Raw genomic sequence first — 101,753 nt, forward strand, 5'->3', positions numbered from 1 at the left:
TGTATTTTTTGTAGAGATGGGGCCTTGCCATGTTCCCTAGGCTGGCCTTAAACTCCTGGGCTCAAGCAATCCGCCTGCCTTGGCCTCCCAAAGTGTTGGAATGACAGGCATGGGCCACCTCTCCCAGTTAAACGGGTAAATTTTATACTCTGTAATTTATATCTTAATAAAGCTATTTAAAGTTTTGTTGTTGCTGTTGTTTTTAGATGGAGTCTCGCTCTTTTTGCCCAGGCTGGAGTGCAACGGTGTGATCTCGGCTCACTGCAACCTCAACCTCCCGGGTTCAAGCGATTCTCCTGCCTCAGCCTCCTGAGTAGCTGGGATTATGGGCATGCGCCACCACACCTGGCTAATTTTCTTTTCTATTTAGTAGAGATGGGTTTCACTATGTTGGTCAGGCTGGTGTTGAGCTCCTGACTTCAGGTGATCCACCCACCCACCTCACCTCCTAAAGTGCTGGGATTATAGGTATGTGCCACCACACCTGGCTAAATTTTTTTAAGTATAGGACTTTGATTGATTAGCAGTAGCTTCAAAGATCTCTTAAAAAAAATATATATATATATATATATATATAGGACTTTGAAAGCTTAAAAAAGAGGTAAACATACACTGTTTTAGGGTATAATCTCTGAATTTTTGGAAATTTTAATTTTTCCTTTATATTTTTCTGGGCTTTCCAAGAACATATATTTTTACAATTGGAAAATTCAGAAAAGAATAAATGTTGCAAAGATGTAGAATTCTGGCAGCCCATGGTGGTTCACACCTGTCATCCCAGCACTTTGGGAGGCCAAAGTGGGAGAACTGCTTGAGGCCAACAGTTTGAGACTAGCCTGGGCATCATAGGAGACCCTATCTGTAATTAAAAAAAAAAAAGATGTAGAATACCACCCCTCCCAATACCTGCCACACACCCACAGAAGCAACAACAACAAAACCTCCTAAAAACCAAGAACATCATTTGAGGGAGAAGTGAGTTGGCACCTGAGTTCAAGGTTGTCTACTTGGATAACTTGTCTGAAGAATGAAATGGTGGTAAGCTGCAGTTAAACAAGCCAAGGGCAGCTGGTAAGAGGACATTGTGAAGGTACTGGCTTGGGATTTCCCCAGAATTGTGATAAACAAAATATTACATGAGAAAGATAATTTTTATATCCTTGGCCAGAATAATTGAAACAGGCTAGTAAGAATGCTGTTAGTATGGTTTTGAAGTGGTTAATACCTTGGTCAGGATATTGAGTGAGAAACAGTGAAGGGGTGACTCCTAAAATGTTTCAATGACAAAATCCTCAGGGAATAGTGATGGCTTAGATGGAATTAGAGATTATACCAAGACCATACATGTTGAAAGACTAGAAGTTCTCTTGACACAAGAGAAGTTGGTGAAGAACCATTGTGACAAAAGCAATGAATGTGATGATAGACAAATTATATTGCCATTATTTAGAATCAGGATTCCAGTGTTTGAGTCCTAATTCCTCTATTTGCTTTCTTTTTTTTTTAGACAGAGTCTTGCTCTGTTACCCAGGCTGGAGTGCAGTGGTGCGATCTTAGCTCACTGCAACCTCTGTCTCCCAGGGTCAAGCAATACTCTTGCCTCAGCCTCCTGAGGACCTGAAACTACAGGCACACACTGCCATGCCCGGCTAACTTTTTGTATTTTTTAAGTAGAGACGGGGTTTCACTGCGTTGCCCAGGCTGGTCACAAACTCCTGAGCTCAGGCAATCTGCCTACCTCAGCCTCCCAAAGTGCTGGGATTACAGGTGTGAGCCACTGTGCCCAGCCTTTTTTAGACAGAACCTTACTCTGTCACCCAGGCTAGAGTGCAGTGGTCCGATCTTGGCTCACTGCAATCTCCTGGGTTCAAGCAATTCTAGTTCCTCAGCCTCTGAAGTGGCTGGGATTACAGGCATGTGCCACCACACCCAGCTAATTTTTGTATTTTTAGTAGAGACTGTGTTTCACCACGTTGGCCAGGCTGGTCTCTAACTCCTGGCCTGAAGTGATCTGCCTGTCTCGGCCTCCCAAAGTGCTGGGATTAAAGGTGTGAGCCACTGCGCCCAGCCCCCTATCTGCTTTCTGATCTTTGTCAAAATACTAACCTTTTTGGGCTTGGATTTCCTTTATTTTCATAATGGTAATATCAATTTCTACTTCACAGGGCTATTTTAAAGAAATCAGAAGGCACATAAAAGCTCTCTGTTCTTAACAGGTTGGATGCAGTGGCTTACACCTATAATCCTACCACTTTGGGAGGCCGAGGCGGGCGGATCACTTGAGGCCAGCCTGGCCAACATGGTGAAACCCATTTCTACTAAAAATTTATAAAAATTACCTGAGTATGGTGGTGGGTGCCTGTAGTCCCAGCTACTCAGGAAGCTGAGGCAGGAGAATCACTCGTACCCAGAAGGCAGAGGTTGCAGCGAGCTGAGACCGTGCCACTGCACTCCAGCCTGGACAACGGAGCAACACTCCATCTCAGAAAAAAAAAGCGCTTAACATAATGCCTGGCACATGCTCTCAAAAATGTTTCATATATACGGTAATATTACCATTGGGGAACTGGTATAAAGGGGACATAGGACATACTGGCACATTTTTTGAAACTTCATGTAATCTATAATTGTTTACAAATAAAAAGTTAGAAAATATATTAGCTATCTTGTCTGGGAATTGTATTGTGTCATTGTGCTAATATTTTTCTCACCAAAGGAAGGAACCAAGGACCAGGGACACGGAATAATTTGTTACAAAGAATTACAGAGAAGTGAAATAAGAATGGAAGTGATTTCTTCTGAATCATATTACCACAGAGCAGCCTTAACGTGAAGGGAGTTTAGAATCAAGGCAGTTGGCCAGGCGCAGCGGGGAGGCCAGCACTTTGGGAGGCCTAGGCAGGTGGATCACGAGGTCAAGAGATCGAGACCATTCTGGCCAACATGATGAAACCCCATCTCCACCAAAAATACAAAAATTAGTTGGGCATTGTGGCACATGCCTGTAGTCCCAGCTACTCAGGAGGCTGGGGCAGGAGGATTGCTTGAACCTGGGAGGTGGAGGTTGCAATGAGCTGAGATCATGCCACTGCACTCCAGCCTGGCACCTGGCGACAGAGTAAGACTCTGTCTCAAAAAAAAAATCAAGATAGAGGCAGTTAACCACTGAACTTATCTGGGTTTGAATATGTGGTTTGCTATGGTTTATTTCCTGGTTCAACTTGGCTCATCCATTCAGATTCAGAATAATAAACATTTAAACGTTTAAAATCATAAGCAAAGAAAATAATAAGCATTTCCTCCACACGTACTCTGTGTCTGGCATTGTGGTAGGCTCTTCCATAATGCTTTGAATACAATTGCAACTAAAGCTTTCTGAATTATAAGAGAAAGGCACAAGGGAAATTTACTACACCCACTCTAATCCATTTAGTGCTCACTGTTTAAACATCTTTGTTTTCTCTTAATGAAATTAAAATGTGTGGAACAAATGGTTCAGTGGGGAATCCTTTTGGCTTTACTAATGTGGAGCACTAGGAAAGCATGGGAGTAGGGTACACGATGGATAAGAAACAGAGGGTTTATTTTCCTTTACACTCAGTTTATAGTGATTCCAGTAGGATGCACTATTTTGTTCAGAAAAAGCTGATGCTAAGAAACTTGGAGCTGTCGCTGATGACCTTGGGACAGAGCTGAATTTGTGTTGCATTCTGGGGGCAGTGTTCAGCTCCTGTAAATGGAGAAAGCCTGAATCAAGATAACTCTGGATAGAGCTCTGTTCTGTAAGTATTTTCCCCCTCTATTCTTTCTTAAGGACAGTGTGAGAAAATGTTTCTTTAGCTGATGTGAATAAAGAGATCAAATATCTTTGAAAAACTATGAAAGTTCTAGGAAAGGCTAAAGCTTCACTTTCAGAATATCATCTTGACAGGGAGCTTTAAAGCGGGATAGACGAAACATAGAGAGGAGGACAAGTAAAATTTCACACAAATATTTACCTTTATGCAATTTATAGAAATGTATAGTAGGCTTTAGGTAAGAGATTGATGATTAATTTTTTTAATTGTTCTTTTTTTTTTTTTTTTTTTTTGAGACAAGAGTCTCATTCTGTGTCCCAGACTGGAGTGCAGTGGTGTGATCTTGGCTCACTGCAACCTATGCCTCCTGGGTTCAAGCGATTCTCCTGCCTCAGCCTCCCAAGTAGCTGGGATTATAGGCATGTGCTACCACCCCCAGCTAATATTTTGATTTTTAGTAGAGACAGAGGTTTCAGCATGTTAGCCAGGCTGGTCTCGAACTCCTAAACCCAGGTGATCCACCCGCCTTAGCATCCCAAAGTGCTGAAATTACAGGCCTGAGCCACCACACTGGGCCTAAAAATTGTTCTTCTTATTTGAAAATGAGTCTATGAGGAACATTGTGTCAACCTGGCTCCAAAAAAAGAGAGAAATGAAATGAATGTTAAAAATTTGTTTAATGTGCTCCTTTCAGCAGTACTTATACTAAAGTTAAACCAACACAGAGAGTAGCATGGCCCCTGTGCAGGATGACATGCAAATTCATGAAGCTTTCCATTAAAAAAAAGTAAAAAAAAATTTGTTTAAAAATCATTTTTATCACATAAATATTTCTCCATTTTTCAGACTGTTTTTCTTTTCATCATTTAAAACAGTAAATAATAGGTCTGTCTTTATATACTTTCAGTTTCAGGAATAATTCTGAAGAAAAAAGTAAATGATTCAATCACTGATACAAAAATGAACAAACATGACAGTGGCAAACAACGTCAGGTGAGTTTCTGGGGGTTTTGTTTGTTTATTAGCAGTGTTTTTCCCCATGATATTTTTAAATGTTTGTTTGTGGTTGAAAAGCCAAACGCATTAATTTCCAAGGCTCGTTGGCTACTAACAAAAATTGTCATTGTGGCCAGGCACAGTGGCTCATGCCTGTAATCCTAGCACTTTGGGAGGCTGAAACAGGCAGATCACCTGAGCCCAGGAGTTTGAGACCAGCCTGGGTAACATGGCAAAACCCTGTCTGTACAAAAAATACCAAAATTTGCTGGGTGTGGTGGCATCCACCTGTAGTCCCAGCTGCTCAGGAGGCTGAGGTGGGAGGACTGCTAGAGCCCAGGAGGTGGAGGCTGCAGTGAGCTGAGATTGCACCACTGCACTCCAGCCTAGGTGACAGAGCAAGACCCTGTCTCAAAAAGAAAAACTCTTTCATTATCATTTGGAAGAGGACTTATTCTTAAAAATGCAGGCCCTAGTACTTACATAGTTAGATGATACTTTCAGAAAAATGACTTGGGACACTCCCCCTGTATTTTACACATTTCAGTGGCAGAGCAGGATAACAATTCAGACTGCCTGCGTGCTCTAACCACGGACGACACACGGCTCTGCCATCCACAAGCTGCACTGTAAGTGAAACTGGGGTAAAGGTACGTAGAACAACGATTGCTATTATTTGTTTAAATATTATTTCTTATAAGAAGGGAACAGAGTGCAGTTTGTAAACACTGGTTTAAAAACTCCTTTCTTTTAGAAAGCAGAGAGAAAGTGAAATGTAAAAAACTCATATTTGTGCTGAACCATGAATGATAGTGTCACTGAAATATCTAAAAACCATACTGCCTAAAGGCACTTGCTGCAATGTGTAATTCAGCTAAGATGATAATCAAATGCACAGCTCTTAAATATACAAAAATGATACAGATCCTCTTCCTTTGCTGCCCTTCCCACAGAATACTGAGATAAAACTTATTGAGGCCTAGCTACCAAAGGCAGAATTAGTTGTCTCATATCCTAGGCTAGCATTTGGTATATAACCCCTATTTTATCATATTACTGAGAATTGTAAGTCTAATTCGACTGTATAGATCAAGAGTTTTCTTTGTCTTCATGCATCCATTGGCTGAAGCACAGTTGGCACTCTGTAGATTTTGTGTTGTTGCAGTGAGATCACCAGTTAGTATAAAGGGCTGATTTGGGCCACATTTGGTGGCTTACACCTGTAATCCTGGCGCTTTGGGAGACCAAGGCTGGAGGATTGCTCGAGACCAGGAGTTCAAGACCTGCCTGGGCAAAATAGTAGAATCACGTCCCTACAAAAATTTTTTTAAAAATTTAAAAAATTAGCCAGGTGGAATGGTCTGCGCTTTTAGTTCCATTTACTTGGGAGGCTGAGATTGCAGGATCTTTCAAGCCCAGGGCTTCCAGGTTACAGTGAGTCATGACTGTGCCACTGCATTCCAGCCTGGGCTACAAGGCAAAATTCTGCCTCTAAAAAAATTTTTTTTAATGAAAAAAAAAGAGCTGATTTGACTCTTTCTTCTCCCATTTACCCAGAATTGCTAAAGTGGTAGATACTGATGAGGTAGCTCAGCAGGACAGAACTCTCAGGGGTTGAGTCAATCTAGAGACGGATTTCTGTTGATAGTTGTGAATTTCTAACTCCTTTGTCATTCTGAGAGTGTCAGCTAAATTCACAGGACATTCAGCAAAGGAGGAAGATAAATGGCTTTTAGTTTTAATTATTTTATAGTTGAGAAAATTAGATACACACTTCGAGTTATTGGGTCTGATTTTTATTACACCTAGAAATTTCATACAGACTATATAAACTGTCTTTCTCTCTTGTTAGTAGTATCTGATAGGGATTTTTTTTTGGACTAGCTATGTGTAGAACCCATATTATTATACCGATTTAGGAATCTTAGAGGATCTGATTCTTAATGTCCGAATCTTCAATGGCATTAAATGCCAATACATTGTCCTTGGTCAAGACTACAAGGCAAAAAGGAACAAGCTAATTAACTATTTAGAATTCCCTCTTCTAAGAGACCATACGGCCAAAGTGGCATCATGACACAGCTTGGTGTTTTGTTGGTCACTTTAGGAGACCACCATTTTGGAGGCCTTGGGTAGAGCTGGAGACAGAGCCATGGAGGTAGAATCGTGTCGGAAAACCTGGGTTTAGCCCCACTTTGTACTTGGGCGCTTGAGCTAATCGCTTAAGTCATGCAAAACAACAAGACTAATAAAGTCTGGGATACAGACTTGAACACCTCAAGTGCTGCCAAAAGTATTTAAAAGACAAAAGCGAATCATAGGCGCCTTTCCCCAAGCACCTCCTAGACCTTAAGAACCGTGCTAGGTTCCCTACATTCTTCGTTTAATGCCAATAACCCCACGAGGCAGATATCAGCTTCATTCTCCACATGGGTCCCAGTCCCATTAACTAACTGGCTGAATCAGGATCTGATTCAGGTGGATTACCCTCCATGTCAGCTCGGGTTAGCAGGACGTGGGAGTAAAAACCCGGCGCCCCAGCCTTCAGCGTGCTGCACGAGGAAGCTTGCTGGGCAGGCATGACTTTGTCACTCAACCACCCCGCAGCCGGACCCTGGGCTTTGTTAGCAGCCACTTGGCGAGGGCTCCGGGCGGTTGGGGAGGCGGCGCTTCCTCCAAACGGAGGTGGGACCCCGGCCCCGCCGACCTCGGAGCCGCCCCCGGCCCCGGATCGCCGACGACGTACGTGCAGGCCTGGGGATGGGGCGCGGGCGGCCAGCGGCGCGCCCGCCGAGAAGGCTGCGGCCAGCGGGGCGGTGGGCGAGGCCGGTGACCCAATAAAGCGGCCAGGCAGCGGGAGGCCCCACCCGGCCGGGTTCCGGCACTCGCCGCAGGGTCCCGGCCGGCTGCAGCTTGTGCGCCCCTGTCCGCAGCGCTCGGAGTGAGGGCGGCTCGGGCCGAGGGTGTGAGGGCGCGCCGCCCGGCCGGGAGCTGGGAAAGCGGGAGGCGGGAGCACCGGCCACCCGGGAGCCACGCGGAGGGGCCGGCGGGGCGAGGCGCGGCCTGGGGACCCGGCGTCCCCGAGCCGCACCGCCCGCTGCAGGCCCGGGCCCTTGGCCCGCCCCGCGCGCGCGCGCCCCCGCCAGCCCGGCCCTCCTCCTCCCCGCCGCCCCTCCCGCGCGCGTCCACCGGTTACCCGGCTCGCGCCGCTCCATGTAGCCCCGGATCCCCGGGCGGCCGCGGAGGAGGGGGCGACCACAAGATGGCGGGTACGTGGCCCCCTGTTCTCCGTGCGGCGGCGGCGGCTCCCCGCGCCCACCCGTCCTCCGCTGCTGCCCTGAGTGGCGGCCGGGCCGGGGCCGGCGCGGGGTCCTGGCGCGGGGAGGCGCCGCCGGGGCGGGAGGGAGGGCGGCGGGGGCGTCGCGCCGGGCCCCGGGGCGCTGACCGGGCCTTTCTTCTCTCCCCTTGGCGCAGACCTCTCGCTGCTCCAGGAGGACCTGCAGGAGGACGCGGACGGATGTGAGTGGCCCGGCCTCGCGGTGGCCCGGCAGCCCGCGGGGAGCGGTCGGGGAGGGCGGGCGGCGGCGCGGCCTGGGTAGACTAAGGGGACGCTGGGCGAGGGCGGCCCTGGGCGGGCCGGGGTGGCGATTTGGGGGGAAAATCGCGCGTCCGTGAGGAAACGGCGCGCCCTGGTTCCGCTGGGGGAGGGAGACGCCCCGAGTAACGCCCAAGTTAGCTTTCCGCCCTTCCTTCTCCTGGCGACCCCGAATCGCCCGTGGGCTCCGCAGTGGCTAGGCCGCCTGTTTCGGAAGGAGAAGCAGGTGGGGCAAGATTTGAAGTGGGGTTTGGGGTGTGTTTCTGCCCCTGGTGTTCCCCTTGCCCCGTCACTTTAGGAAGGAAGAGACTCGCGCGGGAGGTGTGTTTCCTTGGAGTCGCTCTCCAGGAGCTCCCGGGGGCAGCCTGGGTCCCGGCTAGCCGTCTGGGCTCCCCGACCCCGTTTTGGATCCTCTGAGGATGACATACCTGTCATTTTACTTTGGCTTGTGGCAGTTTTTAGATTACTCCCGGTTTGATTTGTGGATTACAGAAAGGTTAGAAGGTGTGGCCTCATCAGGAATTACTAGGTTTGGAGAGCACATTTCTTTAATGCAGATGTTCAGAAATCACCCAATCCTCCATCAGTGTTAACAGTGCAGCTTTCCTTTGAGGTACTGAAGTTTTTAGAGTTGACCCTTTTATTTTTTAAAACACAAAGTTTTTGACGTTGTTTCCTGATGGCGACGGAATTGATACTTAGAAAGGAATTTTTCTTCTTATATGTACTTTTCTAAGCCTCAGAAAATAACTTGAGTCACGACAGGAAAGACAAAGAATTAGGTAAATTTGTATTGAAAGAAGTGACAAATTGCAGTTAATTTAAAATAGTTTCTATTCATGCTAATCTTACAAAATAGTGATCCATCAAAAAAATCACTCGGTTTTGAGATGCGTTTTAAAAATGAAGAGTGGGCAAAATGTGTAAGCGTAGATCTTGAGATACATAAGGGACCAATTCTACTATGGTTACACAGTAGAATTGTGGTCTGTTTAGTGGAACGCCTACTGGATGCTGTGACTGTGTAATACCTGTGTAAGTAATTCAGAGATGGCTGCAGTTTGAAAGTACTCTCTTAAATACTCTGTAGTTAATCCTTAGCATTGTCTAATGTGGTTCCCTTACTCAGAGTAATCTCAATTTTTAGACTCCTGGTTGTTTTGAGTAAAGTAAGGGGGATTTGCTGTTTAGATGGATTATCTGAAATGAGTAATTTGTCTTTAAAGTAAATGAACCGCATCCAAACTTTTGCCAAGTCTGTATTTTTAGTAGGGTGGCTCTAAACAGCTTTCTTAAAGGGAGCAATACTCATGTAGTGAAGGGCAGCTTTAACATTTTGTTTAATGTTTACTCTTAGGCCACTTCTCTGCCTAATAGTAAGTTTCAGATATTATTTAAGGCAGCTATTGACTTCAGATCTCTTGCCGGGTTAGGATTGGAGAAGTGGCCTTGATTGTGTTATCTCGAGGAGGGCTTTTTATATTTATGTTCGACTTTGTAAATAGAAGATTCATTCATTCAGGAAGTATTTATGACTGTGTGGAGCAAACACTTTTTACTCCTGAAGGGTGAAATGCAGTGTCAGTTTCTTCCATGGCCCCCAAGAAGCACAGTGTAGAGGGGAAGGCATACCTGTGAAAAATTCAACCATGAGTTTAAAGACTCTGCCGGGTACTGGTGATGGAGCTGTAGAAGGATGGGCACAACCCATGCCCTCTAGTGGTTTACTAGCAATCTGAATCTAGGTGTACAGTACACTATCATAGTTATAGACTGGAGCCAGGCTGCTCTGTTCGTCTTAGCAGTGTCTTTTTGGGCAGACTGGGGCAACTCACTTAACCTCCCTAAGCCTCGGTTTTATCATTTGTAAACTGGCATAAGAAATATTACCTACTTCATAGAGTTTTTCATGGATGTATGTGAGTTAGTGCCTGTGAAGCACTTGGAACAATTCCTGGTAAACAGTGATGATTATGATTGTGCTTGCTCTTATGAGAAAAGAGCGAGGGAAGCTTAAAAGAAGAGCAGAGAAGGAAACACTGATGTTGAACCTTACAGAATGAAGGTACTTACAGATGCTGCCAATGCTTGCAACTTTTTTTTTTTTTTTTGAGGTGGAGTTTCGCTCTTCTTCCTTGGGCTGAAGTGCAATGGTGCAGTCTCAGATCACAGCAACCTTCGCCTCCTGGGTTCAAGCGATTCTCCTGCCTTAGCCTCCCTAATAGCTGGGGATTACAGGCATGTGTCACCATGCTGGGCTAATTTTGTATTTTTAGTAGAGATGGGGTTTTTCCATTTTGGTAAGGCTGGTCTCGATCTCCCCACCTCAGGTAATCTGCCAACCTCGGCTTCCCAAAGTACTTGGATTACAGGCAGGAGCCAGTGTGCCTGGCTGCAACTAACTTTTTAAAGAATCTATTTCCTATGCATTTTAATTTAGGATAAAACAGACATTGAAGGCATAATAGCTATTTACACATTTATAATTTGGTTGAAGGCTTAGTTAGAGTAATTGCTTGTTTTTCTCAGTTACTAAAGTTTTTACAGGTGATACCTTTACCCAGAATATTCAGGAACAAAGGACCCTTGGAGATATGGCCAGTTGAAGGACCACTTTCCATCTCTTGTGAAGGGAGAAAGAATGAGGAGGAATACTGGCCATGGTGTCTCCTTAGAGAGCAAGATGGTAAGGGAGTGAGAAAGCTGTCACATCCTGGAGAAGCTGAAGTAGGTAGAGGACGTGACTTGCAGAGGGAGTGGACCTTGGGCTGCCCTTACAACACGATTGTTATCTCATGAGCCTGAATTTTTCTGTCTAATGACAAAACACCAGAGTATGGAGGTCAACCTCCTGAGTAGTTGTAAACAAGTCCTAGTACTTTAGCCAGGCTAGGTGTAGGTTGGCCCTTGGTATGGGAAGAAATTATTTTCTAGTCAAGCTCCAGAATCTTGGTTGCGCATCCTAAATGCAGAACCTGGACTATGAGGGAAGAGAGAGTAAGTTCTTTTGTACAGATAATCTAGGAAAGGACCTGGCTGGTGTCCAGGACTTGAAAGCAGGGCACTGCCAGACGTTGGTAAGAGTCTCAGGTCTTTTGATTTGATTTAAGCCCTTGTCTGTACAGAGGCCTAGAGCTGGGGAAAGGGTTGGTCAAAGACTAACTTGATTTATATCTTTGGAGGAAAAAAAATACTAATGGGGGAAAAATGGATGGGGGTGTGTGTGTGTGTGTGTGTATCAAAAGGTCGTAAAGGTAAGTAAATGACATCATTATTAGGTACAGTAGTACCTAAGTTTAGGAGAATAATGCAGTAAAAACTATGTATGTGTATTTAAGTTTAAAAGTGATACTTTAAATACTGTATCATGAAATACTTTGAATTTCAAATTGAAAGCCAACCAGTGACTTCATTTGAATATAGGTTATCAGTAGATTTCAGAGTTGGGTAAACCCTTTATAAGTTGTTTTGTTTTGTTTGGTTTTTGAGACAGAGTTTCGCTCTTGTTGCCCATGCTGGAGTGCAATGGTGCGATCTCAGCTCACAGCATCCTCTGCCTCCCGGGTTCAAGCGATTCTCCTGCCTCAGCCTCCTGAGTAACTGGGATTACAGGGATGTGCCACCATGCCCAGCTAATTTTGTATTTTGTGTAGAGACAGGATTTCTACATGTTGGGCGGGCTTTGAACTCCCAACCTCAGGTGATCCGCCCGCCTTGGCCTCCCAAAGTGCTGGGATTACAGGCATGAGCCACCATGCCTGGCCCCCGTTTTAAGTTTTTATAGCTAATTATGTTCCTTGAATAATGGGAGACAATAAAAAATTGTCGATGTTTAGAGAAAATTATTTCAAATTTCTATTTTAGTTTCCAAAGATGCAATTTTGATTCACATGAAGTTGCTAGATTCCTAAAATGAAGTAAGACTTAAGATACAGTTAAGATTTGATGAGCTAATGCTTCTAAAAATAATTTCATTGAAGGAGTTCTATTAAAATTTAAACATTTATCAAAGTAATATGTTGAAGAATGCTCTTTTTAAAGAATGGCTACGTAACAGTAGTTTACAGTGCCTTTCATACACAGGTTATTCTTCACAGCAGTCCTGGGATGTGTAGGCTGTGGTATTCTAATAAGTAAGTTGACTAACATCCAGAGAGACTAAAGAAACAAAACTCCTAAGTTTAGATAGAAGTTTAAGCTGGGCCTTCTGATTCTAAATATCGTATTTTGAATATTTTATTTTCTTTAATCACCCACTTTAAAATATTGATCAACCCAAACTTGTATAGGCAGTTTGAACTCATTCTTAAAGAACCCTTGAAAGTTAATCTAGGATGCTGCATGTGGGTTAGTTTACCCCTGGATAATGATAGAGGATGGAGCTTGGGTATAATACAGCTTATTTAGTAGTTTTTAACTTTTATTTCAGTTATAACTAAGTATGACTTTGAAAAGTTTTTGAAGCTATGTTATTGAGTATGTCATACGACAAAGTGTTTCATATTGAAGTTTTGGAATCCTTTTACATTACGCTGTTTTTTTGGGTTTAAGGGCAGTGTTAAAAGTAGAGTGAAGGATAGGTATAGAACTAACTGAGGGTAACTGCCTGGATCACACTCCATGCAGAACCTCCAGGCCCTCTGACCACTTTTCAGAATCAGTTCTGATAAGCTTTGAGTCCTTGCTGCTGGGGGAGGTGAGGAGCAAAATATTGGGACTGTATCTAGTAGTGGCCAGGGAATCATTCAGAAACCTAAGTAGGGTGCCCTTGAACATGAATAATATTTAGGAGTATTGTTAAATAGGGATTTGGGAGGGTGAGTCATGAGGCTTGGTAGCCTGTTTTGACTGCTGTCAACAAGACTGGATGGAGAAATTTTTATTTAGAGATAATATAATTGATATCCTAGCAAAGAATGCTTTTAAAATGGTTTCAGTGGTACCCACATGCGTGTAGGATCAATTAATGATACCTCAGTTAACAACTCCCCACTTAGAATAGGAAAAAGAGAGAGAGACAAATGAAGGGAGGGAGGGAGGGAGAACAAAAAAGTCAGGAAACCCCTTTGTAAATATGAATGGGCCTGCGGTTTCATGATCCACTGCCCTCTCCGCCTTCCCCAGAAAAAAACCAAAACACCTAAATACATAGTTTTTGTTTGTTTCTGCCTATGGAAGATAAATAGACCTCAGGAGGTAAAAGTTCAGAAGTCTGCCACCATATTTGTTTGATCTCTGGTTTATTATTTCTGATCTTTTTCCCTCAGTCTCCTCAAAACAATGAATATATGTTTATTAAACTATTGTTACCTTGCTCCCATGTTTATATTTTATCTTTTTTTATGTTTTTGAATAAAAGAATTTGAAAGTCCCTAAATTAGGGTTTTGTTGTTTTTAAATTGGATCTGAGAATAAACCTAACTTGGTGTTTTGGTCAGAAGTCTAGATGGCACACCTATGAAATTTTGACTGAGGAGGTTAAAAGGCCTCTATTCTCTCTAATTTCTATAAGAGGGTCTGGAACCTGCTCTGCTTTTAGCACAGATCTTTGTGCTGGTGAATCACCAATGCTTCTTCCTCCACAAATCCATTTCTTTACTCTCCTAACTTTTAAGTCGTTTTAGCTTCTATCTCCCTAGACTAAGGAGCAAAGTTACTTTCTGGGCTTATTGATATGAATTTGGTTGGTATTTGAGCATCTATCATGCAGTCATTCTGGAAGAATACCTCAGTATAGTTCTGTGTGTAAAAAAGAACACCAAGGCTTGGTAAGCCTTGACACCCGAGTTAATATTCTGACCCTGCCGTTTATTCTCTTTATAATCTGAGCGAGTTAACTTTTTCTTAGCTTTCTATCTTTAAAATGTTGATGGATTTTGGATCATCTCGTTTTTTGTTATTACAAATAAAGCTGCTCTCAACATTCACACACAAGTCTGTGGATATATATGTTCTTTCTCTTGGGTATATATCTAGAAGTAGAATGGCTATTTTAACTTTGAGAAACTGCTGGCCCCAGGTGGCTCAGGCCTGTAATCCCAGCACTTTGGGAGGCTGAGGCAGGTGGATCACCTGAGATCAGGAGTTTAAAACCAGCCTGGCCAACATGGTGAAACCCTGTCTCTACTAAAAATACAAAAAATTAGCTGGATGTTGGGGTATATGCCTGTACTCCCAGCTACTTGGGAGGCCGAGGCAGGAGAATCACTTGAACCCGGGAGGCGGAGGTTGCAGTGGGCTGAGATTGCACCATTGTACTCCAGCCTGGGCAACAAGAGCTCAACTCTATTTCAGAAGAAAAACTGCCAAACTGTTTTCCAAAGTGGTTATATCATTTTCCATTCCCACCAAAAGTGTATGCAAGTTCCAGGTCCTCTGCATCGCTGTTAGCACTTAGCATGAGCAGTCTTAAATTTAGCAGCTCTATTAAATGTATAATAGTATTTGTGGCTTGAATTTGCATTAATGACTATGTTACTCTTTTTACGTGCTTATTTGCCATCTAAATATCTCCTTTGGTAAAGTGCCTTTTCACATCTTTCGTTCATCTTTTCTTTGGGATATTTCCTTATTAAATTTTGAGAGCTCCTTATGTATTACAGATATTTAAGATACATACAAAGGCAGGTGAACCAAAACCCCACTACTTGGTTTCAGCTTTTACTTACCTGTTTCAAACATGGGAATTTTGGTGGAGAGAGAAGAGACAGCCAAAGTACTTAACTAAAGTAGTCATTCCACTGTTGGAATTCTCTCATAACTGCTAAGATATGAATGTACATTCAAAGTCAGATTTGATATAGCCTTTTTTTTTTTTTTAGACAGGGTCTGGCTCTGTTGCCCAGGCTGGAGTGCAGTGGCATATCTTGGCTCACTGCAATGTCTGCTTCCTGCTTTCAAGTAATCCTCCCACCTTAGCCTCCTGAGTAGCTGGGACCATAGGCCTGCACCACCATGCCCGGCCAATTTTTTTGTATTTTTGGTAGACATGGGGTTTTGCCATGTTGTCTAGGCTGGCCTTGAACTCCTGAGCTCAAGCAATCCACCTGCCTTGGCCTCCCAAAGTGCTAGAATTAAAGATTCTGAGCCACTGTACCCAGCCTGATGGTAAATCACTTTTATATTTAAATCTCCAAAATTCATTTTTTATAGAAATAACTCACTCAAGACTTCATTTATTTAAGATTAGTGGCAATTTGGACTTGCCAAATTGGTGGCAAGTTTTATATTTGGATTACCTGTGGAAAAAAGATTACTACCAAAGTAATTGAGTTAATAAGACTGCAAAGAAAATGTTTACTCACTGAAGGGAACAAATAACACATCTATAAATCTATAATGTTTGGGAGATCTGCACCCTGCAAGTGCTTTGATATTACCTTTCTATTAAATAGTGTTTATATACATAATCTTGGTAATTAACTTGAAACTTGAGATGAACATACCACTACTGTATTATATAAATAGAAATACATTATACAGATAGCATACAAATAAATTTAATATAAGTACATATATAAGTATACATATAGTATACGTCAGTAAATTATTCTTGCCTTAAATTCAGTTGTGCTATAGGACACTTTTGCATTTGTAAGGATTTAATAAGCTTTAGTATTGATATTTGAAGGAAGGATTTCTGATAAACATTATTTATGTTATTGTAAAGTACAGAATTGAAGCTTGACATACCTGTTGCTTGAGACTATAAAGATTAAGTTGTATGGTCCTTCAAATTTATGTTATTTATCTATTTCCACTAATGTTCTTTCTCCAAGTAGTGATTTATTAATGGGTTTCTGCTATTTCACTAGATGAGGGGTTGAAAAGTTTCTGTAAAAAAGGCCAAATAGTTTGTTTTTTGTGGACTGTATAATCTTTGTTGCACCTACTCAGATCTGCCATTGTAAGGTAAAAGCAGCTGTGACAATACAGAGATGAATGAGCGTAAATGTCATCCAATAAAGTTTTATTTACAGAAACGGAAGGTGGGCCGGTTTGGCTTGCTGGCTGTAGTTGACCAACCCCTTCACTGTGCTATAAAATCCACGATCTGTAATGTATTTGTTCTTGACTCATCACAGAGTACTCAGCAATACATTTCATCAATACTTATGTGCTAAATAAATCTTAATGTTTTAAACCAAGCTAAAGACCATAAACCTAATTTGGGTCGAATAATGAAATTATTTTTGGCTGGGCGCAGTGGCTTACGCCTGCAATTGCAGCACTTTGGAGGCCAAGGCAGATGGATCATGAGGTCAGGAGATTGAGACCATCCTGGCCAAGACAGTGAAACCCTGTCTCTACTAAAAAAAAGAAAAAAATTAGCTGGGCGTGTTGGCATGTGCCTGTGGTCCCAGCTACTCGGAAGGCTGAGGCAGGAGAATCGCTTGAACCTGGGAGGAGAAGGTTGCAATGAGCTGCCGAGATTGTGCCACTGCACTTCCAGCCTGGGTGACAGAGCGAGACTCCGTCTCAAAAAAAAAAAAAGGAAAGAAAAGAAAAATTAGTTTTTAAAAAAACTTGTTATTTTAAAAACTTTCAGACCTATACAAAAGCTGCACAGATATCTTAATGAATTCCCAATCCTTCACCTGAATTCAACTGTTGTTAACATTTTGCCAGTTTGCTCTGTATTTCTCTATGTAATTATGTACACATACACAGTGTAGTCTATACATTATTATTAATTTTTTGGTGTACCTTCTGAGAATAGGTTGTGGTCATGGGGGCCTTTAGCCTATATCTCCTAAGAACAAGGGCCCTTTTACTATCAAAGTAATGAAATTTAGGAAATTTAACATTGTTACAATTCTGTTATATAATATGTATTACATACTGAAATATCCCCAGTAATGTCCTTATGGCAACTATCTTTTGCTGTAAGGATATTACTTGCAAACTTACTAGTTTGGAACAATTTCTCAGCCTTTACCTTTCATGATATTGACATTTTTGAAGAGTCCATTTGGTTTTATCTGCTTCCTCATGATTTGATTCAGGTTGTGCTTTTTTTTTCTTTGTCAGGACAGCTACATAAGTGATATTGTTGTTTTCTCAGTGCTTCACATGAAGGGGCACCTGAAGCAGTGTTCATTACTGGTAGTGTAGAGGTGATGTCTATCAAATTGCTCTACTATAAAGATTCTATTTTTCCTGTTGTAATTATAAGGGAAATAATTTGACAATAGGGAAACAGCTCATTTCCAAACATTTACACATTAGTATTAGAATATGTTGATGATTATTCTCTGAATTTATTGCATTTACTAGCTGAAATTCTGCTTTATAGAAGAGCCTGCTCTTCCTCCCTGTTCATTTGTTGGTATATTTATTTGTTAAAATTTCATTTTAAAAAATATGTATAAGGGAACTCTGTATAAGGTAACGCTCATTCTATGGTGTATCTCCTTGTCTTTCATTTTCTAAAATGTAAAGTCTTGGGAAACAAAAGAAAATTTGGCAGATTTATTGTGGCCTAAGCAGTATCAAGGGAAAATTGAAGGGAAGGATTGACTATGAGCTTTTTTCTGTTTTATATAGGATTATTAGAGGTTATATAGGGAATAAAAGGGTGTTTTGATCAAATTTGATAAAAGGTTGTACAAATTAATCAGTTCTCTTTGGTGTGATACTTCTCAAGGAATTAATATACTACTAGTGAATATCTTAGAGAAGGATAAAATATATTAAATAAATCCTTGACTCATCGAGTATCCCTATGGACTACATTTTCATTAACAAATATTAATGAATGTGCTTCCATGAGAAGCATTGGACTCTGTTTTTTAGATAGTTGAAAGATTAGCAATGCAATCTTTAGCAAATTTATATGTGTTGAGGAAGGGAAGGGAAAGGGGAGGTTGGAAAATATAAAAAAACAAACAAACAAACATTGCAGTTATTGGTGGAGTGAAAGCAAGGGGACCCAAGACAGCAGGGAGTTAAAAGGAAGAAGAACTCTTAATTAGAAAATAGAAAATGTTTCCTGGATGGTGTTAATAGGTTGTAATAGGTTAATTTAAGCTGAGATAAGGTTAGAGAGGACAGAAATGGTACAGATGAAACCACATAAGCCAGAAAAGTAGTGGAGCATGTTGTAGAAAATTGACTCCACATGGGCTGTGTGCAGGAGACGAAACTAGGTTGGGGCCAGATCCTGGAGACCCTTGAATTACAGCATGAGAAAGTTGTACCTTAGTTCAGTGGGTAGAATGGTGGGGCTTGAGAGGGAGGGCAGGCAAGGTCATGTATTGAACAGAGTGGGAAGATTGAAGTGGTGCTGATATATAAACCGAATTAGAATGAGGGGAGGCTGGGAATAGATGGATCCAGGCAATTATATTAATAATAGTCTAGGACCATGGTCTTTAAACTTTATTATTGCATGCCTACTAAAATAATTTTGAAAACTCTGTGTCTTATATTTTAAAGTTGACATCCAAAATTTTCTCCATAAAATTTTACCATATTTGCAAAGGATGTAATTTCCAGTGTATTATAAATATCAGTATTTTAAACATAAAATTGTATCACTTTTTAAAAATGGACTCTAAATACCTTAGCTCTTGGTTACCCACTATTCATTTTTTAAAACTCAGAAGTATTCAGATAAGACCGTAAGAGACAAATAAGAAAAAAAATTGTAAATAAATTATTTACATTGAGAATCTTGCATTTTTTTCTTTATTTCTTTTCATTTTCCACACAGAAATTTACCTTGATATATTTTCATTCATGCTTGAGAGTTTTGATTGCCCAGTCACATTTCTTTGCACCAAAAATATGTAAAGAGAAATTTAAATTTTATGCCGGGCAGAGTCGCTCACACCTGTAATCCCAGCACTTTGGGATGTCGAGGCAGGAGAATCACTTGAGCCCAGGTGTTTGAGGCCAGCCCTGGCAACATAGTGAGACTCCCAATTCTACAAAAAAAAAAAAAGAAAGAAAAAATAGCTGGGCGTGGTGGCACATGCACTTGCAGTCTCAACTAGGGAGGCTGAGTTGGGAGGACTGTGTGATCCTGGGAGGTCGAAGCTGCAGAGAGCCATGATCACACCAGCCTGGGTGACAGAGTGAGATTCTGTCTCAAAAATTAAAAAATTTAAAAAAGTTTAAAATTTGAATTTCCTTTTACTATAAAACTTAACATTTTATTGAGTTTCCATTATTAATACTCAGTTGGGATCAACCATAACATATTACAAATTATGAAAAAACTTGGTAAACAGCATTTTATCAAAAAGGCATCTCTTAATGGAAATGGATGGGAATTTTACAAAATAATTATGTACTCATGGGTAAGTATAATTTATTGCTTAGAATGAGATAATAACATTTCTACTTTTCATTTTAAGAACTATAAGCACTGAGAAATTTTGTTGCATAGATAAGTCAATGGGAAGGGAAATGGTTTCGTTGGTAGTGCCACTCATTTTTCTGAACTGCTTCCAACTTATGTGCAAAAAAATTATTTTTAATTAACTTTCAGTCTTTCAATATTTTTGAAATTTTTTGTAATTTGTTGAAATTTTTTTGAAATTTGTTGAAATATTTCAGCCAAGAGTTGAAAACTATTTAACTTGTAAAAGTATTTATTACAGTCCTTAAAGAGTTGATCTCAACATTTTCATCAGTATTTCAAAGAGTTTAATTTTTTAGCATGGAAGCTTTTTTCCTACCTTGGAGCAGTGCATCCTAGTAGCTTTGAGATGGTTTAGAGATATGCCTTTGTCAGATTAGACCCTGAAAGGAAAAGCCTTAGATCCAGAACCCTCAGGCTTTTCTTGAGGTAGAAGGCCCTGGAAGCTGGGGTCTGGAAAATCCATTAGAATTATCCAATCTGATAAAACTGTAATTATTAAGTTATAAATCTTCATGTATCTTCATGGGGTTTGAATACCTCAGTTTGCTCTAGGCAGAATGTATCAGAGCCTCTGAATTAGAGTGTTGGGAACTTAAAAGGAGAGAATAGATACAGAATACTCTATAAAAGTAGAATTTTTTTTTAAAGTAGAATTTATGGTTCTTAGGAATTGATTAAATATGAAAGCAAGAAAGATAGTGTTTTAAACAAAAAATGAAGACCTCACTTTCGGTACCTCAAGGTCAGTGGGAGAATGATGGTGATTGGGAAGTCATGAGGTTGAGCTGATTTTATGAGTAGTTTGGACAGTTTAGTTTTCAGGACAAATATAACATGGAGGTGGAGATTTTACAGTGTACTTGCAAATATGGCTCTGGTGATCAGGGCAAGAGGATGTCATGGGTCATCTGCGCTATATGTGATGGCTGGAAATGACTTGGTTTACCAAGGAGGGGAAGAGGGTGTATGTGTAATGTATATGTATGAGGACAAAAGTATAGGAAAAACTACTACATAAAAGAGAAAGAAGTGGCCGGGCACGGTGGCTCATGCCTGTAATTCCAGCACTTTCGGAGGCTGAGGTGGGCGGATCACAAGGTCAGGAGTTCAAGACCAGCCCTGGGCAACACAGTGAAACCCCGTCTCTACTAAAAGTACAAAAAAATTAGTCGAGCATGGTGGCTTGTGCCTGTAATCCCCAGCTACACAGGAGGCTGGATAATCGCTTGAACTGAGGAGGTAGAGATTGCAGTAAGCCAAGATCGTGCCACTGCACTCCAGCTTGGTCGACAGAGTGAGACTTCATCTCCAAAAAAAAAAGAAGCAAGAAATGTCCAGAAAAGTAGAAAAATGCTCAGGATTGTGCACTTCCAGAGAACTTAAGGTAATTTTTAGGAAGAGGATGTTGGGATGGTGGGTGTCAGTAGAGAATTAAGACCAATAGGTCTGAGAAGGATTGTTGATCTTTGAGAAGTGAGTCACACAGAGTGAAAGAGAAGACATTTTGTTTGTCTTGGTGAAGACTTCCAAGGGGAACTATACCTTTAAGAAGTTTGATTGAAAAAAAAAAAGCCATTTTAGGGAATAGCAAACTTAGGTTCTAGATTCACTGTGAAAGGAAAAACCCCATATAGTGAGACTGGTCCTTAAATAACTTTCTATAGATCGTGAAGTTTCCATGGCGACATTCACCTTCACCATTGTAATGTTACTGTTTCTATGGTTGAGTCCTGGGTGAGGTGGTTGGAGTTTAAGAGTCATGTTGTTGGAAAAATATGTGTCTTGAGATTGTGACAGCATGAGGTTTTTGAGAGTCCTGTGGGGCTTTTTGAGAATCCAGTGGAGACTCAGACCAGCTGAGGGAATCGCACTTCTCCATCTCCCTCTCACACTCTGAAGTCTGTGTATACTCACTGAATTGGAAGTATGGTGTCAAGTGCACTATTCAGACTATTCTCTTTCTTGCTTTTCTCATGGTTACTGGCACTTTTTTCCCCCTGACTTGGCAGAATAGAATACATGCATGTGTGATGGTAACAAGGTAGGATGGAAGTTGATTTTTTTTTTCTTGAAGATGGTTTCTGGACTTTTAATAAATAGAGATTTGGAACATCTTCTGAGGATTGTAAGATTTGGTAAGAATTGTAGACTCAAAATTCTTATTGAATGAACATGAAATCCGCTTGAATTTGTAGTATAATTGAGCATATTTAACAAGGAATAGTATTTATGCAGGTGGAGAATACAGTTGGCCTTCCACATTCAAGATTCCACATCTGGGGATTCAACCGTGAATTGAAATATTTTTTAAAATAGAAAACACCTGAACAATTTAAAAAATACAGTATAACCAACTATTTACATAGCATTTACATAGTTTTAGTTATTTTAAGTAATCTGGAGATGGTTTAAAGTATAAAGGAAGTTGTATATAGATTATATGCATATACTACATCTTATATCATGCTTGGATTTTGGTATTCACTGAGTGTTGGTCCTGGAACCAATCCCTGCAAATACCAAGAGACGACAGTATTGTACTCCTGAGAAGATTAGGACTTCTATGTATTCCTTCCCTCCCCCTCTTGCTTTTTGACAACTAAGAGTGGTGGAATCATTGGAAGAGGAGTGTTAGGTAATGAGGCCTGAAGTTCTGTTAGAATGCTGTATGAAGTCAGAGGTCATCTTGCTTGGAAATGATAACATGATCTTAATTTTTTAAAAAAAAGATCTTAGTAATTGATCATTGTAGTCAGATTTTATTCTGGTGTAATTGAGTAAGTATATACCTTGGAGTTGTGTGTTGTTTGGAGAATACTGTTGAAATGGGTCAAGTTGTTCTTGGAAAAATCTCCAATGTCATTCTGAATTGCAGAGTAGTAATGTGATTTCTCTAGCTAGGTAAGATGATTTTGCAAAGTGTATTAATGTTACTCTTTAAATATTAGAAGGCAGAATCTATTTTGGTTGGTCATATTTCCTTACTCCTCTGCCTTGCTTCTGTATCAACCCTATGCCTTAGCTATACCAGATTACTTGTAATTTTGCAGACATGAAATAGTTTTCTTTGACTCTGTATCTTTGGATTTTTCTGCTTAGAATGCCCTCCTTCTGCCCTCTGTCCTGCTTGGCTAATTGCAGTGTATTTTTCAAGAACTGACTTGACTTTGAAGCCTTCTCTTACCAGAGCAGACTTAGAAGAATAATTAATAGTTAACAGCACATTTTGTTTGCATGCTCTCAAACCATGTATCTTAGTAGAGTATATATGTCTATACATACACACACGTACATATAATATATATCCATATATGTACATACACACACAATTTTTTGTCTAGCTTTTATGGTATGTTCCTTGTTTGGTGCCTGACATTAGATAGTATATGTGCTGTCGGCTGGGCATGGTGGCTCACACCTAAGCAATTTGGGAGGCCGAGGCAGGTGGATCATCTGAGGTCAGGAGTTTGAGAACAGCCTGGCCAACGTGGTGAAACTCCATCTCTACTAAAAATAAAAAATTAGCCTGGTGTGGTGGCATGCGCTTGTAATCCCAACTACTGGGGAGGCTGAGGCAAGATAATTGCTTGAACCCGGGAGGCAGAGGTTGCAGTGAGCCAAGATTGCACCACTGCACTCCAGCTTGGGTGACAGAATGAGACTCCATCCCCCACCCTCCAAAAAAAGATACTGTATGCGCTGTCCTATTTATATTAAGACTACTACTTTTTAATTGAATGAAAATAATTAAAAACACATGGTTTTCCTACTTACTGGTTGAATGAAATGAATGAAAACAAAACCACATGGAAACTACACACAGATTTTCTGTATCTAGAAGCAAACTGAAATGCAAAGTGGGAGGGAACATTTACTTATTTGCCTGACACACTGTTACAGGCGTTATCACTGTCTTAAAAGTCTTAACCATTATTTTATAGATAAATGCAATAAATGACAAAACAGGGGACTTGAACCCAGATCTTTCTTACCTTGAAAATCTTCTGTTCTTTTCACACAACTTTTGCTATGACTATGTAAAATTTTATGGTGGGCCCAACTTTTTTTTTTTTTTTGAAATGGTGTCTTGGTCTGTCACCCATGCTGGAGTGCAGTGGTGCAATTTTAGCTCACTGCAACCTCCTCCTAAGTTAAAGCGATTCTCCTGCTTCAGCCTGGCTACCTTTTGTAGTTTTAGTAGAGACACGGTTTCACCCTGTAGGCCAGGCTGGTCTCAAACTTCTGACCTCAAATGATCAGCCACCTTGGCCTCCCAAAGTGCTGGGATTACAGGCGTGAGCCACCACTCATGGCTAAAGGAAAGGCACAACTTTAAAACTATTACATTTTAGACATTTTTACTTTAAAAAAGCAAATAATTGGAATTTCTCTTCCATTTTGGATTTCTATGTTAGAGTCAGGGACCGCAATATTATAGAGGATACTTCTAGAACTATGACAATTGCTTTGTCTCTTCTATTATGTCATCTCATGTCTGTACAAAAAGACATTTAGTTCTATAGGTAACAGGATTAATGTCATTGTTTTATTGTTTCTGTCCCTTGTCAACTGCCTTCCTGATGTTCTCTTTATTTTTATTGTAACATATTTGATTCCTTTCATGATTTGGAACTAGAAGGTTATATTCAGCCTAATTTATGTTTAGCAGCAGTTTTCAAAGGGTCTTGGAGATAAAATGGACTAAAACTTGATAGGCGTTAGTTTATATCCTAGGTTTTCTATTCCTATTAAGAATTCTATTCTTTTGGCCAGGCACAGTGGCTCACACCTATAATCCCAGCACTTTGGGAGGCTGAGGCGGGTGGATCACTTAAGGCCAGGAGTTCAAGACCAATCTAGGCAATGCGGTGAAACCTTGTCTCTACTGAAAATACAAAACTTAGTGGGGTATCGTGGTGTGTGTCTTTAATTCCAGCTGCTTGAGAGGCTGAGGCTTCAGAATTGCTTGAACCTGGGATGCAGAGGTTGCAGTGAGCCGAGGTCGCACCACTGTACGCTAGCCTGGGTGACAGAGCAAGAGTCTGTCTCAAAAAAAAAAAAAAAAGAATTACATTCTTTTAGTATTCTATTCTATTCTGTTAGGTTCACCAAAACCCAATTTTCAATTAAAAGATGTGCCACATAACTTTTTCATGGAATCTTTACTTTATAATTAAATATTAGGTTTTACAAAATGAAAAATACTTATTTATTGGAAATCTGTCTTGAGCTTACAAGTGATCTTCCTTTTAATTTTTTGTCCTGGCTCCCCTTCAGCTAGCAATGACGGCTATTTAAGACAGTAAGTTTATAAGGGAAAAAGAAAATATTAGAATTTTGGGAGAACAGATATAATTAGAAAAAGCATTTCAGAGTGGTCATTGTTGATATATGCTTTTTAAAAAAATTATGTACTTATTTTGGAGACAGAGTCTCACTCTGTTCAGTGGTGTGATCTTGGCTCACTGCAACCTCCACCTCCCAGGTTCAAGTGATTCTCATGATTCAGCCTCCTGAGTAGCTGGAATTACAGGCATGCACCACCATACCCAACTAATTTTTTGTATTTTTAGTAGAGATGGGGTTTCACCATGTTGTCCAGGCTGGTCTCAAACTCCTAACCTCCAAGTGATCTGCCTGCCTCAGCCTCCCAAAGTGCTGGGATTACAGGCACGAGCCACTGGTGGCCAGTATATGCTTTTTTTTTTTTTTTTTTAAATAGCAATAATAACAACGTGGTTTGAACACACTATATTATATCCTTTTTGGTCATTTAAAAAATTCAAATAACATTAAAAGATGATTTTTTTTTTCTTCATCAGTGAAAGAGGCTGGATTTTAAAAGCCTTGGAACAGTATAGGGCTATTGCTACTATAGTGTTCAAGAATCCATAAACTTTAGTTATGCAGAACTACATAAGAAAGAATTAAAGAGTCCTGAGGTACTGACCCTTTTATAATTATGAAATGTCTCTATTTCTAGTAATACCCCTTGTCTTTGATCTATTTTGTCCCATAATGATATAGCCCTCCAACTTTTGTTTTTCCTTTCTTTTTTTTTTTTTTGAGATAGGGTCTTACTCTGTCACCCAGACTGGAGTGCAGTGGCACTATCATGGCTTACTGAAATGTCTGCCTCCCATACTGAAGTGATCCTTTCACCTCAGGCTCCCAAGTAGCTGGAAACACAGGTGTGCACCACCATGCCCAGCTAATATTTTGTATCTTTTGTAGAGATGGGGTTTTACTATGTTGCCCAGGTTGGTCTTGTCTGAAACTCCTGAGCTCAAGCATTCCACCTACCTCAGCCTCTCAAAGTGCTGGGATTACAGGTGTGAACCACCACACCCAGCCTCCAGCTTTCTTATGCTTACTATTTTGTGTTACATCTTTTTAAAAAATTATTTTCAACCTATTGGTTGAAATTTGTCTTTAAAAATGTATCTCTGGTAGACAGACTATATTTCTGATAGTCTGATAATCTTTGCCTTTTTTAACTGAAATATTTTAGTCCATTTATATTTAATGTAATTATTGATCTTATTGGATTTAGGTCTGCTATTTTGCTATTTGTTTTCTGTTTGACTCATGTCTTTTTTTCTCTGCTACTCCTTTCCAGGCTTTATTTTGGGTTAACTGAATATTTTTTAGTACTCCATTTTAGTTTCTCTGTTATCTTTCTAGCTATACCTCCTAATGTGTTTTAGAGATTACTCCTAGGATTGTAACTTCTTTTTGGTGGGAGCGGATAGAAATTAACCTTTGTCACCAGTGTCTGTGTCAGAATGAAACACACCCTTTGTATGGAAGTGATTATCTCATGATTGATAGAGAGGTGGCAAAACATTTCAAACACTATGATTTTGTTACCTTCTAGGAGTATGCTTCTTAAATATAGTTAACAGTTTGTATTTAAATAGTAGGATTATTTATTTTAAAATAAATGCTCCTGATCCTTACTCCAAACTAACATAATCAGTGTGGGATCTAGGAATCTGCATTTTAGGTAAGTGCTCCAAGCTTGTCTTAAACATAATTATGTTTGATAGTCACAGCTGCAGGAGTTTTTTTCCACTGCCCTCTGCTTTTTATTGGTCAGAATCAATTTTATTGTTTATCTTTAACAAATGTGAGACTGATGAAATAGTTTGGTCATAGTCATAGAATTCTAGAGCTTTTATAAAGTTGCTTCAAGGTTATGCTAGTTTAACAGTCTTAAAAAGGAGAAAACTGAGGCCAAATGAGAGTGTCTTGAGTGGCTTTTACAACTCTGATTTATAATTAATAAGGTATTTTGCTATGAATTGTAGACCAGAATAAGATGTATAAAATATTTCTGCACTGTGTAATTATGTTCATGGTTAGGCATTATTTGTAATCCAGTTCCATAGACTCTGCCTTTAATTGGGCTATTTAGATCATTTGCACTTAATGTACATACTGATATGGTTATGTTTAAATTGCTTATCTTGCTGTTTCTCATTTGTTTGTCCCATCTCTTCCTTGTTCCCTTTATTCTCTTTTTCTGCCTTCTTTTAGATTCCTTATGGGGTTTACTGGCTTATAAGTTATATGTCTTTGGTATATATATGTTTCTTTTTAAATAATGATTGGTTTAGAGTTTATAATTAATATGAATTTTTACCTTGCCACAGTCTAACTTCAAGTAAATGTATCTCTTTACACATCTGCAACAGTATACTTTACCCTTTTCCTGCCTTTGTGCTATTGTAGTCATAGATTATATTTCTACATATGTTGTAAACCCCACAATACATTTTTATCCGTTTATTTTTAGTACATATTTTTATTTAAGCACTTATCTTTTAGGTATTTGAAAAATAAGAGAATGGTTTTTAAAATTTATTCCATGGTAACCATTTCTTTTTTTTTTTTTTCCTTTTTTTTTTTTTTTTCTGGAGACAGCATCTTACTTTCTCCTCCAGTCTGGAATGCAGTGGTGCCATTTCAGTTCACTGCAGCTTTGACCTCCCAGGTTCAAGCAGTCCTTCTGCCTCAGTCCCTTAAGTAGCTGGGACTACAGGCACACACCACCATGCCCAGCTTATTTTTATATTTTTTGTAGAGGCAGGGTTTCATCATGTTGCCCAGACTGATCTTTAACTCCTGAGCTCAAATGATCCACTCCCCTCTGCCTCTGAAAGTGATAGGATTACAGGCGTAAGCCGCCATGCCTGGCCTCATATCAATTGTTTCTGATGCCCTTTATTCTTTTGTATAGATCTAGATTTCCCATCTGGTGTAATTTTCCATTTGCTTGAATGACTTGCTTTAGTATTTCCTGTAGTGCGTGTCGGCTGTTGATGTCAGTTTTTGTGTGGCTGAAAAAGTCTTTATTTCAGCTTCATATTTGCTGGGTTTCTATTTCTTAGGTATGGAGTTGTAGGTTTTTTTCTTTATGTACCTTAAAGATGTTGCTCTGTTTTCTTCTGGCTTGTATTTTAGATGGAGAAGTCTGCTGTCATTCTTATTTTTGTTTTTCTGTATATAACATGAATTATTCCCTGGCTGCCTAAAAGTTTTTATCACTAGCTTTCAGCAATTTGATTATATTGTGCCTCGGTGTAATTTTCTTCATGTTTTTTGCTCATGGGTTTCAGTGAACCCCTTGAATCTGTCTGTAGATTGATAGTTTTTACCAAATTTGGAAAAATTTTGTCCATTATTCAAATATATTTTATATCTCCCATTCTTCTTTGGGGACTTCATTTGCATGTATATTTGGATGCTTGGAGTTTTCCTGCAATCGATTGATGCTTAATTCTCATCAGCCACCATATTTTTTGGGTTTCATTTAGGATGTTTTTCTTATGTTTTTTCTTCACAGTAACACATTTTTCCTCTGTAATGTTTAATTTCCTCTCAATCCTATCCAATACATTTTTTCATTTTTTTTTTAATGCTAGAAGATTAATTTGGGTGTTTTGTATCATCTTCTACGGATCTTCTTAACATGCTCTATTTTTTCTGCCTTCTTAAATGTGTGGAATATAGTTACTATAATTTCCAGTATCTTTGTTTTGGGTCTGTTTCTGTTGAGTTTTTTGCTTCATGGTTTGTATTTTCCTGACTTTGTGTGCCTAGTAATTTTTTATTGGATGCTAGGCATTGTAGAGTTTACCTTGTTGAGTGCTAGCTACTTTTATATTCATTCACATACTTGAGTTTTCTTCTGTGACACAGTTGGAGACAGTTTGTTTCTTTTGAAGCCTGTTAAGCTTTGTTAGGCAAAACCAGGAGAATTATTTGCTACTTCTTAGGCATTTTGCCACATTTATTATAGAGTTTTGGTTGGTGGAGACATGAACTATTCCTTGTCATTTGTGATTATTGGGTACTTGTTCACTTGATCATTTCAGGTAGTTATTTTTCCCAGAATATGAGGTAGTTTCCTCACACACATAAACTGTTTCAGTACTCACCTAAAAACTCAAGGGGACCTCCTGTAGCTCTCTGAAGTTCTTTCTCCGTGAAGGTCCCTCTTCTCTGATACTCTTCCTCTGCAAATTCTAGCTGCCTTGGCCTCCCTTAATTCTCAACTCTGTTTCCTCAACTCGAGAGTCTGCTGGAATATATTTGGACCCTCCTAGTGCTTTAGAAATTATTTCCAGGGAAGTTAGCTGGAGAAATATAGGGCTTATTTCATTTGCCCCCTCTTTCTCAGAGTTACTGTCTAGTACTGTCTTTTGCCCAGTGTCTGAAACCATTACTTCCTATGTTTTATCTTTTTTCTTAAAGAGATGGGAGTCCCACTGTGTTTCCCAGGGGCTAGAGTGTAGTGGCTGTTCGCAAATGCAGTCATAAAGTACCACAGCTTTGACCTCCTGGGCTCAAGCAGTCTTCCTGATTCAGCCTCCTAAGTAACTAGGACTATAGACACTACCAGCATGCCTGGTTCTGTCTTTTTTTTTTTTTTTTTTAACCATTTAAGGTGTGAGGGTTAACTTGTTTCCTGTTAATCCAGCTTTGTCAAAAGTGGAAGAGCATGTTTAAGTGTTCTTTAAATACAGAAATTATTTTTATTTTAACAAAAAGAACTGTGCCGTGTTTTGTAGTCTCTTTTTGATAATGTTCTATTGGGAGTAAAAACAGTGTTACCTGTTTAAAGTGGTCAGTTCTGTAAGATGAGCCTATGGTATATACACATTTGTTTCAAAAACAGGCATTTAAAAATGCCCTAATAGCAATAACATTGGTCATTACATCAGGAAATGAATCTTTTCTGTTACTCATATAGCAACATTTGGGAGAAGTTTCTTAGGCGGTTTTCTTTTTCTCTCCTAATAAAAAAGCTTGCAGGGCAAAGACAAAAATCTCATTATAAGTGATGCACAGATTTATTTGTTTCAAAAATACTTAAATGCTTGGAAATATTCTGGAGATGAAGCAGTGAATGGGATAAAAATTCCCATCCTCTCAGAGCCAATAACTTACTCTAGAAAGACAGACAATAAGTAAAACAACTAATACTTACCAGAAAGTAAATAAAGTAATGCAGGGGATAGAATAGGAAGTGCCAGGAAGTAATAAGAAAAATTTCTTGGAAAGCTCTTAGGGCTTTAGGAAAGGACCTGAACTCTAGCAGTTGTGGAGTTCTTATTTAAACCTTAGCTCTGGATTCCATCCTTCCCAACCTTATAGTGTTTCCATCAGAATATTTTCTTATTCATAGAACTTCAATTTATATTTACTTGTTGACTGTTTACTTTCATTGTATAACCATGTTGCAGATCTTTGTCTTTTAAACATTAGGAACAAAACAAAGTAAATAATCTTTATTTTGCTTGAATGCCCTGGCTGGTAATCTAATCCAGTTTATTATTTCACAACCATAGTTCTGGAAAGTGTATTTTGTACTCATTGTCTTCACTTTTTTATATTTTCCTTTACCTCTTCAGTCAGGTTTGCCTTTTCAGCTTTCATACCATGGAAAATTGCCCTTGTTTAACAATGAGCACACAGGATGGCACAAAAGTACCAAATTCAGTGCACATTTTTCAGTTCTTCCTTTATTTCTTTGGTAGTAAATGCTGTTTAATCATACCTTCACTCTCGTTGTTTGATTCCTTTAAAATCATTACTTTTGATTAGTTTTTAGCCATTCTGCCTTGGTCTTCTCTTCCTTCTCCTGCAGCTTGAATGAGTGGCAGGCCATCTAGTTTGTAGTAATACTTTTATTACAATGATCATTTTAAAGTAGATTGTTTTCTGTAGAATATTAGCTCTTCGAAGGCAGAATTATTAGTAGTACTTGGCACAAATGTATTTAATATTTATTTAATTAATATGAATATGCTAATGTGTTTAGCTTTCCTCTATTAAGCGAAGTCAGATACCAGTTTAATTAGCTTTATCTTCTACATTGCAGGATTAGCTGTATTGGTGCTTGACTTTTTGTGTGTCTATTCACAAGTTGTTAGTGTCCTGATTGAACATGTTCTCAAGACTCTCATCACTGTTTTCTGCATACTGAGTTTCTGTGGCCTCTGACCTTTGTGTCTTTAGAGCCAAGTAGAACATACTTGTAGAAAAAGGAGAGGAGGTATCTTTTAGTTATTTGTGGGTACTGGATTGATTCTAAGAGTTTTTTGTAATTTTTTTTTGTACCATTCCAGAAACAGATTTTTACTGCTTCAGACAGGCAAGGGGTACATTTTAGTTTCAAAGTGTTATAAGGAGTATTTCTGATGTCTCTGATAGTTGGTGTGGATGACTACAGCTCAGAGTCTGATGTGATTATTATACCTTCAGCCCTGGACTTTGTCTCACAAGATGAAATGTTGACACCCCTGGGGAGATTGGACAAGTATGCTGCAAGCGAGAACGTATTTAACAGGTACGTTCATATTCTTTTTATTAAGGTGGAAGTGGAAGGGCAGTTTTATTAACTTCAGTAGGAAAATGAAAGTATCCATTTTCAAAGGTGGCATTATTAACAGGCACAATCTGAGTCACCAAGTTTTATTCATAATCATAGCATAAACAGCTTTGTACTTGTTTATTCTTTGATCCTAGTAAGCATATAGCATGCTTTCTTTGCAAAAAAAAAAAAAAAATACCATTACCATTGCTTTTCTGCCACTGGACATAATTTTGATATTTATATAAATTGCTTATTGGGAAGTACATTATTCCTTCAACAGATGATGTTGTGTACTTGCTGTGTAACAGGTGATGCTCAAGGTCATTGGGTCACACGGCAGTGACCAAGAGCCAGCATTCTTTCTACTGCATTGTGTTTCTCCAGCTGTGATCATAGATCACTTATATCACACTTTTCTGGGAGATCAAAAAGTGTTTGTTCAGATTTTTTGGATATAGTGATGCAAAACTCATAATAATAAAAATATGTAAGGATAACATTTTGTATAATGAATGAGTATGTTTTTTCATTATGATAATTGAAGGATAACTGAAATGAATTTTTGGTAACTTTTTGCCAACTCAGTTAGATAAAGATAAAAAATACGTAGGTAAATACTCAGTTTCATCTTGTCAAAATAAAAGCAAAACTGGCATGTGCCAATTAGAAAATTATAGACAATATGTGTTTTAATAATGTAATAAGAAAAAAATTTATTTAAAAATGTACAGATTTTGTCTTTAAAAATTCTAGATACTGGCCAGGTGCAGTGGCTCATGCCTGTAATCTCAGCACTTTGGGAGGCCAAGGCGGGTAGATTGCTTGAGCCCAGGAGTTTGAGACCAGCCTGGGCAACATGGTGAAACCTCATCTCTACTAAAGATATTTAAAAATTTGCCAGGTGTGGTGGATTGGTGTACACCTGTAGTCCCAGTTACTCAGGAGGCTGAGGTGGGAGGATTGCCTGAGCCGGGGAAGTCAATGCTGTGATTAGCCATGATCGCACCATTATACTCCAGCCTGGGCAACAGGAGTGAGGCCCTATCTCAAAAAAATAAAATTCCAGATATTAACTACTGATGCTATTGAACGTCCATAATTTTCTTTTTTTGTGTAGACAAATGGTGGCCCGGAGTTTGCTGGATACCTTGAGGGAAGTCTGCGATGATGAAAGAGATTGTATTGCTGTTTTGGAAAGAATTAGCAGATTGGCTGATGATTCAGGTATATGTTTATGTGGAAAAAGTGAATTTATTCTAGAAAGTTTTCTTTGACCAAATTTGTGTTTCTGAAAACTAATGAAAAAGTTAATGTGATATGAGATATCTTTAAAAGGTGTCCTAAGTAATTATCAAACCCATCAGTGACAACAAAAGTAAAATTTGTTACTGAGACTTCAGCATGTTATAGTAGGCTTAGTTTAGTTTTAGAAATTTCTCATAAAACAAATCTAAAAACATTGTTTTGCATCATGTATATTAATATTTTAGGATTAATAAAAATATCTAGAATAATTTTGAATACATTAAAAGAGATGGAGGAGGCTATACATTTTTTAGGCAAATATAGAAAGCTTTTTCTCTCTGTGCTTTCTCACTTGGAAAAAATGTTGATTAACCATTTGTAAAACTAAAGTTGGTTTATCTCCAAAGTGAAGATAAGAAAGTCTAATTAAGAGGTAAACTTGATTTGAGGCTTAGAAAATGGTGATGTTAAGGTTTTTATAAATATGTTTCTTGCTGTAGTAAAATATACTTAACACGTAAAACATGCCATTTTAAGCTAATATTAAGCATATTTTAGTTTTTGATTTTTGAAACAATCCAAAAGTAAATTTTAAAACTTTTTTCCTTAAATCTATTATTTTATTAAAATATATTTTCCATCTCTGACAGACTTTTTGGCACGTCAGCAAGCTCCATCTTTTAATTTTTAAGGATAAATTTGTGTTTTCCTTTACCTTTTTACCAACTCTAGTTTTTTAAAATAAATGTGTGTGTGTGTGTGTGTGTGTGTGTGTGTGTATTTTAAAATATGTTCTCACATTGGTAAATTCATAGTAAATGTTTCTATTGACATAATTCCATTCGTTCAGTATACATCAAACCTCTATTACCAGGTTCTGGATTAAATGCTAGAATAGTTATTAAGGTGAGCAAGGATTTCTGTCATCAAATTAACAGTTTAGTGAATGTAACCAACATATAAACAGTAAATTATAATGGGAAGGATCGGGGAAGCGTTCAGAAAGGTAGTGACATTTGAGTTGTATTTGATAGAATGATGAGGTATAGAGAGGGGAAAGGGCATACCCAGGAGAGGAAAAGACAGACTTAGAGGCTTGAGGAGTTCAAGATGGTGGCCCATATAGTCAACGATGAGGCCAGCGTGACAATGAGACTAACCTGCTGAGTTTCCAGGTTAGAAAAATTAGGCTGTTAAATAAGGTAGGTGGGGCTAGATTGTAAAGGTTTATCATGGACCATGCTGATGACTTTACCTGTTTTGTGATTTAGAACAGTTTAATGTAGCAGTATGAACTGATATGGTGAAAAAGATGGGTGACAAGAAGACTAATTGGAAGACTATACCAATTAATTGTTTTTTGTTTTTGTTTTTTTGAGACAGGGTCTTGCTCTGTCGCCTAAGCTAGAGCAGAGTGACTGATTTCTGCTTGCTGCAACCACCTTTGCCTCCCAGGTTCAAGCGATTCTCATGCCTCAGCCTCACGAGTAACTGGGATTATAGGCATGCGCCACCACCCAGTTAATTTTTATATTTTTAATAGAGAAGGGGTTTCACCATGTTGACCAGGCTGGTCTGGAACTTCTGACCTTGAGTGATCCTCCTGCCTCGACCTCCCAAAGTGCTGAGATTATAGGCATGAGCCACCGTGACCAGCCAATCAGTTGTTGTTAGGATGAATTGTTGGATAGAAATTGAAGTACTAGGAGGGATTGATTCCAAGGCTAACCTCTGGATAGAGTGAGGAAGAGAGGGGAATTGACCTTGAGGTTTCTCATTTGTAGAACTGGGCTTATTGTGGTATTTGGGTAAGATAAAGACTGTTGAATCAAACACAGCTCTAAAGTGAATGGAGTATGTATTCTTTGTTTAGACAACTAAGCAGCTGAGAACGTTCCTGTCTTCTGCCTTACCTTTCATCCTTTTATTCACTTTTATCTTGATTTATTCCACTAAATTTACCAACTGCTTATACTTTATTTTCCCCTGGAATGGACAGATATATAGTGGCATCTTGTTGTGGTTTTAATTTACATTTCCTCAATAACCAATGAGGAAGTTATATACTTACTGGCTGTTTGGTTATTTATTTATTTATTTTTTTGAGACGAAATCTCATTCGTCACCCAGGCTGGAGTGCAGTGGCACAGTATCAGCTCACCACAACCTCCTCCTGGGTTCAAGCAGTTCTTCCTCAGCCTCTCAAGTGGCTGGGATTACAGGCATGCACCACCACCATGCCTGCCTAATTTTTGTATTTTTAGACGAAGTTTCACCATGTTGGCAAGAATGGTCTTGAACTCCTGACCTCAAGTGATCCACCCACTTCAGCTTCCCAAAGTGCTGGGATTACAGACATGAGCCACCACACCCGACTTCTTTTTTGAAATGTCTAAGTCTCTTCCCCCTTTAAAAAACTGGCAGTCATTTTCTTGCAGGTTTACAGGAATTCATTCTGCATATGAGCCCAATGTCATTTATGTGTATTAAAGATATCTTTTTCACTCTGTGGCTTGTCTTTGCACTCAAAGTGATGCTTCTTAAAGAAGAGAAGTGCTTTTCCTTTATGGGTAGTGCCTTTGTGTCTTTGTAGAGATTTTCTTCAACCTCAAAGTCATATATATCTTTTCGTACTCTCTTAACACAGAGAATCCTTATTGTTTTTGCCTTGATGCTTCGATCTGTATTCCACCTGGAATTTATTTATGTGCATGATACAAAGTAGAGGACAAGTACCCTCTTGTTTTTCTTTTTCTTCTTTTAATGTGGGTAGCCAGTTGACATAATACGATTTATTAAAAAGACCATCTTTTCTTGTTCATCTTTTAATAAATCAGTTGTCTATACATGCATGCATCTGTTTCTGGACTGCATTTTTTTTCCCATTGGTCTATTTGCCTAAGCAGGGCTTTGAAGAAATAAAAGTTGCTGATTTCATTTATAACTGACACCATAACTTGTGTCCTACTTTTGGTTCAAAAATATAAGCAATTGTCAGTGTTAACTTAGAAAATTAAGGACCACGAGAAAAGCAGAGGCCTCTATGTTTACTTTTTTTAAAAAAATTAGGTTTTTCTTAAAAAAATACTCTATTTTGTTCATATCTGTCCAACTTCACATGGCACAACACTATAATAGAAATTCTAGATGGTTTGTTAAGATTCTGAGCTTTGTAAAATACCATGTTTTCTACTTGAAGCTATGATAATTTCTTTTTGTTGAGATCTGAAACTCCATTGGACACATTCATACATATTTACTTGAATGTAACTTTAATAATGCGTAATAATAATGGGTATCAGAGTTCTAGTTCGGTCTGATATAATGACTCGTTACTGATAATTCATCATGTCTGTCTGTGTTTCAGTCACTTGCATGTCTTCTATGAATTGTCTACTTGTATCCTTATTTTCTTTCTTATATTTATTTGAACAGTGTGGTCTTTGTATAGTTCACTTCCTAATACTCTGTTATACATGCATTTGCTCCCTGACTGTTTTACCTTTTAACCAAGTATGGCATCTGTTATCTATAATAAAGTTTTTTGTTTGTTTGTTTGTTTGTTTCTTTGTTTTGAGACAGAGTCTTGCTTTGTCACCCAGGCTGGAGTGCAGTGGCACTATCTCAGCTCACTGAAACCTCCGCCTCCTGGGTTCAAGTGATTCTCCTGTCTCAGCCTCCGGAGTAGCTGGGATTACGGGCATGTACCACCACACCTGACTAATTTTTGTATTTTTAATAGAGATGAGGGTTCACCATGTTGGCCAGGCTGGTTTCAAACTCCTGACCTTGTGATCTGCCCACCTTGGCCTCAAAGTGCTGGGATTACAGGCGTGCCCAGCTTATAAAAAGTTTTTTATAAAGTAAAATGAGTTGGTCTTATGGTTGATTTTTGGATTTTTGTCTTCCTACCTCAAGATTGAACATTTAATGTTACCTTTTAGTACTTTTGATCTTTATGTATGATGTGCAGTAGGAACTTTTGTTCCTTACATAACTAACAGATTTTTCTACCATTACTTCTTGGACATTTCATTTTTTTGAAGCCCAGAGATTTGGAATGCCATATTTCTCACATTTAAGTTTTCCATACGCACTTGGATCTTTTCAGGTTTTAAAAAAATATTTGTCACCTTTAATTTTCATTTACCCATTTCTAATTATATATCTTTCACCTATTAAGTTGAGATTAGGAGCTAGTTTTTTTTTGTTTTGTTTTGTTTTGTTTTTGAGACTGAGTTTCACTCTCGTTGCCTAGGCTGGAGTGCAATGGCATGATTTCAGCTCACTGCAACCTCTGCCTCCCAGGTTCAAGTGATTCTCCTGTCTCACCCTCCTGAATAGCTGGGATTACAGGTGCATGCCACCACACCCAACTAATTTTTGTATTTTAGTAGAGATGGGGTTTCATCATATTGGTAAGGCAGGTCTAGAACTCCTGACCTCAGGTGGTTTGCCCACCTTGGCCTCCCAAAGTGCTATGATTACCAGTATGAGCCACCTCGCCCAGCCAGGAGCTAATTTTTATGACTTGTCCTAGTAGGTTATTAAATAGTGGAATTTATGGATAATACTATATATCACAGTATTGATGTAAATATAGGACAGGATTTTAGCCCCTAGCAGAGTGTGGCACAATGTAGGTAATAAATAAACTCATTTATTGTTAAGAAATGGTTAGATACTCAGAGCCTACTGTGAACAACAAAAGCTTGGGTTGAAGATAAGGTCCTCTTTTCATTCATGGGATTGATCTGTGTATGATTGTGAAAAGGATTGGAGAATTAAAGAATGTTTTTCTAAGTCCTTTATATTTTGGAAATGAAAGTCCAAAGCCTTCCTAAGTACGCTGAAGTCCAGATAAAGCTTTTTTTGCTGTAGGAGAACATGTTTGCTCACATTATGGTTATCTCAATAGAACCAACCGTGAGAGCGGAGCTAATGGAACAGGTGCCTCACATCGCACTGTTTTGTCAAGAAAACCGGCCTTCAATTCCATACGCTTTTTCCAAATTCTTACTACCTATTGTGGTTAGATATCTTGCAGATCAGAATAATCAGGTAAGTACCATTTATATGTTCATAAAAGAAATTTATGTAGCATAATGTATGGAGAATAGCCTAGCTTAAGTGTTCTCATGGGAATGTTTTTTCCTCTTTAACTTCATTACTGTTTTTTCAAAATGAACATTTGTCTTAGATAAGATGGGTTTGGAGTCTGACAAATCTACTAGATCTCTAATGCCATTAGGGACAATGCCTAGTAACTGCACACTCACTTGGTAACCTCCTAGGGATCCCTCAAAATGTTTGTTACTTTGTGAGGCATCTCTTACCCGGATGGCTGTGTTTCACTTCCTCTGTTATATAACGCAGTCTACCAAGTTCTGTAGTCTTTATAATAGTTGAAGAAAATAAACACAAATATTTATTTGCAAAGTTTTGCCAGTTATGGGTCCCTTTGAGATGTGAAATCTTTGTTTATAAAAATCAAGTGGTAGAATTTTGTCATGCCGCATATGAACTTTGTGTTTTCATTTTTCTCCTAGGTGAGGAAAACAAGTCAGGCAGCTTTGCTGGCTCTGCTGGAGCAGGAGCTCATTGAACGATTTGATGTGGAGACCAAAGTGTGCCCTGTCCTCATAGAGCTGACCGCCCCAGATAGCAATGATGATGTGAAAACAGAAGCTGTGGCTGTAAGTAGAATGCCATTTTTCTATTTATGGAAAATGTGGCTGATAAGAGATACTTATTAAAGTCAGGCTGGGGTCGGGCATGGTGGCTCATGCCTATAATCCCAGCACTTTGGGAGGCTGAGATGGGTGGATCACATGAGGTCAGGAGTTTGAGATCAGCCTGGGCAACATGGTGACACCTGGCTCTACTAAAAAAAATTAGCCAGACATGGTGGTGTGTGCCTGTAGGCCCTGATACTCAGGAGGCTGAGGCAGGAGAATCACTTCAATGTGGGAGGTGGAGTTTGCAGTGAACCAAGATTAGACCAATGCATTCCAGCCTGCATGACTGAACAAGACTCCGTCTCAAAGAAAAACAAAAACAGGTTGGGCTGGGTGCAGTGGCTCACACTTGTAATCCCAGCACTTTGGGAAGCCAAGGTGGGAGGATCACTTGAGCCCAGGGGTTTGAAATCAGCCTGGCCTGCATGGCAAAACCCCATCTCTACTGAAAATACAAAAAAATTACCCAGGTGTGGTGGCACATGCCTGTAATCCCACCTACTCTAGAGGCTGACACCTAAGAATCATTTGCACCTGGGAGGTGGAGGTTACAGTAAGCTGAGATCACACCACTGCATTCCAGCCTAGATGATCTATTAAAGTTGCCACAAATCATTAAATTTGAAATGTAATCAGGGCTAGAAAGGGACATAAAGGCTTAAAAAGGAAAATGTACCTTCTGCACACAATAAGAAAATAATAAATGAGGGGGATCCAAGATGGCCGAGTAGGAGCAGGTCTGGATTGCAGCTCCCAGCAAGAGTGCAGAGGGTGAATGGCTGCTGCATTTCCAGACAGATTTTTATTGCCCACAGACCAAGAGACTCCCAGGGGGAGGAGTGCCACGGGCCTCCAGTGTGGCTGTTTTGGCCAGCACAGTGGATCTCCACACAAAAAACTCACACGGGTTCAGGCGCCTTTTCCACTGGTGACTGGAGCGCCTGGGAGACAGAGTCACCTGTTCAACTGATTAAAAAGGGGACTAAAATAGGGAGCCAGGCCAGGAGATTCCTGGGTGAAAAAGTGCCATGAATCTCCAGCGCAGCTGTTTCAGCCAGTGCAGCAGGTCTCCACACAAAATCTTACACGGGTCCAGGCACCTTTTCCACAGGCAACTGGAATGCCTGGGCGACAGAGTCACCCATTCAACTGATAAAAAGGGGACTGAAACAGGGAGCCAGGCCAGGAGATTCCCAGGCGGAAAAGCACCTCCAGCACGACTGTTTCAGCTGGTGCAGCGGGTCTCTGCACAAAATCTCACACAAATCCGGGTGCCTTTTCAACTGGTGACTGGAACACCTGGGAGACAGAGTCACTCATTCAGCTGAAAAAAGGGGGACTAAAACAGGGAGCCAGGCCAGGAGATTCCCTGGCAGAAAAAGTGCCACAAGCCCCCAGCTCAGCTGTTTCAGCTGGCACAGCAGGTCTCAGCACAAGAACTCATACAAATTGGGGTGCTGTTTCAACTGGTGACTGGAATGCCTGGGAGACAGAGTTGCCCACTCAGCTGAAATAAAAGGGTTCTGAGGCAGGGAGCCAGGTAATCAGGCGCGGCCAGTCCCACCCCCACAAACACCAGCAATCTGAAATGCTCTGGATTGAGAGTTTCACAGCAAGCACAGCTGAACCTGGGATGGTCCAGCTCTGTGGAGGAGGGGCGTCTGCCATTACCAAGGCAGTCTACCACTGCTGAGGTAGTCTGCCATTTTTGCTGAGGTGGTCTGCCATTGCCCAGGCAGCCTGCCATTGCCCAGGCAGTCTGCCATTACAGAGAGAGTCCGCCATTACAGAGGCAGGCCTCCATTGCTGAGGCAGTTCTAACCATATCCCTATAAACAGGACTGCAGGGAAGTTCACACAGCAGCTGGGCGGAGCCCACAGAAGATCAGCAATGCCTCTGTTGGCAGACTGTGACTCAGCTGCCTCACTGGGCAGTGCATCCCTGAAAAAAGGCAGCAGCACAACAGAAACTTACAATAAACCCCTGCCTTCCCAGGACAGAGCACCTGGGGGAAAAAAAGGCGGTTATGAGTTCTGTTGCAGCAGACTTAAATGTACCTGCCCAGCAACTCTGAATGCAACAACAGAGCTCACAGCTCAGCACTTGAGCTCCTATAAAGAACAGACTGTCTCCTCACACAGCTCCCTGACCCCCATATATCCAAAGACTCACCTCGTAAAGGAGAGCTCAGACTGACATCTGTCACATATCCTTCTGGGAGAAAGATAGCAGAAGAAGAAACTGGCAGCAACCCTTACTGCTCTGCAGCCGCTGCAGGTGAGCCCCAGGCAAGCAGGGTCTGGAGTGGACCTCCAGCAGTCCTGCAGCAGAGGGGCCTGTTAGAAGTAAAACTAAGAAACAAAAAGAAATAACTTCATCGTCAACAAATAGGACGTCCACTCAGAGACCCCGTCTGAAAGTTACAAACTACAAAGACCACAGATAAATAAATCACAAATATGGGAAGAAACCAGTGTAAAAAGGATGAAAACACCCAAAGCCAGAATGCCTCTCCTCCTCCAAGGGATCACAGCTCCTCACCAGCAAAGGCACAAGGCTGGATGGAGAATGAGTCTGATGAATTGACAGAAACAGGCTTCAGAAGGTGGATAATAAGAAACTTCTCTGAGCTAAAAGAACATGTTCTAACCCAATGCAAAGAAACTAAGAACCTTGAAAAAAGGTTTGACGAAATGCTAACAAGAATAAACAGCTTAGAGACGAACATAAATGAATTGATGGAGCTGAAAAACACAACATGAGAACTTCACGAAGCATATACAAGTTTCAATAGCTCAATTGACCAAGCAGAAGAAAGGATATCAGAGGTCGAAGATCAACTCAATGAAATAAAACGAGAAGGCAAGATTAGAGAAAAAGAGTAAAAAGAAATGAACAAAGCCTCCAAGAAATATGGGATTATGTGAAAAGACCTAATCTACGTTTGATAAGTCTACCTGAATGTGACGGAGAGAATGAATCCAAGCTGGAAAATACTCTTTAGGATATTAACCAGGAGAATTTCCCCAACCTAGCAAGGCAGGCCAACATTCAAGTCCAGGAAATACAGAGAACACCACAAAGATACTCCTCAAGAATAGTAACCCCAAGGCACATATCTTCACGTTCACCGGGGTTGAAATGAAGGAGAAAATGCTAAGGGCAGCCAGAGATAAAGGTTGAGTCACCCACAAAGGGAAGCCTATCAGACTGAACAGCGGATCTCTCAGCAGAAAGCCTAAAAACAAGAAGGGAGTGGGGGCCAATACTCAACATCCTTAAAGAAAAGAACTTTCAACCTAGGATTTCATATCCAGCCAAACTAAATTTCATAAGTGAAGGAGAAATAAAATACTTTACAAACAAGCAATTACACAGAGATTTCATCACCACCAGGCCTGCTTTACTAGAGCTCCTGAAAGAAGCACTAAACATGGAAAGGAAGAACCAGTACCAGCCACTCCAAAAATGTACCAAATGGTAAAGAGCATTGGCACAATGAAGAAACTGCATCAACTAACAGGAAAAACAATCAGCTAGCATCAAAATGGCAGGATTAAATTCACACATAACAATATTAACCCTAAATGTAAATGGGCTAAATGCCCCAACCAAAAGACACAGACTGGCAAATTGGATAAAAAGCCAAAACCCATCTGTGTGCTGTATCCAGGAAACCCACCTCACATGCAAGGACACACATAGGCTCAAAATAAAGGGATGGAGGAAGATTTACCAAGCAAATGGAGAGCAAAAAAAAAGCAGGAGTTACAATCCTAGTCTCTGATATAATGGACTTTAAACCAAGAAAGACCAAAAGAGACAAAGAAGGACATTACATAATGGTAAAAGGATCAGTGCAACAAGAAGAACTAACGATCCTAAATATATAAACACCCAATACAGGAGCACCCGGATACATAAAGCAAGTTCTTAATGACGTACAAAGAGACTTAGACTCTCACACAATAATAGTGGGAGACTTTAACACTACACTGTAAATATTAGACAGATCAATGAGACAGAAAATTAACAAGGATATCCAGGACTTGAACTCAGACCTGGACCAAGCAAACCTAATAGACATTTACAGAACTCTCTACCCCAAATCCACAGAATATGCATTCTTCTCAGTACCACATCACACCTACTCTAAAATTGACTGCATAATTGGAAGTAAATCACTCCTCAGCAAATGCAAAAGAATGGAAATCATAACAAGTCTTTCAGACCACAGTGCAATCAAATTAGAACTCAGAATTCAGAAACTAACTCAGAACGGCACAAATTCATGGGAACTGAACAACTGGCTCTTGAATGTTGACTGGATAAACAATGAAATGAAGGCAGAAATAAAGATGTTCTTCTAAACCAGCTAGAATGAAGACACAACATACCAGAATCTCTGGGACACATTTAAAGCTGTGTCTGGAGGATAATTTATAGCAATAAATGCCCATATAAGAAGCAAGGAAAGATCTAAAATCAATACCCTATCGTCAGAATTGAAACAGCTTGAGGAGCAAGATCAAAAATACTCAAAGGCTAGCAGAAGACAAGAAATAACTAGGATAAGAGCAAAACTGAAGGAGAGATACAAAAAACCCTTCAAAAAAAATCAATAAATCCAGGAGCTGGTTTTTCGAAAAGATCAATAAAATATACCCCTAGCCAGATTAATAGAAAAGATGAGAGAATAATCAAATAGATGCAATAAAAAAATGATAAAGGGGATATCACCACAGATTCCACAGAAATACAAACTACCATCAGAGATTACTACAGACAACTCTATGCACACAAACCAGTAAACCTGGGAGAAATGGATAAATTCCTGGACATTTACACCCTCCCAAGCCTAAACCAGAAAGAAGCCAAAACCCTGAATAGACCAATAACAAGGGCTGAATTTGAGGCAGCAATTAATGGCCCACCCACCAAAAAAAGCCCAGGTCCAGATGGGTTTACAGCCGAATTCTACCACATCTATAAAGAGGAGCTGGTACCATTCCTTCTGAAACTATTCCAAGCAATCCAAAAAGAGAGAATCCTCCACCAGTTCATTTTATGAGACCAACATCATCATGATACCAAAATCTGGCAGAGACTCAACAAGAAAAGAAAACTTCAGGCCAATATCCATGATGAACATAGATGCAAAAATCTTCAAAAATACTGGCAAACCAATTGCAACAGCACATCAAAAAGCTTATCCATTACGATCAAGTAGGCTTAATCCTGGGGATGCAAGGTTGGTTCAACGTACACGAGTTTATAAATGTAATTCACCACATAAATAGAACCAAAGACAAAAACCACATGATTATCTCAATAGATGCAGAGAAGGCCTTTGACAAAATTCAACAGCCCTTTATGCTAAAAACTGTCAATAAACTAGGTATTAATGGAACACATCTCAAAATAATAAAAGCTATTTATGACAGACCCACAGCCAAGCATTCCTTTTGAAATCTGGCACTAGACAAGGATGCCCTCTCTCACCACTCCTATTTAATATAGTATTGGAAGTTCTGACTAGAGCAATCAGGCAAGAAAAAGAAATAAAGGGTATTCAAATAGGAAAGGAGGAAGTCAAATTGTCTCTATTTGCAGTTGACATGATCGTGTATTTAGAAGACCCCATCATCTTAGCCCAAAATCTCCTGAAACAGATAAGCAATTTCAGCAAAGCCTCAGGATACAAAATCACAAGCATTCCTATACACCAATAACAGACTTAAAGAGAGCCAAATCAAGAACGAACTGCCATTCACAATTGCTACAAAGTGAATAAAATTCCTAGGAATACAACTAACAGAGAATGTAAAGGACCTCTTCAAGAAGAACTACAACCCACTGCTCAATGAAATAAGAGAGAACACAAACAGATAGAGAAACACTCCATGCTCATGGTTAGGAAGAATCAATATCGTTAAAATTGCCATACTGCCCAAAGTAATTTATAGAGTCAATGCTTTCCCCATCAAACTGCCAATGACCTTCTTCACAGAATTGGAATAAAACCTCCTTAAACTTCATATGGAACCAAAAGAGAGCCCACATAGCCAAGTCAATTCTAAGCAAAAAGAACAAAGCTGGAGGCATCACACTTCCTGACTTCAAACTATACTACAAGGCTACAGTAATCAAAACAGCATGGTACTGGTATCAAAACAGAGATGTAGACCAATGGAACAGAACAGAAGCCTCGGAAGCAATGCCACACATCTACAACCATCTGATCTTTGACAAACCTGACAAAAATAAGCAATGGGGAAAGGAGTCCCTGTTTAATAAACGGTGTTGGGAAAACTGGCTAGCCATGTGCAGAAAACAGAAACTGGGCCCCTCCTGACACCTTACACTAAAATTAACTCCAGATGGATTAAAGACTTAAACATAAAAACCTTAGAAGAAAACCTAGGCAAAACCATTCAGGACATAGGCATAGGCAAGGACTTCATGACTAAAACACAAAAAGCATTGGCAACAAAAGCCAAAATAGACAAATGAGACCTAATTAAACTCCAGAGTGTTTGCACAGCAAAAGAAACAGTCATTAGAGTGAACTGGCAACCAAAAGAATGGGAAAAAAATTTTGCAATCTACCCATCTGACAAAGGGCTAATACCCAAAATCTATAAAGAACTTAAACAGATTTACAAGGAGACAACAAACCCATTCAAAAGTGGGCAAAGGATATGAACAGACACTTTACAGAGGAAGACATGCATGAGGCTAACAAACATATGAAAAAATGCTCTACATTACTGGTCATTAGAGAAATGCAACTCAAAACTACATTGAGAAACCATCTCATGTCAGTTAGAATCACGATCATTAAAAAATCTGGAGACAACAGATGGGGAGAGGATGTGGAGAAATAGGAACACTTTTACATTGTTGGTGGAAGTGTAAATTAGTTCAACCATTGTGGAAGATAGTGTGGCAATTCCTGGAAATAGAAATTCCATTTGACCCAGAAGTCCCATTATTGGGTATATATCCAAAGGATTATATATTGTTCTATTATAAGGACACATGGACATGAATGTTTATTGCAGCACTGTTTACAATAGCAAAGACTTGGAACCAACCCAAATGCCCATCGATGATACACTGGACTGGGAAAATGTGGCACATATACACGATGGAATACGATGCAGCCATAAAAAACGAGTTCGTGTCCTTTGTAGGGATATGAATCTGGAAACCATCATTCTCAGCAAACTGATACAATAACAGAAAATCAAACACCGCATGTTCTTACTCATAGGCAGGTGTTGAACAGTGAGAACACATGGACACAGGGAGGGAAGCATCACACACTGAGGTCTGTGGTGGGGAACTAGGGGAGGCACAGAGGAAGGTGAGGAGTTGGGGAGGGATAACATGGGGAGAAATGCCAGATATAGGTGATGGAGAGAAAGGCAGCAAACCACATTGCCATGTATGTACCTATTCAACAGTCTTGCATGTTCTTCACATGTACCCCACAACCTAAAACACAACAAAATATATATCACAAAAATAAAAGAAAAAAATAACTGTAAATTATTATGTCCAAATGGAAAACTGATATGGTTATTTTATGAGTGCAGCTAAAAGTTTAAAAACGCTGTATTGAATGAAGAAAATTTGAACCCCTTCAGAAGGTATTGAACACTTTTCTAGGCACTGTGTAAGCACAGTGGAAATAAAATAATACTTGGCTCATGCCCTGACAGCACCGTCTTTGTCGGAAGGATGGTCAATCAGGTACATTTCCCAGGATGTATGACATCAATGATTGTTATCAGAAGAATATACAGATTGTTAAATCAATATGCATATGCATGAAGTCAAATGTAATAGTAAGTTTCTGGGTTTTTTGACATGATTTGCAAATATTCTGCTTACTTGAGGGCCTTGTTAGGGTATGAATTAGAGAGTAGTATCTGTTAGGATTCACATCTATGGTTTCTGAGTTCAGATAGTAGTAATTCTGATGGTAAATTAGAAAAGTGATCAATATATCCTGAAATTTATTCAAATCTATTTGGATTGTAAGAGTTCACCCCTTAAACTAAAATAATATGGTTGCATCTTTGTTGATATTTTTAAAACATTGCTGTATATATAGTGCTTCTGGATCATCATTAGTGGAATGAAAGAGATGATCTCTCTAGTCTCTTTCCCTTCTTGAATCTATTATTTTATTTTTAGATATTCAGTTACTAGTTAATAATAAATTTAGGTACTTTTTTTATTGAAGTGAAACTTATACAACATAAAATTAATCATTTTAAAGTGTTAGTAGCATTTAGCATGTTCACAAAGTTATATAACCACCACTTTTTCCTAGTTCCAAAACATTATTATTTTTTTTAACTTTAGTATTTTCTCAATGAAAGAAGTGAGTTTTGGTCTTGGCCTAATTTTTGGTTTATATTGAGGCCTTTAACTTGCTGTATTATAATGCTTGATGCAATGTAAAATTAGTAAAATATTATAATAAAATTTTTTTAAACTGTATCCAATACTGGTAAGAATCTCTTGATTTTCTTACAGTTGTGTTTGTTTTTTGGTCATGTTTTATATTCCTTAGCTCCATTTTTTTCTCTATCTTGGTAATAACTCATTTTAAAAAATAAATTTAGTTTTGCTATATCAGTGATATACAGTATAACTTTAGATTGTTAACTAGGGCATGGAGATGCTTATTCAAAATCCCTGGCTTTGGGATTTAGGAGATATAGGCATTGTCTCCAGTTCTGATGATGGTGAGATTTTCATGGGGATAGTGTTGAGTCCGTACATCAGTTGGGAGAGAATTGCCAGTTTCAAAGTCTGAACATGGTAGATCTATTTATTTAGGTCTTTGATTTATATCCGTATTCACTACTTTGAATTAGACCGTTTTTAAATGTTTCCAGTTCATTGTTCATTGCTAATTTCTAGAAATGCAATAGATTTTTATATTCTGATTTATAGCCTACAACCTTCCTAAACATACTTGTTCTGGTCGCTTCTTAATTTCTATATAGAGAACAATGTCATGTTTGAATAGAGAGAATTTTCTTTCTTTCTTTCTAATCTGTATCTCTTTTACTTCTTTATCTTGTCCTATTTGTATAGTCTAGCAATTGATAACAATTAACAACAGACTATCCAATTTCTTTCTGTATTAACTGTGGGAGCAACGTATTTAAGTAGAGGCCAGTTTTCAAATAAAGTGAATCTTCACTTTGCCTGGTATTGTGTTAACTGAAACATGCCTATATCAGAAGTGTGTTCATGCTTTCCTTGGAACTGAAGCTTTGCAAAACCAGGACATGGTTCTGATATGTATGAGCTTCAGTTAACAGGGTGCTTTGCAAGGTGAGGACTGAATTATTTTCTGAGCAATACAGATAGGCTAAATCTAGATCTTTCCTTAGGATAATTTTCCCTTTGAACAGTCACCAACTTTTTTAATTGAGGAAATGTAGGTTTTTGTTTGCTTTGCTTTTAAAATTACCAGGCAAAATGGTGAAGTAGTAATAAGATGGAAACTGTGGACAAAAATGAAATTTTTAGGATTTTCTGTGGGTTTACTTGGCATGTAGTATTTATTGGTTGTTTTTCTTGATTGTGGTTAATATTTGTCTTTGTTTCCTACTTAGATCAATTAATAATTGGCTATGAATGTTTTCTGTGATATATATAGTATAATAATGCCATATCATATTTTGTTTCCTGAAATTATATACTTTTATTAAGTTATTAAATTTAAAGAGCGTTACTTGATATTTTCAGTATGTTTTTGTTGTTATTTATTTTAGATAATGTGCAAAATGGCTCCCATGGTTGGGAAGGATATTACAGAGCGTCTTATCCTCCCTAGGTTTTGTGAGATGTGCTGTGATTGCAGAATGTTTCACGTTCGAAAGGTATTTTTTGTTAAATTTTTTTTCTTCTGTTTCAGAACATAGTTCTAGTTGTTAATGTTCTGATATATGACATTTAAAAGATTATTTTAAAAGAAACTTATGTGTAATATTTTGAAATGTCAGTGATGCTTTTGTTGTCAGGTCTGTGCTGCCAATTTTGGAGATATTTGCAGTGTAGTTGGCCAGCAAGCTACTGAAGAAATGCTGGTAAGTATTACAGATATAAAGGAGTAAATATTATTACCAGAAATGTAAGAATGTTGAATTTAGGAGTTTAAATATCTGTAATGTGGGCATTTGAATTGTGTTTTTGATAATTTATTAAAAATACAGATATGTGACAGGACCATTCATCTGGTTTTACCTCTTCCATTTCTGTTAAGCAAATCAATTCTTACTATTCAATTGAATCTTTAATTTTATTGCAACCCTCAAGATTTTTGATGACATACTTAATCTATAGCAAGTTAGTTTTAAATAGTACACAAGATGCATATACTTGATAAGTCAGCATACTTAAAGAGTTTCTGAAGCCACCTCTTATGCAGAATAAGTTCAGGGGCAAGCTCTTGTATAATATTTAAGCGATGATTGTTAGGAGTGCTTTTTCATAGCCAGTTGAGTTATAAATTAGGTGTGATTTATTGAAAATTGTTGAGTATTAATACTAATAGATCTTCTACTTTTTAAGACAATCCAATATTTAAAACACTATGAGGCCAGGCGTGGTGCTCAACATCTGTAATTCTAGCACTTTGGGAGGCCAAGGCAGGTCAGGAGTTTGAGACCAGCCTGAACAACATGGTGAAACCTCGTGTCTACTAAAAATACAAAAATTAGCCAGGCATGGTGGCGCATGCCTGTAATCCCAGCTACTCTGGAGGCTGAGCCAGGAGAATTGCTTGAACCCAAGAGGCAGAGGTTGCAGTGAGCCGAGATTGTGCCACTTCACCCCAGCCTGGGCGAAAGATCGAGACTCCGTCTCAAACAGAAAAAGCTATGAAAGCAGAAAATGAAAAGAGAAATAGCTAATGGAATCTGCTATCTTTGTCCAGCTAACAAAACTGTTTCCTTTTCACATAGCTGCCCAGATTTTTCCAGCTTTGTTCTGATAATGTTTGGGGAGTCCGGAAGGCTTGTGCTGAATGCTTCATGGCAGTTTCATGTGCAACATGTCAAGAAATCCGACGGACCAAATTATCAGCACTTTTTATTAATTTGATCAGTGATCCTTCACGTTGGGTATGGTTTTAATTATCACTTTTGTAAAATAATACATTTGGGTTTGTTTTAAAGCAAACATAATTTTGACTTCATAAGAAATAACATAATTTAAGATATTTTTTATACTTTCAGAAGTAGACAGTAGAAAGACTATTATATTAACAGTTAGTGTGTTTTTTTGTAACAGGACAAAAAATTCTTTACAAATATGAGTCCTGTTGATTTTTATTTAATTGGCATGATGTATTATGTTAATTGATTTTTAGATGTTAAACCAATTGCAACTTTGGTGTAAGTCCCACTAGGTCATAGTGTATAGTTCTTTTTATGTCGCTGGATTCAGTTTGTCAGTATTTTGTTGAGGGTTTTTGTGTCCATACCATGAGCGATACTGGTCTGTAGCTTTCTTATGATGGCTTTGTCTGGTTTTGTTGTCAGAGTAATAATGGCCTCATAAAATGAGTTGGGAAATGTTCCCTCCTCTTCTATTTTTGGGGAGAGTTTTTGAAGAATTGGTACTGATTATCCCTTAAATGTTTGGTAGAGTTCAGTGGCAAAGCCCTCTGGCCCTGGGTTTTTCTTTGAAGATAGTTTTAACATTCCTAATCCAATCTTTTCACTTGTTACAGGTCTATTCATATTGTGTTTTTTTCTTGAGTCAGTTTTTGTAATTTGTATCTTTCTAGGAATTTGTACATTTCATCTAAGTTATTTAATTTGTTGATACATAGGATTCCTTTATAATCTTTTAATTTCAGTAATGTCATTAGTAATGCCTCTTCTTTCATTTCCAATTTGAGTAATTTGAGTCTTGTCTCTGTTTTCTGGCCAGTCTGCTAAAGGTTTGTCAGTTTTGTTGATCTTTTAGAGAACCAACTTTTGCTTTCATTGGTTTTCTCTATTTTTCTATTATCTATTCATTAATTTCTATTTTAATCATTATTCTCCCTTGTGCTTGCTTTTAGTTTATTTTGCTGCTTTTTCCAGTGTCTTTAGGCAGAAGTTTAGGTTATGGATTAGAGGTCTGCTTTCTTTGAATTATCATCTGGGGTAAATGGCTTTCAACTTGAAGAATTTAATTTAGTATTTCTTGTTAATGTAGGTCTGCTGACAACAAATTCTTAGTTTTCATAGATCTGTGGATGTCTTTATTTCACCTTCAATTTTGAAAGACAGCTTTGCTTAATGTGAGAATGAGTGTGTTATGCCACTGCCTCTGACCTCTTTTGTTTCTGCTGGGAGGTCACCTGTTAATCAGTTGGGTTTCCCTTGTAGGTGATGTGTCATCTTTCTCTTGTTGCTTTCTAGATTTTTCTCCTTGCCTTTGACTTTCAGAATTTTTACTGTGATGTATTCATTTGTACAGCTCTTTTAGTTTATCCTACTTGAAGTTGAGTTGATTGAACTTCCTAGTTATGTAAGTTACGTTTTTCAATAAATCTGGAGTTTTGAGCCAACCTTTCTTCAAATATTTTTTCTTCTCTTTTCTCTCCAATATCCCCATTTTGTATATATAATAATATATATAAAACGTATGTATAATATGCATATTATATATTATATACATGTTAATGTGCTTAAAGATGGCCCACATTTCTCTGAGGCCCTTTTCATTTTTCCTCATTTTTTTCCCCTCTGTTCTTTGGCTTGCATAGTCTCTCTTGATCTGTTTTCAGTAGATCAATTCTGTGTTCTGCCAGTTCAGATCTACTGTTGAGCTCATGTAGTGACTTTATTTTAGTCATTGTACTTCTCAACTCTAAAATTTCCATCTGATTCTTTTTTTATAATTTCTCTTTATTGATGTTATGCTCTAGTTGATGCGGCACTGTCCCCATACTTCCTATTACTTCTGTAATCATCATTTCCTTTGGTTCTGCAAACACGTTTATAACAGCTACTTTGAAGCCTTTTTTTAAAAGTCTGAAATCTGATTGCTCTTACAAGCAGTTTCTGTTGCCTGTTTCTTTTTCCCCCTAATGTATGGATTTTTTTTTTTGTATACCTTGTAATGTTTTGTTGAGAGTTGAACATTTTAGATAATATATGTAGTAACTTTGATACTAGTTGTCCTCCCTCCCCCATGGGGCTTGTGACTGTTATTTGCCAGTTTAGTGACTGGCTGGAATACTTGAGTGAAGGCTATTTCCCCAACTCTAGGAGGTACAGCTTTGGATCTGCCAACAGTCACCCTGGGATGACAAGGCTTTGGTGGGGATGGAAGGGCAGCAGCCTGAAGTTCCCTTGGCTTCTTTCTCCTGGTGAGGAATCATCAACCTGTGAGCTAGAGCAGTGGGCTAGTGGGTCCCTAGTCTTCTTAGTATGCCACACCCAAAGGAGGGTGGAAGAAAGGAGCCTCACCCCTCAGCTGCTCTCGCTCAGGACTGGGAATCAGGTAGCTGGAGCAATGCAGAGCCTGTTCCCCCGGAGCTACAGGAGAGCTGACCTCAGTGTGCTTGGCTGCAGCACACTGCAATCTCCACCTCACCTTGCTGGAGGCAGGATAAGCAGGGAATGATCTTGCTTCACGTACCGTAGACTCTCAGCTTTTTTACAATGTATACTACATTTTATCGATTTTCTTGAATCGATATCCCTTGATTTGCTGCTTGCTCCTAGGCCATTTCTAGGGGCTCTGAATGATTGTTTTGTAATTTTCACTTACATCACCGGGAAGTGCATCAGCTGAGCTCCTCACACTGTCATGGCAGATACCAATTTCAGGACCTTTGCATATTCATTCCCAAAACAAAATTGACATAGAAGGCATGACTCTTAAGCCTTAGTATTATATTATTGTTTGTGTTATATCCTGTATCAGATTGTTAGAGAAACACACACACACACACACACACACACGTAAATCCTATGCCTATTTGTGTGTGTGTGTGTGTGTGTGTGTGTGTTTCTAACAATCTGATACAGGATATAACAGAGGAGAGAAAATAGTCTTTTGTCCAAACAGTGTTAAGCCATTTGGGGAAGGTTATAATCTGCTGTACTGTCCCTTCTCAAAAGTTAAAATTGAATTAAAACTTAATTTTATTTCTGAAATTCTTTAATATTTATTAAGAATAAATAAAGTGACTTACAGGTTTTTTTTAGTGATTTCCAGAACCTTTGTTTAAAATCATTAGTTGCTTATTTCTTAAAGTCATTGAAACTAGTAAAAATAATAGCTTAAAATCACTTTATTTTGAGGAATAGCTGAAAGTAGAAATATTTTTATGGTGTTGGAAAATTACTCAGTTACACACAGTGGGGTGTGTTGGAGAGTTCAAATTGAATTTTAGTCCTGATTTCATTGTAACTATAGGGTGACATTGAGGAAGTAATTTTATTTGGATTTAAGTTTCTGTTTTTGTGAAATCAAGGAGGTAGATTAATAGTAGGATTTAATTAACTCTTATTAGAGACTCTTGGTGTTTCTCCTCCACATTAAACTTTTTCACTCTAATCTAACAACAAGGTAAACTAATAATTTAGGTAAGTTTTCTGTATCCTTTGTTGGGAACAAACTCAGAGATTTAACAATATTTAGAAAAGATTAAATTCATGCATACAGTGTTAAAAGTGACCTTTTGTCCTTTTATGGAAGAATATTTGGTGACTTATGAAGGGGAGAAAAACCTTTAGTTCATACACATACAAGCTATTCTTTTCCCTCTTATGCATATAATTCTAGCCTTTTTAAAAAACCAGTTGAGTCATTTTTTATATATGCTTCTCCAAGTAGGTGAATTCTAATTAATGCTTTACATTTATTTGCCTTTATAAAAGTCATACTTACTGTATAATTCTTATCTTAAACTTGCAAAAGGTATTACTAGGCATTTTTTTTTTTTTTTAAGAAAAGAAATGCTAGCCAGGCACAGTAACTCACACCTATAATCCTAATGCTTTGGGAGGCAGAGGTGGGAGGATCGCTTGAGGGTAGGAGTTCAAGACCAGTCTGGGCAACATAGCAAGGCCCTGTCTCTACAAAAAAAAGAAAAAAAAAATAGAAAAATTAGCTGGATGTGGTGGCACATGCCTATAGTCTGCAACTATTCATGAGGCTGAGGTTGGAGGATCATTTAAATGCTCAGGATTTCAAGGCTGCAGTGAGCCATAGTAGCACCGCTGCTCTCCAGCCTCCACAACAGAACGAGATCTGTCTCGAAAAGAAAAGGAAAGCTAAACTTCAGAGAAACTGATTTGTGGCAAAGTCAGGGTTTTAGTAACATATCAGTTTTCCCCTTATGGTTGCCTTTGTCCGATTGTATCCATCCATCCTTCCTTCCATAAATCCTCTCATTTTCAAATGTTTTAAAAATTCCTGATTTCAAAAATAATACAGAAACATGACATGAAGTGAAATTCTGTAACTTCTTTATCATTTTTCCTACATGAGATGAGAACAGTAATATATGCTTCAAGATCTTTGTGACATATATCTTAAGCTAATATTATATTTTTGGTACGTCTGTCTTGCCTCCTTGTAGTGAACAAATTATATAGTCTTTCCTACCTGAAAACATTAAATGTATTTATCACATTTTGTTGACTTTATTAATTTTTATGTTCTTTGTGGCACTATTGGTTTTTCTTATTCTTATTGTTCTTGAGAATGCAGCAGGACTTTCTTTAGTTTTGTTCTATGCAAATGTTATAGTATCTCATACTTAGATTATCATGGTTCAAACAGTCAAGGGAGGATAAAAACAATTGAAATTTTAAAAAAGTGAATAGGAGTTTGTTTTGTGTGTGTTGTTTTTTTATCTCTCTTTTTTTTTTTTTTTTTTTTTTAAGACAGTCTTGCTCAGTCACCCAGGCTGGAGTACAGTGGTATGATCACAGCTTCTTATGATTCTTCCACCTCAGACCCTGCCTAATAGCTGGGACTTCTGTATTTTTTGAAGAGACTGGGTTTCACCATGTTGTCCAGGCTGGTCTCAAACTTCTGGACTCATGTGATCCACCCGCCTTGACCTCTCAGAATGCTGGGATTACAGGCATGAGCCACTGGCCCCAGCCAGAGAAAGTAACTTATAAGAATTTTTCAGTCCTGGCTGAAGTTCTGAATCGGGGCTTCCTTTAGAAAAGCTTGTTATGCTAAACATACTTTGGCATTTGAAAGTAGATTATTAAATATCTATACTGTGTGTGTGTGTGTTTATAAAATTCTTTTAAAAAATGATTCCTTTATTATTGTCCTTTTTATCTTCCTAGGTTCGCCAAGCAGCTTTTCAATCTCTGGGACCTTTCATATCTACTTTTGCTAATCCATCTAGCTCAGGCCAGTATTTTAAAGAAGAAAGCAAAAGTTCAGAAGAGATGTCAGTAGAAGACAAAAATAGGTATTATTTTAAAATTGTTTTCTAATTTCAAAACTTTGCTTTCTGATTTTACTGCTTTTAGTTATTTCCATTATTCTGCAACAGATGTTATTTTTTGACAGTTTGCTATTTCTCTTGAATATAAAAATTGGTAAATATTTTTATAGAGCTTTATTTTAAATGAATTTGTTTGTTATGCATCTCTTTTGTTGGTTACATATTGAATGAGCAGGCCCATGTAACACAATTAGCTAGATCCCTGGCACATAGGAAGTGCTACATAATAGATTATGATTTTTAAAAAATGTTTTTAATACATCATTTACCTAGTCATTCAGTGATATCTAGAATATACAGGATAATTGTTATACACTGTGTAGTATTTTTTGAATCTGTTTTTAAGGAGTAAAACTTAATTTAGAAATATGTTTTATTTTTCTTTTCTGTCAAATAATTGTGCATCTTGGATTCTTTGTAAATGGTGTTTGTAATCTGTCAATTAAAGGAGAAAGTATAGGAATGATTAACACTAATTTAGCATATTTTTTAGCCTGTATATCAGTTTTAAGTATATCAGTCTCATAGGGAAACCAAAGTTTTAAATAAAGCTTAAAGAGTCTACTCTGATTTATATTTTTAAATGTTTTTGCATTGAAAATTGTTTATTAAATTTTAACTTTTAGAATTTATTACAACATATGCTTAGGAGAAAAACCAATTCAAGCGTAACTTATTAGTATGTGGGAAATGTACACAAAGTTTTACAGTTATGTACTTGAAGTAATTTTAATACAAGTTTTCGAAACAGTTCCTGCTATAATGCTTGAGTTACCATAGTGTCTTTTCCCTCCCTTGTCATGATGCTAATGGACATTTTCTTCTGTAGGTCTTGATACTGTGCTATTTCCTTTCTTGGTGTTTTGATTTGGCAGTTCTTCTTTCTTCCCTGCTGCCTTGTTTTACCTTTTTGCCTGTTCTCCTACTGTCCTGCTGAATAGCCAAACAAACCTGAGGTACTGTTTTTTGTAAAGGAAGAAAATCACTCAAACCTGTCTTCCTAGCAAGCAAAGTCTGTCAATTCTTTTGAAAACAGGTGCTGCAAGGAGTTTGACAAAAATGATGATGGGGAATGTTGCCTATTTTTCATTTTGAAATTGGCATACTAAAAATTACTTGTTTAAGTATACTGAAGACTATTATGTAACTTTTGTTTTAAAATAATAGTAAATGTAAATTTACAGAGAATTATATAGCATGAGTTGGTAAACTTTCTCTGAAAGGCCAGGTAGTAAATATTTTTCTACTCTTTCACAACTACTCACTTGGCCTTTGCAGTGTATAAACAGCCATAGACATTATATAAATGGATGAGCTTCCAGTCAGACTTCACTGACCTAAACAGTGTGACTATCAAGGTTATGTTTGCTGCCTACCAACGTGTAGTATTATTGCAGGAGCTATTTAAAGGTAGTTTAATTCCTTCATTCTTCTTCCATTGTGATGAGGTGTGTCTTAATGTCCAGGCAATACTACTTGTATTGCTGATCTTCAGTATATTATTAGAGTTTATTAAATTATGTTAATGATACGGTAAGGGGAAGAAAGCGTTCCTGGTTAAGGAAGGAGTTGTGCTAAATACCGTAAAAGCTTTTGCACAGTTTGACGTCCTATCTTTATAAAGAAGTAGTCCTATGTATTATTAAATCTCAGAACTGTTAGTTTTGGCACACTGGCATTTGTTTTAAGCTGTCTTAAACTGTTGTGGTAATTTAAGATCGATTAATTGATTGATTGATCATGCAAAAGGTAACTGAGCACCTACTATGAACCAGAAACTGTAAATGGAAAGATAGAACTTAGTTCCTGTTCTCAAAGTTCTCTCAGTTTCCCAGGTCAGGTTTCTCAAACAAATGTCTAACAAAGTTAGGAAGTTTTTGGCAACATATTTCCACTACTGTTTGTTTATTGTATAGTGCTTCATCTGACCCTGGAAACATTTGCTATCACTTTAATACTTTTTGAAGCATTTATTGATTCCAGACATCTTACTTATACATCAGATCTTTCACTCACACTGGATCAGGCTATTAATGCTTTTTTAAAAGTGCTGATAAAGGCTACTTCCGGAAGCAGAGTTTAAATACTCGAATCTGCATTTTAAAAGTATGTAAAATAGGCATTCACTATTATGTTGTTCTCTGAATGCACGGTGTTGTAACTTGCCCTGTTTTTGTACTTGCTGCTCTCTGGGAATCTTCTTGCAACATCCATACCCTTGTTTAACCCTGTTGGATGTCAACAGGTGCTGTTTTAGACTCACTGACTTGTCCAGGAAGTACAGAGCTTTTGTCTATGTCTGTCAGTAGCACTGTGATGAGAGCACTATTTTAATCCTATCTTTTTGGCTAATATTGGCATCTATCATCTGGGTAGCCTCCCAGCTATGCAGTGTGGCATCCACCTCTCCTCCCTTTGTCTCCCCTGGGCCTGGCCCGTTCGTTGGTACACATATTAAGCCTGAATGAATTATTCTAGGGAAATATGGATTTGACCTCAGAAATCCAAAGTAACTAAACCACTTTTGCTGCTTTTATGAGTTTAACTTAATGCTAACTGCAGGAAAATAAAATTATTAGCACAAATTTAGAAATATTTCATGAATGCTAAAACATCATTGCATTTGTTCACAGTACTTAGAAGGTGTGTCCTGGAGTATGTTTGCTTTCATCTCAGGATATAGTACCTCTTCAGCCTGATAAGTCATTTTCTCTTTGAAATACGTGTAATTAACTTTCTCGGCCAATAGTCTCTAGTAAAGAACTCTTAGGATATTAATTGTAAACTTACATATGCCTAAAAAGAAATTTAAGATTCCTCATTCATGTAGGTAGTTTCTGGACTCTCCTCTGGTGCTTTACCTCTTAGGAGATGGGATAATTCTCATTATACAGAGTCATAAGGGGCCTCAATTTTCAAAACAGTGTTTGTGTTGTACAATAGCATTTCGAAGTCTGACAATTAAGAATATCAGAACTTTGGCATTGAACAGCTTCATTTTGCAGTGACTCTTATACATTACCAAGAAAAATTAGAATTTAGAGAATTTATACTTTTGACATTTTTGAAGCTGTAGTAGTTCTATCCAGAATTTAATATAGTACTAGGGAAAACTTTGTCTTATAGTTTTCTCTTAAAACTCATTCTAAGAGTTTTAAGTTTGGAGAAACTAATATATTTACATTTATCAGACAAACAATTATTTGACCAGTCATTCTCTTTTTGTTTTTGCAGCCGAGAATATTTAAATTTAATTTTAACACTAAGGTGAGATAGTGATCAAGGAACTTTTAAGTCCTTGTAATTCCCGTATTTTGGGAAGCTGAAGCAGGAGGATCACTTTAGCCCAGGAGTTTGAGGCTGCAATGAGCCATGATCGTACCAGTTTACTCCAGCCTGGGCTACAGAGCGAGACCCTGTCTCTTAAAAAAAGAATAAACAAGAAAAATGGAAGTTCATAATATTTGTCAGATAGTACATATGAGGTCTTCCAAGTTTTACCCATTTGCTCCTCTCTTCCCCCTTTCGGAACACTATCTTATTATAATTTAAAAATTTTAGTTTGAATTATTTCAGAAATGTTGCAAGAATATCACAGGGAATTTCATATATCTATCTAGATTTTCCAAATACTGTTTTACCATATTTTCTTTATTCTTTTTTTCTGAACTCTTTGAGAATAAGTTTTAGACATGATATTCTTTTTACCTTTTTAAAATAACTTCACCATGTATTTTTTTAAAATACAGATGTTAATATCTAACTGTAGTCCAGTTATCACAATTAGGAAATTAATGTTGATACAATACTGTTAGCTAATCTATAGCCTTTATTGAATTTTACCAGTTAGCCCACTAATGTTCTTCATAACAAAAGGAAAAATTATTTTTTTAATATGGACAAAATGGGAAATATATAATTCATAAACATATAGAAGACACATTTATTTTGCATAACAACACTAGCTTTAAGAATTCCTTTGGAGTGGGAAAACATTTTACAGGTTGTCTAGGCCAGCTTCTCATTTTTATGAATAAGGAGTAAGTGAGGAATCCTAGAAGTCCTTGAAAGGCTCAGAGTTTTATATTAATGTAGTGGCAGTGTGAGAGTAAGAACTTGCAGTCTGATTTCTTCACAATTCTATTATATATGCATGCTGTATATTTTGTAGTTATAAGAATGGAAGAAAAACACCAGAATTTAAAATGCAGTCACAATGTGTTTTGTTTTCAGATGACTTGCATGTTTTTGTTTATCAGTATTTTAAAAAATAATCACCTGTTTGTGAAAATATGGTTTTGAAAACAGTAAGCATTATATGTTGAGAGGGAACTTCATAATTTTTTACGAGAATGTAGATGGTGACTATTTAACTGGGAGCTCATATAGGTGTTAACATCACCCCTTGTTTGTACAGTCCCTTTAAGTCTCCCGTTAAACATCTTTTATTGTGTATATTTAAAGGCACATGGCCGGGCACGGTGGCTCAAGCCTGTAATCCCAGCACTTTGGGAGGCCGAGGCGGGTGGATCACGAGGTCAACAGATCGAGACCATCTTGGTCAACATCGTGAAACCCCGTCTCTACTAAAATTACAAAAAATTAGCTGGGCACAGTGGCGCGTGCCTGTAATCCCAGCTGCTCGGGAGGCTGAGGCAGGAGAATTGCCTGAACCCAGGAGGCGGAGATTGCGGTGAGCCGAGATCGGCGCCGAGCCGAGATCGCGCCATTGCACTCCGTCCTGGGTAACAAGAGGGAAACTCCGTCTCAAAAAAATTAAAAAAATTTAAAAAAATAAAGGCACACAGATGGTTTTTCCTGTATTCATCTTACCAATTTACCTAAATATTTAGCCATCCTTATTTCATGTTTCTTGGGAAGCAATGTCTCTTCACCTGTTTAATCGGTCCCCCTTTGTTCTAGAAGCCCATATTCTTTCCTCTCCTCAGAAGGACATTGCTTTATCATTAATTCCATCAATCTCTGTGTCTCCATTTCCTTCATGTCTTCTAACCTATTTTCCTCAGCCTAAAAATATGCTCATTGTTATTCTTTTATACAGGAAGAATGCCTTCACTCTTTGTTATTCTATACAATTGATGTGTTATTCTTTATTAATGTTTTTTGCCTCTGCATATGTCAGCCCCACATCTTTCTGCATTGATGACCTCCATATCTGTCTCAGTCTTCACCTCTTTGTCGTAGATATCACCACCTAGAACCCAGCATGGATACCTGACTCACCCTATCTCAACCTGAACCCATTAGCTTTCTTGTGAAACTGTTGTTTGTTACCTGCAGCATGCAATAAGTGGAAAAGTCCTGTTGATTTTTGCTGCTGTTTGAATGTGTTTTTCTGTAGTCCCGAAGACACTAACTCCATCAGAACATCATCACATCTCACCTGCATGTCTGTAATTCCTGCCTCCTATCTTACCTCCAACTCATTTTCTACATTTCCTCCAGAATGGTCTGTGTAAAACAACAGATCTGTCAACAGTTTTCTTAGCTTCTAAATGATTTCCTGTAGTCCAGGATGAACTCCGGAGGTCTGCTGGTCTGAAATACAGTGGTTCCTGTGATGTCTTTCATCCTTGTCATCCATCATTTCCTTATTGCTGATTCCTGAATGTATCACACCTGGTCAGCCACTCTGGCCTTTGCATGTACTGTTTCTCCTTTGGATGCTTTGTTCTTCCCCTTAGCTTTGTAAACATGTATTGGTTCTTCTGAGCACAACTCATGTAATTTCCTTAAAGGTTTTTTTTTTGTCCATGTAAAGCACCTCTTGAGTGTCCACTTAGAGGAGGCCTTTTCATCTTCACTCCCATTTCCTCCTGTGTTCAGTCTGCATGCATCTGTGCTTACTGCCCTATCTAGCAGTGATTGACTTGATATATGTTCATTTTTTCTTTTTTGCCTCTAATTGTAATCTCAAGAGCAAGAGCTACATCTCGTTCACATTTGAATCCTCAATACTAACTTCGTTTCCTGGCTCTTAGTAGGTGCTCAATAAATGCTTGTTAAATTTAATTGAATCAAATAATAACATAGTAGTACTTTAGATAATAGATGGCAGTAATCAGTGAACTTTAATGAATTTGTACCATCTCTCCTTACCAAGTTGTGACCTCATTTTAGGAATATCTTGGGGAATAGAGATGAATATTGTAGAAGAAACAAAAGTAATATTTACACTCAAGAAGATTTTAATATTTTTGTGAGATAGCAAATAAGTATCGTACTACTATCTTGAAAATTTTTCTTTTCATTTTTCTTTTATAATGTGAGCAAATAGGCTTTGGGTCTTAGCTTTTCATTATGTCATTGGAGTAGAGTGACAATACAAGTAATTCTAAAAATTAAATAATATTGTTATGTATCTTAAAATGATTGTAGGAATTTCTGTTCCCAGTATGTTTCTTTAGTTATTTTTGAAATTAGCATAGTATTATAGAATCCCAGTATTTTTTTTCTTTTTTTTTTTTTTTTTAAGATGGGCTTTCACCATGATGGCCAGGCTGGTCTTGAACCCCTGATCTCAGGTGATCCACCCACCTCAGCCTCCCAAAGTGCTAGGATTACAGGCGTGAGCCACCACACCCGGCCAAATCCCAGGATTCTTAAATGTTACCTTCTCTAACTAATATATATTGCTTGACTATTTAGACTTATACTTAACAGGTATTTACATCTTTGAACAGAGAACAGCTGATGGAGAAAGAAGCATTATAAATAATATATGTAAATTCAATTTGTACAAATAATCTGTAATTTTTAATGTTTAAATTATCTAAATGCTATATGTAATATCTTTCATTAGTTTTTTTAAAGTAATTATCCTTTCATGTTGTTTTTTCCCCACCAAATGAAACAATAAAAGGATCAGAGATCAAGAAGCCCCAGAGGATGTACAAGTCAGGCCAGAGGATATTCCTTCAAATTTCAGTGTTAGTAATTCCAGTGTCAAACTGGAAAACACGGTGGAAGACCATGCTGCTGAGGCATCCGGGAATCCTCCAGGTGAAATTAGTGTTCCAGTGGACAGCTCTTTACTTTGTACTTTGTCCTCAGAATCTAACCAGGAAGCAGCTAGTAATGAGAATAAAAAACCTGGTAACTACAAATCTACGTTACGACCAGAGGTTGGCACCAGTTCACAAGATTCAGCTTTCTTAGATCAGGAATTGTATAACTCCTTCCATTTCTGGAGGACTCCTCTTCCTGAAATAGATCTAGATATAGAGCTTGACCAGAACTCTGGGGGAAAGCCCAGCCCAGAGGGACCAGAGGAAGCAGCTGAAGGCCCTGTGCTCAGTTCTCCAAACATCACCATGGCCACCAGAAAGGAACTGGAAGAAATGATAGAAAATCTAGAGCCTCACATTGATGATCCAGATGTTAAAGGTATGGAAGAATCAATCAAATTCTTTATTCTAAAATTGATTAAAAGTATAGTGTCTGATTTTAAAATTTTATTTCGGAAAAAAATTGCCATTTAATAATGTATTATGAACTGGGCATAGTGACTCACACCTATGTAATACCAGCATTTTGAGAGGTTGAGGCAGGAGGATCACTTGAGACCAGGAGTTCAAGACCAGAATGGGCAACGTAGTAAGACCCCATCTCTACGAAAAAAATAAAAAATTAGCCAGGCATGGTGACACATGCCTGTAGTCCCAGCAACTTGGGAAACTGAGATGGGAGACCATTTGAGCTTAGAAGGTTGGGGCTGCACTGAGCTGTGATTGTGCAACCTCAACCTTGTAAGCTCAAATGGTGTCAAAGGATCATCAGCAGATTGCTCTGATAGTTTTCCAACCTAGGCAACAGAGTGAGAAAATGTCTTTCTTCATTAAAAAAAAGAAAAAGGTAGTGTGACCATCATCATGTATTTCTAAATTCTCTCAATAAATACAATTAATCTGATCTTCAGGAGATTTTTCATTTAAAATAGGCTCATCATTGCATTCCTTACTGTAATTTATACAGATTTGCTGATTCATAAATCACTCTCTTTGAAATTTTCAGTTACTGAAACAATGCTTTACAATTTTAAAGCTTGGAATCTGCCTTAACTGTTTTGCACAGAGACTCGTTATCTTTTTATTAGACAGCAGTAGACACAGTAATTCTTTTATGGAAAGACTACAGAATGTTCATCCACCACTGCACTCCAGCCTGGGCGACAGCAAGACTTCATCTCTGGGGTGGGACTGGGGAACGAATGTTTACAGCAAGCACAGTCAACTCTTGATAAGTGTTTAATGTCTTTAGAGCTTTCAGTTTTCTGTTTAAATGTTGTTATTTACCAACTTAAGTTTATTAAGTGTATCCAACTTCAGTGACTCCTCTTTTCTTTTTCTTTCTTCCTTTTTTTTGAGATGAAGTCTTACTCTGTCACTCAGCCTGAAGTGCAGTGGCACGATCTTGGCTCACTGCAACCTCTGCCTCCTGGGTTTAAGCAATTTTTCTGCCTCAGCTTCCTGAGTAGCTAGGATTATAGGCACATGCCATTGCACTCAGCGAATTTTTATATTTTTAGTAGAGATGGGGTTTTGCTATGTTGACCAGTCTGGTCTTGAACTCCTGACCTCAGGTGATTCATCTGCCTTGGCCTCCCAAAATGCTGGGATTACAGGTGTGAGCCCCTGCGCTCAGCCTATTTTATTTTTCTTAAACAATATTTTTATGAAAAAAAAAAGATGGCTAGTTGTCCTTAAGCTTGTTCGGGGAGTTTTCCTTGTATTATAATATCTGCTAGTTCTTTGACATAGACTAGTCACTTAAATATTAATTGATATATTGAAAGAGCTGCTTTAAATTTTTCTTTTGGCAAATAAGTGAAAAAGAAATATACATAGGTTGCTTTTTAAAAAGACCTACATGTACATACACACAAGTTTCTTGATATGACTTTGTGTTTTAGAAGATGTCTAATACTCTTTGTACTGTGGATATACTAGCTGCAGTTGAGAGACTTCAATACAAATAAGAGACATACCTTGGAGATATTGCTGGTTCAGTTCCAAGCCACTGCAGAAAAGCAAAAATTGCACTGGAGTTACACAAATTTTTTGGTTTTCCAGTGCATAAAAAGTTATGTTTACAGCCTGGTGCAGTGGCTTACATCTGTAATCCCAGCTACCTGGGAGGCTGAGGCAGAAGGTTAGCTTGAGGCCAAGAGTTTGAGATCAGCTTGGGCAACATAGCAAGACTCCCATCTCTAAAAAGATTTTATATAGTAGCTGTGCGTGGTTGCACACACCTGTAGACCCAGCTACTCAAAAGACTGAGGCAGGAGAATTGAGCCCCAGAGTTTAAGGTTTCAGTAGCTATGATCACACTACTACACTCTAGCCTGGGTGACAGAGTAAGACACTGTCTCAGAATTTTATAAAAGTTGTGTTTACACTATTCTGTAGTCTGTTAACTGTGTGATGGCATTTTGTCTAAAAAAAAAAATGCACATGCCTTCGTTGAAAAAATACTTTATTGCTAAAAAATGCTGATGATCATCTGAGCCTTAGACAAGTTGTAGTCTCATTGCCAGTGAGGGTTTTACTTCAATGTTGATGGCTGCTGACTGGTTAGGGTAGTAGTTGCTGAAGGCTAGAGTGGCTGTGGCAATTTCTGAAAATAAAATAGTGTTGAAGTTTGCTGTGTCATTTGACTCTTCCTTTCATGAAAGATTTATCCGTAGCTGGCAATGGTGTTTGCTGGCATATTACCTGCAGTAGATCTTCTTTAAAAATTAGAGTTAGTCTTCTCAAACACCACCACTGCTTTTTCAGTAGGTTTATATAATATTCTAAATCTTTTGTTGTTGTTTCAACAATGTTCACACCATCATCACTAGAAGGAGATTCTGTCTCAAGAAACCACTTTCTTTGCTCATCTAAGAGGCATCTGTTCAAGTTTGATCAGGAGAGCCGGATATAGTGACCATGTGCCTGTAATCCCAGCTGAGGACAGGAGGATTGCTTGAGACTAGGAGTTCAAAGCTGTAGTGGTTATGATTGTGCCTACAAATGGCCACTGTACTTTAGCCTGGGCAACATAGCAAGACACTGTCTCTAAAATTAAAACAACAAAAAACATTTGATTATGAGATTGTAGCATTTCAGTCACATTTTCAAGCTCCACTCCTAATTTTAGTTTTCTTGCTATTTTTACCTTATCTACAGTTATTTTCTCTACTAAAGTCTTGAACCCTTCAGAGTAATTTATGAGGGTTGAAATTACCTTCTTCCATACTCCTTTTAATGTTGATATTTTGACCTCTTCCCATGAATCGTGAATGTTCCTAATGGCATCTAGAATGATGAATCCTTTCCAGATAGTTTGAAGTTTACTTTGTCCAGATCCATCAGAGAAGTCACTATGTATGGCAGCTATAACTTTACAGAATGTACTCCTGAAATAATAAGACTCGAAAGTTGAAGTTATCCGTTGATCCTTAGGCTGCAGAATCGATATTGTGTTAGCAGGCATGAAAACAACATTGTCTGCTTGTACATCTCTGTCAGAGTGCTTGAGTGATCAGGTGTATTGTCAGTGAGCAGTAATAATTTGAAAGGAATATTTTTCTAAGTAGTATGTCTCAATAGTAGGCTTAAAATACTTGCCAAACCTTGCTGTAAACAGATCTGTTCTCATCCAGGCTTTACTTTTCCAGTGGTAGAGCACAGGCAGAGTAGATTTAGCTTACTTCTTCAGGGCCCCAGGATTTTGGGAAGAGTAAATGAGCATTGGTTTTAACTTTTTTTTTTTTTGAGGCAGAGTCTCATTCTGTCACCCAGGCTGGAGTGCAGTGGTGCAATCTCAACTCACTGCAACCTCTGTCTCTCAGGTTCAAGTGATTCTCCTGCCTCAGCCTCCTAAGTAGCTAGGACTACAAGTGTGCACCAACATGCCTGGCTAATTTTTTTTTTTTTTTTGTATAATGGGGTTTCACCATTTTGGCCAGGCTGGTCTTGAACTCCTGACCTCAGGTGATCCACCCACCTCAGCCTCCCAAAGTACGGGGATTACAGGCATGAGCCATCACTCCCAGCCTGGTTTTAACTTAAAGTCACCAGCCACATTAGTCCCTAACAAGAGTCACCTTGGCCTTTGGAGCCTTAAAGCCAGGCATTGACTTCTCTCTAACTAGGAAAGTTCTAGATAGCATCTTCTTCCAATAGAAGAGTGTTTTATCTATGTTGAAAATCTGTTGTTTGGTGTAGCCACCTTAGCAGCTTTTAAGTGATCATAGCTAGGTCTTCTGAATAACTTGCTGCAGCTTTACATAAGCACTTGCTGCTTCACCTTGCACTTTTATGTTACAGAGACGGCTTCATTCCTTAAACCTCATGAACCAACCTCTGCTAGCTTTCAATTTTTCTTCTGCAGCTTCCTAAGCTTTCTCAGGAATTGAAGCCAGTTAGGGCCTTGCTCTGAGTTAGACTTTAGCTTAAGAGAATGTTGTGGCTGGTTTGATTTCTGTTCAGACCACTCAGACTTTCTGTGTATCCGCAATAAAGTTGTTGTTCTTTCTTGTTATTTGTGTGTTCACTGGAGTAGCATTTTTAATGTCCTTTAAGAACTTTTCCATCTGCATTTATAACTTGGCTAACTGGTGCAAGTGGCCTAACTTTGGGGCTTTCTTTGCTTTGACATGCCTTCCTCACTAAGCTTAATTATTTCTAGCTTTGGGTTTAAAGTGAGAGACATGTTATACTTCCTTTCACTTGAACTCTTAAGGGCTACTGTTGGGTTATTAATTGGCCTAATTTTAATATTGTTGAGTCTCAGGGAATAGGGAGGCCTGAAGAGACAGGACAGAGATGGGTAAAGAAAGTTGGTGGAGCTGTAAGAACACACACAACATTTATCATTTAAGTTTGCCATCTTGTATGGCTAGTTAGCAGCTCCCAAAACAATTACAATAGTAATATCAAAGATCACTGATTACAGATCACCATAGCAAATATAATAATAATGAAAAAAATTGAAATAGTACAAGAATTACCAACATGCAATACAGAGGCACAGAGTAAACACACTGTTGGAAAAACAGCACCAGTAGATTTGTTCAATGTAGGCTTGCCACAGAACTTTAATTTATAAAAAGTATAGTATCAAGCTGGGCATGGTGGTGTGTGCCTGTAGTCCCAGCTACTCTGGAGGCCAAGGCAAGAGGATTGCTTGAGCCCAGGGGTTCAGTGCCTCAGTGAGCTATGATCATAGCTTTCTGCAAGTAACTCCAACCTGGGCAAAATAGTGGGACCTCACCTCTTTAAAGAAAAAAAAAGCAAAAGTACAGTATCTACAAAGTGCAATAAAACAAGGTGTGCCTGCACTTTTCCAGTGAACAGAATGGATTTGGAGATCACACACACACACACACGCGCCTGCACTTTTCCAGTGAACAGAATGGATTGGAGATCACACACACACACACACACACCCCTGTACACCATGCTCTTTATATGGGACCAAACATTTTAACCTTTCCTGTATAGTCTACTTTGAGTAATATTTTGGTTTGACATGGGAAACTTAAAACATCCCAAAAGGGAGTGGCTAAAGTGATTAAAAGGGTTGGTAAAAATTGCAGCTGAAATTTTGAAGATAATGAAAATGTTGCACTATAACTTTTTGTGGGTGAATACGTTTAATTTTCTTAAGTTAGCAAGTATAACCTAATAGACCAGAATCTCCTCCTGTATGTTTCTTGCATGTCTATTGTCAGACACTTAATATACTTAGATGAGAAATTTTATAAATGCTGTAGCATAATAATAGTTTATCTTAATAAAATTGTTACTGATTTTTTTTTAAATGTTTGAATTTAAAATGTTCACATTTTGAATATCCAAGTGAATTGTTACTTGGAATAAATGCCAAGCAATATTTTTTGCTAAATTTCTTATTTATTTGGGGAGCAAGAAGAATGCCTTATCTTAATTTTGAATCACCTTTGTAAGGAAGGTGCAGCTCAAAATACAGGCAATGTTAGTTGCCAGATTTTTGAACCACTGCCTGCTAAGTTGTCCATTTGGTTTGCTGCAAGCAAGACAGAGCTCATTTGGGATTGCTGTGTTTGGGAGAAGATATAACTTTCACTTTCAAAAAGAATTAGAGAAAAATAAACAGTAATAAGATGAGATATTTAAATGTAACTGTCACAAGAATCTTTGTAATTACCATTGTTTTATATTGGCAGGGTTTGTGTGACTGCTCTTCTGCTAAAGTAGCTTAGTAAGTAAGCCTTGTCAGTTTGATTCATGCACTACCAAAACCTAGTTAACTTTTACTGAAATTGACTCCTTTTAATAAGCTGGAGGCAGCTCCAGCAACTAGATAGCATTTCTCTTTTCATACTAACGCAGAATAATGTACAGTAGCAGATAAACATTTTTAATCTCATGAAAGCATATTAGTTTTCTACTTTTTCTCTTGAAGAACTAATGATTTACCACAGTAGAAATTTTTTCCAGCTTTTTGATGGCAGTGTCAAGAAAGTATATATTTCATTGATAACGTACAATGCAAATGGACAAAAGCCCTGTAAGAATATTGCAGTTGTGTTTCTCACTTTGTCCATTTACTTATTTTGCCTGTAGCACAAGTGGAAGTGCTGTCTGCTGCACTACGTGCTTCCAGCCTGGATGCGCATGAAGAGACCATCAATATAGAAAAGAGAAGTGATTTGCAAGATGAACTGGGTATAAATGAGCTACCAAATTGTAAAATAAGTCAAGATGATTCTGTGCCTTTAATCAGCGATACTGTTGAGGTAACAAACTCAGTAAAGTGTTTACCGAGTGAGAGTAGTTTGAATCAGAAGACTTTTCATTGGGGAATAGTTTTAGCTAATCACTTTTAGTTTGTATGTTCTGTTTGTTGCTGAGTTTTTAGCTCTTCCTTGTTTTCATCACATCCTGTCCTTGTGACACCAGTGTCATATGAATTGCCTGGAAAAGTAAATCCCACTTTTGTCTATATGACCATTTAGTAGACTCAATGTTAATGTAGCTCACTGCAGTGAAGTAGTCTTACTGGAAACAAAGCCCTTTATCAAGAATAATTAACTCTTCCCTTTTCTTTTTGGAGAGGTGCTTTGTTTCTGATCGGACCATTTCACTGCAGCAAGCAACACAATATTCTGAGCAGAAGATCGGGACTTGAGGCCATGTTGCGGAGGGCCAGTGACATTATCTGGACTCTGGAGTGTGAGGGTGGGTACTGATCCTAGCATCATCTTCACTTGTACTTGTAGCTGTTCTCTATGATCCTTCCCTAATTTCCTGCTGCATCTCAATCAAGCCAACATTATTTGGTAACAGTGCTACTTAGCTCTTGTTTTTATTAATGGGGAGAAGGAATACCCCACTGCGTGCCAGAATCGCATGGTCACAGATTATACTGGCTTGAATGGGAAGCTCAGGAAAGAGTGCCTGCACACACACTGGGGTTGGCAAGAGGGTTCTTAGAACATTAGTGCGTTTCTGTTTTGATTTCAGTTAGATGGCATGTGGTATAGTTAGAAATCTGTATAATACCACTGCTTTGGATTGAAACCCTGACCATTTATTGGAGATTTGAATAGCATTAATATATCTGCATCTTAGAAGGTTTTTATGTTGTTGTTGTTACTGTTTTTGGCTGTTAACATGTATATAACTTGTGAAATTGGATATTAACAGCCAAGAATAGAAATAGAAGAAAAACTGCATGTGACACTCCATGGTCTCTAGAACAATGGACCAAAAGAATCTTCCCAGTACTATTTTATGAATAAGCCAATTTGAGCTATTTGGACCATTTCAAAATTACTTTGAGATATTATTTTCAGTTACTCTCATTTTTCTGGAATTGGTTTTCATGCATTTGGCAACCTATTCAGTAAGATAGATTTAAAGCAGGAAAAGTTCTTAGGTATGTTTATAAGCTTTAAAAACATGAGGAATTTATATGTGTTATTACTTTTGGCAGTCTTGAAAGGTAAGTAACTTAGATAGCTAAAATGAAGATGTACAGACAGGATAGCTCTTTAAGTAGTTATTTTTTCCTAACAGAATATGGACTCCACTCTTCACTATATTCACAACGATTCAGACTTGAGCAACAATAGCAGTTTCAGCCCTGATGAGGAAAGGAGAACTAAAGTACAAGTAAGTGACCAAAAAAATGTATTCTTTTGTGTGTCTGTTCCTAATTCCTCTTTTAGAGCCCATTTCTGACCTAATTTGACCCTTCTTTATGATGAATGTTTTAAAAATTATGACTAGTATATCATATTTTCCATTGAAATAGTAGAGGAACATGTAAGCACAAATCTTCCCTTTCCTACCCCTGTGATCCCATTCTTCCTTCAGAGTGACCATGATCATGAACCCTGCTATCTTCCTTCATGTATCTTCATGGGCACATAAATGTACACATGTACCCCTTTTTATCATTCAAGACAACTGTGGTCATCCCATCCTACCTAGGTATGTCCTCATGTTCCCATTGCCAATAATTATAAAATATAGCTTGATTTCAGAGATGAAAATATTTTTAAAAAGGCTCAAAGCCATTTTAAAGTGCTGTCAGTAACAAGCTGCAAGGAAACTGTGCTCATGGAATCACTGGAATGTGATAGCTGTGCCTTGCCTTGCTCTTTTTTTTTCCTCTTCTAACAATGTGACCTGGTGATCTCTCCTGTAAGCACACCAGGACTCCCTCACCTTCACAGCAGCGCAGCACAGTGTTAACGCCATACCTGTTGTCTCCCTCGTAAGAAACCGTGAGAGATGCTACCTGTTGTAGTTTCACTTTGATGCTATAAGTAGTGCTACATTCACCATGACTGCCTATACTTGTTGTTTGCTTCTAGGACTTTATTATTATTTGAGATGGAGTCTCCCTCTGTTGCCCAGGCTGGAGTGCCGTGGTGCCGTCTCGGCTCACTGCACCTTCCACCTCCTGAATTCAAGCCATTCTCCTGCCTCAGCCTCCCAAGTACCTGGGACTACAGTCACAAGCCACCCTGCCCAGCTAATTTTTGGTATTTTTAGTAGAGATGGGATTTCGCCATTGGCCAGGCTGTCACGAACTCCTGACCTCAAGTGATCCGCCTGCCTTGGCTTCCCAAAGTGCTGTGATTACAGGTGTGAGCCACCACACCTGGCCTGGACTATATTATTATTGTTAGAAGTAACAATAATTTCCCAGGTCAAATGGTATATTTTGTTGTTATTTTTAGAGATGGGGTCTCAGCTCCCTCTGTCACCCAGTCTGGAGCACAGTGGCAGGATCATAGCTCACTGCAGCCTCGAACTCCTGGGCTCAAACAATCGATCCTTCTGCCTCAGCTCCCCAAGTAGCTGGGACTATAGATGCGCACTACCGTATCTAGCCAATTTTTATTTTATTTATTAAAAATGAAATATTCAAAACAGTGTTCTGAAACATGCTTCTTCCCCACTTACAGACATATTTTCAATATTTCAAATCATTATTTTAATGAGTTTATTTCCATTTTCATTTTGTGTATATGGGTAATTTGTTTATGTAGTTCAAAATTCAAGATACTTAAAAGGCATTCAGTGATGTTTCCTTCTCAGTTTTTCTTCTCCATTCATCCATTTTGCTTTTGAGATACAACCAGTTTTACCTTTATGTCCTTCCATAGCTATATTATACACACCTAGGCAAGATCGCAAATATGTTCTTCTTTTCTTCACATATATACAAATTGATTAGAGATGTGCTCTTCAATTTTGTATAAAAAATTGCTTAAATTTTCATCTAAAGAAGCCATGTTTTTAATTTTTGTTTTGAGGCAGAGTCTCGCTCTGTCACCCAGGTTGGAGTACAGTGGTACTATCATGGCTCACTGCAGCTTCTACCTCCCTGGGCTCAAGTCATCATCTCACCTCAGCCTCCTGAGTAGCTGGAATTAGAGGTGTGAGCCACCATGCCTGGCTAATTTTTTAATTTTTTAGTAGAGACAGGGTCTCACCATGTTGCCCAAGCTGGGCTCAAGTGATCCACCCACCTTGGCTTCTCAAAGTGCTGGAATTACAGGTATGAGCCACTGTGCCTGGCTGTTTTTTTTTTAATGAACATGTAAATTGTGCAGAGCACCTGTTATACTGCATTTGCTGGGTTACAACAAGCATTATCATCTCTGCCTACATTTAAAGGTGCTGGTGTTATTTTAATGTGTCTTTTCAATTTAGTAATTAATTCTAATTGTCCTTTGAGCTATTTTCTGTTTTAAGATGTTATCCATTGTTTTCCTAGAGTTACTTTTATTTGTTCATATATGTTTCCCTTAACATGGTTTTCGTATCTCTTAGTTTATTAGATACCAGAAAATTTGGCATTGGTTTTTCCCATTTGAGATGCTATGTTAAAATCTGTATATTTAAAAATAGTTTTGCTCAATTGATATCTAAACTGCTCAAAATGTATCTCAGCTCCTCAGTCACTGTGGTTTCTCTTTCTCCATTAGGATGTTGTACCTCAGGCTTTGTTAGATCAGTATTTATCTATGACTGACCCTTCTCGTGCACAGACGGTTGACACTGAAATTGCTAAGCACTGTGCATATAGTCTCCCTGGTGTGGCTCTGACACTCGGCAGACAGAATTGGCACTGTCTGAGAGAGACATATGAGACTCTGGCCTCAGACATGCAGGTGAGTAAAGCAGTTAAAGAATTAGCAGAACATGCATGTGGAAAGCACAGTGCTTTGCTTTTTGTAACCTAAAGAATTTCTGTTCATGTTCTAGCATGTACTTAATGCTATAGGAAATTATGTATGGAAGAGCTTAAGAGTAATAATGGCTTCTTCTCCGATAAAACATCAAATGGTGGATGATGCTGGTGCAGCGGAGGGGGGCGTGGGCGGGGATGCCGGAGGCCCCGGGCACCCTGGGGGCCCTGGGATGGGGAACCGTGGTGGCTTCCAGGGAGGTTTTGGCAGTGGCATCTGGGGCCGGGGTCGTGGCCACGGAGCTCGTGGACGCAAAGCTGAGGAAAAGGAGTGGATGCCTGTCACCAAGTTGGGCCGCCTGGTCAAAGACATGAAGATTAAATCTCTGGAGGAGCTATATCTCTTCTCTCTGCCCATCAAGGAATCTGAGATCATTGACTTTTTCCTGGGGGCCTCTCTCAAGGATGAGGTTTTGAAGATTATGCTGGTGCAGAAGCAGACCCATGCTGGCCAGCACACCAGGTTCAAGGTGTTTGTTGCTATTGGGGACTACAATGGTCACGTCGATCTGGGTGTTAAGTGTTCCAAGGAGGTGGCCACTGCCATCCGTGGGGCCATCATCCTGGCCAAGCTCTCCATTGTCCCCGTGCGCAGAGGCTACTGGGGGAACAAGATTGGCAAGCCCCACACCGTCCCTTGCAAGGTGACAGGCTGCTGTGGTTCTGTGCTGGTGCGCCTCATCCCCGCGCCCAGGGGCACTGGCATTGTCTCAGCACCTGTGCCCAAGAAGCTGCTTATGATGGCTGGTATTGATGACTACTACACCTCATCTAGGGGCTGCACTGCCACCTTGGGCAACTTTGCCAAGGCCACCTTTGATGCCATCTCCAAGACTTACAGCTACCTGACCCCTGATCTCTGGAAGGTGACTGTATTCACCAAGTCTCCCTATCAGGAATTCACTGACCACCTAGTCAAGACCCACACCAGAGTCTCCGTGCAGAGGACCCAAGCTCCAGCTGTAGCTGCAACATAGGGTTTTTATACAAGATAAATAAAATGAATTAACATTGCAAAAAAAAAGAGTAATAACGGAGTGTGTTCTTTTTTACACTGTCAGAGCCCCATAATTTGGCTTCTTCATTTTTATCTGAAGCGTTAGAAATTGTTATCACATTCAACATGCTTAAGTTTCTAACTTAAAATGTGTTATTATCTAAAGTTTATCTGTAGGTTAATTGTTGATAATATAGGATTTAATTTTTCACATAGAAATAGTATTATAAATGCTTATTTGATTTTCACACTTGATCTCAAAATATTTATTTAAACTGTAATAGAACTGTACTGTTATTGGCAAGTATGAAGTTCTGGGCCCTTCGTGCCATGAGCATTGTTGTATAGATGAAAGAAGGTCCATGGTTATTGCTTTCTCCTCGTCCACACACACCACCCCCACCCCCTTTCAACAGAACACACAAAGTAAACCCTTGCTTCAGGTCATTGTGTCTGGAACTTTGTGACTTTCGTGTGGTACCTCTTCCTAAGCTTGGTGATGTAACCTTCCCTGCCAGGGCTGATTTCTGTGTAACAAAGTTTGCACCTCTTCAGTGAAATTGATCTCTCAGTTATTAAAAAAAAAAAAAAAAAAGAAAAAGCTGATTAGGCTAATTTGTACTGAAATGTCATGACCTTTCCTTAAACTTCTTAGTAATTACTGTATTTTTCAAGGAATCAATGCCGTTGACTCAGCAAGTTAGAAGTTGCAAGTAATCTTGATAGTTCATGTTCCTCCTTTGACCTATGAGGATAGGAAAGCTGGGCCCAGGAGAAGTGAATTTATCTGTGTTCACATGCTTCTTAAGTGCTGCATCTGGGCATGGAACCACAAAGGCCTAATTTCCATAGAGTGCTTTGTCCTGTGTATTCGTGTTTTCAGTCTTTATTCCACAGAACTGTAGGGTTCCCATGGGTTAAATGTCTTTGGGCACCTGGGTGGCTGATGGCTCAGAGTCTGGATGGACAGTTTCCTTTCTTTGCTGCCCCTTTCTTCCATCAGAACATCTCTGTCTTCATCAGTTTTATATGTTGAACTTGGGTATAAAATGTTATTTCAAGAGTAGATTTTGAGGGGAGGGGAAAGGAAATAAAATGTTTGCTCTAAACTGTTTCTCTTTAGGTAAAGTTTTAAGTTACTGTGTAAAAATTTTACAATTAAATGTTATTTTTTTGTTTTGTTTTTCCTAATCCAAGGTTTGACTGTACAGGAATCTGAAGGGGAACGCTGGGGAGGGTACTAGAGAGCCTTTGGTCCATGTGCGGCGTCAGCACATGAGGGGTCCGATGTTCAGAGAACTACAAAAACTATATTCTTAATGATTTCTAAGCATTTTTTCTTCATAAATGAAAGGACGATATTACATACTATGCAGGGATTTAAACATTTTCTGTTAAACTTTTTGATACGTAATTTAGTCATAAATACATAATTTATATAATTTAAAATTAGTATCTGTTATTACTATTCTAATTTTTTGAGATTAGTAACATTCATATATAAATTAGCCTTCATATATTGCCTAAAGTTTAAAGTACTGAGCACTTTGTGTTTAGCTTACTAATGTGTTTTCATTTCTGCAGTGGAAAGTTCGACGAACTCTAGCATTCTCCATCCACGAGCTTGCAGTTATTCTCGGAGATCAGTTGACAGCTGCAGATCTGGTTCCAATTTTTAATGGATTTTTAAAAGACCTCGATGAAGTCAGGATAGGTGTCCTTAAACACTTGCATGATTTTCTGAAGGTAATTTTTAAATTCTTTTACATAAATACACAACAAAATTCTACTGTAAATCTAAATCTTTATCTTCTGTCACCAAGAGAGGTTCTTGTGTGTTCCTGTGTAAGAAAATACAGCTACAAGTTGATGTTAAGATGTGACTTAAAAAAGAAATAGTCCTATAATTACACTTTCACTTTTAAATAGTATTAGATGATAGTTTACAGACATTTGTACTTTTTTATTTTTCAAAATTATCGAATGATGAAATATATGTAAAAAAAAATCATGAACTACAGTCATCCCTCAGTATATGCAGGGGGATTGGTTCCAGGACCCCCAGCCATACCCAAATCCATGCAATACTCCATTCCTGGGGAACCCACGTATAGGAAAAGTCTGCCGTCTGTGTATTCATCTTTTGTATCCAGGAATACTGTATTTTCAATCCTCATTTGGTTGGGAAAAAAATTCAAGCATAAGTGGACCCATGCAATTGAAACCTGTGTTGTTGAAGGTCAACTGTGTATTAAGTTTGGAGACTTTATGTGGTATTTCAGGAGTCTGAGAGTTTACCTTTAGCCCTTCTTTGATATCCTCTGGTCTCCAAAGTGAATAGCCCTGATTTTTTACAAATTGTTTAATCCTGTACTGTTGCTTATTTTTTAGACTTTAGCCTTGAAATTGACTCTAAGGCTTGAGTGACAGAAGTAATTGTAGTCCTCCCTTTTAAAAACATTGAGGCCAGGTGCAGTGGTGTTAGCTGGGCATGGTGGCTCACACTTGTAATCCCAGCACTTTGGGAGGCTGAGGCAAGTGGATCACGAGGTCAGGAGATCAAGACCATCCTGGCCAACATGGGGAAACTCAGTCTCTACTAAAAATGCAAAAAAATTTAGCTGGGTATGGTGGTACATGCCTGTAATCCCAGCTACTTGGGAGGCTGAGGCACGAGAATCGCTTGAACTCAGGAGGTGATAGTTGAAGTGAGCTGAGATTGCACTACTGCACTCCAGCCTGGCAACAGAGCAAGACTTCATCTCAAAAAAAAAAAAAAAAAAAAAAATCTGGGTGTCACTGGCATTTTTGAGGAGTCCAAACCCGTGGTTTTACAGAATTACCCTCAATTTGAATTTACAAAGTTTGATTCTAGGTAAACAGGGGTTTTTGTTTTTTGGGTTTTTTTTGGCAGACATGTTAACCTGTGTAGGTTGCCATGTGTTTTTCTGAATGTATTACATCAGGACTGATGTGGTGTTGGCTCTTTCCATCATTGGTGACAAGAAGGCTGACAACTCCATTATAAAATGACCTTTCACCTTTTGTGGTTAATAGAGAATTAGTAAGGAGATACTTTCTAACTCTGAATACCTTTTTCTACAGAGTCCTTCACCAGTGTTATCATATTCCAGGCATCTGTACATGGTTCTTGCCTGAATCAGTTGTTGACTGTGTTGGTTGTGAAAGAGTGATTTTCTGTTTTCATAATTCTTTTTTTAAAAATTAATTATTTTGAGACAGGGTCTCTGTTGCCCAGGCGGAAGTGTAGTGGTGCAATCACGGTTCACTGCAGCCTTCACGGCTAACTGCAGCCTCCACCTCTCCTAGCTCAGATGATCCTCCTACCTCAGCCTCCTGCATAGCTGGGACCACAGGCATGCCACCACGCCCAGCTGAGTTTTGTATTTTTTGTAGAGGTGGGGTTTCACTACGTTGCCCACCCTGGTCTTGAACTCCTGGGCTCAAGTGATCTGCCCCACCTTGGTCTCCCAAGGTGCTGGGATTACAGATGTTAGCCACCATCCTTGGCCATTCCTTCTGTTTTTATTAAGTAACATTCCCTGTTAAAATAAGCTGTGTCTTCTCTCCCTCCCCTCTTTCAAAAGTTGTTCTAGCGTGGACTTGGGGATTTTAAAAATTGAACATAATAGAATTTATTTCTCTCAGTTGTTTTGAGCATCAAATTTGACTAGTGGGGACTCCTTAAAGCTGCCTCTTGTGTCCTTTGATTTGTCCTTTTATTTTTAAGCACATCAGTACTTTCAGTCCCAACTTTCCCTTTCCCTGTCCCAGCCTAGAGTCAGCTATTTCTCCAAGGAACTGTGGTCTTTTTTAGTGGAGAATGGTCCTTGGAAACAGATTCATTTCCTGGCTCAGAGCTCTAACAAAAAAAAAAAGAAAGAAAGAAAGAAACTGAGATCCAGGCACTGGAAGTGCTCAGTGCTCCTGGGCTGTCATTTCTTTTAGGCCTTTTCAAGAGCTAAGAGGTATGTTGCTTTTTTTTCTTTTTTTACTAACTTCATATTGTTATGAACTATATCCAATTCAACACTGTTTTTTCTCTTTTCTTCACATTATATATATTTTTCTGTTTACTTGTGGTAAAAAGTCTGTTCTTAATGTTAATGTATAATATGTAGTTATTTGCTCAGTTCTGCAACATAAATGAAATGGTTTCAGAATTACTCCACCAATAATAATTATGACATCAAATCAACTATATAATAGTCAGAATTGCCTAAGTACATTCTGTCCTTAGAACATCACATGAAGAGGTATGGTTAGAGTACTCAGTTCATACTTTGACTTTTTTCCGTGTGTGATTGTTTCTGATTTGATGTACAGTTAGGTTGGTTTGTTTCCACTTACAAACTTACCTTTAAATATTTGTAGAGCAGCTATTGGAATACATTTTTTTATTTTTTTTCCTCTCAACAAGTACTGCATGCCTACTCTGCTATCACAGTGCCATACATAGGGCTTACATGTGTGCTTAAGAGCATAACCACTGCCTTAAGTGGGGCCATGAACAAGGATGTCATATGAATAAAGGGGGCGAGTCCTGCAATCAGGCTGTGCCCATGGTACTGTGGAGTTTCGTGTGGCTCACTGATTGGCACAAGGAACAAAGATTTCCAGACAAGATGATGATACCTGAAGGCAAATAGAATTATTCAGGGAAAAATAAACTTAATACCAAATTTCAAAACAAATACAGCTACTATATTTTCTCTTCAGAATAATTAACCGTATTATTTACAGTCTGTTTTCAAGCACTTTAATAAAAGAAATAATGTCTGTACCTTGTCCCTGTAAATATTTTTATTTTGTTACTTTAGCTTCTTCATATTGACAAAAGAAGAGAATATCTTTATCAACTTCAGGAGTTTTTGGTAACAGATAATAGCAGAAATTGGCGCTTTCGAGCTGAACTGGCTGAGTAAGTTCTAACCATTTATTAGATTATGTTTTGGAGGGGCTTATATTTACTTCATTTTTACCTTTCCTCAGTTTCTTTGTTACTTTGTGCAGATCCAAGTTTCTGTGTGGTATTCTAGCCCTTTAACACTTCCTGTAGTACATGTCTTACTGGCAGTGAATTTCTTCAGCTTTTTTTTCTTGAAAATATCTTTAGTTTATCTTTATACTATTTTTATGGTGAAATATACATAGCCAAATTTGCTGTTGATGACATTTAGTACTTTCACAGTGTTGTGCAACCATTCCCACTATCTACTTCTAAAATGTTAATCCTCCCAAAAAGGAAAACCCATGCCCAATAAGCACTTCCTATTTGTGGATTTGCCTGTTGTGGACATTTCACGCAAGTGGAATCATATAGCATATGGCCTTTTGTGCTTGGTTTCTTCATTTAACGATGTTTTCAGTGGTCCTCCATGTTGTAGCCTCTAGCTGAACTTGCCTTCCTTTTTGTGATTGAGTAATATTCCACTCTGTGGATATACCACATTTGTTTAATGCATTCATCTGTTGAGGAACATTTTGGTTGGGTGTGTGGTCTTTTGTGAATAGTGCTAGTAGGAATGTTATGTACAAGCTTTAATATTTGAAATCGTTTTCAGTTCTTTTGAAGTGGATTTGCAAGACCATATGGTAATTCTGTATTTAATTTCTTGAACTGCCAGACTTTTCCACAGCAGCTGTATCATTTTACATTCCCATCAGTAATGTACAGGAGTTCCCATTTTTCTATGTCCTTCCTAACACCTATTTTCCTATTAAATTTTAAGAATATTTTTTAATTGACCAAATAATAATTGTGCATATTTACGAGGTACATAATGATGTTGCGTACATATTAGATAGTGGTCAGATAAGGGCAGTTAGCATATCCGTCAGTTGCTTACCATTTATAGCTGTTCTGCTGGGTGTGGAACAGCACCTCATTGTGGTGTGATTTGCATTTCCCTAATGACTAACGATGTTGAACACTTTTTCATAAACCTGTCAACCATTTGTATATATTTTGTGGAGAAATGTCTATTCAAGTCTGTTGCTCATTTTTAAATTGGATTGTTTATCTTGGGTTGTTGAGTTGTAGGAATTCTTTATATCTTTTGGATTATAGACCTCACCTGCATTTTCAAATGATGTCTTTGCTGAGTATCGAATGTGGGGCTAACAGTTTGTCTTTCAGTATAAAGATGCCACTCCATTGAGTTCTGGCTTGCCCACTTCTGACTTGAAATGCACACCTCCCCTTCTGCCATGTAATAAACGAGTGTGAGTCCATCTAGTCAGGATCCAGCTGGATTTGCGTTTTGTTGTTGCTGTGGTTACCTTCAGTGTACTTTGGGCTTCAGTTTTTCTCACTGTGGGCTGCCACTACCATTGCCATTTGCTGCGGGTAGGAGCTAGGGTACGAGTGGGCTTCTAGTGTGGGTATTCTACCCAGCATTCAGCTGTCCCTGGACCCCTGTATAATGGGTGGGACCTCCTATCTGTGACTCCCTGCAGCTTCTCCTGGAATAAGGAGCATGGTTCTCTCCCCAGCTGCAGTGTCTTTGCTGGGCCCATGGGGTGGACAGGCTTTGGGCTCCTCCACTAGCAGCTTAAGCCTTTTGCTTTGCATGAGAAAAAGACTCAGCAGAGTGCTTGATGATTCATGGCTGTCCCGTTAGTCACTTCTTCCGCCTGCTATGGGACATCTCTCGTTACCAGGCTGGAGTGCAGCGGTGTGATCTCGGCTCACTGCAACCTCCACCTCCTGGGTTCGAGTGATTCTCCTGCCTCAGCCTCCCAAGTAGCTGGGACTACACACTTGTGCCACCACACCCAGCTAATTTTTGTATTTTTAGTAGAGATGGGGGTTCACCTCACCCTGGCTGTCTTTCCTGAAGCACCCATGAGAGGCAGGTACCCTGTGGAAGTTAGAAGACTTGCCCAGGAATGGTAGCTCCCTGTGTCGGGCACATCTGGCTTTTTTTGAGCCACCCCACTCTCATGCCAACTCACGTGCCATCCACCATTATCTGGCCCTGGGTATCTGGCTACAATTTGAGCTGATTTCTCCCCACCCTGTTATGTGCCAGCAGGTGCCCTGACCATCTGGGCTTTGCTGAGGGGCAGTTCTCTTTCCCCTCTTGAGAAGTTAGGTTATTTGGGTGCCTTGCAACCCACGCTCTCCTAATGAGCTCAGAAAAAGATCTTGGGGCCGGATGTGGTGGCTCACACCTGTAATCTCGGCATTTTGGGAGGCCGAGACGGGCCGATCACCAGGTCAAGGGATTGAGACCATCCTGGCCAACATGGTGAAGCCTTCTCTACTGAAAAATACAAAAATTAGCTGGGCATGGTGGCGCGTACCTGTAATCCCAGCTACTTGGGAGGCTGAGGCAGAAGAATCAATTGAACCCAAGAGGCAGTAGTTTCAGCAAGCTGAGATTGTGCCACTGCACTCCAGCCTGGCAACAGAGGGAGACTCCATCTCAAAAAAAAAAAAAAAAAAGAAAAGATCTTGAAGTTTATTTAGCTTTTTCTACTGTAGGGTCATTCTTTGCAGTTTTCTGCATTCTAAGCAGAAACCAATGTCCTGTTTGGAATTTTTATTTTGAACTTTGTCAGAAAATAAGTATGTCTCTTTGAGGATGTGTGTTTGTATATCTAGGTGCATTTATCGTTGCATATTCTATATTCATGTTACAGTTGACTTCCTGCTTATTAGAAATGTAAATCATCTTGAATATAAAATCTGAAAGGCAAATGTCTCACATGCAAGATATTTCTTTAAGGGCGCCATTAAAGCTATTCAGGTTAGCCTGGTGAATGTCATGGAAGTCTCAGCTCCCCTCAGATGTGATGAGAAAGTCGCTGGAGGATGCCCTCCTTCAGATATCCCTAGCAGCAGGTACACAGCAGGCTCCCTCCTTCTGCGGGGACTTCTTACTGAGAAACTGATTTGTAGATGGAAGCTTCTCAGCACATTGCAAACTATGACCATGGATCAATGTGGGCCATATTCCAGTTGGACATACTAGGAAATGCTTTGCTCTGTCCCAGTCCCCATGGACACAGAACTCTACAGCTTTTACTTTCCTTACACTCTAAGGAACTTGAATAGCATGTAAGTGCATTTCCAGATACACAGAGACTAGAGGTAATTCTGTACAGGAGAAGTCTGCTTAATCGCTCCTCTTTGCATGTGTTTGAGACAAATGCTCAGTATCCAGTATTATACATTATTTAGATGAGTAACCTGTTTTCATTTGTCTTGCTGATTTTTAAACATCTTTTTTGTAATTCCTTTTTGTAGACAGCTGATTTTACTTCTAGAGTTATACAGTCCCAGAGATGTTTATGACTATTTACGTCCCATTGCTCTGAATCTGTGTGCAGACAAAGTTTCTTCTGTTCGTTGGATTTCCTACAAGTTGGTATGTATTGAACCTTTAAAATTTGAGATCAGCAAACCCTAAGATCCTAGAATGGAAGCTGTTCCTAACTTCTCCATGCTCACCCTCCCAGGTCAGCGAGATGGTGAAGAAGCTGCATGCAGCAACACCACCAACATTCGGAGTGGACCTTATCAATGAGCTTGTGGAGAACTTTGGCAGATGTCCCAAGTGGTCTGGTCGGCAAGCTTTTGTCTTTGTCTGCCAGGTAAGCAAGGCCCTAGGCTTACCTATTTGCGAGTTTTTCTCCTAGAAGAATGTTTCTTCTTTAACTTCCTACCTCTCTCTCACCCTGTTCCTTATTCTTATTTATATATGTGTGTGTGTGTGTGTGTGTATATATATATAAATATATATATAAAATTGTATTTTAGCTTCAGGGGTACATGTAAAGAACATGCAGGATTGTTGCATAGGTACATACATGGCGATGTGGTTTGCTGCCTCCATCCCCATCACCTGTATCTGGCATTTCTCCCCATGTTAACCCTCCCCAACTCCCTACCCCCAACTGTCCTTCCCCTGGTGCCCCAACAAGGACCTCAGTGTGTGATGCTGCCTTCCCTGTGTTCATGTGTTCTCACTGTTCAACAGCCACCTATGAGTGAGAACATGTGGTGTTTGATTTTCTGTTCTTGTGTCAGTTTGCTGAGAATGATGGTTTCCAGCTTCATCCATGTCCCTACAAAGGACACAAACTCATCATTTTTTATGGCTCCATAGTATTCCATGGTGTATACGTGCCACATTTTCGCTGTTCAGTCTATCATCGATGGGCATTTGGGTTGGTCCAAGTCTTTGCTATTGTAAACAGTGCTGCAGTGAACATATGTGTGCATGTATCCTTATAATAGAATGATTTATAATCCTTTGGATATATATCCAGTAATGGGATTGCTGGGTCAAATGGAATTTCTATTTCTAGGTCCTTGAGGAATCACCACGTTGTCTTCCACAATGGTTGAACTAATTTACACTCCCTCCAGCAGTGTAAAAGTGTTCCTATTTCTCCACATCCTCTCCAGCATCTGTTGTCCCCAGATTTTTTAATGATCGCCATTCTCACTGGCGTGAGATGATATCTCAGTGTAGTTTTGATTTGCATTTCTCTAATGATCAGTGATGATTAGCATTTTTTCATATGTTTGTTGGCCTCATATATGTCTTCTTTTGAAAAGTGTCTGTTCATATCCTTTGCCCACTTTTGAATGGGTTTATTTTTTTTTTCTCATAAATCTGTTTTAGTTCTTTGTAGATTCTGGATATAAGCCTTTTGTCAGATGGGTAGATTGCAAAAATTTTTCCCATTCTGTTGGTTGCCTGTTCACTCTAATGATTGTTTCTTTTGCTGTGCAGAAGCTCTGGAGTTTAATTAGATCCCATTTGTCTATTTTGGCTTTTGTTGCCAATGCTTTTGGTGTTTTAGTCATGAAGTCCTTGCCTATGCCTATGTTCTGAATGGTTTTGCCTAGGTTTTCTTCTAAGGTCTTATGTTTAAGTCTTTAATCCATCTGCAGTTAATTTTAGTATAAGGTGTCAGGAAGGGGCCCAGTTTCTGCTTTCTGCACATGGCTAGCCAGTTTTCCCAGCACCATTTATTAAACAGGGAATCCTTTCCCCATTGCTTGTTTTTGTCAGGTTTGTCTAAGATCAGATGGTTGTAGATGTGTGGCATTGCTTCCAAGGCTTCTGTTCTGTTCCCTTGGTCTATATCTCTGTTTTGGTACCAATACCATGCTGTTTTGATTACTGTAGCCTTGTAGCATAGTTTGAAGTCAGGAAGTGTGATGCCTCCTGCTGTGTTCTTTTTACTTAGAATTGACTTGGCTATGTGGGCTCTCTTTTGGTTCCATATGAAGTTTAAGGTGGTTTTTCCAGTTCTGTGAAGAAGGTCATTGGTAGCTTGATGGGGATAGCATTGAATCTGTAAATTACTTTGGGCAGTATGGCCATTTTCACGATATTGATTCTTCCTAACAATGAGCATGGAATGTTTCTCCATCTGTTTGTGTCCTCTCTTATTTCGTTGAGCAGTGGTTTGTAGTTCTCCTTGAAGAAGTCCTTTACATCCTTTGTTAGTTGTATTCCTAGGTATTTTATTCTCTTTGTAGCAACTGTGAATGGCAGTTCATTCTTGATTTGGCTCTCTTTAAGTTTGTTATTGGTGTATAGGAATGCGTGTGGTTTTTGTATCCTGAGAATATTGCTGAAGTTGCTTATCAGTTTAAGGAGATTTTGGGCTGAGATGATAGGGTCTTCTAAATATACAATCATGTCGTCTGCAAATACAGACAATTTGACTTCCTCCTTTCCTGTTTGAATACCTGTTATTTCTTTTTCTTGCCTGATTGCTCTGGCCAGAACTTCCAATACTATATTGAATAGGAGTGGTGAAGAGAGGGCATCCTTGTCTAGTGCCAGATTTCAAAGGGAATACTTCCAGTTTTTGCCCATTCAGTATGATATTGGCTGTGCGTTTGTCGTAAATAGGTTTTATTATTTTGAGATGTGTTCCGTTAATACCTATTGATAGTTTTTAGCATAAAGGGCTGTTGAATTGTCGAAAGCCTTCTCTGCATCTATTGAGATAATCATGTGGTTTTTGTCTTTGGTTCTGTTTATGTGGGGAATTATGTTTATAGACTTGCGTATATTGAACTAGCCTTGCATCTGAAGCCTACTTGATCATGATGGATAAGCTTTTTGATGTGCTTTTGCAATTGGTTTGCCAGTATTTTATTGAAGAATTTTGCATCTATGTTGATGATGGATATTGGCCTGAAGTTTTCTTTTCTTGTTGAGTCTCTGCTGTGTTTTGGTATCAGGATGATGTTGGTCTCATGATTTGGGGGAGGATTACCTCTTTTTGGATTGTTTGGAATAGTTTCAGAAGGAGTGGTACCAGCTCCTCTTTGTATGTCTGGTAGAATTCGGCTGTGAACCCATCTGGATCTGGGCTGTTTTTGGTTGGTAAGCTATTAATTGCTGCCTCAACTTCTGCCCTTTTTATTGGTCTATTCAAGGTTTTGACTTCTTCCTGGTTTAGGCTTGGGAGGGTATAAGTGTCCAGGAATTTATCCATTTCTTCCAGGTTTACTAGTTTATGTGCATAGAGTTGTTTGTAATATTCTCTGATGATGGATTGAATATCTGTGGAATCTGGGGTGATTTCCCCTTTATCGTTTTTTATTGCTTCTATTTGGTTATTCTCTCTTTTGTTTTTAATCAGTCTGGCTAGTGGTCTATTTTGTTGATCTTTTCAAAAAACCAGCTCTTGGATTTATTGATTTTTTTGAAGAGTTTTTTGTGTCTCTAATCTTTTTCAGTTCCGCTCTGAACTTAGTTATTTCTTGTCCTATGCTAGCTTTTGAGTTTTTTTTATCTTGCTCCTCTAGCTCTTTGAATTTTAATGATAGGATGTCGATTTTAGATCTTTCGTTGCTTCTCATGTGAGCATTTATTGCTATAAATTTTCCTCTAGACACAGCTTGTGTCCCAGAGATTCTGGTATGTTTGTCTTTGTTCTAGTTGATTTCAAAGACCATCTTTATTTCTGCCTTCATTTCATTGTTTATCCAGTCAACATTCAAGAGCCAGTTGTTCAGTTTCCTTGAAGTTGTGCGGTTCAAAGTTAGTTTCTGAATTCTGAGTTCTAATTTGATTGCACTGTGGTCTGAGAGACTTGTTTGTTATATTTTTTATTCTTTTGCGTTTGCTGAGGAGTGATTTACTTCCAATTACGTGGGCAGTTTTAGAGTAGGTGTGATGTGGTGCTGAGAAGAATGTATATTCTGTGGATTTGGGGTGGAGAGTTCTGTAGATGTCTATTAGGTTTGCTTGGTCCAGGTCTGAGTTCAAGTTCTTGATATCCTTGTTAATTTTCTGTCTCATTGATATAATATTGACAGTGGAATGTTAAAGTCTCCCAGTATTATTGTGTGGTATTCTAAGTCTCTTGTAGGTCATTAAGAACTTGCTTTATGTATCTGGGTGCTCCTGCATGGGGTGCATATATATTTAGGATCATTAGCTCTTCTTGTTGTATTGATCCTTTTACCATTATGTAATGTCCTTCTTTGTCTCTTTTGATCTTTGTTGGTTTAAAGTCCATTTTATCAGAGACTAGGATTGCAACTCCTGCTTTTTTTTTTTTTTTTTTTTGGCTCTCCATTTGCTTGGTAGATCTTCCTCTATCCCTTTATTTTGAGCCTGTGTGTATCCTTGCATGTGAGATGGGTTTCCTGGATATAGCACACTGATGGGTTTTGACTTTTTATCCAATTTGCCAGTCTGTGTCTTTTGATTGGGGCATTTAGCCCATTAACTTAAGGTTAGTATTGTTATGTGTGAATTTAATCCTGTCATTTTGATGCTAGCTGGCTGTTTTGCCTATTAGTTGACACAGTTTCTTCATTATGTTGATGCTCTTTCCCATTTGGTACGTTTTTGGAGTGGCTGGTACTGGTTCTTCCTTTCCGTGTTTAGTGCTTCTTTCAGGAGTTCTTGTAAAGCAGGCCTGGTGATGATGAAATCTCTAAGCAATTGCTTGTTCATAAAGGATTTTATTTCTTCTTCGCTTATGCAGCTTAGTTTGGCTGGATATGAAATTCTAGGTTGAAAGTTCTTTAAGGATGTTGAATATTGGCCCCCACTCTCTTCTGGCTTACAGGCTTTCTGTTGAGAGATCCATTGTGAGTCTGTTGGGCTTCCCTTTGTGGGTAACCTGACCTTTCTGTCTGGCTGCCCTTTCTTGTTCCTTCATTTCAACCATGGTGAATCTGAGGATTATGTACCTTTGGGTTGCTCTTCTTGAGGAATATCTTTGTGGTGTTCTCTGTATTTCCTGGACTTGAATATTGACCTGCCTTGCTAGGTTGGGGAAGTTCTCCTGGATAATATCCTGAAGAGTGTTTTCCAGATTGGACTCATTCTGTCCGTCACATTCAGGTACACCTATCAAACATAGATTAGGTCTTTTCACATAATCCCATATTTCTCGGAGGCTTTGTTCCTTTCTTTTAACTCTTTTTTTCCCTAATCTTGCCTTCTCGTTTTATTTCATTGAGTTGATCTTCAGTCTCTGATATCCTTTCTTCTGCTTGGTCGATTCAGCTATTGAAACTTGCGTATGCTTCTCAAAGTTCTCGTGCTGTGTTTTTCAGCTCCATCAATTCATTTATATTCCTCTCTAAGCTGTTTATTCTCATTAGCACTTTGTCAAACCTTTTTTCAAGGTTCTTAGTTTCTTTGCATTGGGTTAGAACATGTTCTATTAGCTCAAAGAAGTTTATTACCCACCTTCTGAAGCCTGTTTCTGTCAATTCATCAGACTCATTCTCCATCCAGCCTTGTTCCCTTGCTGGTGAGGAGTTGTGATCCCTTGGAAGAGGAGAGTTGTTCTCATTTTGGGTGTTTTCATCCTTTTTGTGCTGGTTTCTTCCCATCTTTATGGATTTATCTACCTGTGGTCTTTGTGGTTGGTGACTTTCAGATGGGGTCTCTGAGTGGACATCCTTTTTGTTGCTGATGAAGTTATTTCTTTCTGTTTCTTAGTTTTCCTTCTAACAGTCAGGCCCCCCTGCTGGACTGCTGAGGTCCACTCCAGACCCTGCTTGCCTGGGGATCACCTGCAGCAGCCTCTGCGTTTTTGCTGGGAACGCAATCCAGAGCTGTTCCTATTCTGTCATCTTGCCCTCTTCCTTATTCTTAAGGAACAGAGCCTTACAGTAGCCTGGGTGTTTATAGGATCATCTGCCTTCATTATTGGACATCTGCTGGCTCCTCTTTGCCAGCCAACCAAGCCCCTTCTAACACTGGCGTGCACCACTCACACCCCACGTGCTTACATACATGCATGTTACACACCACATACCACATGCCCATGTATGTGCATGTTCTGCACTACACAGACATGTGCATATGTACATTTCACGCTGCACATCAGTGCATGCATGTTCCCAACTACATATTATATATGCATACATGCGTGCATACATACATGTACCACACTACACACATACTGTGCACACATATACCATACCATGGTTCCCATTAGAAGGTGTCATGTCTGGGACCCAGAGCACAGATTTGAAAATGAAAGTGTGAATGAACACTCTAGGTCTCCATAGAGCAGTTTAAAAACTGTGTCTGTCCATATGGGCAGTTAATTAGGTAATTTTTGATTTGAGTTCCCAAGTACCTGGAAGTTTGGTTAAAAAGCAGTACCTAAAATTTGTACCTGCGGTCACTCAAAGATTTTATTAGCCAGTAGTTGAGTTATTGACTGCATCAGCAGAGAAGCCTAGAGCAGCTGTTTCTTTTCCCCAGACTGTCATTGAGGATGACTGCCTTCCCATGGACCAGTTTGCTGTGCATCTGATGCCGCATCTGCTAACCTTAGCAAACGACAGAGTTGCTAATGTGCGAGTACTTCTTGCAAAGACGTTAAGACAAACTCTACTAGAAAAAGGTAGGTAGTGGCTCTATTAGAAGCAGCATGTGAGTAGGGAATGATGTCTGTGGACTCTCCTGGATCAACAAATACCAAAGTAGAAGTATTATCTGTGGATCAACAGATACCAAAGTAGAAGTATTATCTGCTCAACGAAAATAATCTGGTAGAAGGAAATACTTTAGTTGTTCTGGTGGTTCTCTCAAGAGGACATGGAAGATTAAAGGGATTTTTAATTAGTCCTCTACTGTTCTAGTAGGAGTGTTTTTATCATGGGCATGTATCATTTTTATAATTTAAAACTTAGTTTTTTGTTTGTTTGTTGGTTTGAGACAGAGTCTCGAAAAGGAGTGCAGTGAGTTGATCTTGGCTCACTGCAACCTCTGCCCTCCAGGTTCAAGCGATTCTCCTGCCTCAGCCTCCCCAGTCGCTGGGATTACAGCCACCATGCCTGGCTAATTTTCGTATTTTTAGGAGAGATGGGGTTTCACCATGTTGGCCAGGCTGGTCTCAAACTCCTGACCTTATGTGATCTTCCTTCCTTGGCCTCCCAAAGTGCTCGGATTACAGGCATGAGCCACCGTGCCCAGCCTAAAACTTAAGTTTTTAGAATTGGGTATTCTGTTTATGTGCAAATTATTGCCTGGCAGCCTGCCACTTGCAATCTCCAGTGTGGGGCTGGGACCTATGTTTGCTCTCCCTTCTTTCCTTAGGCAAGAAACAGATGCCCCATAGTATTTGTTTTGCTGGAAATTATAATCTCTTCAAGATTCAAGTTGGTTTATTTATTTTAACCTACCTGCCCCCCAAGAACACCTCATAAATATACTTCAGTGCATGAATGAAGCACAGAAAGAAGTTTGTAGTAGATGTCAAAGAATAAGGATAAATGAATATTGCTTTTTTTCGTAGTTGGCATTTGGAAGTGTTTTTCTTTTACTGCTACTTAATAGCTAAGAAGTGTGATGTTTTCATCTGTTGAATCATTTATTATTCCTTAGCTGTCATTGAATATCATGAGACTTAGTCTTATAAAAACAAGATAAATTTCATAAATCTTCTTATTCTGGCACTTTTTCTTCCTATAACAAATCAGTTTGGATTACTGTTTATGTTTCAATGTGGCTTCTTTGTGTACTTGTAGAAATGTCCTGTTTTATAATGACTAAGAACTGTTTATACTCATACTTGACAGAACTCTGAAGTGTTCTGTTAGACTGGTTTCATTTGTCCTGTGCATGTGTCATTTCCAGACTATTTCTTGGCCTCTGCCAGCTGCCACCAGGAGGCTGTGGAGCAGACCATCATGGCTCTTCAGATGGACCGTGACAGTGACGTCAAGTATTTTGCAAGCATCCACCCTGCCAGTACCAAAATCTCTGAAGATGCCATGAGCACAGCATCCTCAACCTACTAGAAGGCTTGAATCTTGGTGTCTTTCCTGCTTCCATGAGAGCTGAGGTTCAGCAGGCGTTCCACACTCATGTGACCTGGGATAGCTTTTAGGGGAGGAGAGGCTTTCCTCTCCTGCAGACCAAATTGCAGGTGCAAATTGCCTACACCCAATACCAGGGATTTTAAGAGTCAAGAGAAAGTACAGTAAACACACTATTATCTTATCTTGACTTTAAGGGGAAATAATTTCTCAGAGGATTATAATTGTCACCGAAGCCTTAAATCCTTCTGTCTTCCTGACTGAATGAAACTTGAATTGGCAGAGCATTTTCCATATGGAAGGGATGAGATTCCCAGAGACGTGCATTGCTTTCTCCTGGTTTTATTTAACAACCAACAAATGAAATTCTTACAGCTGAAGGCAGACATGTGCCCGGATGTGAAAGAGAACTTCAGTATCAGCCCTAAATGTTCTCTCCCAGGCAAGGACCTGCTGGGTTCTGTGGCCAGCTGTCCAGCCCAGCCCTGTGTGTGAATCATTTCTGATGTGTGTAAATGGGAAAGGTTTTTTTTTTACTTCTCCTAAGGGCTTGATGCTAACACGAAAGTAGGATTGACTTTAACTCTTAAGTACAGCATATTGCTGTACACATTTACAGAATGGTCGCTGAGTGTCTGTGTCTGATTTTTTCATGCTGGTCATGACGTGAAGGAAATTTATTAAACGTATACTTATGTCAGGTGTTTTTAACTTGATCATGATCGGCTCTAAGGTGCAACTTCTTCACATACTGTACATACCTGTGACCACTCTTGGGAGTGCTGCAGTCTTTAATCATGCTGTTTAAACTGTTGTGGCACAAGTTCTCTTGTCCAAATAAAATTTATTAATACGATCTATATAGAGAGATATATACACTTTCGATTGTTTTCTAGATGTCTACAAATAAATGCAATTTGTGACCTGTATTAATGATTTAGTTTAAAATCGGGAAACTAGATTAAAATATTTGTCTTTTAACTAGTTTATTAGTTTCTTTGAATCTGTCCCTGGGGTTGGGTTTTGCTCTTGGCAGTAGCAGGTGCCTCTTGGGTGTTCTTCCTGCTCCTGCCTGCAGTCCCAAGGGCAGGTGGGCACCAAATGTCTGGTGCAGCTTGGAAGCGCCCCACTGAAGACGGCAGTGGGGGTTGTCTTGAAGCTCCTGAGACATAGTCAAGCATCTCTGAGTCTCAGTTTCTTCTCAGTAAAATGGGAATTAGTAAAACCTGCCCTGTTTCTCACAGGGTTGCTTTGCAGGCAAATGAGATCCTATTTAAAGGTGGTTTGGAAAGTGCCATGTGTATATATGTTCGATGTTCCTGTAAGCCCGGTTTGAAAACCTTGGCCTGAGTCCCCTGGTGCTTTTGTGAGTTTTGGTTTTATTTACTCAGCCAGCAGGGACTCCTCAGTAAGTCAATGTAAGTCCTTTGAACTTCAGTATGGGATTTGGGAATACATGGGCTGCTTCTTGTCTACACTATTACAAGTAAACCTTTGGCTGCTGCTTCTTGCATTATAACCCAGATATTTATACACTGCAGATATAAGGGTGAACACATCCCACTGGGAAAGATGTTCAAATGAATAAATGCATAGGTAATATGTGAAGTGGGTAATGGGGGCAGGGCTGGGGAGCAGCTGTGAAGGGTGTGGGGTGGTCTCCGAAGGCCTCTGAAAGCAGCATCACAGCATCAGAGGAAGACCTCCTTGATTTAGCCTCATGTTTGAGCTGCATATTCTCTGCTATTATATACTTTTGGCACCCAGCATTTCAATTCTCTAAATTGCATTAGCATCATAGACTGATAGCAATATTTTTTTAAAGCATTGGCTATGCTAACATGGTGTATTTGGGGATAAAGAACTTGAATTTAAGGTACACTAGAGCACCTTGTAAAGTTAAAAATTCAAAAGCCCATTCCATTCTGCATCCTGTCCTACCAAAGGACATCCTTCAACACCCCAGTTAGGTTCTAAAGTGCTCCAAAGAGTACACTGCACTTGTAAATATTTCAATGGCAATGAATCCAAAAGACACGTGTATTGACAGCTTTCACCTCCTACCATCAAGGCAATCCCAGTGTGAAGACTTTCTGATAGAATTCAAAATAAGATTGGAGTGTCACCCTCTTCATTTCAACTTAGTACTTGGCATGACGCCTTCTGTAGCTGCTCTGAAGAAGGTGAGGTGAGGCGGGCATGTTCCTGGCAGCAGGAGCCAGCCTGTGTGCGACAGGTGTCCTGGGTCCTGTCTCACATGTGGCCTCTACTTACACAGGATCTCCTAAGGGAGGGAGCTGGGATTCCAAAGCCAGTATAAAGCCAAGCAAATGTGGAAATCCCCAAAAAGATGAAAGTGGAAACAGCAACTAGTATTCACAGTTTTTCCTTTCACAATATAAAAATAAGATGGTAAGCTGTCTTTGAGGGTATTTAATACTGGGTGGCTAATCTTTTTTTCTTTTTTCTTTTTATCTTCTCTTTATTTTGACTTTTTTTAAATTGCATTTTAGGTTTTGGGGTACATGTGAAGAACATGCAAGATAGTTGCATAGGTACACATGTGGTAGTGTGATTTGCTGCCTTCCTTTCCTTCATCTATATCTGGCATTTCTCCCCATGCTATCTTTCCCCAACTCCCTACCCCCAACTGTCCCTCCCCTAATTCCCCCCAACAGACCCCAGTGTGTGATGCTCCCCTCCTTGTGTCCATGTGTTACTGTTTAACACCTGCCTATGAGTGAGAACATGTGGTGTTTTTCTGTTCTTGTGTCAGTTTGCTGAGAATGATGGTTTACAGCTTCATCCATGTCCCTATAAAGGACATGAACTCATTGTTTTTGATGGCTGCATAATATTCCATGGTGTATATTTGCCACATTTTCCCTGTCCAGTCTCATCTATGGGCATTTGGGTTGGTTCCAGGTCTTTGCTATTGTAAACTGTGCTGCAATGAACATTCGTGTGCATGTGTCCTTATAGTAAAATGATTTATAATCATTTGGATATATACCCAGTAATGGGATTGCTGGGTCAAATGGAATTTCTATTTCTAGGTCCTTTAGGAATCACCACACTGTCTTCCACAATGGTTGAACTAATTTACACTCCCATGAAGTGTAAAAGTGTTCCTTTTTCTCCACATCCTCTCCAGCATCTGTTGTCTCCAGATATTTTAATTATCGCCATTCTAACTGGTGTTAGGTGGTATCTCAATGTAGTTTTGATTTTCATTTCTCTAATGACCAGTGATGATGAGCATTTTTTCATATGTTGGCCTCATATATGTCTTCTTTTGTAAAGTGTCTGTTCATGTCCTTCACCCAATTTTGAATGGGTTTTTTTCTCATAAATCTGTTTGAGTTCTTTGTAAATTCTGGATATCAGCCCTTTGTCAGATGGGTAAACTGCAAAAATATTGGTTGCTGATTCACTCTAATGACTGTTTCTTTTGCCCTGCAGAAGCTGTGGAGTTTGATTAGGTCCCATTTGTCTATTTTGGCTTTTGTTGCCATTGCTTTTGGTGTTTTGGTCATGAAGTCCTTGCCTATGCCTATGTCTTGAATGGTTTTGCCTAGATTTTCTTCTAGGGTTTTTATAGTGTTAGGTCTTATGTTTAAGTCTTTAATCTATCTGGAGTTAATTTTAGTGTAAGGTATTAGGAAGGGGTCCAGTTTCTGCTTTCTATACATAGCTAGCCAGTTTTCCCAACACCATTTATTAAACAGGGAATGCTGGGCCAGGCGCGGTGGCTCACGTCTGTAATCCCAGCACTGTGGGAGGCCGATGCGGGTGGATCATGAGGTCAAGAGATCGAGACCATCCTGGTCAACATGGTGAAGCCCCATCTCTACTAAAAATATGAAAAATTAGCTGGGCATGGTGGCACACGCCTGTAATCCCAGCTACTCAGGAGGCTGAGGCAGGAGAATTGCCTGAACCCAGGAGGCGGAGGTTGCAGTGAGCTGAGATTGTGCCATTGCACTCCAGCCTGGGTGACGAGCGAAACTCCATCTCAAAAAAAAAAAAAAAAAAAAAAAAGAGGGAATCCTTTCCCCATTGCTTGTTTTTGTCAGGTTTGTCAAAGATCAGATGGTTGTAAATATGTTGTGTTGCCTCTGAGGCCTCTTTTCTGTTCCCTTGGTCTATATCTCTGTTTTGATAGCAGTACCATGCTGTTTTGATTACTGTAGCCTTGTAGTATAGTTTGAAGTCCGGAAGTGTGATGCCTTCTGCTGTGTTCTTTTTGCTTAGAATTGACTTGGCTATGCGGGCTCTCTTTTGGTTCCATATGAAGTTTAAGGTGGTGTTTTCCAGTTCTCTGAAGAGGGTCATTAGTAGCTTGATGGGGATAGCATTGAAGCTGTAAATTACTTTGGGCAGTATGCCATTTTCACAATATTGATTCTTCCTAACCATGAACATGGAATCTTTCTCCATCTGTTTGTGTCCTCTCTTACTTCGTTGAGCAGTGGCTTGTAGTTATCCTTGAAGAGGTCCTTTATGTTCCTTGTTAGTTGTATTTCTAGGTATTTTACTCTCTTTGTAGCAATTGTGAATGGTAGTTCATGCTTGATTTGGCTCTCTTTAAGTCTTTTATTGGTGTATAGGAATGCTTGTCATTTTTGCACATTGATTTTGTATCCTGAGACTTTGCTGAAGTTGCTTAGCAGTTTCAGGAGATTTTGGGCTGAGATGATGGGGTCTTCTAGATATATAATCATGTCGTCTGCAAATAGAGACAATTTGGCTTCCTCCTTTCCTATTTGAATACCCTTTATTTCTTTTTCTTGCCTGATTGCTCTGGCTAGAACTTCTAGTACTATATTGAATAGGAGTGGTGAGAGAGGGCATCCTTGTCTAGTGCCGGATTTCAAAGGGAATGCTTCCAGTTTTTGTGGGTGGCTAGTCTTAGAAGATACTCTTCGATGTCATAGAACTTCTGAGCAACAAAGGATGAAGAGGAATGCCATACTTTCTAAAATAGGTTTTTAGGCACTGCTTGGCTGGAAATTCCTTCTCTGCTTGCCCCCAGTCTCCCCAGCAGGCCCTTCCACTTGTCGGTGTGGTTGATGTGGGGCCCCACTTTCTGCCTGGCCTGGCTGGATCCGGGGTCACAGCACTCCTGATCTCTGCTGTCTCTCCCCTCTTGGGAAAGGTGTGCTTTCGAGTTGTGACAGGTGGAAGCTCAGTATTGAGTTCCTCCTTCCCTCCCTGATTTCTCCTAACCTCCAGGGAACAGACTTTTTGCTGGGCTGTTGGAGGGCTGGCTCGAGGAGTAGCTACATTTTTGGTACATGATCTTTGCCCTGATGTTTTGGAGACAGTTCTGTGATGCTTTCTAGAACCCTCCAACTGCAAACTGGCAATGTGTTGAGTCACAGATGATTCTTCAGCCTCTGGGTGGGCGTGGTGCTGGTTCTTCACGACAGTTCCCTCCACCCACTAGGGTTCAGTAATTGAGTCCGAAATAAACTGACAGTAGGCAAGTTAACAGAAGAGCTTAGATGAACTTTTCACATGCATGGGGGCATCACATTGAATGAAGAGCCAATAACCTCCAAATGCAGTGAGATGGAGAAGCTGCGGTACTCCCTTCACAGGGGACAGGGAAAGGGATGGGGGCACCTTAGGAGAGTTAGGTAAATGACCTTTGGGAAAGATTAATGAGACCTCGGAAGAACAGGTGACAGTCTGCAACAGCATCCAGGTGTGACATGTTAGCCTTCGGTTCCCTGGTGGTTGAGGTTCCCAGGGAGGAGTTCATGACAGTTGAGGTCCTTCTGGAGGATCTGTCTTTGAGCAGGTGAAGATATCCAGAGAAAGCCCCTTCCAGCATTTGCAATTCCCCAGCTGCCCTCAGTTAAGTCTAGTGAGGTGGCATTTCCTGAACTCCTTCGTTTTCATACCTGGTTGGTGCAGGTCCCATGTTACATATGGGTGACTTATTTCCAGGGTAGCTGGTGCCAAAACAGCCATGCTTAGTGTGGGGTTGAAGGGCCAGACAGGTGCTTAGTGGGGAGCACAAGGCAGGCAGGGGCTTTGGGGAGGCAGCAAGGCTGTAAACTGTTCAGGCATTGGAACATGTGGTCATGTTTCTGTGGAGGATTCCGAAGCAATGAACCAGCAAGAAGGAAAGTTTCAGCAACTCAAAGCCAAGCAAATGGCCTCTTTAATGACTCAAACCAGAGAAGAAACTGAGTCTAGAAATAAATGTGTAAAAACACAATGTAGTGTATTGTTGCTATTTTCTCTGATTCCCATCTCCAGCCTTTAAAAGCTAGATGTGCACACATGTTCGTGTGCAGTGCGGGGGGCGGTGTTACATGTGGAGTGCCTGTGCGTGGTGTGTGTGGGGTGTGGTTTTTAAGTGACCCGGAGGGGTCAGGTCTAGGGAGTCAAATTGTCTCTGTCACTAGAAAACCAGATCCTGGTGTAAGTAGGCCCAACTCTTCCTATACCAGAAATTCTAAAACGGAGGTAATTTTGTGAACTGAATATGACAGTTTTGACTTTGAGAACATTGTGACTGTAAACAAAAAGTTCCAACCATAAATTTTTTTTCTTTTTTGAGACAGTTTCGCTCGTTACCCAGGCTGAAGTGCAATGGTGCAATCAGCTCACCGCAGCCTCTGCCTCCTGGGTTCAAGCAATTCTCCTGCCTCAGTCTCCCGAGTAGCTGGGACTACTGGTGTGTGCCACCACGCCTAGCTAATTTTTGTATTTTTAGTACAGATAGGGTTTCACCATGTTGACCAGGATGGTCTCGATCTCTTGACCTTGTGATCCACCTGCCTTAGCCTCCCAAAGTGCTGGGATTATAGGCGTGAGCCACCGCGCCCAGCCTCCAACCATAAATTTTTATGAAAGGTATTTTGGGCCAGGTGTGGTGGCTCACAACTGTAATCCCAGCACTTTGGGAGGCCAAGGTGGGCAGATCACCGGAGGTCAAAAGTTCAAGACCAGCCAGGCCAATGTGGTGTAACTTCATCTCTACTAAAAATACAAAAATTAGGCATGGTAGGGCATGCCTGTAATCTCATCTACTCGGGAGGCTGAGGCAGGAGAATCCCTTGAACCTGGGAGGCAAAGGTTGCAATGAGCCAAGATTGCATCACTGCACTCCAGCCTGGGCAACAGAATGAGACTGTCTCAAAAAAAAAAAAAAAAAAAACATTTTGTGCAGTAACCTCTACTAAGCCAGTATAATTCCTTTATCCATTTTTTATAGGGATTTAATAACAATTTGTGTGTGTGCGTGTGTGTGTTTTGAGACACAGTCTTTATTGCCCAGGCTGGAGTGCAGTAGTACGAGCTCAACTCAGTGTAACCTCTGCCTCCCAGGTTCATGCAACTCTCCTGCCTCAGCCTCCCAAGTAGCTGGGATTACAGGTGCACACCACCACACCTGGCTAATTTTTGTGTATATATATATATATTTTTTAGTAGAGACTGGGTTTCTCCATTTTGGCCAGGCTGGTCTCAAACTCTTGGTTGTCTGCCCGCCTCAATGTCCAAAAGTGCTGGGATTACAGGTGTGGGCCAACACACCCAGCCAAGAGTTTCAGTTTTATCTTGTAAAATTATTTTACTTAAGAATTCTTTTCTTAGAAAACTTGACAGATGATCAATAATCGACTTTCGTTCCATGTGATGTTTTGCAGCATAGCTATGGGTTTCAATTCTACCATGTCTTAGGACAAATTTTGCTGATTTAGAGTTGACAAGATTACTTGCAGTTTTTAGTAATTTTACCATGAGTATTTCACCTATCTACTTTTTAGGGTTAATATTACCAATAATTGTTACTAGCTGGATACAAGACAGCTACTGAGTAGTATTTTCAGTTGTTCCATGTGAAGAGCTGCCACCTCATCAGAGGCTTCTGAGCCACACTCAGGTGCGGGTCCGCAGTGTCCTGCTGCTCCTGATTCCAGGGAGATGCCCAGCTGTGGACAGCAGAGTGTGAGCTGGTCCTCCAGCACCCTGAGGAATTCAGCATGGACGAGGAAGTTCTGCAGGGAACATGCCACAGGCAGATGCTGAGTGGAGGGAGAGGGAACAAAAAGGAGGGCCTCTCCAAGGAAAGGGGGGGCCCTAGCAAGTTCATGCTAGAATAGAGGTTTCCCCCACTGGCTGGGCAAAATGCCAAGGAACAACAGGGGTGGACATTGTAAGACTGCTGGCTGACTTTGGTGGATGATAATTCACTGATAATTTTCCTTTTTTTTGTTGTTGTGGCTTTTAAGTATCTAGTGAAATGCTGAATATTTAGAAGGGCGCCTGTTCTTTTTCTTTTTTTGAAATGAAGTCTCACTCTTGCTGCTCAGGCTGTAGTGCAATGGTGCAGTCTCAGCTCACTACAACCTCTGCCTCCCAGGTTCAAGCAATTCTCCTGCCTCAGCCTCCCGAGTAGCTAGGATTAGAGATGCACACCACCATACCCGGCTAATTTTTGTATTTTTAAGAGACAGGGTTTCACCATGTTGGTCAGGCTGGTCTCAATCTGCTGACCTCGTGATCTAGCTGCCTTATCCTCCCAAAGTGCAGGGATTACAGGGGTGAACTATCACGCCCGGCCTGGTGCCTGTTTTTCAAAAGTTAACATGTAAGTCACCTGGGGACCTTGTTCAAATGCAGATTCAGATTCCACAGGTCTTGGGGTAAGAGACCTGGCCTTCCTCAGACTCCAAAGCCATAATAGAATCTGTTGGTATAGGACTTTACCTTTACCACATTAAACTCTGCATAATTTTGGTATCTTAACCCACAGTGATCAGAGATATTAAACATTTAATATTTATATTTTACTTCCTCAGCTGCAAATCAGCACTTTCAAACTCTACGTGTCAAAGCCCACATGACCACTGGTGGTAATCAGAACTTGTGGTGATCACAGCTTGTTGTGGCTGTAGTGGCTGTTGTGGCAACACTGCTACCCTAGGAGCAGCCAGGGTCTGTTGTGGACAGGGCACAGCTGTCTCAGATCCATCCACTTGGCTCACAAGCTGTGTCCCTCTGTGAGTAGTAGGCAGCCTGTGGGGATCAGTATCAGGCTCTACACTTGCTTAGTGAATGTCCCCACAATTTTAATTTGAGGCAAAGAGCCAAATCTTGTCAATGCTGAGCCGTTCCTTCCCCTCCCAAGCTGGACCTACTTGATCTCTTCAGCAGCTTGGATCCTGCCCTACATTCACCTGCTTTGCATGCTCTGTTCCCCTCAAATAGTAATGACTCTGTGCAGCACTCAAGATCAGTCACCTTTTCGCGACGTGGACAGAGTTAGCAAGTCAATATACAGGACACTCAATTCAATTGCAGTTGTGTGGGACATACTTAACAATTACACTAAAAAAAAAAATCCATCATTGATCTTGAAATTCAGATGTAAGGGTAAGTCCTGTACCTTACATGGGCTCCCTACAGCAAGGTCAATCTAAGTGGGCAGGTGTGAGCCTGGTGAGCTCTCCACCATGGCTCTGTCTTCAGGGAGTTCCTTCCTGGCCTTGCCAGCCTGTGGTGCAGTGGATGTGAGGCAGAACTCATGACTCCATTCGAGAGAACTTCCCATTCCTTCTCTCCTCCTGCTGTCACTGGAACAATCTTAACAGTAGTAATGGGATATAAGGGTTTTTATCCTCACATGAAAAACTCAAGAACTGTAGGTGTGACTTTTTTCGGAAGGCTAGAGCTGCCCTTCCAAAGAGAAGCTTCTTGCTCTAATTGTAGCTGCAGTGTTCAGCAGTCGCGTTTTGGTCCCCAGGCTCTAGCCCTGCAGACAGGTGCCCCACTGGTGCATCCAAATCAAATAGATCATGCCTGCTTTCCCCCCCAGATGCAGCAATTTTGATCCCACAGGAACCTCTGTGCCCAGGGAGCCTCCACAAACAGTTCATTCCTTCATTCTCGGGGACGTGCACAACAGTGGGGCAACAGTGATCCACGCAGGCCATGTCACTGCTTTGAGCCTCAGTCTCCCATCTGTAAAATGGTAGGTGGGCAGTCGGGCCACAGCTTATTTTGTAGCTGAGCCTTGAGGCTGGGAAATGAAACTTGCATGTTAAAAGAATGCTTGGTTCTTTCCTTCCTGACTCATCTCTGCACTGTAAAGTTTAATATTATTAACATGATGACTAAGTCACAGATCATGTCCTGTAGGAAAAATGAATTGGAGTATGATGCTAAAAGCCCTACAGCTAGGTACTTACCAGCCATTATTTATCTAAGCATCCTTTGGAAGTCAAGATTATCTCTCCCATTTTACCAATCAGAAAACTGAAGTTCAACAAGACTTGCTTTTGAAGGTTATGAAGAAACCGAGACTCAAGACTTTACCGTCTAGGCTGGGCATGGTGGCTCATGCCTGTAATTCCAGCACTTTGGGAGGCTGAGGTGGGTGGACTGCCTGAGCTCAGGAGTTCAAGACCAGCCTGGGCAACACAATAAGACCCTGTCTCTACTAAAATACAAAAAAATTAGCCAGGCATGGTGGCGGTGTGTGCCTGTATTCCCAGCTACTTGTGAGGCTGAGGCAGGAGAATTGCTTGAACCTGGGAAGCGGAGGTTGCAGTGAGCCAAGATCACACCACTACACTCCAGCCTGGGCAACAGAGTGAGACTGTCTCCAAAAAAAGCGAAACTAACAAAAAAAGACTTCCCTCACCAAAGTCCATGTTCCTCCCAGTACCCGCATTGTTTCTCTAGAAGCGAGACCCAGGAACAGCTCAGCACAACGCCCAGTCACTGCCCCCCTGCCACCCCTGACGCTCAGCACAATGCCCCGTCACATCACCCCCAACGGTCAGCACGACACCGGTCACAGCACCCCGACGCCTGAACTAGGTGGTGAGAGCAGAGGGATGCCCGAAATCTGCTGGGGCTGAAGTGAAACACCTCCTGTTGTCATGCTTGTCTAGTGACAGCAAAGTCATCAGACTGCAGAGAAAGAGCATCCATCACTTCACAGGCTCAGGGCCCCCAGCACCTAATGGACAACAGCACTCTCTCTGCTCCTCAAAAGAGCCCCTATGTGTCACATTTAAGGGCCTTTCTGCCCCCTCCTCTGCCCAGGCTTGCTATTATGCCTCCTGGGTCTCCTGGGCTCTAGTCTAGAACATTCCAGGGGCACCACCCACCTTCCCTAAAAGCTGCAGGATCTTCCTCTGAAGCCTTCACCTGCTAACTGACTCAGACTTTTCCCTCTGTCCCTTGTGAGAGTCACGGGCCAGATCCTTGCATGGTGCCAGGGCTGAAGCTACAGACATGGGTCGGGTGCACATCCCCTTGGAGAGTCCATAAAGCCCAGGCTGCATCTTGCTTAGCCTGGCTGGACTCAGAAGGTGTGTTTGTTCTTAGGATATCCTAGAACATAGCAAGAAATGTGCTCTTCAGCACGGAAATAGTTCCAGTGAAAAGAAAAAGATCATGCAGCACTAGAGCCCATCTCGGTAGATGACCTCAGGTCTCAACACTCCATTATCTCCAGATGCCCACTGTTAAATGTACCATATCAGGGCATTTGAGACTTTCCATCAAGGAGAGCTTAGCTATATAAATTTAACATTG

General features: G+C 39.5%; 1 protein-coding gene, 1 non-coding gene and 1 pseudogene across 6 annotated transcripts; all 3 read left to right on the plus strand.

The window, feature by feature from the left end:
* Window positions 1–4,478: 4,478 nt before the first annotated feature.
* On the plus strand, window positions 4,479–4,581 carry LOC118147044 (U6 spliceosomal RNA). The gene has a single exon (XR_004733218.1). It is a non-coding gene; the product is annotated as a U6 spliceosomal RNA (small nuclear RNA).
* Window positions 4,582–7,342: 2,761 nt separating this feature from the next.
* PPP4R1 (protein phosphatase 4 regulatory subunit 1) lies at window positions 7,343–91,172 on the plus strand. Of its 4 annotated transcripts, none has more exons than XM_035270557.3 (20): window positions 7,343–7,535; window positions 8,268–8,312; window positions 31,478–31,613; window positions 32,758–32,864; window positions 37,804–37,946; window positions 38,435–38,581; window positions 48,428–48,535; window positions 48,677–48,742; window positions 49,619–49,777; window positions 54,971–55,098; window positions 62,018–62,541; window positions 68,748–68,920; window positions 70,203–70,298; window positions 72,629–72,814; window positions 75,473–75,634; window positions 78,730–78,830; window positions 82,164–82,284; window positions 82,376–82,510; window positions 88,630–88,771; window positions 90,007–91,172. In XM_035270557.3, exons 1-20 carry the CDS (start codon window positions 7,373–7,375, stop codon window positions 90,168–90,170), a joined length of 3,006 nt encoding a protein of 1,001 aa, XP_035126448.1. In that variant the 5' UTR covers window positions 7,343–7,372; the 3' UTR covers window positions 90,171–91,172. The 4 variants fall into 4 exon arrangements, with proteins under 4 accessions (XP_035126448.1, XP_035126449.1, XP_035126450.1 ...); XM_035270558.3 differs by having other exon boundaries at window positions 31,529–31,613; XM_035270559.3 differs by lacking the exon at window positions 7,343–7,535 and adding an exon at window positions 7,977–8,062.
* Window positions 72,726–73,915, plus strand: LOC103787557 (small ribosomal subunit protein uS5 pseudogene; annotated as a pseudogene). The gene has a single exon (XR_013525717.1). The product of XR_013525717.1 is annotated as a small ribosomal subunit protein uS5 pseudogene (transcript).
* Window positions 91,173–101,753: the final 10,581 nt, after the last annotated feature.

This window comes from Callithrix jacchus, chromosome 13 (genome assembly GCF_049354715.1).
Source record: "Callithrix jacchus isolate 240 chromosome 13, calJac240_pri, whole genome shotgun sequence".
NCBI classification, from domain to species: Eukaryota; Metazoa; Chordata; class Mammalia; order Primates; family Cebidae; genus Callithrix; species Callithrix jacchus.

Bases quoted from the DNA above. Each gene is read 5' to 3' on its own strand.
- PPP4R1 (XM_035270557.3), top strand. From the start codon at position 7,373: ATGACTTTGTCACTCAACCACCCCGCAGCCGGACCCTGGGCTTTGTTA. The intron at 49,778-54,970 runs GTATGGTTTTAA...TTATCTTCCTAG, and splicing joins TCAGTGATCCTTCACGTTGG to GTTCGCCAAGCAGCTTTTCA. The intron at 70,299-72,628 runs GTAAGTGACCAA...TTTCTCCATTAG, and splicing joins AAAGGAGAACTAAAGTACAA to GATGTTGTACCTCAGGCTTT.